We start from the raw sequence: 144179 nt of genomic DNA, 5'->3' as shown, positions 1-144179 counted from the left end.
ATATTCACATCAGTGTGTTTGGTTGCTCAGTCATGTCTGACTCTTTGCGACTCCATGGACTGTCGCCCTCCAGGCTCCTCTGTCCATGGGGTTTCCCAGGCAAGAATACTGGAGTGGGTTGCCATTTCCTCCTCTAGGGGGGTCTTCCCAACCCAGGATCAAACCTACATCTGCAGCTCCTGCAATTGGCATTTGGAATCTTTACCACTGAAATACCAGGGAATCACATTTATATCAGCACCTACTACATATTATATTTTGTTAAATATAAATGTTAGAAAATTATACAGTAAGTTAGATGAGCAGCATATCATTGATTTTTTTTTTAGAATTTGTGCCAAGACCTTCAAGAATACTCACATTTTCAAGTAGAAATGTCTGTATAAGCTCTTGGCTTTTCCCTGAATCACATTAAAGAATCCCATACCATTTTAACATACACAAATTCTCAATTTTCATTGTAGTCTTATTGTTCATTTTGTTAAGCCATAGGATTTTTGTAAACAGAAGAATGGGTGATAAACTACAAAGCCATCTTAAGGACCAAGTGCTAGGCACTGACTGAATTTTGCCTACCTGATTTGTGAATGTGCTTTTCAAATAGTGTGTGTGTGTGTGTGTGTGTGTGTGTGTGTGTGTGTGTGTGTGCACGTGTGCATGCTCAGTCATGTCTGACTCTTTGAGACACCATGGACTGTAGCCTGCCAGGGTCCTCTGTCCATGGAATTTTCCAGGCAAAAATACTGGTGTGGGTTGCCATTATCTACTCCAGGCGATCTTCCTAGCCCAGGGATTGAACCTGCATCTCTTGTACCTCCTGCATTGGCAGGCAGATTCTTTAGCATTGTGCCACCTGGGAAGCCCTGCTTTTCAAATTTTCACCCATTAAAATCATCTGACCATGTCATGGACTGTCATACTGCTCCTCGGTAGTATAGCATCTCACTCTTCAATTCCAACATGCCAAAGACCTTTCAAGGTTTTCATGTGACAGTGTAGCTTAATTCTAAAAAAATTGCTGTGTTGTTTTCATAAAGTTCTGATTTAAAGAACTCAGATTTTAAGTTGCTTCTAGATGGAAATTTGGCAACAGTCTCCTAACTTTAAAAAACTTCATATTATTGAAACTTAGAATTTATCCTCATGGATATGCTCAGTATTTAACTATAAATATGCTTGTGATATTATTGAAATTAATGTAAAACATTGGAAGGAAAAAAAATCTCTAAATGTCTCCCATGGTCAAATAAATCATGCTACATTTGCTCAATGAATAAATGTTTTTTATAAAACTTAAGAGACTGGAAAATTTTCATGAATGATATGGATATCATTGAGTATTGGACTTATTAGAAGTAATTTTTATTACCTCTGTGATTTTCCACAGTCTATAGTAAGCATATGTTACTGTGAAGCTAATAGATATTAACAAAAAATTTAGTTTTCAGAACGTGCAGTCTAGTGGAACAGTATGTATTGTAGAATGTGTCTTTAACATGGCTTATTTCCCTCTGTGTGTATCATGGTATGCTAGTAAATCCTACAGTGATAAAATACAAGTTCCCAGATGCAGTGAGTCAGAACCTCTGGAGTTAGGGTCTGGTCCATGGATTAGTATTAGGCAACCAAGAGAATCAGTTTAGGGAAAGACTTCATGCAAATACAAGCATTCAGCCAATGAAACTAGGATTGCTGTATTGAAGAAAGTCCAATGTGAAGTAAATTACGAGTGATTTGAAAAGGTAGGGTTACTAAGAACTAAGGCCCCACCCTAAGCACAGCTGAGAAACCATCATTTGCACTTTTTCCCTTTCTATGGTTTGTGCCTTCTTCCAGGAAATCCTTCTTGGCTGTTGGGAATCTGTTATCAGTAATGTACAACTAATGTAAATTTAACTCCAGTTATATTACTCCTATCAGGAAGATTTGTATTTTAAGCCTCATCTCTACATGAAAAAAAGAAAACTTTTTCTTCTGAAAGATTTGGGTCTTCAGCAAGCAGATGATGGCTGAGAACGCTGATGAGAAAGGGAAGAAGGTTTTATATTCATTTAAAATCCTATCAGAGAACCATGAACTATTCAACCAATCACTCAGGAAGGTAACTAGTGGACTTCTAGGTTTTCGAGGATTCCAGTTTTAAATTAAACAAGAATTCATTAAATTATGGGCTTCCCTTGTGGCTCAGCTAGTAAAGAATTTGCCTGCATTGTGGGAGACCTGGGTTTGATTCCTGGGTTGGGAAGATCCGCTGGAGAAGGGAAAGGCTACCCACTCCCATTCTGGCCTGGAGAATTCCATGGACTGTATTGTCCATGGAGTCACAAAGAGTCAGACATGACTGAGTGACTTTCACTTTGTTAAATTATGGAATATCCTGGGCATTCGGGATGTTACATATTTGTATACTCAGCTGTTTTGAAGCCCTCCAGAAAGTCTGTGAAGGGTAGAAATGTGTACCTAAGTGGAAACACCAATCAGAACCTTGAACTCTAAATGACCATTTTATGGGAATAACCCCTTAGGGTAGACTTGCTGACCATCCAGAACCTACATTTCAATATGGCCTTGTATAGTCCTCTCATCCTTAAATATGCAGCAATTCTCAGGAAATTTTGTTCTTGGGGAACATTACCAAATAGAAGACAAAACAGATACAATTTAAAGCTTTGCAGGATATCCCTTTTATGACTACTCCCCCCACCTCCCAAATTAAATACCTTCTATTATTTCCTAGCAAAGAAATACTATTTAACAAATATTTGTGTAACACTCACATATGCCATTCCTTGTCCTCAAAAGTTTGTGAATATTAATGTGTTTAATCCACATGATTAAACTCAATGAAACCAAGCCATGCCCGCGGGGCAACCCAAGATGAGTGGGTCATGGTGGAGAGGTCTGACAGAATGTGGTCCACTGGAGAAGGGAAAGGCAAATCACTTCAGTATTCTTGCCTTGAGAACCCCATGAACAGTATAAAAAGGCAAAATGATAGGATACTGAAAGACGAACTCGCCAGGTCAGTAGGTGCCTAATACACTACTGGAGATCAGTGGAGAAATAACTCCAAAAAGAATGAAGGGATGGAGCCAAAGCAAAAATAATACCCAGCTGTGGATGTGACTGGTGATAGAAGGAAGGTCCGATGCTATAAAGAGCAATATTTTAGGAACCTGGAATGTCAGGTCCATGAATCAAGGCAAATTGGAAGTGGTCAAACAGGAGATGGCAAGAGTGAACGTCGACATTCTAGGAATCAGGGAACTAAAATGGACTGGAATGGGTGAATTTAACTCAGATAACCATTTTATATATATATATATATACACATACATATACTGCAGGCAGGAATCCCTCAAAAGAAATGGAGTAGTCATCATAGTCAACAAAATAGTCTGAAATGCAGTACTTGGATGCAATCTCAAAAATGACAGAATGATCTTTGTTCGTCTCCACGGCGAACCATTCAATATCAGAGTTAACCAAGTCTATGCCCAAACCAGTAATGCTGAAGAAGCTGAAGTTGAACGGTTCTATGAAGACCTACAAGACCTTTTAGAACTAACACCCAAAAAAGATGTCCTTTTCATTATAGGGGACTGGAATGCAAAAGTAGGAAGTCAAGAAACATCTGGAGTAACAGGCAAATTTGGCCTTAGAATGCGGAATGAAGCAGGGCAAAGACTAATCGAGTTTTGCCAAGAAAATGCACTGGTCATAGCAAACTCTCTCTTCCAACAACACAAGAGAAGACTACACGTGGACATCACCAGATGGTCAACACCAAAATCAGATTGATTCTAGTCTTTGCAGCCAAAGAGGGAGAAACTCTATACAGTCAACAAAAACAAGACCAGGAGCTGACTGTGGCTCAGATCATGAACACATTATTACCAAATTCAGACTCAAATTGAAGAAAATAGGGAAAATCGCTAGACCATTCAGGTATGACCTAAATCAAATCCCTTATGATTATACAGTGGAAGTCAGAAATAGATTTAAGGGACTAGTTCTGATAGATAGAGTGCCTGATGAAGTATCGACTGAGGTTCATGACATTGTACAGGAGACAGGGATCAAGACCATCCACATGGAAAAGAAATGCAAAAAAGCAAAATGGCTGTCTGGGGAGGCCTAACAAATAGCTGTGAAAAGAAGAGAGGTGAAAAGCAAAGGAGAAAAGGAAAGATATAAGCATCTGAATGCAGAGTTCCAAAGAATAGCAAGAAGAGATAAGAAAGCCTTCCTCAGTGATCAATGCAAAGAAATAGAGGAAAAGAACAGAATGGGAAAGACTAGAGATCTCTTCAAGAAAATTAGAGGTACAAGGGAACATTTCATGCAAAGATGGGCTCGATAAAGGACAGAAATGGTCTGGACCTAACAGAAGCAGAAGATATTAAGAAGAGGTGGCAAGAATACACAGAAGAACTGTACAAAAAAGATCTTCACAACCCAGATAATCACGATGGTGTGATTACTCATCTAGAGCCAGACATCCTGGAATGTGAAGTCAAGTGGGCCTTAGAAAGCATCACTATGAACAAAGCTAGTGGAGGTGATGGAATTCCAGTTGAGCTGTTTAAAATCCTAAAAGATGATGCTATGAAAGTGCTGGACTCAATATGCCAGCAAATTTGGAAAACTCAGCAGTGGCCACAGGACTGGAAAAGGGCAGTTTTCATTCCAATCCCAAACAAAGGCAATGCCAAAGAATGCTCAAACTACTGCACAATTGCACTCATCTCACATGCTAGTAAAGTAATGTTCAAAATTTTCCAAGCCAGGCTTCAGCAATACGTGAACAGTGAACTTCCAGATGTTCAAGCTGGTTTTAGAAAAGGCATTGGAACCAGAGATCAAATTGCCAACATCTGCTGGATCACCAAAAAAGCAAGAGAGTTCCAGAAGAACACCTATTTCTGCTTTATTGACTATGCCAAGCCATTGATTGTGTGGATCACAATCAACTGTGGAAAATTCTGAAAGAGATGGGAATACCAGACCACCTGACCTGCCTCTTGAGAAATCTGTATGCAGGTCAGGAAGCAACAGTTAGAACTGAACATGGAACAACAGACTGGTTCCAAATAGGAAAAGGTGTACGTCAAGGCTGTTTATTGTCACCCTCCTTATTTAACTTATATGCAGAATACATCATGAGAAACGCTGGACTGGAAGAAACACAAGCTGGAATCAAGATTGCCAGGAGAAATATCAATAACCTCAGATATGCAGATGACACCACTCCTATGGCAGAAAGTGAAGAGGAACTAAAAAGCCTCTTGATGAAAGTGAAAGAGGAGAGTGAAAAAGTTGGCTTAAAGCTCAACATTCAGAAAACGAAGATCATGGCATTTGGTCCCATCACTTCATGGGAAATAGATGGGGAAACGGTGGAAACAGTGTCAGACTTTATTTTTTTGGGTTCCAAAATCACTGCAGATGGTGATTGCAGCCATGAAATTAAAAGACGCTTACTCCTTGGAAGAAAAGTTATGACCAACCTAGACAGTATATTCAAAAGCAGAGACATTACTTTGCTGACTAAGGTCCGTCTAGTCAAGGCTATGGTTTTTCCTGTGGTCATGTATGGATGTAAGAGTTGGATTATGAAGAAGGCTGAGTGCCAAAGAATTGATGCTTTTGAACTATGGTGTTGGGCAAGAGTCTTGAGAGTCCCTTGGACTGCAAGGAGATCCAACCAGTCCATTCTGAAGAAGATCAGCTCTGGGATTTCTTTGGAGGGAACAATGCTAAAGCTGAAACTCCAGTACTTTGGCCACCTCATGCAAAGAGTTGACTCATTGGAAAAGACTCTGATGCTGGGAGGGATTGGGGGCAGGAGGAGAAGGGAACGACAGAGGATGAGATGGCTGGATGGCATCACTGACTCGATGGACGTGAGTCTGAGTGAACTCCGGGAGTTGGTGATGGACACGGAGTCCTGGCTTTCTAGGATTCATGGGGTCGCAAAGAGTCAGACACGACTGAACGACTGAACTGAACTGAACTGAACTGAATCTACATGATAATGCTATGAGTTAAGTCTAGTATTATCCTATGAGCATCCGAGGAACAGGTACATTTTTGAAAACCGGTTTTCTAGTAAATAGGGGTGATGGGATTGAATCCATGTAATTTGGTTGCAGAGTCCTGCTTTTAGGAACTATGTTATGTGGCCTCTCACGCTCTTGTATTTTAATTTTTTCAATTAAAAGAGAAGTCAGTGAATCATCAGACTAGAACATACTGTGGTAACTAGAGACCTCAAAAATGTCAGTGGCTTGCGACCTAAAAAATGTATTTTATATTCTTGCTACTAGTACATCTCAGGGTGGTTGCAACTGTACTGTACATTTTCTTCACGTTTGAGCTTAGACTGACAGAGATGCTTCTATCTGGAATACTGCTTGTCATTGTGATTGAGGAAAAAAATGATATAGCAAACCATATATTGGTACTTAAAGTTCTTCAGCGAAATAATTTATGCTATGTTCCCCCACATTTTGTTGGCCAACAAAGTGTCTCCTATTGGCCAAAAAGTCTGCCATTAATAGGACTGGGAAGTAAAATCCTTCCCCAAAGAAGGATATCAGACATTTGTGAGAAATCCATCAGAGTCTTAATTACTTATTGCAGTTTTAATGACATATTGATTATTAATACCACTATCTTCCCTTATTCAACTTTAGGCCCCAAAGCCCTGTTAATCACCACTTCATATTTAGTGTCACATATGGTGTTTGGCCCCGAGGTCAGGGGCGGCAGCTGAGACGAGCAGCCCCACATCCAAGGAGTGGCAGCTGTGCGGGCGCAGGAGGGCCGAGAGGAGCTATTCCACGTTTAAGGTCAGGAGAGGTGACCTTATCCAAGGTAATGAGCAGGAGCTGTGCTTTGCTGGAGCAGCCATGAAGAGATACCCCATGTTCAAGGTAAGAGAAACCCAAATGAGATGGTAAGTATTGCGAGAGGGCATCAGAAGGCAGACACACTGAAACCATAATCACAGAAAACTAGCCAATCTGATCACACGGACCACAGCCTTGTCTAACTCACTGAGACTAAGCCATACCATGTGGGGCCAGCCAAGACGGGCGGGTCATGGTGGAGAGGTCTGACAGAATGTGGTCCACTGGAGAAGGGAATGGCAAACCACTTCAGTATTCCTGCCTTGAGAACCCCATGAACAGTATGAAAAGGCAAAATGATAGGATACTGAAAAAAGAACTCCCAGGTCGGTAGGTGCCCAATATGCTACTGGAGATCAGTGGGGAAATAACTCCAGAAAGAATGAAGGGATGGAGCCAAAGCAAAAACAATACCCAGTTGTGGATGTGACTGGTGATAGAAGCAAGGTCCGATGCTGTAAAGAGCAATATTGCATAGGAACCTGGAATGTCAGGTCCATGAATCAAGGCAAATTGGAAGTGGTCAAACAAGAGAGGGCAAGAGTGAACGTCAACATTCTAGGAATCAGCAAACTAAAATGGATGGGAATGGGTGAATTTAACTCAGATGACCATCATATCTACTACTGCAGGCAGGAATCCCTTAGAAGAATTAGAGTAGCCATCATGGTCAACAAAAGAGTCCGAAATGCAGTACTTGGATGCAATCTCAAAAACGACAGAATGATCTCTGTCCGTTTCCAAGGCAAACCATTCAATATCATGTTAATCCAAGCCTATGTATGCCTCAACCAGCAACACTGAAGAAGCTGAAGTTGAACGGTTCTATGAAGACCAACAAGACCTTTTAGAACTAACACCTGAAAAAGATGTCCTTTTCATTATAGGGGACTGGAATGCAAAAGTAGGAAGTCAAGAAACACCTGGAGTAACGGGCAAATTTGGCCCTGGAATATGGAATGAAGCAGGGCAAAGGCTAATTGAGTTTTGCCAAGAGAACACACTGGTCATAGCAAACACCCTCTTCCAACAATGTAAGAGAAGACTCTACACATGGACATCACCAGATGGTCAACACCAAAATCAGATTGATTCTAGTCTTTGCAGCCAAAGATGGAGAAGCTCTATACAGTTAGCAAAAACAAGACCAGGAGCTGACTGTGGCTCAGATCATGAACTCCTTATTGCCAAATTCAGATGTAAATTGAAGAAAGTAGGGAAAACCACTAGACCATTCAGGTATGATCTAAATCAAATCCCTTATGATTATACAGTGGAAGTGAGAAATAGATTTATGGGACTAGATCTGATAGAATGCCTGATGAATTATGGGCTGAGGTTCATGACATTGTACAAGAGACAGGGATCAAGACCATCTCCATGGAAAAGAAATGCAAAAAAGCAAAATGGCTGTCTGAGGAGGCCTTACAAATAGATGTGAAAAGAAGAGAAGTGAAAAGCAAAGGAGAAAAAGAAAGATATAAGCATTTGAATGCAGAGTTCCAAAGAATAGCAAGGAGAGATAAGAAAGCCTTCCTCAGTGTCAATGCAAAGAAAAGAATGAAAATAGAACACTTTCTAACATCATACACAAAAACAAACTCAAAATGGATTAAAGATCTAAGTGTAAGACCAGAAACTCCTAGAGGAGAACATAGGCAAAACACTCTCTGACATAAATCACAGCAGGATCCTCTATGACCCACCTCCGAGAATACTGGAAAGAAAAACAAAAATAAAGAAATGAGACCTAATTAAAATTAAAACTTCTGCACAACAAAGGAAACTATAAGCAAGGTGAAAAGATAGCCTTCTGAATGGGAGAAAATAATAGCAAATGAAGCAACTGACAAACAGCTAATATAAAAAATATACAAGCAACACCTGCAGCTCAACTCCAGAAAAATAAATGACCCAATCAAAAAATGGGCCAAAGAACTAAATAGACATTTCTTCAAAGAAGACATACAGATGGCTAACAAACACATGAAAAGATGCTCAACATCACTCATTATCAGAGAAATTCAAATCAAAACCACAGTGAGGTACCATTTCACACCAGTCAGAATGGCTGTGATCCAAAAGTCTCAAAGCAATAAATGCTGGAGAGGGTGTGGAGAAAAGGGAACCCTCTTACGCTGTTGGTGGGAATGCAAACTAGTACAGCCACTGTGGAGAACAGTTTGGAGATTCCTTAAAAAACTGGAAATAGAACTGCCATATGACCCAGCAATCCCACTGCTGGGCATACACACCGAGGAAACCAGAATTGAAAGAGCCACATGTACCCCAATGTTCATCGCAGCACTGTTTATAATAGCCAGGACATAGAAGCAACCTAGATGTCCATCAGCAGATGAATGGATAAGAAACCCATGGTACATTTACACAATGGAGTATTACTCAGCCATTAAAAAGAATACATTTGAATCAGTTCTAATGAGGTGGATGAAACTGGAGCCGATTATATAGAGTGAAGTAAGCCAGAAAGAAAAACACCAATACAGTATACTAACACATATATATGGAATTTAGAAAGATGGTAACGATAACCCTGTATGCGAGACAGCAACAGAGACACAGATGTATAGAACAGTTTTGGACTCTGTGGGAGAGGGAGAAGGTGGGATGATTTGGGAAAATGGCATTGAAACATGTATAATATCATATAAGAAACTAATCGCCAGTCCAGGTTTAAGGCATGATTCAGGATGCTTGGGGCTGGTGCACTGGGATGACCCAGAGGAATGGTATGGGAAGGGAGGAGGGAGGGGGGTTCAGGATGGGGAACACGTGTATACCTGTGGCGGATTCATGTTGCTGTATGGCAAAACCAAAACAATATTGTAAAGTAATTAGCCTCCAATTAAAATAAATAAATTTAAATAAAAAAAAAAAGAAATAGAGGAAAACATACGAATGGGAAAGACTAGAGATCTCTTCAAGAAAATTAGAGATACCAAGGGGAACATTTCATGCTAAGATGGGCTCGATAGAGGACAGAAAGTGTATGGACCTAACAGAAGCAGAAGATATTAAGAAGAGGTGGCAAGAATACACAGAAGAACTGTACACAAAAGATCTTCATGACCCAGATAATCACAATGGTGTGATCACTCACCTAGAGCCAGACATCCTGGAATGTGAAGTCAAGTGGGACTCAGAAAGCATCACTATGAACGAAGCTAGTGGAGGTGATGGGATTCCAGTAGAGCTATTTCAAATCCTGAAAGATGATGCTGTGAAAGCGCTGCACTCAATATGCCAGCCAATTTGGAAAATTTAACCATGGCCACAGGATTGGAAAATGTCAGTTTCCATTTCAATCCCAAAGAAAGACAATGCCAAAGAATGCTCAAATTATTGCACAATTGCACCCATCTCACACGCTGGTAAAGTAATGCTTAAAATTCTCCAAGCCAGGCTTCAGCAATTCATGAACCATGAACTTCCAGATGTTCAAGATGGTTTTAAAAAAGGCAGAGGAACCAGAGATCAAATTGCCAGCGTCTGCTGGATCATGGAAAAAGCAAGAGAGTTCCAGAAAAACATCTATTTCTGCTTTATTGACTATGCCAAAGCCTTTGACTGTGTGAATCACAATAAACTGTGGAAAATTCTGAAAGAGATGGGAATACCAGACCACCTAACCTGCCTCTTGAGAAATCTGTATGCAGGTCAGGAAGCAACAGTTAGACCTGGACATGGAACAACAGACTGGTTCCAAACAAGAAAAGGAGTACATCAAGGCTGTATACTGTCACCCTGCTTATTTAACTTATATGCAGAGTACATCATGAGAAATGCTGGGCTGGATGAAGCACAAGCTGGAATCAAGATTGCTGGGAGAAATATCAGTCACCTCAGATATGCATATGACAGCACCCTTATGGCAGAAAGTGAAGAAAAACTAAAGAGCCTCTTGATGAAAGAGGAGAGTGAAAAAGTTGGCCTAAAGCTCAACATTCAGAAAATGAAGATCATGGCATCTGGTGCCATCACTTCATGGGAAATAGATGGGGAAACGGTGGAAACAGTGTCAGACTTTATTTTTTTGGGCTCCAAAATCACTGCAGATGGTGATTGCAGCCATGAAATTAAAAGATGCTTACTCCTTGGAAGGAAAGTCATGACCAATCTAGATAGCATATTCAAAAGCAGAGACATTACTTTGCCAACAAAGGTCTGTCTAGTCAAGGCTATGGTTTTTCGAGTGGTCATGTATGGATATGAGAGTTGAACTATGAAGAAAGCTGAGCACCAAAAAATGGATGCTTTTGAACTGTGGTGTTAGAGAAGACTCTTGAGAGTCCCTTGGACTGCAAGGAGATCCAACCAGTCCTTCCTAAAGGAGACCAGTCTTGGGTGTTCATTGGAAGGATTGATGCTGAGGCTGAAACTCCAGTACTTTGGCCACCTCATGCAAAGAGTTGACTCATTGGAAAAGAATCTGATGCTGGGAGGGATTGGGGGCAGGAGAAGGGGACAACAGAGGATGAGATGGCTGGCTGGCATTACCGACTCGATGCACCTGAGTTTGGGTGAACTCTGGGATTTGGTGATGGACAGGGAGGCCTGGCCTACTGTGATTCATCGGGTTGCAAACAGTCAGAGAGGACTGAGTGACTGAACTGAACTGAACTGATGGTGTTTGGCACATGGTAGGGCCACCATACCTATGTTGAATGGAGGAATTGATAGACAATTGTTGGGTTGATAAAAGTACAAACTATTATTAGACAAACTGTGGACTCCAGTGTTAATTCTGCCATTAAATCACTGTGGAATCTTGTGGAATTGGGCAGATGAGCCTTAATAATCCTCAGTTTCTTATTTTTAAAATAGGGAAAATAATAGTGCTTACCTCATAGGGCCATTCCCCTATTCAGATAATATTTGCCACCAGTGAATAAGATAACTATTACTGTTTACTACATGCTATCTAATCTAACACTGCAACAAATAACAAATATAAGATGTACCATTAGTTTGCAGACTAGAAACAAAGAAGAGAATTGCCACTTAAAGAATTATATAATATCTTAAAGGTAAACTCAATTTCTGAGATGTTTAAAAATAAAAAGATGTGCATTCTTATAATTAATAAGATTTAAGATCCCCCGGAGAAGGAAATGACAACCCACTCCAGTATTCTTGCCTGGAGAATCCCAAGGACAGAGGAGCCTGGCAGGTTACAGTCTATGGGGTCACAAAGAGTCAGACTAAGTGACTAACACACACACACACATATTAGACATTAAGAAGCATTTTTGTTTTAATGAAGTTGGTGATTTATGAATGGCCAGATTATATTATTTTTTTATTTCCTCTGATTTCTTCAGTGATCCATTGCTTAGTAACATTCTGTTTAGCCTCTATGTGTTTGTGTCTTCTTACAATATCTTTTCCCAGTAATTGATTTCCAGTCTCATAGCATTGTGGTAGGAAAAGATGCTTGATATAATTTCAATTTCCTCAAATTTAGTGAGGCTTGATTTGCTACCCAAGATGTGATCTATTCTGGAGAATGTTCCATGTGCACTTGAGAAGAAAGTGTATTCTGCTGCGTTTGGATGGAATGTCTGTAAGTGGAGTGGTAAAGTCCCCCACTGTTATTGTGTTACTGCTAATTTCCCCTTTTATGGCTGTTAGCATTTGCCTTATATATGGAGGTGCTAATATGTGGGTGCATGTGCATATATATTGTCAATTGTTGCATCTGTGTCTCTGATGGATCCATTGATCACTATGTAGTATCCTTCCTTGTCCCTTATAACAGTATTTAAAGTCTATTTTTTAATGATATGAATATTGCTACTCTAGCTTTCTTTTGATTTTCTTTGCAATGACTAGCTCTTTCTATCCCCTCACTTTCAATCTGTGTGTGTCCCTAGATCTGAAGTGTGTCACTTGTAGACAGCGTATATGTGGGTCTTGTTTTTGTGTCCATTCAGCCATTCTGCTGTCTTTTGGTTGAAGCATTTAATCTATTTACATTTAAGGTAATTATCAACATATATGTTCTATTGACGTTTTCATAACTGTTTTGGGTTTGTTTTTGTAGGTCTTTTTTCTTACGTTTCTCTTATACTTTTTTCCTATCTCTGTAGTCAGACACCACAAGTTTCTTATGCAGTAACCATGTCCCCACCCTTTCTGGAGAAATCTTGACTATGTTTTGGTGTTTACACCATAACCAGGGAAAGAGATAAACTCTACTTTCCAGCTTCAAAGAATAGATCATAAATTTAATTCAATCAAGGCCTGATAGAGTGCCGGATGAACTAAGGAACGAGGTTCATGACATTGTATAGGAGACAGGGATCAAGACCATCCCCATGGAAAAGAAATGAAAAAAAGCAAAATGGCTGTCTGGGGAGGCCTTACAAATAGCTGTGAAAAGAACAGAAGTGAAAAGCAAAGGAGAAAAGGAAAGATATAAGCACCTGAATGCAAAGTTCCAAAGAATAGCAAGATAAGATAAGAAAGCCTTCTTCAGCGATCAATGCAAAGAAATAGAGGAAAAGAACAGAATGGGAAAGACTAGAGATCTCTTCAAGAAAATTAGAGGTACAAGGGAACATTTCATGCAAAGATGGGCTCGATAAAGGACAGAAATGGTCTGGACCTAACAGAAGCAGAAGATATTAAGAAGAGGTGGCAGGAATACACAGAACTGTACAAAAAAGATCTTCATGACCCAGATAATCACGATGGTGTGATTACTCATCTAGAGCCAGACATCCTGGAATGTGAAGTCAAGTGGGCCTTAGAAAGCATCACTATGAACAAAGCTAGTGGAGTTGATGGCATTGATGGCATTCCAGTTGAGCTATTTCAAATCCTGAAAGATGATGCTGTGAAAGTGCTGCACCCAATACGCCAGCAAATTTGGAAAACTCAGCAGTGGCCAGAGGACTGGAAAAGGGCAGTTTTCATTCCAATCCCAAACAAAGGCAATGCCAAAGAATGCTCAAACTACCACACAATTGCACTCATCTCACATGCTAGTAAAGTAATGTTCAAAATTCTCCAAGCCAGGCTTCAGCAATACATGAACCGTGAACTTCCAGATGTTCAAGCTGGTTTTAGAAAAGGCAGAGGAACCAGAGATCAAATTGCCAACATCCGCTGGATCATGGAAAAAGCAAGAGAGTTCCAGAAGAACATCTATTTCTGCTTTATTGACTATGTCAAAGCCTTTGACTATGTGGATCACAATAAGCTGTGGAAAATTCTGAAAGAGATGGGACTACCAGACCACCTGACCTGCCTCTTGAGAAATCTGTATGCAGGTCAGGAAGCAGCCATTAGAACTGGACATGGAACAACAGACTGGTTCCAAATAGGAAAAGGAGTACGTCAAGGCTGTGTATTGTCACCTTGCTTATTTAACTTCTATGCAGAGTACATCAAGAGAAACGCTGGACTGGAAGAAACACAAGCTGGAATCAAGATTGCTGGGAGAAATATCAATAACCTCAGATGTGCAGATGACACCACCCTTATGGCAGAAAATGAAGAGGAGCTAAAAAGCCTCTGGATGAAAGTGAAAGAGGAGAGTGAAAATGTTGGCTTAAAGCTCAACATTCAGAAAACAAAGATCATGGCATCTGGTCCCATCACTTCATGGGAAATAGTTGGGGAAACAGTGGAAACAGTGTCAGACTTTATTTTTTTGGGCTTCAAAATCACTGCAGATGGTGACTGCAGCCATGAAGTGAAAAGATGCTTACTCCTTGGAAGAAAAGTTATGACCAACCTAGATAGCATATTCAAAAGCAGAGACATTACTTTGCCGACTAAGGTCTGTCTAGTCAAGGCTATGGTTTTTCCTGTGGTCATGTATGGATGTGAGAGTTGGACTGTGAAGAAGGCTGAGCACTGAAGAATTGATGCTTTTGAACTGTAGTGTTGGAGAAGACTCTTGAGAGTCCCTTGGACTGCAAGGAGATCCAACCAGTCCATTCTGAAGGAGATCAGCTCTGGGATTTCTTTGGAAGGGATAATGCTAAAGCTGAAACTCCAGTACTTTGGTCACCTCATGGGAAGAGTTGACTCATTGGAAAAGACTTTGATGCTGGGAGGGGTTGGGGGCAGCGGAAGAAGGGGATGAGAGAGGATGAGATGACTGGATGGCATCATGGACTCGATGGACGCGAGTCTGAGTGAACTCCAGGGGTTGGTGATGAACAGGGAGGCCTGGCGTGCTGTGATTCATGGGGTCGCAAAGAGTCGGAGACGACTGAGCAAATGAACTGAACTGAACTGAACTGAACTGAACAGTGATTGTTTTTAAGTGTTTCTTGACCTAATTCTAACAAATTGGATTTGACGAAAGTCTTTCACTACCTTCTGGGAAAGTTTTTCTTCTTAAGGAAGAAAGACCTTCATATGAAGAAATAGCTCTCTTATTTGCTGGTGGAGATATGTGCACTTGTGGTACCTAGAACCATTGCAGTTGTATTGAAACAAACTAGAGAGAAACATTGAAAAATATAAGTGAAAGCCTCCAACTCAGAAAATAAGGACTAGTCATTTGTTCCAAAAAGTAGCTGTATAAAATGTGACCTGTAATTGTGAGGCTGGTTTTCATTTGGGAGAAACCAGTATAAACCTTTGCATTTATTCTCACACTTTTTTTCTTTTTCTCTTCCTTTTCAGTTCATTATATATGTGTGTGTATGCATATATATGTATATATATTGTATATATACATATATACATATAAAGGATCTGGCTATATGGAGAATTTTTAGAGTATCTACTGAAATAGATGCTTGAGTTCCTTTAACCCATACCTAGGAAATTTGAACAGCATTGGTAAATCTTGGTGTGGATATTAAAATTTTGCAGGTTTAAAGGTTTAGTCTTGCTAAGAAAATCAGTCCTGAATATTCATTGGAAGGACTGATGCTGAAGCTGAAACTCCAATACTTTGGCCACTTGATGTGAAGAACTCACTCATTTGAAAAGACCCTAATGCTGGGAAAGATTGAAGGCAGGAGGAGAAGGGGATGACAGAGGATGAAATGGTTGGATGGCATCACTGACTCAATGGACATGAGTTTGAGTAAACTCTGGTAGTTGGTGATGGACAGGGAGGCCTGGTGTGCTGCAGTCCATGGGGTTGCAAAGAGTTGGACACAATTGACTGACTGAACTGAATTGAACTGGTTATTTGGGGAAATTCTTGGTTAGGACAAATGAAAATGAAAGCACCTGTAACAAAAATAATTTTATAGTACAGCAATTAGAAAAACAATGGCTAAATTTTTTGGGGCCCTTACTATGTGCCAGCTACTTGACAAAGCTTGTTTTTCCTAAATTTTTAAAATTAAATATTTTATTTTGAATAAGTTTCAAACCTACAGAAAAGTTGCAAAAGCAAACAAAGAACTCTCACATATCCTTTGTTCAGAGACCTCTTTCAAATTTCACCAATTATCCCACTAATATCTGAGCAAAGAATTCAATCCAGGAATTATGCTTTGTACCCATTAGTCTTGTCACTCCAGTTTCTTTCAAATGGAACAGTTCCCCAATCTTTTCTTCACTTTCATGATCTTGAAATTCTTAAAGAATTATGGACTCTTCCTTTTGTAGAAGACCCTTTAAGTTAAGGTTAGTAACTAACTTTTGTATATTCTTTTGAGTGGTAATGATTTTTACTAGTGCTATTAACTTTGATCATTTGATTAAAGTGATGTCTGCCAAATTTTTCTCCACTGTAAAATCAATTTTCTCCCTTTGCAATTAAAATTTTGTAGGAGGATATTTAGAGACCATATAAAAATCCCATTCCTTGGATCTGCAAACAGCTTCTGGTATTGAACAAAATGTATATTCCTACTAATGATAAAGGTTGGTGAAATGATCATACTAAATATGAATAATGACTTAATTTGAATATAAACTAAAAGGCTTACCTTTGAATCAGGTGCAATCCTTATGTGAGCTGTCACAAGGATGTCTTAAGCAGGAATGTTTAGTTCTTTTTGAAGTAAATTTGTGATAGTTGAAAAAAAATCCAGTTCCTTAAATCATATTTTATCATAACATCATTAATATTTCTTTTCTGAATTGTTATACTGATGGTTGCTAAATGGTGGTTTTCTATTCTTATCATTTCTTCTATATTTATTAGTTGGCTTTCTATAGGGAGGACCTTTCTCACTAATTTATTTATTTCCCTGGGAACCCATGAGTTTCTATTTTATTGAATCCTTATAATTTACTGTTCAAACTGTTCATGGGGTTCTCAAGGCAAGAATAATGAAGTGATTTGCCATAATCATTTACTACTATTATGATTTATTTTGATGATCAAAGATTATCCTAGATTTGACTAGTTTACCTCTTTTAAGGTAGCTTCTCTTATTATTTTGACAAGTCCTTATTATTCTTTAAGTATTTCCTATCTGGTATGATGAAATTCTATGCTCGTTCTGTTCATTTCCTAAATCAGACCTAGAATCAGTCATTTCAGTAAGGTGCCCTGGTTCCTTTTAATGCAAAATATTCTTTGGAAACATTAGCAAGGTCTTAACATGAGGCATGCTCATTGCTATTGTAATATTTCTTTTCCCAACTCTTCATGGGAGATAGAAAATACATGCATGTACACACACACACACACACACACCACAGACTTAGTCCTAACAAAATACCAGAGAGCAGTGGCTTATAAACCATAAAAATTTACTTCTCACAGTTCTGGAGGCTTCAAATCTGAGTTTAGGGTGCCAACATGGTTAGGTGAGAGCCATTTCCCAGGTCCCAGACTTCTCATTGTATCCTCACATGGTAAAAAGGTAAGAGAGCTCTGGGGGGTGCGGGGTTGTTTTATAAGGGCATTAATGCCATTCATGAGGGCTCCACTCTCATGATCTAAGCACCTCCCAAAGGCCACACCTCCTAGAATCATCACTTTGTGAGTTAGGTTTAAACATATGAATTTAGGTCAAACATTCAGACCATAGGCCATATAGACCATAGACAATGCATATATATATATATATGCTGCTAAGTCGCTTCAGTCGTGTCCTACTCTGTGCAACCCCATAGACGGCAGCCCACCAGGCTCCCCCGTCCCTGGGATTCTCCAGGCAAGAACACTGGAGTGGGTTGCCGTTTCCTTCTCCAGTGCATGAAAGTGAAAGTGAAGTCACTCAGTCGTGTCTGACTCTTAGCGACCTCATGGACTGCAGCCTACCAGGTCCTCTGTCCATGGGATTTTCCAGGCAAGAGTACTGGAGTGGGTTGCCATTGCCTTCTCTCTCTATATGTGTATATATATATATATAATCTATAAAATAATGAGTTTCTGTTGATACCTCAACTCTAGTCCAACATCACAGGGTCCATCTAGCTTTCCCCTCCACGTTTGTATCTTGCTTCTTTGACAGTGAAGAATCTGGCTCTCATTACCTCAAGTGCCTAAGTGTAGTCAATTTCATGATACCACGTGGCTGCCACTGTCTTTTTACACTGGCTCCAACTGTCACTGAGGCCTGACAAGTCTGGACTATCTGCTTTTTTAATGACTTTGATAAAGGAAAGAAGAAAGGCAATAAAAGTATGATGCTTTTGAATTGGAAGAATCAATATCATCAAAATCACTATACTATCCTAGGCAACCTACAGATTCAATGCAATCCCTATTAAATTATCAATGGCTTTTTTCATGAAACTAGAAGAAAACATTTTAGAATTTGTATGGAACACAAAAGACACTGAATAATCAAAGAAAAAATAAGAAAAAAAGAAGCTGGAGGAATCAGGCTTCCTGATTTCAGACTATATTACATAGCTACAGAAATCAAAATAGTACAATACTGGTACAAAAACAGAAACATAGATCAATGAAACAGGATGGAAAACTCAGAAATACACCTACATACCTATGATCAGTTAATCTCACTACTGCAGGTATATCCAGAGAAACCATACTTCAAGATACATGTACCCCAGAGCTCACTGAAGCATTATTTACACTAGCAAAGGCATAACAGCAACCGAAATGTCTATTGACAGAAGAATGGGTAAATAAAATGTTGTACATATGGAATATTACTCAGCTACAAAAAGAATGCATAATGCCATTTGGAGCAGCTGAATGGACTTAAAGATTATCATACTAAATAAAGTAAGCCAGACAGAAAAAGGTAAATACTAATATTATATGATATCACTTATATTTGGAATCTAAAAAAATGGTACAAGATGAACTTATTTATCCAACAGAAACGGACACACAGACTTCAAAAACAGACTTATGATTATTAAAGGGGAAAGGTGGGGAGGGATAAATTAGGAGTTTGTTTTTAATATATACACATTACTATATAAAGTAGATAATCAACAAGGACCTACTATATAGCACAGGGAACTCTATTCAATATTCTGTAAAACTTTATGTGGAAATGAATCTGAAAAAGAATGGATACATACATGTATATAACTCAATCACTTTGCTGTGCACCTGAAACTAACACATTGTAAATCAACTATTCTCCAAAGTAAAATAAAATATTTTTTAAAAGCAAAAAAAAAAAAGAAAAGAAAAGAAAGAAATCAAGAGAAGGGAAAGTAAGAAAGGGAAGAAGAGAAAACATTACATATATTAATACATTTAAATCTTATTATAATCTTATGAGAAAAGTATGATTATTATCTCCATGTCACAGAGGCTAAGGACTTGCTCAAGGTCATACAGTTAGTAACTAAAGAAGCTGAAATTAATTGCAGGGAGGTTACGTCTGGCCTGCAGACTCAAACATGAGAGTCTGTAGACTTTTATCTGCCTTCCCTTGCTATTATCTACATCCTGCATTTAATACATTTCTTCCTTCATTACTCTTTGTGCCTACCCTGGTTGAAATTGCTTAGCACCTAATACAAGAAGAGTTTGCTCTAAGTGCTAGAACTAATGTAAGCAGGGAGTTGCATTATCACAGCAACATGTGGTGTTATAATTACATCAGAATGCAGCTCAGTCACTGGCGCATCGTACGCGCCACAGTGTCGCCATATTTGCAGATGTTCAGTCTTACTTTTATTAAGCATGACAATGCCCAGCAGGATCCATTTTGTCTGATTATCCTCAAATGGAGAAGAATATTAAAAGGCAAGATAATTAAAAATATATGCCCAAACAAAGGATGTGTCTACAATTCCTTTTCTAGTGCTTTGAAATAGTTCAAATTTCTCAGCTGGCTCTCGTGCACACAGCACTGAAAGGATGTCTTAAATTTAGACATATGTCTTCATTCTGTTTAATGTGCCAGAACAAAAACATAGCTTGAGACCACCATGAATTGATGTCTGAGTGCTGGAATGCTAGAGAACACTCGTATTTCCATGGGGCTAAATGTCATCATAGAGCTTGCGATGGCACTTTCCCCTGTGAGAACATAGCCTTCTATTTTTGAGATTTTCCTTTTCCAATTCTGTGTCCTTATTCCTCCTTGAGTCCACTTAATGGTTTTCTTTTATTTGATGCAGCTTCAGAGAATTCAAATTATACTTCCATTAACAGATGCTTTTATTGAGAGAATGGAAAAAAAAGATCTCATCACTTCCATACAAGGCAGTAGGCCTAACACATTATTTTAAAAGATGAAAAATGTTAGGTAAATTTATTAGGTTATTTCCAGGTTTTAATGTATTTTAAAAACCTTTAAGAAAAAGAATCCCATAGATTTATATCAGATAGGTAAGAAACTTCTAACTTATGGCATGCCAAACAATGCTAGGGGTTAGGGTTTTGATGAAAATAGTGTGGCAGTGAGAATGTTGGAAAGGAAATTCCACCCTTCATTCTTACAACGTGAGGTTGTACCAATAATCTAGTCCCTGAATGCTGGGCGGTGAAATTTTCAAAACTTAGGACAGTTTCTTTTGGAGGTAGAGTCAAACTGAAATGTCTTCAGAGGAGCAAAAACCTGAAATTATATGATATGAGTACCTGTTGAGGTAATTAAGTGAATGTACCTACTCTGAAATAGAAAAAAAAATGGGGCTGATATTTATCTTAACATATTTGAAAGAATATCTTGTAAACAAAAGATTAAATTTTGGCCTGACCCAAGCATGTAGAACTTAAACCTACAAATAGAATTCATGGAGATGTAAACTTGATTTCGTGTAAGGAAGGGCTTTCACTTTCACTTTTCTGCATCACTAGGACATTTAAGAAGATATTACCACATATCAGCGACATCACAGAGCAGTGCTTCCATAATGTAATATGCATACATGTACATCACCTGAGGTCTTGTTAAAATGCAGATACTGATTCTGTGGCTCTGAGCTGGGGCCTGGATTCTGCTCCTAGGTGAAGCACATGCTGTTGGATCACAGACCACTCTCTGAAGAGCAGCAAAGTCTTAGAGAAATGAAGAGAATGAAAAGTTGATTCCCAAGATGTCAGGGACGTAAAGGTTTAGCATATCATTATGAAATGGTAATATGCATTTGACTTGATAGGAATAGGAGGGAAATTAAAAGAAAATGAAGTGAGAAATCATCTTACTGCTATAGCTGAGGGTTCCAGTGAAAAACTTGGCAGCAACAAAAGGAGATGTTCCTAGGATCAAAACAGTCTCAAAGCAAGGGGAGAACCATCCCAAAGAGGGAAATATTTGGTGAGAGCAAGGGAAACTGACAGCAGTGGGAGCCACACACAACTTTAAAAAAAAAACAACAAAACTTTCAGCTAAGTCCATGAGCTCACTAATTGGCCATAAAGGCAGCTGAGATGGTTAGTTGAGCAAATGCTAAAATAAGGGAGTGAATTTCATCAGTGGGATTTTCCAGACAGCCTTCTGTCCTTAAGTGAGAATGAATGGCGATATTATAAACTTCTGAAAATACCAGCACAAAGCAGCAAAAATCCTGATCTCAGATAGACTCTCATCATCATTGCTGCTTGGTGGTATTCAATGATGGTCCAAGAGGAAAAAGTAGCCAAGACTCTATACGCATTTACCCATCTAGAAACCAAAAGCAACTTTCTCAAAATGTCATTCTACTCTTGAAAGGGAATCTTTTCTTTTCCCTTGTAGCAGTGTTATAGAAATGAGAAACTTTAGGAACACATATGATTTTGATTAGCTGAAGAATCTTCTGTAGCTCTTAATTGTCAAGTCTATTGAAAGTCCAATTTGACCATTTAGATGTGGTCATAACAGGTTCTTTCCACACACTAATGCTCTTTCCAGAACTCAGCTTTCATCCAAATTTGGGATTCCTATATTCATGTATATGTTCTGTATTTATTATTTCAATTTCTCATTTCAATCTGGGCTCCCACAAAAATGTGTGCTTACTTTAAAATGATGACTGAGTAACTCATTACATTAGGGGTTTTCACAGATCCATGGTGTCTCATTGAGGTTGAACTTGGCTCTCTGATATATCAAAATTGGAGCTTCAATCCCTTGGCATTAACAGAAACCTCTTACTTTCTTTTAAGGTGGCATTCAAATTTAAATGTTCAAATCAAAAATCAAGCTTTTTTTTTTTTTAAATTAGAAGAAAGTGATAATAAAATGTAAAGAAAAATTGTGTAGCTTCCTTAAGCAGATGTCTCTGCAGAGACGAAACATACTGGTATATTTAGTGCAATTCTCTTGATACTAAAGTCCATAGCAATATTGGTTGTTTGACTTCTTTGATTTAAAACAGTTAAATCATTTGATTTAACTGTTTTAAATCATTACAGAGATGTCAACTAATACTGGATATTATCTCAAAATTATATTCAGGTATGTATACTGTATTAAATTTGGAGAGACTTCAAAAATAGTAAAGATGAGTAATGCTGAAAAATAAGCCTGGTAATAAAGAAAGAATTGGGGAAGAAACATCTTGTAGAAAAACAAAGAATGAGAATAAAGTATTTTCAATATTATTATACATTTATTTTAAAATATTTGGTATGGGGAGGGAGGAGGGAGGGGGGGTTCAGGATGGGGAACATGTATATACCTGTGGCGGATTCACGTTGACGTATGGCAAAACCAATACAATATTGTAAAGTAATTAGCCTCCAATTAAAATAAATAAATTTATATTTACAAAAATAAAAAAATACAAAAATAAAATATTTGAAAGATCATGAAAAACATAGAAAATTCACTTATAAGCTATATGAATCAAGGAAGTTTTTAAACAAGGATTCTGTGTGTGTGTGTGTAATGGTGTGAAAGCACAAAAGAACATAAGTTGACTATTCAGCAAGGGTGATTCAGATTATTTACAACAACAACAAAAAACCTCTTATGAATGTTTTTTGTTGTTTTCCTTTGATTTTTGACACTGAGGCTCAAATTTATGAAATTATTTTTAAAGAAGATATGTACAATGAGCCTTACCAACCTGAAAATTATAGAAAGACAAAATATTAATAATTATTAGTAATCTTGTCTTACTTCAGTTGCCAATATATCTGTAGAAAGACCATGTGCTTGGATTCTTTTTGAATCTTGCTATTGCAATGAGGGTTGATAAGCTTACAGTTTTTTTTTTGGGGGGGAGTGAGATACAAATATTCCTTGACTTTTGTAGTTCTAGTAAAGTTTTAGGGGAGTTTATAGAAGTTTTCCCTTTGAATGTTTTGCGACTGTTTTCACTATAACATGTGAAATATAAATATAACAGTAGTCTGGCCCTCAGCAAATCCTTCTTACACCAAATAAAGAGGACAGGAATGTGTTAATAATTAGACTGGGAAATATGTGCATTTTCTAGAAAGCTCTGTTTTAAAAATACTCACTTTCAAATGTTTTCCTTTATACCTAAGTTCAAAAGAAGTGATGTGTAGTCCTTAAAATGCTTAACTCATTGTCCTGAAAGACTAATTTTGTGAATGATACAAATTACTTTTAATTCCAGAATATATATCAATGTTAGACATTTTTATCAGCTAGAGCATAGCTTTAATGTTAGAGGGTTGACACAGATCCACACAGTAAACCTAAGCCTGTGTTTGGGTATTGTTTCAATGTATGATAAAATAAGCTAGTTACTTCTGTTTGACGTTATTTTAGAGTCAATAAGAAGAAATAAAAATACAAAATGCTAGGCGGCACAGAGAAATCTGGGCTAATTATAGTGATCTGAGGGTTAAACATGTGTGCTTTTGTTTAAGATGAAATGTGTACATAGATCATCATATACAATAACTTTCTCAGACTTTTGAAAAAACATGAGTCTGGGTTAGAGCATTATAACAAATATGAAGGATCAAGACAGACTGACATATCCTGGAGCTTCAGGGGTCTTGTAATGTAATCAGGGAAGCAGGACAGCCAGAGAAAACATAATTAACAGAATCAACTAGCAGATACAGAGTGATAGAATGGAGGAGATATAATTACTATGTTCTAAGAACTTACTATTAATATTTTAGAGTACTATGTCATATTTTAAGAGGACAGTGACCAGGAGGAGTAGGTTTTTGAGGTGGAAGGAAGATATTGAAATTTTGAGAAGAAACTAATTCTACTCAACTTAGATTAAGAAAAAAAAAATAGGGCCTCTGAATGATTAAAGTAAATATATGTAGGATGTCTTCCCACCAGGGCCTCATTATCTGGAATATTACTATATCCAGTTTTTTCCTGAAGGGGTAGTCAGAGTCCAGTGGGTATGTTTCTGTCATGTGACCCTCACTCTCTCAACCACAGCTGATTGAATAAAGGGTCAGTGGTTTCAAATTCCTCAGGTTAGGAATAAAATATGGGCCCCAGTTCTAACTAATTTCCAGTTGTTAGGAGCAAATTTGCTCTTATTTTCTCTTGAATCATCTTCATTGAGAAGCATACCTAGGAACTGGTATGCCTTGGATAAGCCCTATGCCCCATATAGCTGTTTTTACTTTAGTATTTCCTAACTTCTTTCTATTGTTATTGGGTTGACCAAAAAGTTCTTTCCAGTTTTTCTGTAAGATGTTATAGAAAAAAGCCAAACAAACTTTTTGGTCAACGATTAGAATAGGAATTCTGCTTGCTTCCATTTTTAAGGGTTTATTTTAAGTCTTTTAAGTGACTTGCTTTTGAACTTCGAAGACCATCAGAAAAAAACCTGGAAGGCTTGTTGAAACACTGGTTTCGGGTTCCACCTTTACAGTTTCTGATTCAGTGGGTCTGGGGTAGTGCTCAACATTTGCAGTTCCCAGTTGAGACTGATGCTCTTGATTCAGTGAACTACACTTTCAAGACCACTGTAAATTATATAGGGTATCTTTTATAAATTCTCACAGTAATCCTGTGAGATAGTAATAATTATTTCCTCCATTTTACAGCTGCAGAAACAGATGCTCAAATGTTAAAAGAAATTTGCTTCAAAATACACAGGTTAGAGGGAGTAAGCTATAGTCACTTCCCAAGTAATCTGATTCCAGAAACAATGTTCTAACATAACATGGAGCCTGCCATGTAGCTTTGCTTATGCCTCAAGCACCTTTTAGAAATGAGGCACTGTATTGCATCTGCTGGAAGGTGACACCCTTGCATATTGCCTTGTTCTTGCTAAGCTTTCTTTTCAGTTCATATATCTTCATACTTAAATGCTGTTACCTAAGCTATTTTAAATTATGCTACAATCCTGAAACACCACCTGCTTAGGACTGACAAGCAATTGTGACTCTTTGTCACCACCTGGTGGCAGAAAGTATTATAGAGCAGAAACTGCATAGCGGTGAGTGCTGTCACTCAGTGGTATCCAACTCTTTGCCACCCCATGGATTGCAGCCGGCTAGGCTCCTCTGTCCATTGGATTTCCCTGGCAAGGATACTGGCGTGGGTTGCCATTTCCTCCTCCAGAGGATATTCCCCACCCAGGGATCGAACTCACGTCTGCTGTGGCTCCTGCATTGGCAGGCAGATTCTTTACCCCTGAGCCACCTGGGAAGCCCCAGAGTCTACACAAAACATAGTAATAGGAAGAGACAATTTTGAGTCTCAAAAACGCGACGAAGTAGCAGCGTTGGTCATAGAACTGACAGCTGTTTACTTTATGTTCTCTGGCTGAGGTTAACAAAGATCCACAAGCCAGAGCCAGTGTCGATCAATCCCTTTTCTGGTCTTGTCCGAGACTAATTTTTATTTTACTTTCAAAAGTAAAGCTGTCAACTAAGTAAAATAGGAAGTAATCTTTTTTGTCTATTGTACTTTTTTTTTTTTTAAATATGAAAGCTTGTTGAGGTTTGGCTAAATTTAGTTGACAATGATCTGGAGGTATTCAGACTGGGTAAGAGTAATTGTCATTTTCAGTTATTAAAAAGTGAGCATGATAACCATATGATAAAACATGTATTAACTACAATTCTTCAAAATTACCTGTTTCCAATTATCACTTACCTGTTACCAGTTACCAGTTCAAACTCTAATTGTTGCTTCATAATTATATACCAGGGGAGACAGTTCTGGAATGCTTATATACTCAATTCATCAACTGTGTGACTTTAATTAAATAATTTAAACTTTCTGAATCTCAGTTTCTCTGAATAGAAAACAGGGAGAATATTTATATAAATTACATAGCCTAATGCCTAGCTTGTGATAAATGGTAAATGAATTAATTAAATGATGGAAGCTGCCCATATTTGAAATGTGAATTGAGCAAGTAACATGATCTGCTAAGCAATTTATATTTTGCTTAGATTTATTATATGTTCACTACTTAAGACACAGACTTTGAAGCCAGACTAATATATCAAATCCTGGCTACCGTGCTAATTAAGCCTTGTGATCTCAAGCTTAAGCTCTCTAACCTCAGTTATTTTTTTCCATCTGTAAAATGGGGATGCTAATTATAACTACCTCATCACATAACTGTAAAATGTGCTTTTGTATGTCAAATTACTTAGAATAGATATGAACACATGGAATATTTTCAATAAATGTTTGTTGTAGTTGCTTTTGCTATTGTTTTTCGCATTATTTACCAAGTAATGCATTAGGTTGCAAGATACTAACACTGTCCAAAATTATTAAAAAGCTTAGTAAACAGTAAAAAGGGAACATGCTGAAAATATTAAATTGTACTTAAATGTACTAAAAAAGGTAAGCAAACATCTCAACTGCATGCCTGTATAACTTCAGTTTTATGAGATAGTTTAGGCAGTCTTTCATTAATTTCCTGCCCCTTACTTTTAGATAGAAAATGTGAAACTTAAATTGGAATGAGTTTTGGAGTCTGTATCTGCTACCTTTTCTCTCTCTGTTCCTGTTGCTCCCCTGTCTCACATTACCTGCTGTTAGCATAGTGGAGGGAGGATAAGCCTGACAGCATTTTGGAGGAAATAGAGGGACATTTAAACCACCAGAAACCCATAATTGTGCCTCAGTCGTCTCTTCTCCTCCAGGCTGATGTTTAATCTACAGTAGTGAATAATTTAGGGAACCATGTAGTACTCAATTCCCAGGTGGCACCACTGGCAAAGAGTCTGCCTGCCAATGCAGGAAACAAGAGACGCGGGGTTCGGTTCCTGGGTTGAGACAATCCCCTGGAGAAGGGAATGGGAACCCGCTCCAGTATTCTTGCCTGGAGAATTCCATGAGCAGAGGAGCCTGGCGAGCTGCAGGCCATGGGGTTGCAAAGAGTCGGACACAACTGAGCACACACAGATGCATTCCTTTAATCTAATATTTAAATTATATTAAGGCCAACCCATATTGTTGATGTTTGTTGTTGATATACTCAAGACACATTTATTTGCCTAATAGGATCCATTTAAAATACATGACCTTTAAATTTGTGTATTTGCCTAATTAAAGTAAAACATGCATATAATTGTCTGTCTACAGATTTCAGTTTAAAAATCTGGACATAGTGAATAAAGGCAAGAATTTCATGTAAGCCTGTCAGTACAACATTTTGTAATAGCCTTCACATGTTCCAAAATATAGGAAAACCATAATCAAAGAACCAGTAATTGAAAAGGAAATGCTCTTATTTAATGTTTACCTTTGATCAAAATATCTCTCAAAGTTTCCAGAACCAACTCATTCTTTCTACTGAGAATTTTTATGAATCATCCCAGCAGTTTGGCAAGTTCAGGACTTTGAGGAATCAGTTACCATTCCAGCATGTTCATTCTTATTAACTCTTCTTGGTCTAAGATAATAATTGCTATTCCTTTCTTCTCTTGTGCAGTTGAAGGAAAGAAGTATATAGCTATTCACGAATAAAGAAAATAACCTTTTCTTTTCTTACCTTGGGAAGAAAGAAATGTGAAAAACCATGCAGTCCCATCATAAGCTAAAACCTCTAAGTGATACTTTTACACAACTGAACAATGTAAAGGAAGTGAATTGAAATTCAGGATTACATTCCAATGGTAATAAATACTATATTTTCAAAGTGCCTTCCCACTTATGTGGTTTAATTTTTATAAACATATGTTAGCAAAGAGATGTTTCAACCCAAACTCTTTATTTTTTTCCCTACAAAGTATTCAAAGAACAATGTGGCAGTTATACTTGCACTGTAAGAAATGTAATATAAAGAATGCATTAGTTAAACATTTATTGTTAAAGAGTTAAAGATACTCTAAAGTTTATGGTTATTATGTTGAACAAATGTCCCTTGAAAATGACCCTGGGCTAAGTTGATTACCTCTAATCACTTGATTAATTTTGATATTTTATTTTATCAGATATTATGCTTCTTATTTCATTGTGATGACTAGATGTTCAGAGATAAATATAATGTTCACAGTAGTTAGGTTAGCTTAGATAATTGCTTTTGGGTTATTTAAGAACACTCTACATTTCTATTTATTTTTAACAGTCTTAGTCTATGTCTTACAAAAATGTTTCTAATTCTTTCCAAAAGCAAAGCATTATAATAAAATAGGAGAATTAATTCTTAGAATGATCAAAGTCGGGCTATCTATAACATCAAAAACATCTTGGAAAGGTTTATGTGGTGTAGGCTGACAAATACAATAACTTCTTGCCAAGGGACTGAATTGTATTTTTAAAAAATGTGATTTCAACCATTTTTCCTATTCCAACCAGAAACATAAATAAATTTATGGCCAATCAAAAGAGCTGAAACAAATATTGAATCTCAATTTTTATTTTTGCATTGGTCTCAAGACTGACTTGTATGTAACATGAGACCTTAATTATCTGCTCATTGAAATGAGTCACATGTAAGGAGCATATGAATCAATTTTTTTATGAAGAAATACGCTAAAAAAACTGAATAAAATTTTTCACACATTCAACAGAATCTCACCCTTCTTGACTCTTCTGCATTAAATTCAAAATGCAGAAAATAGATATTCATTATTCTAGAAGTGTTTGAATACATCTACCCTAGTTATTCTGAATTTTATATTCATAGTTTTTAGAGATGGAAAATATATACTTCAGCAATATTCTTGTCCGTCAGGTGCTTAGAAGAATGAGATGATTTTCCTATAGTCCTTCAAGTTCATGAATGAAACACTCTTGAGGCTTGGAATTTGAATGCCTTGTACAGGGCCTAGTTAAGAATGTGGGCTCCAGAACAAATTACGTAGTGGTCTTTAGCTTCAGTTTTCTCATCTGAAAATGGAAACATTATATCTGCATGAAAGTGAAAGTCACTCAGTCATGTCTAACTCTTTGTGACCCTATGGTTCCTCTGTCTTTGGAATTCTCCAGGCCAGAATACTGGAGTGGGTAGCAATTCCCTTCTTCAGGGGATATTCCCAACCCAGGGATTGAGCTCAGGTCTCCTGCATTGCAGGTAGTTTCATTACCATCTGGGCCACCAGGAAAGCCCAAGAATACTGGAGTGGGTAGCCTATTCCATCTCCAGGGAGTCTTTCTGTCCCAGGAATCCAACCAGGATCTCCTGCATTTCAGACAAATTCCTTTCCAGCTGAGTAATAGATCAATAAGGAGAATACATGGAAAGTACTTCACATAAGTGGTATATTATTTTTGTTTAGTCACTAAGTCGTGTCTAATTCTTTTGTGACCCTACAGACTGTTGTCCAACAGGCTCCTCTGTCCATGGGATTTTCCACACAAGAATACTGCAGTGGGTAGCTATTTCCTTCTCTAGGAGATCTTCCGAACCCAGGGACTGAACCCCACGTCTCCTGCATTGGCAGGCAGATTCTTTTCCACTGAGTCACCTGGGAAGCCCTAAGTGGCATGTGGTAAACACTAAATACTTTTCTGATAATTTAAAAAAATATGTTTTTAATACCTTGTCCTAATGGCAGAAGTTTAGAGGGCTGTTCACTCTCTTTATTCATAAATGTTTAATTCCCTTGGATGTAGACTCCCTGTACAAATCAGTAATTTGATATCTTGAAGGCAATGGAATAAGTGCTTCTATATAATTTATGAATTATTTGAAGAATAAAGAAAGATGAAATACCTTCAATACACTCTCATGATTTCCTAGGTACACACAATATGGACAAACCAAAATAAGGACAAAATCTGCCCAAATATTTTAACATCAAAATTATGTATTCTGGATATTGTTTTACCTGGCAGGTGTAAGGTTGCTTGGTCCTAGTTTCTATAACTGTAAAACAATTAGACCAAGATTCCTTTCAAACTAAGACCTTCTTTTTCAGATGGTTGTATGAAAATAATTTCTTCTAGGAATCTAGTCTCATATCATCATTTCAGTTCAGTTCATTTCAGTCGCTCAGTCGTGTCCGACTCTTTGCGACCCCATGAATAGCAGCACGCCAGGCCTCCCTGTCCATCACCATCTCCCGGAGTTCATTCAGACTCACGTCCATTGAGTCAGTGATGCCATCCAGCCATCTCATCCTCGGTCGTCCCCTTCTCCTCCTGCCCCCAATCCCTCCCAGCATCAGAGTCTTTTCCAGTGAGTCAACTCTTCGCGTGAGGTGGCCAAAGTACTGGAGTTTCAGCTTCAGCATTATCCCTTCCAAAGAAATCCCAGGGTTGATCTCCTTCAGAATGGACTGGTTGGATCTCCTTGCAGTCCAAGGGACCCTCAAGAGTCTTCTCCAACACCACAGTTCAAAAGCATCAATTCTTCAGTGCTCAGCCTTCTTCATAGTCCAACTCTCACATCCATACATGACCACAGGAAAAACCATAGCCTTGACGAGACGGACCTTAGTCGGCAAAGTAATGTCTCTGCTTTTAAATATACTATCTAGGTTGATCATAACTTTTCTTCCAAGGAGTAAATGTCTTTTAATTTCATGGCTGCAGTCACCATCTGCAGTGATTTTGGAGCCCCCCAAAATAAAGTCTGACACTGTTTCTACTGTTTCCCCATCTATTTCCCATGAAGTGATGGGACCAGATGCCATGATCTTCGTTTTCTGAATGTTGAGCTTTAAGCCAACTTTTTCGCTCTCCTCTTTCACTTTCATCAAGAGGCTTTTTAGCTCCTCTTCACCTTCTGCCATAAGGGTGGTGTCATCTGCATATCTGAGGTTATTGATATTTCTTCTGGCAATCTTGATTCCAGCTTGTGTTTCTTCCAGTCCAGTGTTTCTCATGATGTACTCTGCATAGAAGTTAAATAAGCACGGTGACAATATACAGCCTTGACGTACTCCTTTTCCTATTTGGAACCAGTCTGTTGTTCCATGTCCAGTTCTAACTACTGCTTCCTGACCTGCATACAGATTTCTCAAGAGGCAGATTAGGTGGTCTGGTATTCCCATCTCTTTCAGAATTTTCCACAGTTTCTTGTGATCCACACAGTCAAAGGCTTTGGCATAGTCAATAAAACAGTAATGATATGTTTTAGAACTCAACAGAAAATTGGGACAGATTTTCCAAGTCATTCAGCTGTGGTAGAACTTGAACCTTGGCCATAATTTAGGGGTAAAAGAGCTTTCTCAGTATATAAAATGTATCTGTGGACTCACGGGAGCTGGGAGCAGCTGTAGTAATCAGAATTCTTACTATTATCTGACTACTAGTGTGACAGAGACCTCCCTTTGGCTAGTAATTTTCCTTTCTTCCTATCTCCATTTTCTGTCACTCCCTTACTCAGCCAGCCTCCATCCTATAATTGTAGACAGAGAGTCCACACTTTCAGGGCCCTAGTTCTTTCTATGCTATAATTACATATAAGATATTTATAGTAAATAATTTTTTTTGAGGACATATTATATCAGAGGCACATTCTGCTAACTCTATTGCGTACATTAGAGTGCAACTTCATGTTTTATGAGTTAGGTGATTATGTGCCAACAAGCAGTGCTCTTTATGCTATTCATCTCTAGTGTCTCAGTATCGTTAATGATTGTGCCCCGTTTTATTCCCCAAAGTGACCCATTAAAGGCAACAAGTCATATAGTCATGATATCTGTGTATGAAGTGAGTTTCCTAGGGCTGTTGTAACAAATTACACAAACTTGGTGACTTAAAAGAGCAGAAAGTCATTCTCCCACAGTTCTGGAAGCCAGAAGTCTGAAATCAAGAAGTCAGCAGGGTTATATTCTCTCCGAAGACTTTGAGGATGAATCCTCTCTTGCTTTTTCCAGCTTCCAGTGGTGCCTGACATTCTTGATTTATGATATCATATTCCCCTCAGTCTTCGGGCTTCCCAAGTGCTGCTAGGTGGTTAAGAAACCACTTACCAGTGCAGGAGAACATAAGAGAAGGGGGTTCAATCCCTGGGTTCCCATGGCAACCCACTCCAGTGTTCTTGCCTGGAGAATCCCATGGACAGGGGAGCCTGGCGGGATACAGTAGATAGGGTCACAAAGAGTCAGACACGACTTAAGTGACTTAGCAGCCATGCACACATGCCCTCAGTCTTTACTTCCATCTTCACATGGCCTTCCTCTCTGTGTCTTTGTATCTTTTTTCTGTCTGTTATAAAAAGACTTACTGACCTTAAGACCTACCCTAAACCAAAATAATCTTATTTCAAGACCATTACCTAAATTACACTGCAAAGACCCTTATTCCAAGTTAGGTCACATTCTGAGGTTTCGGGTAGACATATCTTTTGAGGACTATAAGTCGACCCCAAATTTATATGTGTGTGTGTTATAAAATTAGCAAGTAAAGGAAAATCGTGTCTTGTTAAAATCGCCTATGAAAAATCCCCCATATAAGTACAGCATACACAATATTGAATATACCATCTCTATATGGTAATTTTTATTCACATCAAAGTTTGAAACTTGGCAAACTAAAAGCAAAAATATAAGAAAAGTCCATATTCAATTATAAGGAAATTTAAATATTTTGTTATATTTTTAAGGCGATGACCAATTTCCAGGTCTTAAAGGGGGAAGCATGGAGAATTAAGGAAAAATATTGTCTCCAGGGTGTACTTCATTCTGTTATATTAAGCCTGCTCAAGCTTAGTAGACATTAATAAGTTCAATTTGCAAGAATTAAGTGAAATAGTTAATTCTTTCTTAGTTGTATCCCATTTAATCCTTATTTCCAATTCATAAGCTCTCCTTACATCACAAAAAATACGTTTTTGGCTCACATGTGTTAACTTTCCAGGCTAAGTTCACAACTAGACAATTGTATAACTAATATTCTAGTCCTGATAGTAAAACAGATTCTTTGAAATATTATGTGTTTGATAGGAATAAATTACTATAGAATAATTATAATAGATGTAATAATTCTATATAGCAGGTATAATGTAATATAAATAACATATATAACATATATGACAGGGTTTAATAGTATATACTAATTAAATAACACTTTTGATAACACATTCGATAACAAATGCAATAACTTTTAAATTAGTATTTTTAAAAAGTAATTTGCACTCATAGCTTTAAAAAATAAAAATGGTAATAAAAATATAAAGATTGTTTTTATTATTCTTGTAGGTTTCCCAGTTTGTCTAGAGAAATTGCTATGATTCTAAGGCGTCTTTTCTATGCATTAATGAGAATTTTCTATGCATATGTAAGCAATACATGTAATAATATAAAACACTCAGAATCCTTTTAATTTTATGCAAATGAGATCAAACTAGGCACAATGTTCTATAATCATTTTTCACTTAATAGGAAAAAAATACTGTCATATAGATCTTTTTTATTCTTTGTGACTGCTGCCTCCCATGTATGGGTTTTTAAAAATAATTTATTGGATAGTTTTATAAATAATGCTCCAATATGCTTCAATAATGGCATTGAAACATGTATACTATCATGTAAGAATCGAATTGCCAGTCTATGTTCGATACAGGATACAGGACGCTTGGGGCTGGTGCACAGGGATGATCCAGAGAGATGATATGGGGTGGGAGGTGGGAGGGGGGGTCAGGATTGGGAACTCATGTACACCCGTGGCTGAGTATTGTCAATGTATGGCAAAACCAATACAGTACTGTAAAGCAAAATAAAGTAAAAATAAAAATTAAAAAAAATATTTTTCAGACTTAAAAAATAACATTTTATTCTTTATAAAAATATCCTCTGTAATATTTGTAAGTTGAAGCATTTGAGAAAGCTGACAAAACTAAACTTACTTGTATTAAAATTCTGACTCAAAAAAAATAAATAATGCTCCAAACAATATAACATGTATTTTTGAAAATATGTGTGTTATAGTTTCAGGGTTAATTGCTATAAATAGAAATCTTTTGTCAAAAGGCCTGCACATTTTGAATATTGGAAGATACTGTTAAGTAAAGGATATGATACATTTTTAAACAGAAAATATATTGTTGAACATTATAATTGTTATAAATTCATCCTTACATTGAACCAAAATCAGTCTTACTGTAAATTTCAACTATTGGTCCTGCTATGCTGTTTGGAAGAATAAAAAATAAGTAGTTTCACTCATCACTGTAACATACATTTGAACGTTTTTTAAAAGCCCCACGTGAATATTTTCATCTGCCTGTAAAACATTCTGTTATTGCAGCTATTTATGTTTGCTATAATTTCCAGAACTTTTACCTTCTTTTTTATAATCCTTTGATTAAATTTAGTTTATCAATATCTGTTTTTATGTGTAATGCCAAGTACAGTCTTATGGTAAACAAACAAATTCCCCTTAGGATTGACGTGGTCTAACGGACAGCCTCCTATATCCGCACCTCATGTATCAGTGTGTAACAACACACTGTTTCATTTGTTGAATTTACTTGCTGAATTGAAATGTATTGAAGCTACATTCCATCATGGCCTAGACATATATTTGCCCTACTTAGTATGAGATAAAGCACATATTATTTTAGACAGAAATTTTTAATGAGTATATACGACATTGGTAACATTTTTTTCTGAAAGCACGATAAACCATTTGTTTAGCAGCTGGTTCTAGTACTTTTGTGGGGATTAACATTGTTCATACTTCTCCATAGTTTCTGTTTCTTATCTGTTCTTTGTTTAGAAGATTATAAATCATTCCTCCAGTTTTCTCCACTATTTCTCAAAGATTTCTCCAAGATTGCTAAGTTTTGCTCTAAGATCATATCAAGCAAATCTTCTCAGTACCCTGAGATAAATTAATTTGGATCTTGATCCTAAATATTTTGGATAAGCACCCTCTTACTTTCTTCTAACTTGGCTTCAAATATTTTTGAATGATGTGTTTTAAACCCTGTAGGATTTGAGTATCCTTCTCTCAAGGAGTCAAAAAAGCTTTTTTCTTCTTTTTCTTTTTGGTGTATGAATATACACCATCTTCTGGAGAGGTGTTCATTTCTAGTTATGTTTTATCAGAATCTTTAGAATTCTATCTTCATAAAATCTAGCAATTCATAGATTTCATGGTGTTGTTTTCATCAAAAATATTGTGCATTCTTTATATGAAGCATCAGAATAAAATATCTGTAATAAATTCCTGCTTCTGATTATTCAAGTAGGTCCATAGGACATTATGGTCTGCACAGTGTCAGAATTGTAAGATGGTTCAAGATTTGCTACCCATTTAATCTGTAATTCTCTGGGGGAAAGAATACTAAAAACTATAGAATATAGTGAAAAAACTATAGAATATATTTTCTATATACTAGAAAATATGGGTATTTAAAAATAGGGTTTAATTTTCTCATGTCCCAGGATAGTACAATTATGGTAGTCCAAGGACTATTCCTTTATTTTTATTCCTTTGATTGTAAATAACTAGTACTCCTAGAAATAGAAAAGGAGTCAATGATTTAAGAAGATATGATGACAGAACTAAAACCACATGTAACTTAGAGCCAAGGGTATGTTATAGGTATGGGGGGACTTTTTCCATCTTGTGTATAAGCCTGTAAATCCCTTGGCAGAACTTCAGACTTTACCACCAAAGTCTTGTAACTGCAGAGAAGAGTGAAAATAGCCAGGTTCTGGGGTATCTTAAAGGGTTGCCTAGATCTAGCCCATCGTAAGTGTTAAACTGTGATATATAGAGTTTTTATCTTGAGAAGTAATTCAGTTTTGCTTCATATGTTATATTAAAGGTATTTATGCTGTTTTAATACAAAGAAAATCTAAGCATTGAGTATCCCTTTAAAAACTCTTGGTAAAACTCACAGTCCAGGAAGATGTCCCATTAAAAAAAAAACAAACAGATTTATTGATGTATGCTGCTGCTGCTGCTAAGTGACTTCAGTCGTGTCCAACTCTGTGTGACCCCATAGACGGCGGCCCACCAGGCTCCCCCGTCCCTGGGATTCTCCAGGCAAGAACACTGGAGTGGGTTGCCATTTCCTTCTCCAATGCAAGAAAGTGAAAAGTGAAAGTGAAGTCGCTCAGTCGTGTCCGACCCTCAGCGACCCCACGGACTGTAGCCTTCCAGGCTCCTCTGTCCAGGGGATTTTCCAGGCAAGAGTACTGGAGTGGGGTGCCATTGCCTTCTCCGTTATTGATGTATAGTGGACAAATAATTAACTGCACATATTGCAAGTGTACAATTTAATAAGTTATGACATATACACACATGCACACACACACACACACACATATATGTGTGTGTATTAGTGAAACCATCACCACAATCAAGATAATGAACATATCCATCACTCAAAACCTCCCTGTGCCACTTTGTAATCCTTCCTTCTCCCTGTCTCTGACATCTCCCCGTGAGTAACCTCTGATACACTGTCACTATAGATTTGTTAGTATTTCTAGTATTATTTTATATAAGCAGATTCAAACAATATTTTCTCCTTTCCTCCATATTTTACTCTATACAATAGATTTGAGATCCATTCATATTATAGCATGTATAATTTGTTCTTTTTTATTGTTAAGTATTATTCCATTTTATGGATATACCATACAAGGAAATGATAAATATTCTAATGATAGACATTTGAGTTGTAGTTTGGGGATGTTACAAATAAGTGACCACTCATGTGCAAATCTTTGTATGAGCATATGTTCTGTATTTACACTATGGTTTTGTAGCAACTGAGTACACATACCCTTGATAAGAGCATGGCCTTAATACACTCCCAAGAGTATACTTCCTGGAGTATAAGCCTTGCACATGGCTTATGGTCAGTCAATGTTTTTTAGAGTGAAAAATAAATAAATGAAGACTTTGTAAAATAAAAAACAGAAATGCTATTATGTAATAAAAAAGATCTTCAGCTGAGTCAGGAAATTTCAATACCTATCCCACCATGAAGCATTATGGCTATTGCGACTCCACAGACTATAGCCTGCCAGGCTCCTTTGTCTGTGGAATTCTCTAGTCAAGAATACTGAAGTGGGTTGTCATTTCCTTCTCCAGGGGATCTTCCTGACCCAGGGATCAAACCTAGGTCTCCTGCATTGCAGGCAGATTCTTTACTGTCTGAGTCATCATAATGAAGCATTATACAAGTATTTAATCTCTTACATTGTAACTCTTTTACCTGTAAAAAAGAGATAATGTAGGTATATGTTTCTTTTGCCACAATACTGGAGTCTCAAATCTCTAAAAACCAAGAAATTTTTTACGATAATTTGGTGGTGAAATGTAACCAACCAGACCTGTATTAGTTTATTGGGAAAATCAGGCATAAACCAATGAGAAGCTATTTTTAGCTATATTTATCTCATTTACTGTATTTTGATATATTGCTGAAAAAATATGAATGAATTTGATTATATGTTACTGCTCCAGATACCACTGATATATTACCTAATGTACACTTTACACATTGTATTATCCTGCTAAAAATCCCAATATTTTACTTTTGAAACATATCTGACACCTTAGTAGGGATTGTGAGCTCTTTATTTACCTATATTAGAATTAGATATGGTTATAGATAGAAAAAAGACACACACAAATGGCTGAAATAAGAGATTTATTTCTCTCTCATACAAAAGCCCAGAGATAAGCAGCTTTGAGTTTTAAAATAGCTACATATTGGAGGCCAAGTCTCCTTCTGTCTCCTGATTCTGTTGCATAATGTTTAGTCCTAAGGTCACAGGTAATACAGCTGCTTGAATACCAGCATTTCTTTTGCTTCTCAGCTAGCAAGAAGGAGGAAGAGAAGAGTGATTTAGATCATGGTTGGATCATAGCTCTTAAGGACACTTCCCAGAAATTGTACACACTACATCAGTCAGGCATTAGTGACATGGAGTTATCTAGCTCAAGAGAATGAAGAAAGTGTGATTTTTTTTAAGAGTATAAGTCCAACTGAAAATGGAAGGTCCTATTACTAAAAAAGAAGGAAATAGAAATTTAAAAAAAAATGTAGTTTTGCCCCACTGCCCTCATATTTTATTAGATACTTGTGGTAATAAAGAGAAATAATAGATATAGAAATAACTTGAGTTAAAAGCTTCACATTAACTATAGGTTTATAACAAGGAGGATCTTAAATAAGGTATTTTTTAAACAAATATTCTCACAGGGTTTTAAGGTATCATTTTATTGTTTCTAAGTATCACTGGGATTTTATTGTAAATGATGAGCAAAGGCTAATTTCTAATATTACTCAGATTTTCCTACTTGTTTTTTTAGTAATGGCAACCCACTCCAGTACTCTTGCCTGGAAAATCCCATGCATGGAGGAGCCTGGTAGGCTGCAGTCCATGGGGTCGCTAAGAGTTGGACACAACTGAGCGACTTCACTTTCACCTTTCACTTTCATGCACTGGAGAAGGAAATGGCAACCCACTCCAGTGTTCTTGCCTGGAGAATCCCAGGGATGGGGGAGTCTGGTGGGCTGCCATCTCTGGGGTTGTACAGAGTCAGACACAACTGAAGTGACTTAGCAGCAGCAGGAAATCCAGTGTCTTTTTAAAGACACTTGAATACTTGGCTTGTTTCCAGGAAGCCATAATACAAAGCTGAAACAGCTTTAGCTTCAAACATGGCTTTGTTCACTTTCTAGCCACCCCCTCCCCAACTAGTGTGTGTGTGCACGTGTGCACACAGACACAGACACACACATGAACACACACATTTCTGAATCTTTTCTTAGAACTGTGAACTTGGTAACAACTCTGTGGCTAGTAATTCTTATTCTCACTTACTTGTGCAAGTGCTAAAATAATTTTCTAAATATCTTTTCTATTTCTGCAGGATGACTCTTTAATACTTGCTATCATAACTTAAAACAATAAAAGCCACAAGGCAATCTAACCAAGAGAAGAATAAAAGCAGAATAATTAAATTCAGTTTCATTTAGGTATTAGAGGATGTACATTTCTATAGGTTGAATATAATTGTGATAAACAGGTAAACAGTCTTGGCACAATTTATTGATACATCCTCTCCATGCAGTAGATGACTGGAATATTGCATCTTTGCCTATAACTGGTTGTTCAGTCACTCAGTTGTATCTGACTCTTTGTGACCTCATGGACTACAGCCCCCCAGATTCTTCTGTCCATGGAATTTCCCAGGTGAGAATTCTGGGGTGGATTGCCTTTTTGTCTTCCAGGGGATCTTCCCAACCCAGGGATCGAACCCAGCTCTCCTGCGTTGTATTGTTTACCACTGAGCCCTCAGGGAAACCCTTTGTAACTGGTTCAGTTCAGTTCAGTTCAGTTCAGTGCCTCAGTTGTGTCCGACTCTGTGCGACCCCATGAATCACAGCACGCCAGGCCTCCCTGTCCATCACCAACCCCCGGAGTTCACTCAAATTCACTTCCATCAAGTCAGTGATGCCATCCAGCCATCTCATCCTCTGTCATCCCCTTCTCCTGTCCCCAATTCCTCCCAGCATCAGAGTCTTTTCCAATGAGTCAACACTTCGCATGAGGTGGCCAAAGTATTGGAGTTTCAGCTTTAGCATCATTCCCTCCAATGAACACCCAGGACTGATCTCCTTTAGAATGGACTGGTTGGACCTCCTTGCAATCCAAGGGACTCTCAAGCGTCTTTTCCACGTAACTGGCTAAATGAGTTCAATTTAGGCAGCAAAGATTAAGATACCTAACCTTCCTGGGTTCAACTACATTTTTCACCTCTATCATGCTTTCAATAAAGATAATATCATATTTTACTCCTCCTTGATTCTTGTACCAGTTTACAAACTAGCTTAGAATCAGAGAAGAAAATGGGATGACGCAGGCCCCCAAAACCCAGCAATACAACATGGACAATTATCTGATAAATGGAGGATGGTTGGTTGAGTGAATAAATGAGCAAGGGGGCTTTCCAGTGATAAAGAGGCCCTAGATGTTCAGTGAGTGATCTTTATATTCCAAAGTAATGTTTGAGCTGTGTATAAGACAAATAAGGGCATTTATGTTCTACTGAGCAGAGAGTCAGAATTTGACTTCAAGTAAATAAGGAGGGATTGAATCCAATGTGCTGGTGAGGCTTTTTTAGGAGAGGGTGGACTGATGGCTGTTACCTAAGGAGAAGCTCTCTAATTCAACCAAAAGAAGGATTCCTGGGATATCTATATCCTGGGGTATCTACGTCTGGTGGCTTCCCACATGATGTAGTGGTGAAGAATCTGCCTGCCAATGAGAAGATGCAAGAGACGTGGTTTCAGTCCCTTGGTTGGGGCTATCCCTTGGAGTACAGAGTGGCAACCCACTCCAGTATTCTTGCCTGGAAAATTCCATGGACAGAGGAGCCTGGCCGGCTTCAGTCCATGGGGTTGCAAAGAGTCGGACATGACTGGGCGTGCAGACTACACCTCTAGCCTAGTCTAGTCTAGTGAGCCTAGTCAGGTCTCAGTCACACTTACCAGTCTTCTAGTCGGTCAGTCAGTCAGTTCAGTCACTCAGTCATGTTGGACTCTTTGAATCTCGTTTGATAATAATTCTGGTAAATGTTTATTTTGGTTTGAAAAATTAGGAGATAAATACAAGCTGGGGCTGATTTCATACAATAAACCTGTTAGCAGAGTCTAAACTAGTATAGATTTTGGACTGGTAGTTAGGAAGTGTAATTGGCCAAGGGATTTTGTCCAAAGGCTATCAATAAGAGTGTGTCCCTGTTCTCAGCACAGCTGACCGTCTTTGGGTCCCTCACTCTTTTCTACTTACTGTTCTATCACTCAGGATAAAATGATCATTTTCCTATAGGATTTAGGGAATTCAGTCTTGATGGCTCCACAACGTCCGCACAGATGCTCTAGTTAAAACAGAAGAAGGCCTCTGGGTTGATGCCTTATTTTATTCTATGCATTATTAGTTTCCATCCAATGAAAGGGAAATATGACATTTGATTTTTTCCCTTAGGTTTTCACCATGAACAGACACATTCAGAACTTTTACCAAGGGCAGTCCTTGAGAATATTGTGCTACAGCTGGTTTTTATTCTTGCTCCTAGGTGGCCTTGCTGAAATAGTTTTTCTCTTTAAATGCATCAATATTTGGTTGGAAAGTGTAAGTAAATTGAGGGCCTTCTTGTTTGCATGAATAAATTTGTAGTAACTTAAAAGTGTTAGAAATTTTACAACTCCATTAGACCAAAGAAAGAAAATAGGCTCAGTGTATTTTAGAATTGAATTTTTGTACTTTTAGAGACTTTGGAGGTAATCTAAATGAAATGTCTTAAAAACAAGGAAGCCAAGGGGCAGAGACGTTAAAGCAATATTCCTAACATTACACAGCCATCAAGTGTCAGAAGTAAGATTAGAACCCATGTTTCCCAGAGTCCAGTCCAAGACACCTTTTTTATTTTTATTTTTTTACGCCATGTTGTCATTTTCTTAAAAATAATGTTATTATGATTGTTTCCTGGAAGTTAACTGACTGAGGCAAATAAGGAAGCCTCCTATGGTAAATGTTGACTAGCACTGTGCTACTGGAGGTAAAGGGATGCATTTCAGATCGTAACTCTTTGTGGAGGTCAGCAAGTTTCCTTTCTCCCTCTATCTCTGCCTTTCTCTCTCTCTTTTATTATGAATACTCCTCCTATTTAGTAGCTCTTAGCTTCTCCACTGAGGTCTCCTTTTCTCCACAAAAGAGATGGTTATAAAGATGTTAGTAAAAAATGAAGCTCCTCAGATTTGCTGAATGTTTGTGAATCTTACTTTTATCAGCAACAACAACAATAAAGTTTGTCTTGCAGGAGAGTCTGAAGGGCCTACCTCATCTTTTCTGATCTTAAAGCTGATAGCAGCTCAAGTAGATTGTGGAAACCTGTGTCGTTTCTTCCAAAGATAATAAGGAACAGACCCTCTGAGTGTCTGTTGAAAAGAGGAGAAAAGCTGCTGTCTGCCTTTGTATTCCCCAGAGGGCGAGAGCTATTGTGAGGAAGCAGACAGGCCCGGTGCTGCAGCCTGGCTCACAATGGCACTTGCTAGTGACGAGAGACATAACACTGGGGCTGTGGCTCCTGCATGGCTGCAGCTATTGATACAAGTTGTGTAGACATGTAGTTGTTACGACTTCAATCGAAATGCTGCATTCCAAGTGGTAATCAGTACCATACAAGCATTTCCAGCGTGCACTCCTCACCCTAATTAAGCAAAATTTAAAAGTGATGGAAGTCCACGTTTGAAAGCAAGTTGTTGTCCCTTCTATGGATTAAATTATTTTTTTATAAAGATTACTTTAACACTCGAATAAAGACAAATAGAAAGAAAAGCAACATTTACTTTATTACCGAAGGAAGCCAAAAATTTTAAATTGAATGGGACTGTCTTTCATGTCTTTAGAGGATGTATCATACATATGCAGTGTTTTGCGATCCAGCATGTTTAAATTTTGTGTGCGATGTGTGCACTTGTGCATGTGCAAAGCAGTAACCTAGAGAAATTAAGAGTTTTAAAATGAAAGAGGGACTTTAATAGACCCTAATCCAACCATTCCATTTTACAGTTATAGAAGTTGAAATGTATGGAAGATTAAAGATTTGTCTTTTAGCAGAAAAATAAGAACACAAATCCAAATTCTGCTGAGTTTTCATTTTGCTCTGTTGGCCAAGATTTTTACCAGAAATTATCAGCCTCATTCACTGAATCCCTTGTTTAGTGGAAAACTCTGAAATTTATACCCATTATAACTCTGTTTGTACAGGCAACCCAAAGTGAGCAATTTATACCATATTCTGGTTAATTTAGTCATTTTTATTTCTTATATGAAGAAGAATTTTAAAAGTTGCTTATATCAAACAACAAGACAATCTGTGTTTTTGACTAGATAAAATTTTTTTAGATAATTTGTTATCTCTCTACTGGTATGAACATATTTAATAGATGGTATTGTTTTCCATTAGAAGAAAGTTTTTACATAAAGTTTCTAGCAAATTCTACTAGCAAATTCCTATCACCAGAAAAGAATTAAAAGCAAACTGGAGAAGGAGAACATAAAGAAGGAATCTTGCCCAGTGCTAATATAAGAATGCAGGGTCACACTTACCCTGTAAAAAAGAGGGTTTTGGAAAAGGGAGAGACTTCATATCAGTTTCTAAGTGTGTTTGAAAGTTTATTATATAGGTGACAATGACTGAAAAGAGGAAATAGACTGAAATCATCAATTCTCAAACCTTAACATGATAATTGAACAAGAGAAATTTGAAATGTGTCTTCTTTATGCAAAAAAGTCCAACTCCAGCCCTAACATGAGCAAACCACCTTCTGTCTCCTCCATTTCTAGGGCACTCTATTTTTATTCATTTAATTTATCTCCTTCTTGATTAGAAGTGCTCTTAGCTATAGCAGCTAGTGTTGTTATCCAATTTAAGTATGTCCTGCCTACCTACCTATTTAGTTACAATCATTTAGTTACCATTTTGGACAGTGACAAAGTGATAGAACAAAGAGTTTTCTGAACAATTCCAAGAGAAATTTGAAATGCGTCTTTTCTTTATGCAAAATAGTCCAACTCCAGCCTTAACATGAGCAAACCATCTTCTGTCTCCGTATCTGTCTGCTCATAAGCATTTGAGTTCTGCTGGAGAAAGTCACAGAAGTAGAGATGAGTTCCACCACGAATTCATGGTCACCAACTTCAGAGACCTTCCCTGTCACCCTTCTATTCTACTATACAGTTCTCACACACTTGCCAATGACAATGCAGAAATTCTCTCATTCTTTCTAGCTTCCTCTTTTTCTTCCACATCAATATAAACCCCAACCTTACCTTATGAGAAAATAGAAGCTGTGAATTGGAAAGCATAGAAATATTCCTAGATCTGCCCCTATATGTCAGTGACTCAAATTTATGTCTCTTGCTTTCTCAGAGCTCCAGACATATAAGACAAGCTTATTTTGAATGCCTCAAAGCACCTCAAATAAACATGTCTAAACTCAAATCCATGACTCTAAGACTTCCTTAATCCTGTTTTTCATCTAATTATTATCGATCTTCCCCAAGTCAGAATCCTAAAGGTATCCATTATACCTTCCTCTTCCTAACCCCCAACATAGTATCACTATGTCTTATTATTTGGCCTCTTAAATATTTCTAGAGTCCATCCACTTTGCTCCATTTCCACCACCATTCTGATCAAGGTATCATTTCTCACCTGAAACTTTACAATAGTCTCCTAAATTGATTATTGATATCTCTTCTTTTCTCCCTCCAATCTGTTCTCACTCAGCAGCAAGAATGTTCCTTTGAAAGGAAAAGCTGATCATATCACCTTCTCACTGAAAGCCATCAATTGCTTCTATTGTACTTAAGAGTAAAACTAGACTCTCTACTTGGCTTGCAAGGCTGTCTACTTCTCAGCATTTGCTCATTCCGTTTTCCTCTTGTTCTTTCTCTTCCAGCTGTACTGCCTCTTTCTGTCCCTTATAAACTCTTACTTCTACTTGTAATTGGGCCTTTCCCTGTGCTATTTTAATCAGTGGAATTCCTTCTACAGGCTAGTATTTTAAAAAATATTTTTCAGGTTATAGGTGACAAATACTTTTTCAAAACTGAATCTTAGATAAAGCCCAAGATATTCCCCAGGTTAAAGTAGAATTGTTGGAGAAAGAGTCTCCAGGTCTTTGAAGGGCCCTGATATACAATAAGTGCTCTAAGCATCTGTCTAGTCAAAGCTATGGTTTTTCCAGGAGTCAAGTATGGATGTGAGAGTTGGACTGTAAGGAAAGCTGTGTGCCAAAGAATTGATGCTTTTGAACTGTGGTGTTGGAGATGACTGTTGAGAATGCCTTGGGCTACAAGAAGATCAAACCAGTCAATCCTAAATGAAATCAGTCTTGGAAGGACCGATGCTGAAGCTGAAACTCCAATACTTTGACCACCTGATGCAAAGAACTGACTCCTGGAAAAGACCTTGATGCTGGGAAAGATTGAATACAGATGACAAGGATGAGAAATGGATGACAGAGGATGAGATAGTTGGATGGCATCACCACGTCAATGGACATGAGTTTGAGCAAGCTCTGAGAGTTAGTGATGGTCAGGGAAGCCTGGCGTGCTGCAGTCTATGGGGTTGCAAAAAGTTGGACACGACTGAGTAACTGAACTGAAGCATTTCTTTTCTTTAGATCTATATGACCTATGTCATATATATACATATATGTATATATATGGTAATTAGGTGAATGAATTATGTGATAGGGAAGGGTTAGTAAGGGGCTTCCCAGGTGGCACTAGTGGCAAAGAACCCAATCTGCCAGTGCAGGAGACATGAGAGAGAGAGGTTCAACCTCTGGGTCAGGAAGATCCCTGGAGAAGGGCATGGCAACCCACTCCAGAATTCTTGTCTAGAGAATCCCATGGACAGAGGATCCTGGTGGGCTACAGTCCGTGGGGTCCAAATGAGTTGGACATGACTGAAGCGACTTAGCACAGACCAGCAAGGATTAGTAAACATGTGAGGTTAACCAGGAAATAGGAAGCCTTGAACTATAATTTCTAGCTGAATTTTCAGTACTCTGGTTTTGGGGCTAGGGAACAGAATGTACCAGGCATTCTTCCTCATTCTTCTAAATCCTAGTTACAATTTTGTAGAGTTAAACATATATACAAAGTAATCATTAAGCAACTTAGTATATGTGCAGCATTCGTAGTGGAAGTACCAGATACTATAGGAGTTTGGATGAGAGGGATCATAGCTGCCCGCCAAAGATTTAGTGAAAGCAGTGGAACTGAGTTTAATGTTGAAGATTTTCCATGATTTTAAAAAATATATAACTTTTTCCTGTCACAGAAGCAATATAAACTCTGGAAAATGACAAGAAAAAATAAACACATGTGTAATTATACTAGATAAAAGTCACCAAAGTTTACATTTGTGTGTTTCTTTGCCAAAAGTAGTAACAGAGAACATTTTATTAATTTTAAGCATAATATGAGATAGTTTCCATTTCAGTAGATATTCTTCTATAACACGCTCTTTATGGCTACACATGTACTTAAAGAATGAACTACAATTTATTTAAATAATTATATAATGATGGGCACCGTTCCGCCATTAGAGACATTACTGTGGTGAGACGGTTGAAAATTTACGGGGGCTTGACAGGGGATGAAGGCAGGTATATTCAAAATACTTAGATAGACATGAGCTGAACTATGAAAATTAGATTACTCTATTTTGGGAGACTTGGCAAAGATAAAGGACAGAGAAAAAGCTTAACAAACCTTTCTCTGTTTTGATTAAATATAGGGTGGATACTTTCTGCTAACAGAGGCCTAAAGTTAAAGAAGGCAGTCCAGGAATATAGTAATTAAGAATATTATTAGCTATAGATTCAGGCTCTGTGGTTCCTAATTCTGCCACTATCTGTTGATCCAGGGCAAGTGATTGCGTTTGTCAGAGCCTCATTCCTCAGATAGAAAATGAGGATATTTATATTTGGTTAATAAGCTTACTCCTTGGAAGGAAAGTTATGACCAGCTTAGATAGCATATTAAAAAGCAGAGACATTACTTTGCAAACAAAGATCTGTCTAGTCAAGGCTATGGTTTTTCCAGTGGTCATGTATGGATGTGAGAGTTGGACTGTGAAGAAAGCTGAGCACCAAAGAATTGATGCTTTTGAACTGTCGTGTTGGAGAAGACTCTTGAGAGTCCCTTGGACTGCAAGGAGATACAACCAGTCCATTCTAAAGATCAGTCCTGGGTGTTCTTTGGAAGGATTGATGCTAAAGCTGAAACTCCAGTACTTTGGCCACCTCATGTGAAGTGTTGACTCACTGGAAAAGACCCTGATGCTGGGAGGGATTGGGGGCAGGAAGAGAAGGGGATGACAGAGGATGAGATGGCTGGATGGTGTTACCAACTCGATGGACATGAGTTTGAGTAAACTCTGGGGGTTGGTGATGGATAGGGAGGCCTGGAGTGCTGCGATTCATGGGGTCACACAGAGTTGGACACGACTGAACAACTGAACTGAACTGAGCTGAAGGATCAATAGATGATGTTTCTGAAGTGCCTGGCATGATGCTTATAACACAGTCAATGTGTATCACGTGTTATCTATTGTTATTTTGAGGCCCTTCAAAAAATATAAAACAAAAATTTTGGAACACAAATACTAACACGGTAATAAAGATGGGTCTATATCAAGTGCTAAAAAGAAAGAATATAGTTTTGTATGTATAATTGATTTTTTTCCCCATTAGCAATGGTTCATTTTCTTCAAAGTCTGTTAAAGCCATTTCTGCTCTGATGCTTACCTGCACACTCAGAGTCTACAAATTTTTAGGCAGTGCCTATCTCACCCTCCATAAGCATTTAATGAAAATGAAAAATACATAGCATTTTTAAGAAATCTCCAAACTCTTCTCTATAGTGGCTGTACCAATTTACATTCCCACCAACAGTGCAAGAGCTTCCCTTTCCTCTACATTGTCTCCAGCATGTGTTGTTTGTAGATTTCTCTTAATGATTGCCATTCTGACTAGTGTGAGGTAATACCATGTATATTACCATATATGCATGGTACACATGGTATGGTATAATTACCATAAAACAAATAGCCAGTGGGAATTTTCTGTATGATGCAAGGAACCCAACCTGGTGCTCTGCGTGACAACTTAGAGGGGTGATGTGGGGTGGGAGGTGGGAGAGAAGTTCAAGAGGGAGGGGTTATATATGTATACCTATGCTGATTCATGTTGATGTGTGATAGAAACCAACACAGCTTTGTAAAGCAACTATCCTCCAATTAAACACACACACACATACACACACACACAGCATTGGCTAGCCATTCTCTTTCGTTAAAGTGATTTGGTCAAATGACAAGGCTCTTAAAAAAAATTATCCATGTATTTCATTTAGTTCTTTTTCCTAATGAGAAAAATACTTTCTGAATATGTGTCATATATGTGCATATATATATGGAGATATATTAATAATTGTCTTATAACATTACATTAATTTTAGGCATACAACATAATGATTTGACATAATTTTATGTTGCAAAATAATTACCACATTAAATTTAGTTAACATCCATCACCATGCATAATTACAAATTATTTTCTTTTGATGAGAAATTTTAAGATCTACTCTTTTAACAACTTTCAAATATATAATAAAGTACTTACCTCTAGTTGCCATGTTGTATATTACATCCCCAGAATTTACTTACCTTATAACTAGGAGTTTGTACCTTTTTTACTAAAAAGTACAAAATACTATGCTCTTGATCAGAAATCTACATCTAGACAAGATCAGGCACATTCAGGGTGGAATGGCTATAGATTGAAATCTACCTTTAGAAATGTTAGGTAGTTAGAACAGGGAAAAGGAGTCCAGAATGGTGGTGGCTGAAAGATAAGGAAGAGAAAAGTCCACAAAAATAGAACAAAGGAAGGTCGGAGGACCGAGGACCAGAGGGAGGACCTCAAGTAGAACAAACAGCACTCCTAGCTGGCCCAATTTACATAGGGCAGGCCCGGGGCGGTGGGGGAGGGGGGACGTGTAAAAAAAGGAGCCAAAGGGCTCTCTCTCTCTCTCCCCCCTGCCTGCTGGGGTGATCTTATCTTATCTGGACTTTAATAAAAATGCACATTTACTTTTCTAGGGTTAGCACCATAAACAATAAATCTCTATAAAGAGCAAAAAAAGAAGGCTCTAAGTCCTTACATGTTAAAAGCACAGTGAATATAAGAAAGCAACACACACACACAAACACACACACACACACACACACACACACACACACATGCACATGACTAACTGTTGCATGAGGAATCAGTATGAGAACTTTATGAGTTCAGAGGAGACCCAAGCAATGAGTCATGGTATGTATCAGAATAGTCCTACTTTATGTTTGAAGAATATGAATGTATGTTGAAGGAAGATCAAATGGGAAGGCAGAACTCCTGTGTCAACTTGGTCTACCATCATGACAGAAAGCCTTAGATGCTGGTTTTTATTGCAGATATTCTCTGTGTTATTATTACTAGACTTGTTTCATATCTAAAGCTGCAAAGTTGTCTTTTCAGTTAGGATTATTTAGATTGTGTATCACACACACGCATATGAACACCTACACACCCCAAACCAAAATGCCTTAGTCAAAAAGAATATATTAACTCATATAACAAGAAAAAGAAGAAAGGGAGACTGTAAGCTCAGCTCAATTGAAACTTGAAGGATATACCAAAATTCAGATTTTCTTTTTCAAAGGTCTGCCTGCTTCTGAGTATTGATTTTTTGCCAACAGACAGTTTTGCATGTGGTAGCAAGATGGTGAAATTAGCCTTAGCCTACATAATACAGTGATAAAATTCTAATCGCTTTAAGTAAGACCATGTTTCATTGGTCTTACTGGGTCATGTGTTCATCACTTGGGTAACCATTATGATCTAGGTGAAAGTAATCACAACAAAAACAGAGAAAAATCAATGAAACCATAAACTGATTCTTCAAAAAGATTATTAACATTATAACATCATTCTTTTGATGAAATGGACTTCAGAGATGACAATACTTTACAAATTATTACAATACTCTCAAATTATTGGTGCCATAAGTTGTAACGTTAAGCAACGTTCTCCCCTCTATTTGCAGGGCAATTTGTGTCTGGTTTATTAGATCACTTAACAAATCTGCAATATGTATGTCTTCCCTTTCTCCTTTCATGGGTTATCTTCTCATAAATAAGTATTTCTTGAAAGGAAATTTGTTTCATTTTCTCTAACATCTGCCCTTGTCATTTACTTTTATAAAGAAGCCTTATCACTGAGCTGATATTCTTCATCAGACTGCTTGCAAATATGTTGGGTTTATAGGTTGATAGATTTGTAGGAAGAAAGGCTGCCACATGGCATATCATTGATTGTGTAATATCATTGTTCTAAAGTTTTTAAAGATTTATTCTCTAAAACTTATAACAGAAAATGTATATGAGCTAAATTTTTCTTCTGTCTCTGACTGCTACCATCTTGCTTAACTCATCACTCTTCCTTTTCTCCCATGTTCTCCCATCTTTTCCAACAGCTGCCAACAGCCCCTGCAAGGTTTCTTATTGTTTTCTCTTATAAAGCAAGCTTAACTATTTTTAGTTCATATGGCTACTGTATTAAGCCATCTATACCATGCTGCTGCTAAGTCGTGTCAGTCCTGTCTGACTCTGTGCGACCCCATAGACGGCAGCCCACCAGGCTCCCCCGTCCCATCTATACCATGGGGAGGCTTAAATATATGCTACTAATTAACCATATAAATGCTATCCAAAAAAAGAAAAGATTCTTTCCTTTAAAGGGGTTATGTGTTTCTCTTTATACAACTGGCTCAAATTTTGCCTCATTTCAAGAACAATGTACCCCATTTTCTACCTTTTCATCGTTATTAACTGAATGCTATTACTAATATACTATATGCTTGATTATACTATGATATTGGTGCTATTATCACCATAATACTGATGAGAAATACAAGTCCTTCAAAAAAAATTCTATAAAATTTAAACAAATTTTCTAAGATCATGTTAATTAGGGGCAATGCTTTGGCATTGTAGAATCTGTTTTATTGATCACTGATTTCTAGGTCCTACCATGATACTACAGATTAGAGGAAAGCAAATTATATTTTGTTTATTAATATAGTGCTATTGTCTTACAAGTTTCAGGACATAGTAGCTGTTCTGTAAATATGTGTTGTTCGGTTATGAAAAGCTCCTAGCATTATAAACATATTTGTGGTTGATTGCAAACAATGATAAGAATGAAGAAATAATTTTACGAATCAGTGAGACAGTATGTTTTAGCCAGATGATCAGAAGTTAAACACATGTTACACAGACATAGAAATCTATTTATAGTTTCTTATTTTCCAAGTAATTTTACAGACAAAGTACTTTGGGAAGAGAACATTCAAATTGAAATGGTCCACTTAGTTTTAGCTTACATTAGGGAAAATTAATTAGATGAAACCAACAATTGGCTGTTTTTATTGAGTAATTAAAACAATTTTTTTAAGTTTGAAAAAATAAAGAGCTTCTAATTAAAAGTGTTAAAAAAAAATCCTAAGCTCAGCTCCTGTAATAGTTGGGTGTGTTTTCTACACTTTTTATTACATGGAAAGCCGCAACAGAATCTCCTTAAAACAAGGTGTCTCTGACCAAGGTTCTAACCACCCTTCTACTGTCCACAGTGTCTTGTTTCATTCTTTTGAAAACCTCAGACATAGTTTTCTAGGAAGAAAATCATTATTTCTAGGAAGAAAATCATTATTAAATCATCATTATTTCTAGGAAGGAAATCATTATTGAGACTGTCTAGGAAGAACGTCTCAAACTCTATACTAAAAATTGATAAAACATGTACCCATAAAGCAAATATAGTTTTCCATGGAGGATGCTTTAAAAGTCATTATTACTTTTGATGAAAAATTTGAGAGATTTTCATAATTGTTTTTGTTTATCCTTCTCATGTTTTTGTTCTTAGTGCATAATTTTTATTCATAATTACTGAGCACTGTATGTATTTATTCATTTATTTGATCAGTGTTTATTGAACAACTTCTGTGTTTGACATTGACTATGGTAAATGTTGGAAATGTAGCATTGAAAGTTCCTTCTTATGGAATCTCATATTTGATAGGATGAAGCAGATAATACTAGAAGGGATATATATATATATATAAAGTTTGAAAAAATTTTTTAAGTTTGAAAAAATAAAGAGCTTCTAATAAAAGTGTTTAAAGAGCCAAGAAGAAAAGAGAGTTTTGAAATGCAGATTCATTGCCCACTTTAGATACAACGGCCAAAAATTTCTCTCTCAAATGTGGAAAGTTGACATCTGAAATATGAGAAGGATCCAGTTTTACAAAGAACCAGGAGAACGTATCAGAAGGAACAGCAAATATAAAGGCCTTGAGTTGGGAATGACCTTGGTATGTTGGAGAAATGAACACGACCCAGGCATGGTTAAGGAGAAAATGTCTGAGTTCAAGTTGAAGAGGAGCTAGAAAATGCAGGATATGCTAGGCCGTGGTAAATTGTTTTGAATTATTGTAGGAGTTTTGTTAAGCCATGGGAGCGGGGAGGTTAGTAAAGGCGTGACATTACACACTATATATTCTTCAAAAAGAAAAATGAAAAACATCAGTCTAGCACTGGACATTTAGATTGTTTCTTTGTCCTGGCTATTGTAATTGTGAGGCAATGAGCATCAGGGTACACTTGTCTTTTTGAATTATGGTTTTCTCAGGGTGGATGAGGGGTTGGGAGGGAGGTACAAGAAGGGAGGGGATTATGAATGCATATGGCTGATTCACTTCACTGTACAGCAGGAAATAATACAATGTTGTAAAGCAATTATGAAGGAAAAAGTGAAAGTCACTCAATCGTGTCCAACTCTTTGCAATGCCATGGACTGTAGCCCACCAGGCTCCTCTGTCCATGTAATTCTGCAGGCCAGAATACCGGAGCGGGTAGCTGATACATTCTCCAGGGGATCTTCCTAATTAAATTAAAAAAAATCAATTTTGTAGCAATATGGAGAGTCGATCATTTTGTCGCGGTGGGGCGAGGATGGTGATTAGGAGAGCAGTTAGCCATGTGATTGTTCAGGCCACTACTGATGATGGTATTGACTAATGTGGAAGCAGGGCTTTGGAGAAAAGCAATGGATTCAAGGAATTTTTTTCTAAGACTGACAGTGTTTGCTAATGGATTAAATATGGTAGTGAGAAATAGAGCTGGAAATGGCTGAAGGATTTGGATATGGGCAATAGGAACAACAGACTGGTTCCAAATAGGAAAAGGAGTACGTCAAGGCTGTATATTGTCACCCTGCTTATTTAACTTCTATGCAGAGTACATCAGGAGAAATGCGGGCTGGAGGAAGCACAAGCTGGAATCAAGATTGCTGGGAGAAATATCAATAACCTCAGATATGCAGATGACACCACCCTTATGGCAGAAAGTGAAGAGGAACTAAAAAGACTCTTGACGAAAGTGAAAGAGAAGAGTGAAGAAGTTGGCTTAAAGCTCAACATTCAGAAAACGAAGATCATGGCATCTGGTCCCATCACTTCATGGGAAATAGTTGGGGAAACAGTGGAAACAGTGTCAGACTTTATTTTGGGGGGCTCCAAAATCACTGTGGATGGTGACTGCAACCATGAAATTAAAAGATGCTTACTCCTTCGAAGAAAAGTTACGACCAACCTAGATAGCATATTCAAAAGCAGAGACATTACTTTGCCGACTAAGGTCCGTCTAGTCAAGACTACGGTTTTCCCAGTAGTCATGTATGGATGTGAGAGTTGGACTGTGAAGAAGGCTGAGCACAGAAGAATTGATGCTTTTGAACTGTAGTGTTGGAGAAGACTCTTGAGAATCCCTTGGACTGCAAAAAGATCCAACCAATCCATTCTCAAGGAGATCAACCCTGGGATTTCTTTGGAAGGAATGATGCTAAAGCTGAAATTCCATTACTTTGGCCACCTGATGTGAAGAGTTGACTCATTGGAAAAGACTCTGATGCTGAGAGAGATTGGGGGCAGGAGGAGAAGGGGACGACAGAGAATGAGATGGCTGGATGGCATCACTGACTCGATGGACATGAGTCTGAGTGAACTCCGGGAGTTGGTGATGGACACGGAGGCCTGGCATGATGCTATTCATGGGGTCTCAAAGAGTCGGACCCAACTGAGCGACTGAACTGAACTGAACTGAATAGGGTAGATGACAGTTACTTACATGGGAGAGGGCTAGGGGAGAAGCCAAATGTTTTTAGGTGTTTGAGGAACCCCTACAGTTTTGCTTTTCACAAAGGACAAGGCAAGAGGTTTTGGTTTTTGCTCTATTCTGTTTCTAAAAAGCTCTTTGATCTTGGCCTGACAAAATTTATTTGACTCTTGGTGCTCCTATTTGTAAATTATAATGTGCTGCCAGAGTGCTTATTTTATAAAGCATAATATAATAATTCCACAATAATTCAGGACTTGATAGACCTGAGTTTGGGTAAACTCCAGGAGTTGGTGATGGACAGGGAGGCCTGGTGTGCTGCAATTTATGAGGTCACAGAGTTGGACACAACTGAGCAACTGAACTGAACTGAACTGAGATGAGTGCAATTGTGTGGTAGTTTGAGCATTCTTTGGCATTGTCTTCCTTTGGGATTAGAATGAAAACTGACCTTTTCCAGTCCTGTGGCCACTGCTGAGTCTGCCAAATCTGCTAACATATTGAGTGCAGCACTTTCACAGCATCATCTTTTAGGATTTGAAATAGTTCAACGGGAATTCTGTCACCTCCACTAGCTTTGTTCATAGTGATGCTTTCTAAGGCCCACTTGATTTCCAGGATGTATGGTTTTAGGTGAGTGTGTGTGATCACACCATCATGATTATCTGGGTCACGAAGATCTCTTTTTGCCTCGTTCTTCTCTGTATTCTTGCCACCTCTTCTTAATATCTTCTGCTTCTGTTAGGTCCATACCATTTCTGTCCTTTATTGAGCCCATCTTTGCATGAAATGTTCCTTTATCTCTAATTTTCTTGAAAAGATCTCTGGTCTTTCCCTTTCCATTGTTTTCCTCTATTTCTTTGCACTGATCACTGAGCAAGGCTTTCTTATCTCTCCTTGCTATTTGGAACTTTGCATTCAGATGGGTATATCTTTCCTTTTCTCCTTTGCTTTTCACTTCTCTTCTTTTCACAGCTATTTGTAAGGCCTCTTCAGACAGCTATTTTGCTTTTTTGCATTTCTTTTTCTTGGGGTTGGTCTTGTTTCCTGTCTCCTGTGCAATGTCATGAACCTCTGTCCATAGTTCATCAGGCACTCTATCAGATCTAGTCCCTTAAATCGATTTCTCACTTCCACTGTATAGTCATAAGGGATTTCTATGTTTTTCCTATCTCAGTATTTGTCAACCAGCTTTACATTTGTCTGTGTGGTTATTTTATTAACTCTGTTTCCTCCACAAGGACAAGAGCTGTGCACATTGGCAGTGCCTGACAGTTGATAATGTTATTGAATAATGTTTTGTTGAATGCAATAATGAGGGGTCAGAACCCATAATGGCTGGCTAATGTTCTTCCAAGCACTGAAAATTCCAGTTCTAAGCAATAAAATTATTTTTAAAATGCATGTGATTTTTGTCAATATGTCATTTTTCATACTTGATTCCTGTGACCTAGAATATTCCCTGCTTGTAAAAGTTTTTTCTAGTCTCGAGTTCAAGTCTCATCTCTTTAAAGAAAACATCTCTATAGTTAAGATGTTTGAGATCATGGTGTACATACTGCTATGTTTAAAATGGATAACCAACAAGATCCTACAGTATAGCATAGGAAACTCTGTTCAATTTTATGTGGCAGCCGGGATGGGAGAGAAGTATGGGGGAGAATGGATACAATAATAAAATAAAAAGTTAAAAAAAGAAGTGATTTCCACCACGCACAGTTCTTATTACCTTTTTTAGAGATTCTGAAGTATATATTGTTATCGGTTGAATTATGTCCCCTTCCATCCTCCACGAGCTTCCCAGATGTTGCTAGTGGTAAAGGACCTGCCTGCCAATGCAGGATAAATAAGAGATGTAGGTTCAATCCCTGGGTCGGGAAGATCCCCTGGAGAAGGACATGGCAACCCACTCCACTGTTCTTACCTGGAGAATCCAATGGACAGAGGAGACTGGCAGGCTACAGCCTACTGGGGTGCAAACAGTTGGACACTAAGTTGAAATGACTTAGCAAGCATGCAGCCCCCACAACAACCTTATTGCTGAAGTACTAACCACTAGTGCCAATGATCATGACCTTATTTGGAAATAAGTTCTTACAGATTTAAACAAGTTAAGATGAGATTATTAGGTTGGATCTCATGCACTATGACTAGTGTCTTTGTATGATGAGAGAAAATTTGAACACATGTGAAGACGGAGGGAAGAGATTGAACTGACAGAGTCACTCCAAGGAATGCCCAGGCTGCTTCAACAGAAGCAAGAAGCACAGCTTCTACCTCAGAACTCTTAGATGGAACCAACCTTGCCGATTTCTTGATTTTGGACGTCTAGCCTCCAGAACTGTGAGACCATGACTTTGTGTCATTTTAAGCTAGTTTGCGGTGCTTTGCTGTGAAAGCCGGGAAACTAATACAATCACCCTGCAACTGCCTTTGTTTTCTACTTGTGCATCCTTTTCTCTATATACAAAGTCTCCATGCGTTCGATGTCTGTCTTATGCGGTGTAGATACTGGTGCAATCTTGGCATAAGTGACTGCTTTACATTTAATGCTGAGTATAGTGAATGAGATTTCCATTTCCCCAAGGCTAAAAAAAATATCCACTTTGATAACTCCCTTTCTTCCAGCCTACTAAGATGTGATTTATTTATTTTAATAAAATAATTGAACTTTTACTTTGGAGTCCACTTTGGATTTGAGGTATTTAAAGAAAAATTTATGAAATGACCTAGAAAGTTAGCGAAACAATACCTTTACTCTCCTAAGACATTTAAAGAGGTCTTATTTTAATACAATAAAAATGGGCTCAATTTGTGTAATTGATAATGACACTTGAAATCTGTTCAATTTTAGGTCTTGGGTTCCAAAATTACCTCTTAAATATGTTTTTTGGAAGGGAAATGAATACCTTGTATTCTTTCCTGATTTTCTTTTTTTGGTTCTTTTATAAAATATAAAAAATACTAAGACAAAAGACAATGTCATATCTAAAATTAATCCTTGTTAATATTTTGATATATTTTCTTGGTTTCTTTAAAGAAGTAAAAATCATTCATATAATGTCCATTTTGTCCCTCACCCTGAAGGCTAACAAAGTATTTTTAAATGTATATATACATAAATGCATCATATTGGAATGCAAATCTGCAACGCCCTTTTTTCTAAAAATCATATTTTTGAGGCCTAATCATTTTAAGATATAGAAATCTAGTTTGTTTCTAAACAGTAGCATTACTTCCTACGTTCCTCTTATATTGTTTCCCTATTGATGATATTTCCAATATTTCTCTATTAAAAAGCGATCTTGCAATAAATGCTTTCCCTATGTTACACATTGAGAAACAGAAATCCTAGTCCATAGAAAAAATACATTTTCAACCATACTAGATTCTGAAAAATTGTCCTTCATGTTGTTTTATTAACATCAATTCCACCAGCATAAACCATTTTTACATATCCGCCTGTAAACATTAATCTGGTGTACTCTAATTGTATCTAGTCTTGCTAGTATATGACGTGGCATCTCAGTGTGTTTGTATGTGTGTGTATGCGTGTGTGTGTAAGTGCATTTTTTAGCACTTTTGGGGATTTATCAATTTGGGGGATTGATATTTTGTAGGCTGTATATTTTTAAAATATGGCCTCCTGATCAATCACTTATCTTTTAAGTTTAAATATTTTAAAATTTTAAATTAAACAGATACAAATTTATGTAATTTTTCTTAATAGTTTGTGATTCTGTATTCATTTCGCTTCAGAAATTCTTATCTGAAGTCCACACAGTTATTTTCTGCATTTTTTCCTAACTTCCTATAGTTGCAGTCTTTTCATTAAAGAAACAGTTGGCTCACATATGATTGTTTTTTTCCTTATTAAGTCTTAGTCCATTTTTCTGCTTCTTCTAAAAATTGCATCTATATCCTAAATCTTACAAAGACACCTAGATTGTTTCTGTCAAAAATGGATAAATGTGTTTTATTTTGTTGCTTGAAAACAGTAGGAGAAATTCCTTAACAATGCACCAAGTTCACATTTTTTCCTAGTACATTTTGTAATTTCTCCAAAAAACCTAAGCCATGTGATATTTTGCCTTTTATTTTATTGTTTTAGAATTTCACAATGCCGGAAACACTGAATGACTCACCTGCTTCGCCCTGTGCTCTGCTATACCCTCGGCTGACGAGTAGCACACCACCACCTCTTCATAGATCCGAACACTGCTTCTACCCTGAAGCCAGAAAACCTTCCTTGGTTATCTACTTGAATCTTCCTGGACTCAGGTTATGGAGTGGAGCCATGTTTCAGCATGTCCCAAACTGAGAGCTAGGTTGTTTCAGGATCATTAGGAAGTGAAAGACTTTAGACGCCAGCCATCTATTGTGATGAGGGAACCCACACGTTGCAGGGATCACACATTTCCCTTGGCTGATCTTACATTTTGATGCACTAAAGCAATTCATATTCATGCAATAATTCTTCCTTCTGTTCAATATTCTGTATCTCCCTCTCTTTTGAATATGGGGCTTGCTAGGTAGCGCTAATGGTAAAGTGTGTTAGTTGCTCAGTTGTGTCTGACTCTTTGTGACCTCATGGACTATAGCCTGACAGCTCCTCTGTCCATAGGATTTCCCAGGCAAGAATACTGGACTGGCTTGCCAGAAGCCACCTGCCAATGCAGGAGACACAAGAGACATGGGTTCAATCCACTATAGTCCGTGGCATCGCAAAGATTCAGACATGACTGAGCAACTGAGTACACGTTTTGAATATGGCTTTTTTTCTCTTCAAAGACATTTAAAATACTTTTATAGTGGTATAAATATGAGTCCTTAGCCCTAAATACATGAATAATTAATTTTCTATATCACCCTAATTTTTATATCAAGACTTCATTCTGCAGGAGTAGTAAAGGGGTTTTCCAAGGGCTTGTGTAGTACTGAGATATTGCAGCATATCTGGCCCTTGAGTCATCTTTTGAAGCAAGAATCCTCAGAGACCTACCTTTTCCTATTTAGTCCTTAGTCATTCAGGAATTAAGATTCCTTTTGAGTCCACCCATGTTCCTGTCCTCAAGTTTCCTTCTAGTCTGCTGGCCTCTCTCTTCTACATCAGAGTCAGACTTCGGGCATGAACATCATCCTGTAGCTTTTATTCTATGATGTGGCAATGGAAACTCCCAGTGTCTGTCCGGGGCTCTGTCTGGATCCATTATACAGATTTTCTTTACTATCCCTCATGGTTTCCTGACTTCCCCAACCCCACTCTGAGCATCCTGTTTCGACATCTGGGCACTGGGCCCCTTTCTCAAACACTGTAATTACTCTTTTTAAAGTTCTTTACCATCTCTCTACCCAGTGGATTATTTTTCTAGTCCAAGTGGAAGTGGGACATCCCTTTTTATTTTTCTTTTCCTGTATATTTTATTCTAAATCCTTAAAATTTCTCCAAAGGACTTTAAGCTTTTGGAGTACAAAAGGCAGAGTCTGACAGGCTCCGTCTGCTTTATGTCCTGTGACATTTAGTTCAAATGATGAATGCAGAGTGGAGAATTAGCCTTCATATAGCAACAGATTGAGGAAAAATGCTTGGAAAAATTTTTCAAAAGGAAAATATAGGTTAACTTCTTTAAAATATGTTCCTGCCATTGTTGTTATTTAATTGCCAAGTCATGTCTGAATCTTCTGTGACCCCGTGGACTGTAGCTCACAGGCTCCTCTGTCCGTGGGATTTCCCAGGGAAGAATACTGGAGTGGGCTGCCATTTCCTTCACCAGGGATTCTTGCCCTGCTTACACTTATTATTTTAGTCTTATTAGCTTTGATTTCTGTATTTTAAAATTACTATTATTTTTTGATTGCCACTCATGAATCAATTTAGTAGGGCTCGTACTGAAAGTTCTATTTTTTTCAACCATTCTAAGCTCTACTGTCTGCCAGACATATACCTATTAAAATATGTATTTATTAATGCTCATGGCCCATGGTTGGCTTTGAGCTTTTCTAATCACACTGTCCTTCCTGTCTTAGCTTTCTTTTACATCAGACTTTAAAAGATGTCTTCATTTCCTACCGTCAATCATTGGTTGAGCCTTGATTTGTTAAAACCTCTGTCTAAAGCATTATGTTAGTGAAATGATTAGACTTCAGGTCCATGTCTCTTATCATTAACTAGAGTTTCTGCATCTGATCCCTATAGCGATTCAAGTGGAGAATTGATTTCCATGAGCTGTTGTGGAGAAGGAGGTCATTATGACAAAAGATTCCTGCCTAATTTATATACTGAGGCTTGCTCACTAATTCTGGCGTCAGAGACCCAACCAGTTACCAATTAATTTCTATCAGTGCAGTGTGAGATGATAAATTTTAATCAGAGCTTTTCGGTCTCTATTAGTCTAGTTTTCTTTTTATAATGGATTTCTCTCATTCATGCTTTCCCTAGTCTGCATTTTTATGGCTGTGATGTGCTTTGATTTACTTCATTCAAAGTACGATGCTCTGGCTTCAATTACTCTATTTAACTTTAAATAGACATTACTACAAGTCTTTCTTATACAAAAGAGCATCTGGTGTCAATAAATTGCAGCAGGAGGTGCCATGTGGGAAAGAACCCAAGAACTAAACACATCTCTGGGCACATCCATCAGGACGTGAGCATACATGTCGTGGCGTTGTGCCACTTATCTTCTTAAATGCTATCAGAGTGGAGCTAGCTCTAGGGGTTGAAGCCAGCATGACATTTTGATTTTCATTGTAGCAATGCTTGACTCACTGATCTAAGGCTCCAGACACTAAACATTCTGTTCAGTTGATAACATCTTTGAGGATGACTTCTGCTAAACAAGAAAGAAACAGAGAGCAAGGGGATACTTTTTTCTATGTCTTGTACAGAGTGTTTAATGAAGAATGTTGTAAAGAAGTCAGAATAAAGAACACTATTTCTCACGTTCCCTCCCTACCAAACACACCAGAACAAAAAGTACTGGGGTTTCCACAGGGAAATACACTAACTCTCTGTTATTTTTGAGGTTGATCCCAACTACAATTTTTAATAATTACCTAAGACTACCAAATTCAAATAATAGATATACAATAATTGAAGAGAAACCTTTGCCTGTTTTTAAGGTTTGAAAATAAAGTCCCTTTAATTGCTAAAATAAGAATAATGAAAAAATAATTTACCCAAGATGTTATTTACATTTAAATTTTATTTTGTATACAAGAGCTTTGTTCATAATCAGAGTTATGCACTGATAATTTGAGTCTTGTAGAAAATAGTGTCCTTAATAATAGGCTTTATTTAAATGATCTTTAAGTGAAATTATTTATGGATAATATATTGGGAAGCATGTGTCTGTTTGTCACAGCGTATTTTGAAGCTCAGATTCTCAAGCATGAGAACAAAGAACCCAACTTGACCTTGCTCTTTTTGTTTCCACTGCTTATTTCTGCTCAGCTTCATAGCTTTTTTCCCGTGCCGGAGCAGAAGTTGACCGGCAGCCAGAGATATCACATCTTCCTAGTTTAATGAACTCTGTAGAAAGAGAGAGTTGCTCTTTCCCAAAGTTCATGTGTTAATCTTGCAAAAGGATCCTAATTAGCCCAGTTTTGTGATGTGCTCATCTCTGGACCCATCACAGCTGCCAAGAAAAGAGAACATGATGAGCCAAGAACTGAATCTACAGTGGAAGAGAGCAGGTTCTGTTCCCAGAGGGAAGGGGATGAGAAAGCTTACTGGGTGAAAAACAATTAAAAAAAAAAAAAAAAAACTAAACCAAATAAACAATATTACCAGTATCCATGATTCTTAGCCAACCAACTCTGGATAAGGATTTAGAGAATGAGAAAGGCATGCATTTCAGACTGGTGACACTTTGTTTTACCTACTCAGACATGAAATGTTCTCATAAGACAGTCTGTCTTGTTCTGCCACAAGGCGGGAAGAACCAGACATGTCTTCAGCATTTCGGAAGAATGCAGTAGCAGTGAGAAAGAATGTTTCCTTGGATGCAAATTTCAGAAAAGCGTTAGACCAGGTTAGCACTTCTCCAAATGTGTCCTCATAGGATGGTGAAATATGGCATTAAGCGAGTAAAAAAAAACAAAGGAGAAGATTAGGTTACACAAAGTGAGAAAGCTTTTTTTATTGGAGATTTTCATTAAACTTCTAATATAGCAAAATACGTCTGAGAATTTCAGAGGACGATATGGCATGCATGATTTCCAAAACATATTTAATGAGAGAATGCTTTTTATTTTCATTCACTAAGAAGTTGAAATATTAGGTGATTTTTTAAATACCTTGCTTATTCTGATAGTCTCCCAATTTTATGATTTTAAGAGAGCAATATAAAGTTGAGATTCCAATCTTGGAGCTTATGTTTTTTTTTTTCTTTTATTAACAGTTTTTTTTTTTTAAATTGGAGGATAATTGCTTTATAATGTTGTGTTGCTTTCTGCCATACAACAAAGTAAATGAGCCATAAGTATGCATATGTCCTCTCTCTCTTGAACCCACCTCCTACCCCATCCCACACCTCTAGGTTGTCACAGAACACTGGGTTGAGCTCCCTGTGTTATGTATTACCTCCCTATTAGCTGTCTGTTTTACATATGGTTCAAGAAGATACAACGAGTCCATCCTAAAGTAGATCAGTCCTGGGTGTTCATTGGAAGGACTGATGTAGATGCTGAAACTCCAATAGTTTGGCCACCTCATGCGAAGAGTTGACTCATTGGAAAAGACTCTGATGCCGGGAGGGATTGGGGGCTGGAGGAGAAGGGGATGAAAGAGGATGAGATGGCTGGATGGCATCACCGACTTAATGGACATGGGTTTGGGTAGACTCTGGGAGTTGGTGATGTACAGGGAGGCCTGGCTTGCTGCGATTCATGGGGTCGCAAAGAGGTGGACACGACTGAGCGACTGAACTGAACTGAACTGAATGTTTATGTTAATATTTAGGTGCTATGCTATCAATTTGTCCCACCCTCTCCTTCCCCCACTGTGTCCACAAGTTAGGTCCCATTTGTTTATTTTTGTTCTTCTGCTCTGCAAATAGGATTATCAGTACCATTTTTCTAGATTCCATATTTAGCAGTTATATAGGATATTTGTTTCTTCTCTTTATTTTTTTAATATAAATTTATTTTAATTGGAGGCTAATTACTTTACAATATTGTATTGGTTTTGCCATACATTGACATGAATCTGCCACGGGTGTACATGTGTTCCTCATCCTGAACCCCCTTCCCACCTCCCTTCCCATCCCCTTCCTCTGAGTCATCCCAGTGCACCAGCCCCAAGCATCCTGTATCATGCCTCGAACCTGGACTGGTGATTCATTTCACATATGATAATATACATGTTTCAATATCATTCTCCCAAATCATGCCACCCTTGCCCTCACCCACACAGTCCAAAAGACGGTTCTATATATCTGTTTCTCTTGCTGTCTCTCACACATGGTTATTGTCACCATCTTTCTAAATTCCATATATATGTGTTGCTGCTGCTGCTGCTAAGTCACTTCAGTCGTATCTGACTCTGTACGACCCCATAGATGGCAGCCCACCAGGCTCCCCCGTCCCTGGGATTCTCCAGGCAAGAACACAGGAGTGGGTTGCTGTTTCCTTTTCCAATGCATGAAAGTGAAAAGTGAAAGTGAATTTGCTCAGTCGTGTCTGACTCCTAGCGACCCCATGGACTGCAGCCACCGGGCTCCTCGGTCCATGGGATTTTCCAGGCAAGAGTACTAGAGTGGGGTGCCATTTGTGTTTTTCTTTCTGGCTTACTTCACTCTGTATAATAGGCTCCAGTTTCATCTACCTCATTAGAACTGATTCAAATGTATTCTTTTTAATGGCTGAGTAATACTCCATTGTGTATATGTACCACAGCTTTCTTATTCATTCATCTGCTGATGGACATCAAGGTTGCTTCCATGTCCTGGCTATTATAAACAGTGCTGCAATGAACATAGGGGTACATGTGTCTCCTTCAATTCTGGTTTCCTCAGTGTGTATGCCCAGCAGTGGGATTGCTTGGTCATAAGGCAGTTCTATTTCCAGTTTTTTAAGGAATCTCCACACTGTTCTCCATAGTGGCTCTACTAGTTTGCATTCCCACCAACGGTGTAAGAGGGTTCCCTTTTCTCCACACCCTCTTCAGCATTTATTGCTTGTAGACTTTTGGATCATAGCCATTCTGACTGGCATGAAATGGTACCTCATTGTGGTTTTGATTTGAATTTCTCTGATAATGAGTGATGTTGAGCATCGTTTTTTGTTTGTTAGCCATCTGTATGTCTTCTTTGGAGAAATGTCTGTTTAGTTCTTTGGCCTATTTTTTGTTTGGGTCATTTACTTTTCTGGAATTGAGCTGCAGAAGGTGCTTATATATTTTTGAGATTAAATCTTTGTCAGTTGCTTCATTTCCTATTATTTTCTCCCATTCTGAAGACTGCCTTTTCACTTTGCTTATAGTTTCCTTTGTTGTGCAGAAGCTTTTAATTTTAATTAGGTCCCATTTGTTTATTTTTGTTTTTGTTTCCAATATTCTGGAAGGTGGGTCATAGAGGATCCTGCTGTGATTTATGTCGGAGAGTGTTTTGCCTGTGTTTTCCTCTAGGAGTTTTATAGTTTCTGGCCTTACACTTAGATCTTTAACCCATATTGAGTTTATTTTTGTGTTTGGTGTTAGAAAGTGTTCTAGTTTCATTCTTTTACACGTGGTTGTCCAGTTTTCCCAGCACCACTTGTTAAAGGGATTGTCTTTTCTCCATTGTATATTCTTGCCTCCTTTGTTGAAGATAAGGTGTCCATAGGTGCGTGGGTTTATCTCTGGGCTTTCTATTTTGTTCCATTGATCTATATTTCTGTCTTTGTGCAAGTACCATACTGTCTTGATGACTGTAGCTTTGTAGTAGAACCTGAAATCAGGCAGGTTGATTCCTCCAGTTCCATTCTTCTTTCTCAAGATTGCTTGGGCTATTCGAGGTTTTTTGTATTTCCATACAAATTGTGAAATTGTTTGTTCTAGCTCTGTGAAAAATACTGTTGCTAGCTTGATAGGGATTGCATTGCATCTACAGATTGCTTTGGGTAGTATACTCATTTTCACTATATTGATTCTTGTGACCCATGAACACAGTATATTTCTCAATCTATTAGTGTACTCTTTGATTTCTTTCACCAGTGTTTTATAGTTTTCTCTATATAGGTCTTCTGTTTCTTTAGGTAGATATATTCCTAAGTATTTTATTCTTTTTGTTGCAATAGTGAATGGAATTGTTTCCTTAATTTCACTTTCTATTTTCTCATTATTAGTTTATAGGAATGCAAAGGATTTCTGTGTGTTGATTTTATATCCTGCAAATTTACTGCATTCATTGATTAGCTCTAGCAATTTTCTGGTAGAGTCTTTAGGGTTTTCTATGTAGAAGATCATGGCATCTGCAAACAGTGAGAGTTTTACTTCTTCTTTTCCAATTTGGATTCCTTTTATTTATTTTTCTTCTCTGATTGCTGTGGCTAAAACTTCCAAACCTATGTTGAATAGTAGTAGTGAGAGTGGGCGCCCTTGTCTTCTTCCTGACTTTAGGGGAAATGCTTTCAATTTTTCACCATTGAGGGTAATGTTTGCTCTGGGTTTGTCATATATAGCTTTTATTATGTTGAGGTATGTTCCTTCTATTTCTGCTTTCTGGAGGGTTTTTATCATAAATGGATGTTGAATTTTGTCAAAGGCTTTCTCTGCATCTATTGAGATAATCATATGGTTTTTATTTTTCAATTTGTTAATGTGGTGTATTACATTGATTGATTTGCAGATATTGAAGAATACTAGCATCCCTGGGATAAAGCCCACTTGGTCATGATGCATGATCTTTTTAATGTGTTGTTGAATTCTGTTTGTTAGAATTTTGTTAAGGATTTTTGCCTTTATGTTCATCAGTGATATTGGCCTGTAGTTTTCTTTTCTTGTGGCATCTTTGTCAGGTTTTGGTATTAGGGTGATGGTGGCCTCATAGAATGAGTTTGGAAGTTTACCTTTCTCTGCAATTTTCTGGAAGAGTTTGAGAAGGATAGGTGTTAACTCTTCTCTAAATTTTTGATAGAATTCAGCTGGGAAGCGGTCTGGTCCTGGGCTTTTGTTTGCTGGAAGATTTCTGATTACAGTTTCAATTTCTGTGCTTATCATGGGTCTGTTAAGATTTTCTATTTCGTCCTGGTTCAGTTTTGGAAAGTTGTACTTTTCTAGGAATTTGTCCATTTCTTCCAAGTTGTCCATTTTATTGGCATATAGTTGCTGATAGTAGTTTCTTATGATCCTTTGTATTTCTGTGTTGTCTGTTGTGATCTCTCCATTTTCATTTCTAATTTTGTTGATTTGATTTTTCTCCCTTTGTTTCTTGATGAGTCTGGCTAATGGCTTGTCAATTTTATTTATCTTCTAAAAGAACCAGCATCTGGCTTTCTTGGTTTTTGGTATGGCCTCTTTTGTTTCTTTTGCATTTATTTCTGCCCTAACTTTAAAGATTTCTTTCCTTCTAATAACCCTGGGGTTCTTCATTTCTTCCTTTTCTAGTTGCTTTAGGTGTAGGGTTAGGTTATTTATTTGACTTTTTTCTTGTTTCTTGAGGTATGCCTGTAGTGCTATGAACCCTCTCATTAACACTGCGTTTACAGTGTCCCACAGGTTTTGAGTAGTTGTCTTTTATTTTCATTCATTTCTATGCATATTTTGATTTCTTCTGTGATTTGTTGATTATTTAGCAGCATGATGTTAAGCCTCCATATGTTGGAATTTTTGAGTCTTTCTCCTGTAATTGAGATAGGATCTTACAGCACTGTGGTCAGAAAAGATGCTTGGAATGATTTCAATTTTTTTGAATTTACCAAGGCTAGATTTACGGCCCAGGATGTGATCTATCCTGGAGAAGGTTCGTGTGCACTTGAGAAAAAGGTGAAATTCATTGTTTTAGGATGAAATGTCCTATAGATATCAATTAGGTCTAACTGGTCTATTGTTAGGTAAAATGATAGGATACTGAAAGAGGAACTCCCCAGGTCAGTAGGTGCCCAATATACTACTGGAGATCAGTGGAGAAATAACTCCAAAAAGAATGAAGGGATGGAGCCAAAGCAAAAACAATACCCAGTTGTGGATGTGACTGGTGATAGAAGCAAGGTCTGATGCTGTAAAGAGCAATATTGCATAGGAACCTGGAATCTTAGGTCCATGAATCAAGGCAAATTGGAAGTGGTTAAACAGGAGATGGCAAGAGTGAGTGTTGACATTCAAGGTATCAGTGAACTAAAATTGACTGGAATGGGTGAAATTAACTCAGATGACCATTATATCTACTATTGTGGGCAGGAATCCCTTAGAAGAAATGGAGTAGCCATCATAGTCAACAGAAGAGTCTGAAACGCTGTACTTGGATGCAATCTCAAAAACGACAGAATGATCTCTGTTCGTTTCCAAGGGAAACCATTCAATATCATGGTAATCCAAGCCTATGCCCCAACCAGCAATGCTGAAGAAGCTGAAGTTGAACGGTTCTATGAAGACCTACAAGACCTTTTAGAACAAACACCCAAAAAAGATGTCCTTTTCATTATGGGGGACTGGAGTGCAAAAGTAGGAAGTCAAGAAACACCTGGAGTAACAGGCAAATTTGGCCTTGAAATGCGGAATGAAGCAGGGCAAAGGCTAATAGAGTTTTGCCAAGAGAATGCCCTGGTCAAAGCAAACACCATCTTCCAACAACACAAGAGAAGACTCTACACATGGACATCACCAGAGGGTCAACACCAAAATCAGACTGATTCTATTCTTTGCAGCCAAAGATGGAGAAGCTCTATACAGTTAGCAAAAACAAGAGCAGAAGCTGACTGTGGCTCAGATCATGAACTCCTTATTGCCAAATTAGACTTAAATTGAAGAAAATGGGGAAAACCACGAGATCATTCAGGTATGACCTAAATCAAATCCCTTATGATTATACAGTGGAAGTCAGAAATAGATTTAAGGAACTAGATCTGATAGACAGAGTGTCTGATTAACTATGGATGGAGGTTCGTGATATCGTACAGGAGACAGGGATCAAGACCATTCCCATGGAAAAGAAATGCAAAAAAGCAAAATGGCTGTCTGGAGAGGCCTTACAAATAGCTGTGAAAAGAAGAGACGTAAAAAGCAAAGAAGAAAAGGAAAGATTTAAGCATCTGAATGCAGAGTTCCAAAGAAAAGCAAGGAGAGATAAGAAAGCCTTCCTCAGTGATCAATGCAAAGAAATAGAGGAAAACAACAGAATAGGAAAGACTAGAGATCTCTTCAAGAAAATTAGAACCACCAGCGGAACATTTCATGCAAAGATGGGCTCGATAAAGGACAGAAATGGAATGGACCTAACAGAAGCAAAAGATATTAAGAAGAGGCAAGAATACACAGAAGAACTGTACAAAAGTATCCTTATGACCCAGAATATCACGATGGTGTGATCGCTCATCTAGAGCCAGACATCCTGGAATGTGAAGTCATGTGGGCCTTAGAAAGCATCTTTATGAACAAAGCTAGTGGAGGTGATGGCATTCCAGTTGAGCTATTTCAAATCCTGAAGGATGATGCTGTGAGAGTGCTGCATTCAATATGCTAGCAAATTTGGAAAACTCAGCAGTGGCCATAGGACTGGAAAAGGTCAATTTTCATTCCAGACACAAAGAAAGGCAATGCCAAAGGATATTCAAACTATTGCACAATTGCACTCATCTCACACACTAGTAAAGTAATGCTCAAAATTCTCCAAGCCAGGCTTTAGCAGTACGTGAACAGTGAACTTCTAAATGTTCAAACTGGTTTTAGAAAAGGCAGAGGAACAAGAGAACAAATTGCCAACATTCAAGGGATCATTGAAAAAGCAAGAGAGTTCCAGAAAATCATCTATTTCTGCTTTGCTGACTATGGCAAAGCCTTTGACTGTGTGGATCAAAATAAACTGTGGAAAATTCTGAAAGAGATGGGAATATCAGATTACCTGATCTGCCTCTTGAGAAACCTATATGCAGATCAGGAAGCAACAGTTAGAACTGGACATGGAACAACAGACTGGTTCCAAATAGGAAAAGGAGTACGTCCAGACTGTATAGTGTCTCCCTGCTTATTTAACTTATATGCAGAGAACATCATGAGAAAGGCTGGGCTGGAAGAAATACAAGCTGGAATCAAGATTGCTGGGAGAAATATCAATAACTTCAGATAAGCAGATGACACCACCCTTATGGTAGAAAGTGAAGAGGAACTAAAAAGCCTCTTGATGAAAGTGAAAGAGGAGAGTGAAAAAGTTGGCTTAAAGCTCAACATTCAGAAAACAAAGATCATGGCATCTGGTCCCATCACTTCATGGGAAATAGTGAAAACAGTGTCAGACTTTTTTTGGGGGGGCTCAAAATCACTGTAGATGGTGATTGCAGCCATGAAATTAAAAGACACTTACTCCTTGCAAGGAAAGTTATAACCAACCTATATAGCATATTCAAGAGCAGAGACATTACTTTGCCAACAAAGGTCTGTCTAGTCAAGGCTATGGGTTTTCCAGCAGCAATGTATGGATGTGAGAGTTGGACTGTGAAGAGAGCTGAGCAATGAAGATTTGATGCTTTTGAACTGTGGTGATGGAGGAGACTGTTGAGAGTCCCTTGGACTGCAAGAAGATCCTGCCAGTCCATTCTAAAACAGATCAGTCCTGGGTGTTCATTGGAAGGACTGATGCTAAAGCTGAAACTCCAGTACTTTGGCCACCGCATTTGAAAAGTTGACTCATTGGAAAAGACTCTGATACTGGGAGGGATTGGGGGCAGGAGGAAAAGGGGACGACAGTGGATTAGATGGCTGTATGGCATCACCGACTTGATGGACGTGAGTTTGAGTGAACTCCGGGAGTTGGTGATGGACAGGGAGGCCTGGCATGCTGCTGTTCATGGTGTCACAAATAGTCGAACACGACTGAGAGAGTGAACCGAATTGAACTTGTCTATTGTATCATCTAAAGTTTGTTTTTCCTTGTTAATTTTTGTTTAGTTGATCTATCCATAGGTGTGAGTGGGGTATTGAAGTCTCCCACTATTATTGTTACTGTTAATTTCCCCTTTCATACTTATTAGCATTTGTCTTACATATTGCAGTGCTCCTATGCTGGGTGCATATATATTTATAATTGTTATATCTTCTTGGATTGATCCTTTGATCCTTATGTAGTGTTCTTCTTTGTGTCTCTTCACAGCCTTTGTTTTAAAGTCTATTTTGTCTCAGTATTGCTACTCCTGTTTTCTTTTGGTGTCTGTTTGCATGGAATATCTTTTTCCAGCCCTTCATTTTCAGTCTGTATGTGTCCCTTGTTTTGAGGTGGGTCTCTTGTAATTAACATATATAGGGGTCTTGTTTTGATATCCATTCAGCCAGTCTTTGTCTTTTGGTTGGGGCATTCAACCCACTTACATTTAAGGTAGTTATAGATAAGCATGATCCCGTTGCCATTTACTTTATTGCTTTGGGTTTGAGTTTATACACCCTTTCTGTGTTTCCTGTCTAGATAAGATCCTTTAGTATTTTTTGGAGAGCTGGATTTGTAGTGCTGAATTCTCTCAGCTTTTGCTTGTCTGTAAAGCTTTTGATTTCTCCTTATACAAAGAAGAGAAGAGGGAGGAAGGAGACAGAGGTGGCCAGAAGGATAAATGGGGGAATCAAAAGGAGAGAGAGAAATTCAGCCAGTAATCAGTTCTCTAAGAGTTCTCCACAGTCCCAAACACACAAAGAGATTCACAGAGTTGGGTAGAGAAGAGAAGAGGGAGGGAGGAGATAGAGGTGACCTGGTGGAGAAAAGAGCCCAAATGGGAAGAGAGCAGTCAAGCCAGTAATCTTCCTCCCAAGTAAAACTGGATACTGAAGACTGTGTTCTTAAAGGTCCAAAATTGACAACAAATACTAAAAAGCAAAGATTAAAAATCTAGAGTAGAGGTTAGATTCTCAAAAATACAATATTAAAGAAAAAAACAAAGTCACCAAAATTATAAAGTATATATATATATGAAATTTGCTTTTAAAAATAGGTGTTTTTTTGCAAAGTAATAGTAGGTTATAAAAATGAAAATTAAAGAAGTAATAGAGGACTTAAAATAATTTTTTTAATTTAAAAAATAATAGTAATAATGTATCTAGGACTTTATCTGGTGTTGTTGTGGGCAGTTGTGGGCAGTTCATTTTTGGATAGTTCTTTGATTTGGCTTATATTTCTCAAGATCTATAGGCAAGAAGAGGTGGCAAGAACACACGGAAGAACTGTACAAAAAAGATCTTCATGACCCAGATAATCATGATGATGTGATCATTAATCTAGAGCCAGACATCTTGGAATGTGAAGTCAAGTGGGCCATAGAAAGCATCACTACGAACAAAGCTAGTGGAGGTGATGGAATTCCAGTTGAGCTGTTTCAAATCCTGAAAGATGATGCTGTGAAAGTGCTGCACTCAATACGCCAGCACATTTGGAAAACTCAGCAGTGGCCACAGGACTGGAAAAGGGCAGTTTTCATTCCAATCCCAAAGAAAGGCAATGCCAAAGAATGCTCAAACTACTGCAAAATTGCACTCATCTCACATGCTAGTAAAGTAATGCTCAAAATTTTCCAAGCCAGACTTCAGCAATACGTGAACTGTGAACTCCCTGATGTTCAAGTTGGTTATAGAAAAGGCAGAGGAACCAGAGATCAAATTGTCAACATCTGCTGGATCATGGAAAAAGCAAGAGAGTTCCAGAAAAGCATCTATTTCTAATTTATTGACTATGCCAAAGCCTTTGACTGTGTGGATCACAATAAACTGTGGAAAATTCTGAAAGAGATGGGAATACCAGACCACCTGACCTGCCTCTTGAGAAATCTGTATGCAGGTCAGGAAGCAGCAGTTAGAACTGGACATGGAACAACAGACTGGTTCCAAATAGGAAAAGGAGAACGTCAAGGCTGTATATAGTCACTGTGCTTATTTAACTTCTATGCAGAGTACATCATGAGAAACGCTGGGCTGGAAGAAGCACAAGCTGGAATCAAGATCGCTGGGACAAATATCAATAACTTCAGACATGCAGATGACACCACCCTTATGGCAGAAAGTGAAGAGGAGCTAAAAAGCCTCTTGATGAAAGTGAAAGAGGAGAGCGAAAAAGTTGACTTAAAGCTCAACATTCAGAAAACTAAGATCATGGCATCTAGTCCCATCACCTCATGGGAAATAGATGGGGAAACAGTAGAAACAGTGTCAGACTTTATTTTTGGGGGTTCCAAAATCACTGTGGATGGTGACTGCAGCCATGAAATTAAAAGACACTTACTCATTGGAAGGAAAGTTATGACCAACCTAGATAGCATATTCAAAAGCAGAGATGTTACTTTGCCAACAAAGGTCCATCTAGTCAAGGCTCTGGTTTTTCCAGTGGTCATGTATGGATGTGAGAATTGGACTGTGAAGAAAGCTGAGCACTGAATAATTGATGCTTTTGAACTGTGGTGTTGGAGAAAACTCTTGAGAGTCCCTTGGACTACAAGGAGATTCAACCAGTCCATCCTGAAGGACATCAGTGTTGGGTGTTCATTGGAAGGACTGATGCTAAAGCTGAAACGCCAGTACTTTGGCCACCTCATGAGAAGAACTGACTCATTGGAAAAGACTCTGATGCTGGGAGGGACTGGGAACAGAAGGAGACGGGGGCGACAGAGGATGAGGTGGCTGGATGGCATCACTGACTCGATGGACATGAGTCTGAGTGAACTCCGGGAGATGGTGATGGACAGGGAGGCCTGACATGCTGCGATTCATGGGGTGGCAAAGAGTCGGACACGATTGAGCGACTGAACTGCACTGAATCGAACTGAAGTGAATATTCCATTGTATATACGCGCCACATGTTCTTTATCCATGCATCTGTGGATGAACATCTAGGTGGCTTCCATGTCCTGGTTGTTCTAAACAGTGCTGCAGTGAACACTGGGACTGTTGATATGTACATGTCAGTCATCGTTTTCTCAGAGTATATGTCCAGTAGTGGGATCGCTAGGTCATGTGGTAGCTTTATCCTAGTTTTCTAAGAAATCTCCACACTGTTCTCCCTAGTGACTGTACCAGTTTGCATTCCCACCATCAGTTCAAGAGGGTTCAATTTTCTCCACATCCTCTTCAGCATTTATTGTTTTTAGATTTTTTTGTAGATAGCCATTCTGACAGATGATATCTCATTGTAGTTTTGATTTATATTTCTATAATAAGGAGCAATGTTGCATATTTTTTTCACGTGTTTATTCGTCATCTATATGTCTTCTTTGAAGAAATGTCTGTTTAAGTCTTCTGCCCATTTTTTATTGGGTTGTTTGCTTTTTTGATATTGAACTGCTTATATATTATATAACAAGCTGCTCATATATTTTAGAGATTAATCCTTTGTCAATGGCTTCATTTGCAATTGTTTTCCCCCATTGTAAGTGTTGTTTTTCATCTTGTTTATAGTTTCCTTTGCTCTGCAAAAACTTTTAAGTTTAATTTGGGCCCATTTGTTTATTTTTTATTTTTATTTCCATTACTCTAGGAGGTGGGTCAAAGAGGATCTTGTTGCTATTTATGTCAAAGAGTGTTCTGCCTGTTTTCCTCTAAGAGTTTGTATAATTTCTGGCCTTGTATTTAGGTCTTTAATCCATTTTGAGTTTATTTTTGTGTATGGTGTTAGGTAGTGTTCTAGTTTCATTCTTTTGCATGTAGTTGTCCAGTTTTCCTGGCACCACTTACTGAAGAGAAGGTCTTTTCTTCATTGTATATTCTTGCCTCTTTTGTCAAAGATAAGGTGCCTATAGGTGCATAGGTTTATCTCTGGACTTTCTATCTATATTTCATTGATATATGTTTCCATTTTGGGGTCAGTATTGTACTGTTTTGATTACTGTAGCTTTGTATTATACCTTGAAGTCAGAAAGGTTGATTCCTCCAGTTCCATTTTTCTTTCTCAAGATTGCTTTGGCTATTGGGGGTCTTTTGTGTTTCCCTACACATTGTGACATTTTTTGTTCTAGTTCTGTGAAACTTGCCATTGGTACTTTGACAGGGATTGCTTTGAATCTCTAGATTGTTTTTGGTATATAGTCATTTTGAAAATATTGATTCTTTGAATCCAAGAACATGGCATATCTCTCCTTCTTTTTGTGTTGTCTTTGGTTTCTTTCATCAGTGTCTTATAGTTTTCTGCATATAGATCTTTAGTCTCCTTTAGTAGGTTTTCCCCTAGATATTTTATTCTTTTTGTTTTAATAGTGAATGTTATTGTTTCCTTACTTTCTCTTTCTTATTTTTGGCTGTTATTGTATAGCAAAGCAAGGGATTTCTGTGTATTAATTTTGTATCGCACAACTTTACTAAATTCATTGATTAGCTCTAGAAGTTTTCTGATGATATCTTTAGGGTTTTCTATGTGTAGGATCATGTCATTTGCAAACAGTAAGAATTTTACTTCTTTTATATCTGGATTCATTTTATTTCTTTTTCTTCTCTGATTGCCATGGCTAGGACTTTCAAAACTAGGTTGAATGATAGTGGTGAGAGTGGTCACCCTTGTCTTGTCCCCGATCTTAACAGAAATGCTTTTTCACCATTGTGAATAATGTTTGCTGTCAGTTTGTCATATATGCCAGGGCTTATGTTAATACACTGGATAGCTATGGGGTCATAAAGCTCAGTCACAAGCTTAAAAATCTTTCTGTCCCCTGTTCTTGTCTTTCTATTTTTCGATCACCACCAGATCCTGGTGGTGGAAGGGCACTGGAATCAGTGTTACCTCAATGTGAGATACCCGCTCTAATGAAATACAAAGAAAACCATGCCAAGAAAAGCATTGTGGCATTGGCTACATAAGAAATCTTCACTTAATAAGTGTTTAAATTTCAGGGTTTAAAATACAATCCATAGAAAGTTTTCAGGAGCAGATTCTTGAGTTATCTATACATTATTATTTTGTATTTATTTATGTATTTATTTATGTATTTATTTGTTTGGTTGCATCGTCTTAATAGTGGCACACTGGCTTCTCTCTAGTTGGGCTTAGTTGCCCTGCAGCATATGGAATCTTAGTTCTCCAATCAAGGATTGAATGCAAGTTCCCTGCATTAGAAGGCAGATTCTCAACCACTGGATCACTGGGGAAGACACTGTACTATGTATAATTTGACATGGAAGCTGAAGGACAAGGGTAGAGACATCTAGCTCCACCACCCTATGCATTTTATGAATCTGAATCAAGTCTACTTCATGCCAGAACTTCTTGAATCTTCTACATCAATTCAAAATTTTTGGTACACATAGCTAAAACCTGTAGGTTGAAGGAAAGAATGCTCAAAACAGGTAAAAGTTTATCTTTCTATATCAGTTTCTCTGTGCAGAAATCAGTCATCTGACTATCTCTGGCTAATGAATAAACCTTATTTTAAATCATAAAAGAACACCCAGGCAGAGGATTTTTGTTAGCCATTTTCAATCTTTTTTGTTTTACCTAGTTCCATGGTTTTAAAAGTCATTATGTTTGTGACATTTTGCTTGTCTCTCATTTATTTTACTTTCTCCTTTTTCCATAGAACAAGGTTAATTTGTGAAATGGGAGAATTTGACAGAAAGCATTTTTGATGTGGAAGGTTAAGGGAGTATAACACACTCTCCCTTCAAAAACTTTGTCAAATGCAGTGGATTCTTTATTTAATAGCCTAGGAAAGGCACAGACAGTCCCTGTCTCCACAGGCAGATGCATAAACACATTAACTTTTATCTATTCAGGGAAAACAGTTGCATTAGTTTTTGTAGAATGAATATGCTTTTAGTTTGGATTGTTTCAACCACACTGAAGTGCCACTGTAGTGAATAGATGCCACTAAATGCTGGCCAATTTCTGAAATCACTAATACGTTTTCAGGAATTGATGCATACTTTTACATTTACTGCTTATGCTTTGAAAGCTCATGTTTGGACAGTATGGTTAATTTAGCAGTTGGATCTCCTTTAAATGAAAAGAGTCTATGACTTATGGAGATTTAGAATCAAACTCCTTTTTAAGTATTTATGTATTTATCTGACTATGCTGGATCTTAGTTGTGTCGTGCAGGATCTTTGATCTTTGTTGGGGCATGTGTGATCTTTAGTTGAGCATGTGAACTTTCAGTTGTGGCATGAGGGACTAAGTTCTTTGACCAAAGATTGAACCTGCAGAGTCTTAGCTACTGAACCACCAGGGAAGTCCATAGACTCAAACACTTGTTACCAATCTGTCTCTTTTTGAGCTAATTACTGCACCTTCCTGAATCTCAGGCCCATCATTTGAAAACTGAGGTGATAACAATAGCACTTGTTTCTCCCATTCACAAAGGTGTGATGATCAAATGAGAGAATGTCTGTGGCAGTTTGTATATTTTGAAATCTGTCACAAAATTTTATGTTAGGAACTAAGGCTGCAGTGATGGAAGAGAGACCCTTTGACTATGTGGACTTTGCAGATAAGCAATTGCCCATATATGAATATAAATGAAGAGGGAATATATAACTATCAGCTTCCCTGGTGTTTCAGCGATAAAGAATCCGCCTTCAACACAGGAGCCACAGGAGACATAAGTTCAATCCCTGGGTCAGGAAGATCCCCTGGAGGAGAGTATGGGAACCCACTCCAGAATTCTAGCCATGGAGAATCCCATGGCTAGAGGAGCCTGGTGGACTACAGTTCATAAGGTCGCAGAGAGTCAGACATGACTGAAGTAACAGCACACACACACACACATAACAACTACAGTGTTATATAGATAAATGCAAGAAGGCTATCTAATACAGTCTTAGAGGAGTGGAATAGACTTTTGGGAGGTGGTGACAACTGTATGCATTGAAAGATAACTAGGTAAAATGAAGAGGGAGCATTTTTTCAGATGCAGAATTTGCAAAGTTCAGAATTGGAGGGAGAACATACCTGCTGAATAAAAATGAGCTCAATTTGTTTGGAGCATTAAGTTTGCAGGATTGGGCCAGAGAATGGCAAGATATGGAGTAACCGAGGCAAATGGAGGACAGATGATTTTAAACCATGTGCGGAAGTTTGGACTTTAATCTGTCAGCAATGGAGAGTGCAAATAAAAATTATCTTTAAAGTTTTAGAAAAAGAGATAAGCCATTTTATGAATGTTGGTTGTTACTGGATTTTTTAAATTATTTTATCAATAATATTCAAACAGTAACTCTAATTTGTCAACATTTAAGGTAACATAGTGAGACAGTGTGTCTTAAGAATGCTGCTTAACTATTTATATAGCATCTGCCCCTTTAGATGGGTCTGTTTTTTGTTACTTTAGTTTTGAACATACATTTCGAAAAGACTTAACCTGCCACTAAAGAAACTTGGAAGAATAGTGGCAAAGCACAAAATCATTTGAAAATACAGAAGAAATACAGGCATTTCTAAAATTTTAGCTGAATTTTGATGATTCCTTCAGCATTTCCCATTAAAGGTTAATTTTGTTGGCATTGGTGAGCTTGTAAAGCAACATAATTTGTATGAGTTGCAAACCAATCAATGCTCTATCAAAAAATAGAAATCATTTTCCAGGAAATGATCTGTCCAACAGATGATTCTTAAACTTCACAACTTAACTGAAAGAGCTGTGATTAGAACTGAATCCTTTACCATGTTTTCATTTTATTGTGTGTCCTTAGCCAGTATGAACTTATGACATTCTCTTGAGGAACTTGCCTGTCTTGCTCCTTTAATCCTCATTATTTGGTGATGATGTTAGATTAAAGGAGCTGTCCCTATTAACTTGAGGAAAGGGGCAGTTTCTGTTATCATAGCTATTTGGACACATATGGAAACACTTCTCCAGCAGATTGTTCAATTGCTCCCTCTTCCTTGCCTTTGCAGTAATCAGCTGTGTAAGTTACATTCCAGTCATGGTATAGTGATAGAAAGATATGGCTAGAGCATGATTTTATAAGCACCTCTTCATTAAGATCTTCTTTTAAGATAGAGATATTAATTTACCAATAATTCATGTTCCCTATTAGCTTTAGAGCTTCCCAGGTGGTGCTAGTGGTAAATAACCCGCTTGCCAATGCAGGAAATGTAAGAGATGAGGGTTTGATCACTGGGTTGGGAAGATCCCCTAGAGAAGGAAATGGCAACCCACTCCAGTATTCTTGCCTGGAGAATCCAATGGAGAGAGGATCCTGGTAGGCTACAGTCCACAGGGTCGCAAAGAGTCAGACACGACTGAGTGCCTCCACTTTCACTTTAGAAACTCATGGTGAGTTGAATTATTAGCTTTCTAAATGTGTTAATTATTTATTAAAACTTTTGTGAGAAGGAAAGTAAATCGAGAATGCTATTGAACGCTAAGGTAAACAAATATGAAATTGTCTCTTCAAAAACCAAGTTTACTCTAAAGATGCAAATTTGCTCATTGTGATAGTTTGGCAAAGGCTGCAGAGTGAGGTGTTTAAGAGCCTAGTTCTGGAATCAAGAATCCTGACTTCAAATCTTGGTTTTGTCACTCATTAGAACTGACAAATTCTTAAGACTGAATTTCCTCTGCTACAAGATAGCAGTAATAAAATAACTAATTTTATAAGGTTTATAATTAAAATTAACCTATATAAAGTACTTAGCACAATTCCAGGCAGAGTGATGGTATTTTATCCTATCCTCTACCAACTTTAAGATTTCTCACAAGCCATATCCCATACCTAGAACGTTCTTTTTTCTGCTCTGTTTAGCAACCACTCCTGAATTCAAAAGAATCTTATAGAAAAATTTAACAGAACTATTAGAAATTAAGTGGTTCCTCTATTGTTTATAGAAAGTATACATCTGTGTCCATGTAATCCTAAGGGTGTTTGAGGTTAATTATAAGATTACTGCTGTGGACTGAATGTTTTTGTCTCCCCCAAATTCCTATGTTAAATCACTTATCCCCAGCATGATGATATTTGGAGGTGAATGCTTTAGAAACTAATTTAGATGAGGTCATAAAGATGGACCACCATTGTAGGATTAGCATCCTTGTAAAAGGAGGAAGGAATATGAGATCTCTCTTTCTCTCTTTCTGCATGTACACACCAAGAAAAAGCAATCTGAGGACTTAACAAGGAAGAGGACCCTCACTAAGAACCCAACTGTACTGACAGCTGGAACTCAGGCTTCTAGCTTTCAGAGAAATGCATGCTTGTTGTTTAATTACCCAAACTATGGAAATTTGTCCTAGCAGCCCAAACTGACTAAGATAGTAATTCAGTGGTATTGTGAGAGATTTTGTTGGTAGGACAATATTTTGACAGTTGTGGCAATGGTAGAAATTGATAGGGCTCTAGATCCCCTAGTTAAAGACATTTAAATTCCTAGACAGGTATTCAAGGCTTAAGACTCAGGCCAAGTGTGCTTCAAATTTTGATTGCCAGGGTGTTTACACTAAAGATTTTTTTTTTTGGTATCAATTTGACATGAAAGTAGTGGATAATGTGTTTGTGGCCATGGGAAAAAGTAGTGATTTATAAAGCTTCAGAAACAAACAGAGCCTAGAAAACCAATGAAAGTTGCCTTTTGCTCAAATAATATTAAAATGTTCGATCTTTCAGAATGGAAACTGACTGATAATACAGCCAAATTTCACTAGTTAATTACTACTTAATGATGCATGAAATTAAAAGACAGTTACTCCTTGGAAGGAAAGTTATGACCAACCTAGATAGCATGTTCAAAAGCAGAGATATTACTTTGTCAACAAAGGTCCGTTTAGTCAAGGCTATGGTTTTTCCAGTAGTCATGTATGGATGTGAGGGTTGGACTGTGAAGAAAGCTGAGTGCTGAAGAATTGATGCTTTTGAACTATGGTATTGGAGAAGACTCTTGAGAGTCCCTTGGACTTCAAGGAGATCCAGCCAGTCCATTCTAAAGGAGATCAGTCCTGGGTGTTCTTTGGAAGGACTGATGCTAAACTTGAAACTCCAGTACTTTGGCCACCTCATGCAAAGAGTTGACTCATTGGAAAAGACTCTGATGCTGGGAGGGATTGGGGGCAGGAGGGGAAGGGGACAACAGAGGATGAGATGGCTGGATTGCATAACCAACTCGATGGACATGAGTTTGGGTGAACTCCAGGAAATGGTGATGGACAGGGAGGCCTGGCGTGCTGCAGTTCACGGGGTCGCAAAGAGTCAGACATGACTGAGTGACTGAACTGAACTGAACTGAACTGTATGATGCATGCTGTCAATTAACAACACTTGTATTAAATACGAGAAAGAGTGTGATTGGTAAAAAAGAACATGAGTCCCAAGGGCCCACTTAGCCTTTGTACGTATGTAATGGGTCATAGATGCACTATACCACCTTCCTGATTCTGTTAGTTCACCTGCTGAGTGAAGGGCTTGGGGCCTCAGACTCTTTCCTGTCCCAATGTTTTGTAATTTTCCTTTGTCACTTGTTTTCCTTCTATTGTCTGCTTTTCAGATGCTTGAAGTAAAAGAATATTCCATGTGTTCTGTGGCCTGAATGGCTTGACCCAGTGCAGCCTTTGGGTATCTGGATCAAATTTGCAGTTAATAATGTTCAGTTTCCCCTTCCCTCAGCCTTCTTCATTTCCTACCTCTTTCCATGATTTTTCAGTCTGTCCTAGTTTTATGAGATTAAAAAAATGCACTGTGGAAGATTTGGAGGAAATGATGAAGTCCTTGGTTGCTGGGTAACTGGTCTTTAACTGTGATTCAGTGTTTAATAAGATTGTTTTATCTGGTTCCAGGGTATTCCCAGAATTTCACTGTTGCTGATTTTGTGTTCCTTTGGTGGGAAAAAAAAAAAAAAAAAACCAGTAAACTTAGAAGATTTTTTTTTTTCATAATATTCCCCAAATTTATACTTTGTCAAAGGATATTTCAGCATGATCAGGGCCTGTCCTTTGTTCTATTTATAGAAAGGGATTTTCTTAAGAAGAATTTCAAATAATACACATCAGTTCTCTCAGAGCAGTTCCAAAAACCAAATGTGAATAATAACATACTCTATAGTCTATTTAAGTAGGTTTCAAAGATCAGAAACAAACCTTCTAATATAGCTCCTCCATTGTTGAATTCTTTATTAATAATTTATTTCTGAAGTGGCTACAATTTATTGTTGAATAGTATTTTCAAGAGGGATCATGAGTGTTACATTTCTTGAGTTCTTTGAGGCTTAAAAATACCTGCCTGTTGGTCTTACAATAAATGGCACCAAGGCTGGATGCAGTCCTTGGGTCACAATTTCCTTACCTTGGAAATTCTATGGCAATTGCTCAATTTTCTTTTCTGCTTAAATTTGCGTTGGAGAAGGCTAAAGCCAGACTAAATTTTTCCATCTGGTAGTAAAATACCTTTTGCTGCCTAGATGAGTAAAAAAATTGTCTGTAGGCTTAGATTAAATAACCAGAAAATGTCTTTATATTAATTGATATGTATAAAATATTGTGGTATATATAACTAAAGATTCAGCATTTATCTATTTTAGGGAAAATCTCCTAAATTATTTCAATGAATACTTTTCTGTTATGTCTGTTGAGTTTTCTATATTTCAGTGGTTCTAATTATCTCTGCTCTCCTGCTTACACAAAAATATGACTGTCCTGCTTCTAACAAGGCTGAGTGCAAGCCCCAAACACTGAAATTAAACTTGCTCCTTATACTTTCTGTCCTCTGATAGGAAGATCAGTCCACTCCCTCAGGTATCCTCAACTTTGTTATAAGGATCAGAGGACACTAATCTCCCATCATCCTTATCTTCCAATTTTCATAACATTGAACCTTCCAGGACATTTATCTTTGAGTATGGCATCGCGAGAATGCATAGACTACCAGATCATCCTGTGTGTATCTCATTTTGATTCTTGTAAGGATCTACATAAACCCATCTTTGCCCCATATTTCATTTATTTACACTTCCATTGTACTTTTCTCAAATTCATAGTCCATCATTGCAGAATCTCTTCAGTTCTCAGACTCTTCACTGAACAGTTGCTTAATGCTGTCACATAGACCTACCTTTCACTTGCTGATCCTCCTTCCTCTGCAGCTTTTTCAAGTAGTGGTCACTGGGTTTTTCGTTTCGGTTTGTTTTTTTTTGCTCATGACTTGCAAACTACAAATTTGCTTAAGCTAAGCTAAGCTAAGCTAAGCCGCTTCAGTCGTGTCTGACTCTGTGCAACCCCACAGACGGCAGCCCATCAGGCTCCCCGGTCCCTGGGATTCTCCAGGCAAGAACACTGGAGTGGGTTGCCATTTCCTTCTCCAATGCATGAAAGTGGAAAGTGAAAATTGAAAGTGAAGTTGCTCAGTCGTGTCCGACTCTTAGTGACCCCATGGACTGCAGCCTACCAGGCTCCTCCGCCCATGGGATTTTCCAGGCAAGAGTACTGGAGTGGGGTGCCATTGCCTTCTCCCCACATTTGCTTACATTTACGTAGGTTACTCTTTGGGGATATGTGCTACGAGTGGATCCAATGCAATTTCTAACTCACTGAGTTTGGAACTCTCTCCTAGCTGGGCACAAGCAGACACCTTGAACATTTTATATTTTTGTTGTTACTTAGCTGGCTCACATTTTCTGTTTATGGGTTTATGTGTTTTACAACTTCTGGGCTAGTATCAGGCATTGTGAACATTCTGAAATTAAAGCCCTAATGTGTGACTTTGTATGCAAATGGATGGGAAATCCCATGCCTAACTGGTAACTTGTGTGCGTGCTAAGTTGCTTCAGTTGTGTCCTACTCTTTGTGACCCTATGGACTGTAGCCCACCAGGCTCCGCTGTCCACTGTAACTGCTGCTGCTGCTGCTGCTGCTGCTGCTAAGTCGCTTCAGTCATGTCCGACTCTGTGCAACCCCATAAAGGGCAGCCCACCAGGCTCCCCCGTCCCTGGGATTCTCCAGGCAAGAACACTGGAGTGGGTTGCCATTTCCCTCTCCAATGTATGAAAGTGAAAAGTGAAAGAGTCGCTCAGTCGTGCCCGACTCTTCACAACCCCATGGACTGCAGCCTACCAAGCTCCTCTGTCCATGGGGTTTTCCAGGCAAGAGTACTGGAGTCAGGTGCCACCGCCTTCTCTGGTCCACTGTAACTAGGAAAACACAAATCAAAAGAAAGAGGGATTGTGTCATATGCATCACTTAGGAAAACATTACTCCCGCTGGTAATGACAAGTGTTGAAGAAAAGGAAGAGAAGAGGAAACTTATACAAAACTACGGGGAATGCAAATTGGTACATTTACTTTGGGGAACAATTTGAAAATGATTGGGCCACAAAGAAGGGTGAGCACTGAAGAACTGATGCTTTCAAATTGTGGTGCTGGAGAAGATTCTTGAGAGTCCCTTGGACAGCAAGGAGATAAATCCTGTCAATCCTAAAGGAAATCAACCCTGAATATTCACTGGAAGGACTGAGGCTGAAGCTGAAGCTCCAGTACTTTGGCCACCTGATGCAAAGAGCTGACTCGGTGGAAAAGACCCTGTTTATGGGAAATATTGAGGGCAGGGGGAGAAGTGGGCAACAGAGGATGAGATTGTTGGATGGTATCACTGATTCAATGGACATAAATTTGAGCAAACTCTGGGAGATAATAAAGGACAAGGAAGCCTGGTGTGCTGCAGTCCATGGATGGGGTGGCAAAGAGTTGGACACGACTTAGTGACTGAACAAAACAATGACAACAAAATAAAATTTAAGATAGGCATACTCTCTGAGCCATAAATTATTCTTCTCAAGGTCTCCCCGGGAGAAATTTGTTCTCATGGAAGCATATGCAAAGATAATAATTGTAGGACTGTTTGTTCATGGCAAAGAAAAAAAAAAAGACTAATTGTCACTCAGTAGGGAACTAAATTAATCATGATTTTTCATATAGTGAAACAGTGCAGAGGAGTCTGGTAGGCTGTGGACCATGGGGAAGCAAAAGAGTTAGCGATTAAACCACCATGGAAATGGAAACCTACTCCAGTGTTCTTGCCTGGAGAATCCCAGGGACAGGGGAGCCTGGTGGGCTGCCATTTATGGGGTCGTGCAGAGTCGGATGCAACTGAAGTGACTTAGCAGCAGCAGCAGGAGCAAACCACCACCATGTTCATCAGTGAAAATGAATAAACTTGATTTACAAGCATAAATGTGGGAGATCTTCAGAAATATAAGACTAGTAAAAATACAAGTTGTAGAAAGAGTAGCAGAGTATGACAAGATTCATGCAAATATTAATATAATAATAGTGTATATTGTTAATGAATATATTTATGTAGTAAATGTATAAAGCCATACAGGAAAATATCATACACCTTCCTTTGAGGAGAAGGAAGAAGAAAGGTTCTGGTTAAGGCTTTAGCTATTTATGTATCATCTTCTTGATTTAACTTTTTTTTCTTTTAGAAAGATAAGGTCTAAAGCAAATATGACAGAATTTTAAAATCTGTTTTAGTGCTGAGTACACAAGATAAAATGATTATTTTCTGACTTTGTAAGAATGTTGCATAACATAAAATTTTTAAAATGAAAGGAGACTAAGAAAAAAATTTAACTTCAGATGCTGCAATATTTTGGAAATAAAATGAGGGAAAATTTGTAAGGACAAATGATTATTTTAAAAATAAAGTAATTAACCTCCAATTAAAATAAATACATTTATGTTAAAAAATGACTGGGAAAAACATTAGTTTAGTAATAACTTTCAAAAGGTAGCATCATGAAATTGTTGAGTGAGAAGTAAAGTAGCCAGGGGCTCTTTGGAAACTTGGAAGAAGTTAAATTTAGATAGCATGACATAAAGCATTAGATAGACAAGAAAAGATATTTGACAATAAAATATTAAATATTCACCAATATGTGCATGTGTGCTCGGCCACTCACGTTACTCATGTCTGACTCTTTGCAACCCTATGGGCTGTAGCCTGTCAGGTTCCTCTGTCCATGGGATTCCCCAGTAAGAATACTGGAATGGATTGCCATTTCCTCTTTCGGGAGATCTTCTAGACCCAGGGATTGGACTTGTGTCTCCTGCATTGGCAGGTGGAATCTTTACCACCGAGCCACCTGAAAAGCCCTATTCACCAATAAAACATTAAATAAAAAAGAGCGTAGACAAATATCTAGGTTAAATAAAATGAGCACTGTGATTTCTGGAAACTGATGTGAAATGGGAATTTTTATGCCTTGGACAACCATGTCCCCAAGTTGAAGATTTTTCCTATTTGTATTTTGGTCACTTTAAGTGAAAAAAACTTTACAATTAAATTAATAAAAATGGTTCTTTATGAAATAATGCCATTTGCAGCAACATGGATGGAGCTAGAGATTCTCATACGAAGTGAAGTGAGTCAGAAACAGAAAGACAAAAACCATATCACATCACTTACATCTAAAACGTGGCACAAATGAACCTATCTACAAAGCAGAAACAGACTCACAGAGAACAAACGTGATTGCAAAGGGGGAGAGGGGAGGCAGGACTGGGAGCTGGGATTAGCAGATGTAAACTTGTACAGGATGAATAAGCAACAAGGTCCTACTGCATAACACGGGGAATTATATTCGATACCCTATGATAAACTATAATAGAAAACACTATTTTAAAAAGAATGTCTATATGTGCATAACTTTCAGTTATACAGTAGACTGGCACAACATTGTAAATCAACTATATGTCAATTTAAAATTTTTGATAAATAAAATGCAAAAAGAGGAGTGGACAAATATCTAGATTAAATAAAATGAGCTGATTAAGCATTTTGAAATGTATTTTGGAAGCATTCCATATATAAGAATGTGAGTTATTTTTGAGAATTACCTAACATTGCTGATATATAGATGTGTGTGTAAGCAGATTTAGTAACTGATTGCTGACAGCACTTTTAAACAACATTTAGCTTCCATTTCTTATATTAAGTATGGCATCAAAAATATTTATCTAATCATGTGCAAATGTATTAAATTATTAATTGAAAAGCCACTTCCTCTTTAGCTTGAAGAAAAGGACTAAATTAGTATCATGTGTGAAAGATGGTGAGCACACTACTGCTAAACTCAATTCTCATTTCTTAGGAACATTAAAAATCCTTTGAGTATTTAAAAAATTATATAAATCTAAAATAAATGTGTTTTGTGAAACAATAGCTACATTATATTTATATAATTACAATTACAGAATAATTTTAGGAGTACTATAAAGAAGAGTGACTTGAAAGGCAGATTTATTATTTAGTAGTCAACAACTTTGAACTGTGGTGTTGGAGAAGACTCTTGAGAGTCCCTTGGACTGCAAGGAGATCCAACTACTCCATTCTAAAGGAGATCAGTCCTGGGTGTTCTTTGGAAGGAATGATGCTAAAGCTGAAACTCCAATACTTTGGCCACCTCATGTGAAGAGTTGACTCATTGGAAAAGACTCTGATGATGGGAAGGATTGAGGGCAGGAGGAGAAGGGGACGACAGAGGGTGAGATGGCTGGATGGCATCACTGACTTGATGGACGTGAGTCTGAGTGAACTGTGGGAGTTGGTGATGGACAGGGAGGCCTGGCGTGCTGCGATTCATGGGGTTGCAAAGAGTCGGACATGACTGAGCAACTGAACTGAACTGAACTGAGCCAACAATAATCAGAAATAAATATTAAAATACCTTCATTTCCAGTTATACACATGTGACCTACATTTATGACTATATGAGGTATAGATGAGAGCTTTGACACTGCTATTTTTGTCTATACAGGACATGTGAGAATGTTGGGGCCACTTAGTGCAGTTAGGATACCTGTAATTGCCACTGCAACCATAGAATTAGGCACTGCACTATAATCAGTTCCCAGGAAGCAGAAACTTTGAGGGAAAGTTAAGCTTTGCATTGCACAGTGCTTAAATGCATGCCATAACAACTGCCCTGTAAAATGTCATGATCCTATTTATTCAAATTAATTCCAATGAAATAATTTTTTTTCAACAGATAGTTTAAGTAATAAAATTATACTTTTGATGGATCATAAGACACTTTAATAAAATTACTCCAGTAATGATAATACTTGCTCTCTTGCTGGAGAGATTCTTCATGATTTTCTTTGAAACTAGTATTTAGTTCCCAATTGTAACCTCTCTTATTTTTCCACTCTCAGTCCATTCTTACTTGCCTTTCACTTCCCGACTTCAGTGTCTACCATTTCAGTCTACTGGGAATATATTCTACTCAGGACTTGCAAAGCATTGATGAGCATAGAATTACCAGGGTTTCATTAGGGATGCAGATTCCAGAGTACAATCCTAAAGATTCTGATTTGAAATATGCTTTAGTAGAGGATTTTCCACAAACCACATGTAGACTCCTTTTTATTCTTTTGCTACCATATAAATTCCAGCATTGGTAATTTCTCTGATCTGCCTTCTCTTCTCCCTGAACTGAACCCTGCTACAAAAGATTAAGACTTTACTGAATGATTCCACCACAAATGTGTCATTAAGCGTATGTGTCTTACAGTCAGACAGATGAAGGTTGATCCTATTACATGCTAGCTAGCATTGGACAAATTCTCAAACCACTTTCCATTGTAATTTCTTTATCTGGTAAATAGAGACTCATTTATCATTCATTCATTTATCCATCCATTGATTTAACTTATTGATTTATATTTATTCATGTTTATACTTTAATATTTGTTAAGTAAATACTGTTCAAAGTATTGAAGATAGAATAATGACAAAGATCTAAAGATACCTGCCCCATGGACCTTATAATTTCTTCCAGTATTAGTATTTAATCCATATGGGTATAGAAAGGATTAAACAAAAGCATAGTAATAGCTAACACAATTACTGGATTTTAAGTGCCAGGCAAGGTTTTAAGCACTCTATCTATATCTAATTTATTTTTTATAACAATAGTAAGAGGTAGGTACTATTATTATTTTCATTTTATATATGCTGGAATTGAACTGCAGAAACGTTAAGCATTTTCCTCTAGGTCACTCAGTAAGTGGTAATGCTGGGATTTCCAACCAGGTGGCCTAGGTGTAGAATGCATGCTCTTCAGTTCAGTTCAGTTCAGGTCACTCAGTCATGTCAGACTCTTTGTGACCCCATGGACTGCAGCATGCCAGGCCTACCTGTCCATCACCAACTCCCAGAGTTTACTCAAATTCATGTCCATTGAGTTGGTGATGCCATCCAACCATCTCATCCTCTGTCATCCCCTTCTCCTCCTGCCCCCAATCCCTCCCAGCATCAGAGTCTTTTCCAATGAGTCAGCTCTTTGCATCAGTTGGCCAAAGTATTGGAGGTTCAGCTTCAACATCAGTCATTCTAATGAACACCCAGGACTGATTTCCCTCAGGATGGACTGGTTGGACCTCCTTGCAGTCCAAGGGACTCTCAAGAGTCTTCTCCAACACCACAGTTCAAAAGTACCAATTCTTCGGTGCTCAGCTTTCTTTGTAGTCCAACTCTCACATCCATACATGACTAGTGGAAACACCATAGCCTTGACTAGATGGACCTTTGTTGACAAAGTAATGTCTCTGCTTTTTAATATGCTGTCTAGGTTGGTCATAACTTTCCTTCCAAGGTGCATGCTCTTAACTGCTAGTATAATACTTTCTCTCTAAAAGGCAAATAATTACTGAAATCATAATGTATCTATCAGAAGTAATTTCTGAGGATGTAAAGAAGAAATACAGAATGTCTCCAAGTCAAAGTCTATACCTTAGTCTGACACTAACAATATTTAAAGAAAAAAAAGTCTCAGCAAACAGGAATATTCTCAATGAATATTACAAAAAAAGGACCCTCCTGAGAGAAAAAATCAGCAGAAACTATGCAGCCCTTGAAGAGGGCAAACCTAATGTTAACCACCACCACAACAGTGAGTATAGAATATTTACCACTTGGTCAGTCATTGTGCTAACTACATTGCACAGGTTAACCCAATTCATCTTGACAATAATTTGCAAGGCATATACTATACCTATAGTACAAAGTAGAATCATAGGTCCAAGGTTTTACAAGCAGAAAACACCTCTAACCAGATGATTAGACCCCAGAACACACTCTCTTCATGACCACTAAGCACCATTTTTTTTTTTAACCAGTTGACACGTTCAATGTGCATGATACAAAGCTTATGGTCATTAGACACATGTTTTTCTAAAATATCGAGTAAGATAAAACATACATCAAGACTATATGGTAAAATGTTAATTAAAATATGCTTTCTCAGAGAGGTCTCCACTGGTCACATCAATTAAATAAATTCCTCTAATAATGTTATTTCTTAGAATTCTATTTTTTATGGTTATTACTTGAATGTTTATTTCCAGTTCTAGGCTCTAAAACCCTTGGGGTTGATAATGTTCTTCCTTTATTTTTCAGTGCATGCCCCGTGCTTGGTTTATGACATGTGGAAGTTCAGGGAAGGAATGAGTGCTCTGCCTCTCTGTTCATTATGTACATTCTTAGTCATTTGTTCGGTTCATTAGGTGTTCTGATGCAGATAAAAATGCAGACACAAGCTTATGGGCACTGGAAAAATTTTTATCATGAATAAAGTAGTGCGAGGAAAAGATATACTAAAAATGAGAATATCTAGATTGCTGGTAATGTTTCTCACTTTGCTAATTCATTTTTTTTCATTTACATAACAATATTATTTGTTTGTTAAGTTTGGTACATCCCTAAGAGGTTAGGCAAATAACTAACTAAAATTAAGGAAAAGACCCATCACTCTATGCAGTCACTAACTTGATACCGTTCTTTGTACATGTCCTAAGCAACCAGCCAGAAACTCTGTAATTGGAAACCCAATAGACAGACTAAACATGAATTTGGGGCAGCATCAAAGCAGATGCAGTAAACATAATTTCTTTTGAAATAACTCAATATTTTAAAATAAGGAACCAAAGTGTGCATCATGGGAAATACCAAAACTTTGTTGAACTTCAATACAAATAATTTATTTTCAATATTATTTTGATTTATACATAGAAGTCAGATACCACAATCAACTCAGTATTTGATGTTCCTAAAATTATCACTCCAGCCCTGAGCTCAGAATAAGCACAACTGTTATCTTCTTAAACCACGTGGCAACCCTTGCCTTCTTCCACATTGCTGATATTGTGTGTGCTTGTGTGCATGCTAAATCACTTCAGTCATGTCCAACTCTTTGTGACCCTATGGACTATAGCCTGCCAAGCTCCTCTGTGTGAATTCTTCATGCAAGAATACTGGAGTGGGTTGCCATGCCCTCCTCCACGGGATCTCCTGACCCAGGGATGGAATTTGTGTCACCTGTGGCTTCTGCATTGTAGCCACCCATAGGTGGCTTCTTTACCTATGACCAATGAGGGAAGCCCCAGAAATTGTGCTATTTATTTAAATTTTTTGCATTTTTTTCTCAAGAAAGAAACACCCTAGTTCTTTGACGAGGTGAACCTTTTCCTTTCGGATTGATCTCAGTACTCACAGTAGCAATTGTTCTCTTGACTTCTTGAAACTCCATCTTCATTAGCTGTATTCTAAACACAGATTCTCTCAATTCTGCTTTCTCTTCAAAGCTGCTATTCTTATTTACAAACTTCCTAAGGGGCTATTTGTGTTTAGTGCCTCCTCAGTCCCCATAGTGGTTATGCCTTTGCTGCCAGGCTTTTTACCAGTCCGGCATTCCTCTGTGTTTTGTATGAGCTTAGCCTGGCCTAAAACACCTACTTTATGTGTATTTTTCTCTTCTATTAATTCAGTAATCATCTTACTCATCTTTACAGTGCTTGTAAGAGCAACTAACATTACTTACACATATAGTTGTTGTTGTTCAGCTGTTGAGTTGTGTTCAACTTTCTGTGACCCTGTGGACTGCAGCACACCAGGCTTCCGTGTCCTTCGCTATATCCCAGAGTTTGCTCAAACTCATGTCCATTGAGTCAGTGATGCCATCCAACCATCTCATCCTCAGTTGTCCCCTTCTCCTCTTGCCCTCAATCTTTCCAGCATCAGGGGCTTTGCCAATGAGTTGGCTCTTTGCATCAGGTGGCCAAAGTATTAGAGCTTCAGCTTCAGCATTAGTTCTTCCAATGAATATTCAGGATTGATTTCCTTTAGGATTGACAGGTTTTATCTCCTTGCTGTCCATGGGACTCTGATGACTCTTAAGTCTTCTCCAGCACCACAGTTTGAAAGCATCAATTCTTCAGCCCTCAGCATTCTTTATGGTCCAACTCACATCCATAAACGACTATTGGAAAAGCCATAGCTTTGCCTAATGGATCTTTGTTGGCAGACTTATGTTTTTGCTTTTTATTATCCTGTCTAGGTTTGTCATAGCTTTCCTATCCAAAGAGCAAGTGTCTTGTAATTTCATGGCTTCAGTCATTATCTTTGGAGCCCAAGAAAATAAAAACTGCCACTGCTTCCACTTTTCCCCCATATATTTACTATGAAGTGATGGGATATCGTATTTGATATTAGTAATTTTTTGTTGTTTGCCACTTTATTTTTTTAATTGAAGGATAATTGCTTTACACAATTTTGTTATTTTCTTTCAAACAAGAATATTTGTGTCCTTTCTTCTTTGATCTTTTCAAAGAACTAGCTTTTGGCTTCATTGATTTTTCTCTAATGATATTCTATTTCCAGTTTCATTGACCCCTGCTCTAACTATTTCTTATGCTTACTTTGGATTTAATTTACTCATCTTTTTCTGGTTTCCTAAGGTGAAGGCTTAGATCACTGATGTTTTTCTCATTTTCTATTATATGCAAGCAGTGCTATAAATTTCCCTCTAAGTACTGGTTTCATTGCACCCCACAAATTTTGATCAGTTGTGTTTTCATTTGCATCTAGTTCAAAATTTTTAAATTTCTCTTGAGATTTTTTTTCCCCATGATTCATGTGTTATTTAATATTTTGAAAACTTCCAGTTATCTTTCTGCTATTGATTTCTAGTTCAATTTCTTTTGGGGCTGAGAGCAGACATTGTACAATATCTATTATTTTAAATTCATTATGATTTGTTTTATGGTCTAAAATGTAGTCTATCTTGGTTGGCTTTAATTTTATTAATTTTTATGTTAAACCTTTGTCCAAAGAACTCACAAAATTTCTTGCTGCAATCACTGGCGTGCTGGAACTGGCTCATATTGCAATAGTGGATTGCTAAATTTTACATAATTTTAAAAGCTAGTTTTTAAATGAGCCATTATTAAAAATAAAATTATATAAATTTGGGACGTCCCTGGTGGCTCAATGGTAAAGAACCTGCTTGCCAAAGCAGGAGACACAGGTTCGATCCCTGATCTGAGAAGATCCAACATTCCACAGAGTAGCTAAACCCCTGTGCCACAGCTACTGAGCCTGTGCTCTGGAGCCTGAAAGCAGCAACTACCGAGCCCGCATGCTGCGACTACCGAGCCCGCTGCGACTACCAAGCCCGCATGCTGCGACTACCGAGCCCGCATACTGCAACTACCAAGCCCGCATACTGCAGCTACCGAGCCTGCATGCCCTAGAGCCTGTGCTCTGCAATGAGAAGCCATGGCAATGAGAAGCCTGCACAGAGCAATTAAAGAGTTGATCCTTCTCACCACAACAGAGAAAAGTTCATGCAGCAATGAAGACCTAGCACAGCCAAAAATAAATGCATAAAAATTTTTTAAGTTCATTTTTAAAAAAATATAGAAATTTATAATCAACTATTTTTAGTAATAATTGTTACATTAAAAACAAAGCTAATAAATACCCCAAACTCAGCACTTTTTAATTTTTTTACACATTATGCTATTATCTATGCTCTTTAGGTTGTTTATTGTATCTACATACTGGCAATACTATATGATTGTAAACTACTGAGCAACATTTTATAACTGTGTTCAATGATATTACATTATTAGTTTAAAATGAGCCATAGTAAGAATATTTATATCACAAAAATAAGCAGTGCTACCAACACTGGCTTCAATTAATTTCTTTAGAGTCTCTAGATTTGAGAAAGTGATGGAGAAAATATTGCAGATTAAACTCAAAAGGGTGTCAGTTGTGCAGCTATTCCATTGTGAGGCACAAAAATTAAGGAAATGATCTTCTAGTATTTTAAAACTAGAATTATCATGTCGCTCATATCATGATGAAGGGTTGAAGTTCTGACATTAGTCTTCATTGTTTTACTTTTATCTTAATGGGTAAAGAAAAGAAAAATATCAATCTGCATCCATATCTGGACCAGACACATTCATCAATTGTAATCAACATGTTGCTTGGTAAGGCTACAAAAGTGAAAGTGAAAGTGAAATCGCTCAGTCCAGCCTACCAGGCTCCTCCCTCCATGGGATTCTCCAGGCAAGAGTACTGGAGTGGGTTGCCATTTCCTTCTCCAGGGGATCTTTCCAACCCAGGGATCGAACTCGGGTCTCCTGAATTCCAGGCAGACGCTTTAACCTCTGAGCCACCAGGGAAGCCAACATTTAGAAAAATCAACAGAAGTATTTACAGTCTTTACATCAGCAAAGTCATTATGAAGTGATTACCAGTACACCACTGATTACAACTGTTTACTGTGCTTTTTACTTGATTCATTAAAGGCTTAGTTAGAAAAATAAGAAATTTTCAGCAATGTTTGAGATGTCAAGTCAGCATAAGAAAGCAAGCATACAAGCTCAGAAGGCACTGGGTCATTTTCTTGTGAAAGATTCAACTATTCTGTTCTCTTCCTGGTAAAGCTTCAATTATTCTCTTTGACTTATTGCACAAAATCAATCTTTCTATTGAGTAGCTGAAAGAAATTGCTTTTAGTGGTAAATGCTAGGATAGCAATAGCTAAATATTTTATGAAGAATCTTTTTATTCTTAGAAATTGATAATGTAAGTAATTTTCAAATAGGACAGATTCCCCAAAATACAAATGTTTTTATTCTACTTTGTTTCTTGTTTCCTCATGTTTTTATACCACCTATTTCCTCCAGGGTATTTCTGCCCCCTGCAGGAAATGAGTAGATGATGATAGCTTCCTACTATAAATTCAAGTTATTAAAATACTGTAAAAAACACTTTAAAAAACACATATTATTAGTGCCATTGGGTCAGTGTGCTTCTCATAAAACAGTACTGTGTTTGTTATCATAAATGTTAACATTTATCTCATCCCTCATGATATATTGCTTCTCCTCTTAGGTTTATTAAGCTTGGACTTTTTTATGTCAGCAAACTACTAGAGTTCTCTGCACATGTTAGTGATTAAATATACTACAAAAGAATGCAATTCTTTGTTACCTTTTCCCATTTCCAAACATCTTTATTTTGTAGAGAAAGATTTGAGTAATTTATTAAATAAGTGTCCTGTATCTATATCGTTGTAGAAAATTGTAGTGTATTTCCAAAACACTTTTAACCCTCCATTCTTTCATTTTGAACCCATAGAGCAATGTTTATCTGTCAATTTTGTTTAAAATGCATGACAGTCCTTATAAAATATGGGAGAATGGATTTCACATTGGTACCTGGACCTGCTCTAACAGGATACTTAAAGAGGATTTCGTAGGACTAGGTATACAGTTCTTTCAGGCAGCCATTGATCTCTGCTCTTTCTACTCATAGCAGAAATGGAAAACAGCTGCTCACCAGCTTCCCTGCGCTGCTTACTGGTTTGACAGAGCAGAACCTCAGACACCATTTGTTGTTTTTCATGGTAGAGGCAAGGTGATTAAAACAAGATAAACATGCCAGAAGAAGAAAGAGGGAAAATACCTCAGAATAATTTGGGTGTGAAAAAAAAAATCCCCTTTGAACTTTCTAAAGAAAGACTCAGGGGACTATGTATAATGGGGATAAGTGTATGTGGTTAATATGAAGAAGAAGTTCATGTTTCAGGGGAGGAAATATAAGAATACATGTCTCTGAGGAGTTATAAAAGAATATGTAGAATTTTATCTTTATGCAGAATTATCACAAGTCATTTTTCACATTCATTGTGCTTCAAAGAATTTTGTTTTGTTTGTTGTGTCTTAGCTAGTATGCTTTTTAAATTTCTTAGCTAACTTATGCTCATTTAAAAATTCACTTTCTCTTGCTACTGGTTTTCCTTCTAAAATTTAAAGATATTATCCTTTACCCAAAATGAATAATCACAAGCCTATTTAATATTAGATATCTCAAGAATCTTCTTAAAAATGAGCTTTAATTTTAGGTTTAAAGAATGGTCAAAGATAATGCAGTGTTCCTCTATACTCCTAACCCAGTTTTGACAGTGTTAATGTCTTATGTTAACATGGTACATTGGTCAAACTAAGACATTGACATTGATATTTTATTACTAACTAAATTTCAGAAATTATTTAGATTCCATCAGTTTTCCCACTCTTATCCTCTTCTGTTCCAGGATCTCGTGGAGCCTACTATACTGCATTTAGTTATCTCCTCACTCTCTTCTGGTCTGTGGCAGTTTCTTGGTCTTTTCTTAGTTTTTATGACCTTGATGGTCTTGAAGAATAATTAGGAAGCTGGTAGAATGTCTGTTATTCTGGGTTTATCTGATGCTTTTTCATGACTAGGCTGCATTTACAGATTTTGCAGAAGTATATCCCAGGTGACATGCCCCTCTCATCATATCATATTGGGAGTAAAAGATATCCACAAGATATCACTGGGGATGTTAACTATCACTTGATTAAGCTAGTATTTGCTACTATTTCCCCCCCTTTCCATGCTCTAACATTTGGAAACAAGTTATTAAGTTTATCCTCAAGGAGAGTGGAATAGGATTAATCTCTGCCTCTTGGAGGGCTCAGGAGTCTTTCAAACATTGTACTATGGCTTTTTATTGCGGCTTCCCTGATGGCTCAGTGGGTAAAGAATCTGCCTGCAAGAGGCACAGGAGACATCAGTTCAATCCCTAGATCAGGAAGATCCCCTGAAGTAGGAAATGGCAACACACTCCAGTATTCTTGCCTGGAAAATTCTATGGGCAGAGAAGCCTGGTGGGCTCCTGAGCCTGGGGTTGCAAAAGTCAGACACAACTGAATGACTAAGCACATACTTTTATTGGTCAGGCATCAATAAAGTAGACATTAAGCAATTTAATTAACAGATTAAGCAGTTTAGTTAATTCTATGTCTGTTCATCTATTCATTTTCAAGTATTTCAAAAGTATAAAGATATACATCAACTTTCGTAAAATCATTAAAATGAAAATTTCCATTGTTCAGTCACTAAGTCGTGTCTGATATTTTGCGACCTCATAACTGCAGCACACCGGGCTTCCCTGTCCTTCGCTATCTCCAGGAGTTTTCTCGAACTCATGCCCACTGATTCAGTGATGCCATCCAACCAACCATTTCATCCTGTGTTGTCTCCTCTTCCTGTCCTCAATCTTTCCCAGCATCAGGGCCTTTCCTATGAGTCAGCTGTTTGCATCACGTGGCCAAAGGAGTGGATCTTCAACTTCATCATCAGTCCTTTCAAAGAATATTCAGGGCTGATTTCCTTTAGGGTTGACTGGTTTGATCTCCTTGCTGTTCAAGGGACTCTCAAGAGTCTTCTCTAGCACCACAGTTTCAAAGCATCAGTTCTTTGGCACTCAGCCTTCTTTATGGTCCAACTCTACATCTGTAGGTGACTACTGGAAAAAACATAGCTTTGACTATACAGACATTTGTCAGCAAAGTGATGTCCCTGCTTTTTAACACACTGTCTAGGTTTGTCATAGCTTTTCTTCCAAGGAGCAAGTGTCTTTAAATTTCATGACCACAGTCACCATTTGCAGTGATTTTGCAGCCCAAGAAAATAAAGTCTGTCACATTTCTAACACAGTTTAAATCAGTTCCCTGGTGGAATGGTGAAGGATTACAGGGCATACTCACATGGTAAGCCCATGTTATAGTCTAAAGAAATAAGTCATGTATCAAATGGTGAAAACTGAAAGGAACGTTCTCAGCTATTCATATTTCCCCACATTGTTCCATCCAGATTTTAGGTTGAGATATAACCAGTTAGGTGTAAAGGCCTACATAAATTTTCACACAAGCTAATTCCAATTTGCAATGCAAAAAGTCTCCTAAGACAGTAAATGTACCTTCACATTCTAGTGTCATTAAACATTTGTGGCCTTAAATTTGTCTCTGCCAAATTGTTTAAATACAAAAAAAAAATTTTTTTTAAGTCATTTTGATTTTTCTTTGTTCTTTTTTTTTTTTTCCAGAAGCATGGGTGATCCAAAATAATTCTTTAAGATAGTAGTCATAGATTCAGTTTTTCTGCTAACCAGTAAGCCTGTGTCTCTAGCACTGTGCCAAATGTTTGGGAATTTTTTCCACCTTGAGGAGCCTTCAGATATTTTCCTTTTGCTCCTTCTAAATAATTGTTATGAGCTGGTAAACATCTTGACAAACCAAATATAACTAATCCATCAGATGCCCCCTTTTCCTTGTCCTGTTATATAGTTAGACAAATTTTGTGACTCTTTCTAGGATCACATGATAAAGGCTTTTGAATTAGCCTCATTCTTAACTTTATTTAATGTTTTGAATGTACCAATACTTCTTTTTCTTATTTCTTACCTACTTATAATTTATATCAATTTGAAGTATTTTATATATCTTAGAAGTCACTTTAAATCCTTTTGGGAGTAAGATAAAACAAAAATATAGAAATAAAATGTTGGGGTATACTCAGGAGAAGTCTAGGTATTTATAAGGAGCTTGCAGTGTACTTAGAGAACTATTTATCTGTAACCCAACATGCTTAGGCACATCAGCTTATGGTTCCTTGGCCCCTTTTTACTGAATGCCGATAGGATCAGAGAGCAGAGGATAATTGGCAACTTGGACCAGAAGTACCAAACTGTGAAATTTGTTTCATGAATATCGTTCATATGATCCTCCCTTTTAAGTCCATTAGAGCTGCAAATAAGGAAAATGTAAATCTAAAAGGCTTTGTGATTGAGGGGGGATCCTTAGTGTAATCTGACATCGCTTGGTTATAGTGACCACTTTATGCTGCTCCCCACTCTGGAATAATGGCGGGTTATTGCCATAGGGCCATGGCAAGTTTCATTCTCTTGAACTGTCTAGTTTTGTCACTTTCCCCTGCTAATAGTCACTTATTGAGTCAGAGAAGTTGCAGACACTGCTTCCTCATATGTCTCTAGGGATACAGTTTTCTGAGCTACAAATCTACCAAGGGCATGAGAAAGAGAAGAAACCAAAAAAAAAAAAAAGAAAGAAAGAAAGAAAGAAAGAAATCATCTCTGCTAATTCAATTGTGGGTTTCCTTGGATCAAAGACCAACTACTATAGCATACCAGTTCAAGACTTTACTCATGGGATGCTGGAGGCCCACTCATGATTTATATTAAGCCCTAAATGGTACACATGTGGTCTCTATGGAAGTATATTTAAAAGATTCTTTTTTATCACTAGCAAACTGAAGAATAACATAAAGGAGGTCTCATTCTGGTGATGCTGTTTAAGTACTAGAGGCTTGTAGTACTTATTATTGAGGATAATAAGTAGACAAAAGAAGAAAGGTTCATATATTAAGCTTTAAATAAGATCGAATCTCAAAGGAACAAATAAAAATCTCTAGCACATGAAATCATCCCATTTGAACATATAACCAAATAGTTAAAATGTTGGAGAGTTTGGTTCTCAGGATCTTGAAACAAAAGGAGAAAACTCTTAAAAAAAAAAAAAAAAAAGCACTGTCAGGCATGGGGATCAGGTTTGTTTTGTTTTGTTTTAATCCTTATTTTCAACCTCTGGCTTAGAGAAAACTTTTTTTTTTTTAAAGGAAAACTAAGTGAAAAATATTTAATGAGCAACATTTTCTCAATTCTGCTGTTGAGTAATTACTACAAATTTTAGTATATAAACATACATGTCCAAGAAATGGAATTTTCTGTATTTCGTTATAACTTTATTTCCATCTCAAGCCTATGTTCCATTAGTGACAGAAGCACGATTACTGTTCAAAATAATCTCACTATAATAAGAATTTCCTCAGTCAGGTGGGGAATTCATTTTCTTCCTCCCTCTCCTTCTAGCTGTTTCTCTTATGTTTGGCTTTCAAATCTTTATTAGTTTTTCTCTTCTGGTAAGAAAAGAGAAAGAAAGGTGAAAAATTATATCAGCTAAGTTTTCTCTTTCTTAGCGACTGGTGTACTTTGGATGAGAATACATGTAAATCAGATGATATTCTGTAATTTTCTAACATTTTCCATTTGAGTAATTTTATTGGACTGGCCAAAATGTTTGTTTGGGTTTTTTCTGTAGCATCTTATGGAAAACCTGAATGCATCTTTAGGCCAACTCAATATGTGTATTTCTCTGCAAAGTTTGTCAAAATCTTTTACATAGAATGGAAGAGTTTCTGAAGTTAAATATGTAGCTTTTGCCTTTTGAAATTTGTTTAAAAAAGTATTATCTTTGTAAACAGTATTGAAAAATAATTCTTAAGTTCCCAATCAGCCAAAAAGGTAGATAGCAGATAAGTGACTTTAAATAGAAGGCTCAGAACTCTAGATTCATATTTTTTTGACTTTCTAGAATCATCTTATTCTGAAAACTGTCACTTCACATATTCACATGTGTTACTCTTTTCCAGTAGTTGGTAGCTGACCAAATCTGAGACAACTCCAATCTTCTCCACAGTGACAACTCATTGGATCAGGAATAAGCAGATTATTCAAGTTGAATTTGTTAATTTCTCTGGGAATTTGGAATCAGGACTAAGCTTACAGGTGTCTGAGAGGACTGTATAAATTTAGATTAATAGTATTTTTGCTCTACTGTACAGACTGAGGTGAGAGAAAATATTGCTTAGCATTAAACAAATAAAACAGAACGATCAGAAACAGAAAACAAATGTCTTAATAGAACTTGAGTTCTTGATTTCAGTTGTTACCAAGACTCAGTTAAACGTGCATTTCATGATCATGAGAAATACTAATACTATCCTTTCTACTTTTGGCTTAGGTTTATGTTACTTGCAACCAAACAAACACTAACCAATAGTCCCTAGTGTCTTTTATGCCAGGCTAATTCAGATAGACTCTATTACTATACTTCGTAGAGAGCAAATGACTTCATATTTCTCACTAGCCTTAAGTCATTTCTCTTCCATGTGGTTTCATTTAAGAATTGAGGCACAAGAAGCAAACCATGTGTTTGTAACTTCAAAACACCAAATGGAAAATTAATTCTAGAAAACTTTCTAATAATCAGAGAGATATTAAAAATGATATAAGCTCATATTCAGGGCATTTAATTTTGGTGTGACCAATAAATAGTCTAAAACATAATGAGAATTTTTGTTGGTTTACCTGTGAAAAGTCTGCTGATGGTTGAAGGAAGAAATGTCTATGCATTTTTCTAGGTTTTCTAGAGTATGTAGTTTAGGCCCCATAAAAGAAGAAGGCAAGTCATTGTCTACAGGTTATCAAAAAAGAAGAAGAAGAAGAAAGGAAAACCATGAAGCTGTATAAACAGTTAGATGACATAAAGTAATTGAATGGTTCAGTTCAGTTCAGTAGCTCAGTCATGTCTGACTCTTTGCAATCCCATGAGTTGCAGCACGCCAGGCCTCCCTGTCCCAACCAGAGTTCACTCTGGTTCATGTCCATCGAGTCCGTGATGCCATCCAGCCATCTCATCCTCTGTCGTTCCCTTTCCCTCCTGCCCCCAATCCCTCCCAGCATCAGAGTCTTTTCCAATGAGTCAACTCTTCACATCAGGTGGCCAAAGTACTGGAGTTTCAGCTTTAGCATCATTCCTTCCAAAGAAATCCCAGGGCTGATCTCCTTCAGAATGGACTGGCTGGATCTCCTTGCAGTCCAAGGGACTCTCAAGAGTCTTCTCCAACACCACAGTTCAAACACATCAATTCTTCGGCGCTCAGCTTTCTTCACAGTCCAACTCTCACATCCATACATGACCACAGGAAGAACCATAGCCTTGACTAGACGGACCTTAGCCGGCAAAGTAATGTCTCTGCTTTTGAATATGCATCTAGGTTGGTCATAACTTTTCTTCCAAGGAGGAAGCGTCTTTTAATTTCATGGCTGCAGTCACCATCTGCAGTGATTTTGGAGCCCAAAAATTGAACTTTGTTGCATGACTTGAGTTAATTACTTAATCTCTCAGTGCTCAAGTTTCCTGTCTAAAAGATAAGAGTAAGAGCTCCTGTATCATAGGAGGATCATGAGTTATAAATGAGTTAATACATGTAAGTCATTTAGAGTAGTGCCTTATACTTCATATAAACAGAGTAAGCTATCATTTTCTCAGATAGAAATTCTAGAAAATGTAGGATTCATAGAGTTTTGATTATCTGCAACTGAAGCACTGGCCCTTAAACAAGTCTTTCACAGTATTCCATTTATGCCTGTTTCTCTCAAGTTATTAAAAACAAAAATAAAATTTAAAATGAAAGAAAAAAAAGAGGTATTCTCTATGAAATTTTTAGGAAGAGAGGGAGCTGTCACAAAGTCTAATGTTGACAGAGTGCTCATATTTCAGCATATTTATAAATCTTCCCAGTGTAGCAGACATATTATTTTTTTCCTATCCTCTTCCTTTTTCTTCCTTTTGGTAATAGAACCTCCATTTCATGTGAAAAACATACACATGATTCGATTGGGAGTGAAACTGAACCCCTTGTCCCAAGCTAATGGTAGGCAGGTGACCAAGATAGCTAATCAGAATGCTTAATCCAGAGCTTTAGGGAAGGCACTAAAGCTTCTTTGTGCTAGTGAGCCAACATATGATTGCTAACCTTTATCCAGCTACATGAAGAGAGCTATTGGACAGAGAGGACTTATTTCCTAATGGAATTCGATGAGACCTTGGATCCCAGACAAGTTTGAGGAAATATATCCCTGGATTTTAGGGACAGGGCCTCAAAGTCTGTTGAATATTTTTTCTCTTATGCTATTTTGACAATGGTTTTTCCATTAGCTCTAACTAAAAGTGTTCCAGTGATTGCATCTAACCATATCTGCTTTAACTTTTAGATGCTAAAGGAGAATGAAAATGGGGTTCACTTGATTCACTTTACCCCAGTAGAACAAAACTAAGAGACATTTAAATATGCATATTTATTTATTTTTAAGGAATATATCCATTTGCTGCAAATCAGTTCAGTTCAGTTCAATCTCTCAGTCGTGTCCAACCCCTGGTGACTCTATGGACTGCAGCATGCCAGGCCTCCCTGTCCATCACCAACTCCCAGGGTTTACTCAGACTCATGTCCATTGAGTCGGTGATGCCATCCAACCATCTCATCCTGTCATCCCCTTCTCCCGCCTTCAATCTTTCCCAGCATCAGGTCTTTTCAAATGAGTCAGTTCTTCGCATCAGGTGGCCAAAGTATTGGAGTTTCAATTTTGGCATCAGTCCTTGCAGTGAATATTCATGACTGATTTCCTTTAGGATGGACTGGTTGGATCTCTTTGCAGTCCAAGGGACTCTCAAGAGTTCTCCAACACCACAGTTCAAAAGCATCAGTTCTTCAGCACTCAGCTTTCGTAGTCTAAATCTCACATCCATACATGACTACTGGAAAAACCATAGTTTTGACTAGATGGATTTTGTTGGCAAAGTTATGTCTCTGCTTTTTAATATGTTGTCTAGGTTGATAATGAAGGCTTTTCTTCTAAGGAGTAAGTGTCTTTTAATTTCAAGGCTGCAGTCACCATCTGCAGTGATTTTAGAGCCCCCAAAATAAAGTCTGTCACTGTTTTCATTGTTTCCTCATCTATTTGCCATGAAGTGATGTGACCGGATGTCATGATCTTCGTTTTCTGAATGTTGAGCTTTAAGCCAACTTTTTCACTGTCCTCTTTCACTTTCATCAAGAGGCTCTTTAGTTCTTCTTCACTTTCTGCCGTAAGGGTGGTGTCATCTGATTCAGTTCAGTTCAATTGCCCAGTCGTGTCCGACTCCTTGCGACCCCATGAATCGCAGCACACCAGGCCTCCCTGTCCATCACCATCTCCCGGAGTTCACTCAGACTCACATCCATCGAGTCCGTGGTGCCATCCAGCCATCTCATCCTCACTCGTCCCCTGCTCCTCCTGCCCCCAATCCTTCCCAGCATCAGAGTCTTTTCCAATGAGTCAACTCTTCACATGAGGTGGCCAAAGCACTGGAGTTTCAGCTTTAGCATCATTCTTTCCAAAGAAATCCCAGGGTTGATCTCCTTCAGAATGGACTGGTTGGATCTCCTTGCAGTCCAAGGGACTCTCAAGAGCCTTCTCCAACACCACAGTACAGAAGCATCAATTCTTCGGTGCTCAGCCTTCTTCACAGTCCAACTTTCATATCCATATATGACCACAGGAAAAATCATAGCCTTGACTAGACGGACCTTAGTCGGCAAAGTAATGTCTCTGCTTTTGAATATACTATCTAGGTTGGTCATTACTTTTCTTCCAAGGAGTAAGCGTCTTTAATTTTATGGCTGCAGTCACCATCTTCAGTGATTTTGGAGCCCCCTCCCTCAAAAAAAAAAAGTCTGACACTGTTTCCACTATTTCCCCATCTATTTCCCATGAAGTGATGGGACGAGATGCCATGATCTTCATTTTCTGAATGTTGAGCTTTAAGCCAACTTTTTCCCTCTCCTCTTTCACTTTCATCAAGAGGTTTTTTAGTTTCTCTTCACTTTCTGCCATAAGGGTGGTGTCATCTGCATATCTGAGGTTATTGATATTTCTCCTGGCAATCTTGATTCCAGCTGTGCTTCTTCCAGCCCAGCGTTTCTCATGATGTTCTCTGCATAGAAGTTCAATAAGTAGGGTGACAATATACAGCCTTGACGTACTCCTTTTCCTATTTGGAACCAGTCTGTTGTTCCATGTCCAGTTCTAACTGTTGCTTCCTGACCTGCATACAGATTTCTCAAGAGGCAGGTCAGGTGGTCTGGTATTCCCATCTTTTTCAGAATTTTCCATAGTTTATTGTGATCCACACAGTCAAAGGCTTTGGCAGTCAATAAAGCAGAAATAGGTGTTTTTCTGGAACTCTCTTGCTTGTTCCATGATCCAGCAGATGTTGGCAATTTGATCTCTGGTTCCTCTGCCTTTTCTAAAACCAACTTGACCATCAGGGAGTTCATGGTTCACGTATTGCTGAAGCCTGGCTTAGAGAATTTTGAGCATTACTTTACTAGCATGTGAGATGAGTGCAATTGTGTGGTAGTTTGAGCATTCTTTGGCATTGCCTTTCTTTGGGATTGGAATGAAAACTGACACTTTTCCAGTCCTGTGGCCACTGCTGAGTTTTCCAAATGTGTTGGCATATTGAGTGCAGCACTTTCACAGCATCATCTTTCAGGATTTGAAACAGCTCAACTGGAATTCCATCACCTCCACTAGCTTTGTTCATAGTGATGCTTTCTAAGGGCCACTTGACTTCACTTTCAAATGTCTGACTCTAGATTAGTGATCACATCTTCATGATTATCTAGGTCGTGAAGATCTTTTTGTACAGTTCTACTGTGTATTCTTTCCACCTCTTCTTCATATCTTCTGCTTCTGTTAGGTCCAGACCATTTCTGTCCTTTATCGAGCCCATCTTTGCATGAAATATTCCCTTGGTATCTCTAATTTCTTGAAGAGATCTCTAGTCTTTCCCATTCTGTTGTTTTCCTCTATTTCTTTGCATTGATCACTGAGGAAGGCTTTCTTATCTCTTCTTGCTATTCTTTGGAACTCTGCATTCAGATGCTTATATCTTTCCTTTTCTCCTTTGCTTTTCACTTCTCTTCTTTTCACAGCTATTTGTAAGGCCTCTTCAGACAGCCATTTTGCTTTTTTGCATTTCTTTTCCATGGGGATGGTCTTGATCCCTTTCTCCTGTACAATGCCACGAACCTCTGTCCATAGTTCATCAGGCACTCTATCTATCAGATCTAGGCCCTTAAATCTATTTCTCACTTCCACTGTATAATCATAAGGCATTTGATTTAGGCCATACCTGAATGGTCTAGCGGTTTTCCCTACTTTCTTCAATTTGAGTCTGAATTTGGTAATAAGGAGTTCATGATCTGAGCTACAGTCAGCTCCTGGTCTTGTTTTTGTTGACTGTATAGAGCTTCTCCATCTTTGGCTGCAAAGAATAGAATCAATCTGATTTCGGTGTTGACCATCTGGTGATGTCCATGTGTAGAGTCTTCTCTTGTGTTGTTGGAAGAGGGTGTTTGCTATGACCAGTGCATTTTCTTGGCAAAACTCTATTAGTCTTTGACCTGATTCATTCCGCATTCCAAGGCCAAATTTGCCTGTTACTCCAGGTGTTTCTTGACTTCCTACGTTTGCATTCCAGTCCCCTATAATGAAAAGGACATCTTTTGGGGGTGTTCTTTCTAAAAGGTCTTGTAGGTCTTCATAAAACCGTTCAACTTCAGTATCTTCACTGTTACTGGTTGGGGCATAGACTTGCATAATTTTGATATTGAATGGTTTGCCTTGGAGAGGAACAGAGATCATTCTGTCGTTTTTGAGATTGCATCCAAGTACTGCATTTCAGACTCTTTTGTTGACCATGATGGCTACTCCATTTCTTCTGAGGTATTCCTGCCCACAGTAGTAGATATAATGGTCATCTGAGTTAAATTCACCCATTCCAGTTCATTTTAGTTCGCTGATTCCTAGAATGTCGATGTTCACCCTTGCCATCTCCTGTTTGGCCACTTCCAATTTACCTTGACTCATGGTAAATTCATGGACCTGACATTCCAGGTTCCTATGCAATATTGCTCTTTATAGCATTGGACCTTGCTTCTATCACCAGTCACATCCACAACTGGGTATTGTTTTTACTTTGGCTCTATCCCTTCATTCTTTCTGGAGTTATTTCTCCACTGATCTCCAGTAGCATATTGGGCACCTACTGACCTGGGGAGTTCCTCTTTTGGTATCCTATCATTTTGCCTTTTCATACTGATCAGGGGGTTCTCAAGGCAAGAATACTGAAGTGGCTTGCCATTCCCTTCTCCAGTGAACCACATTCTGTCAGACCTCTCCACCATGACCTGCCCATCTTGGGTTGCCCCGTGGGCATGGCTTGGTTTCATTGAGTTAGACAAGGCTGTGGTCCTAGTGTGATTAGATTGACTAGTTTTCTGTGAGTATGGTTTCAGTGTGTCTGCCCTCTGATGCCCTCTTGCAACACCTACCATCTTACTTGGGTTTATCTTACCTTGGACGTGCAGCATCTCTTCATGGCTGCTCCAGCAAAGCACAGCCACTGTTCCTTACCTGGACGAGGGGTATCTCCTTACTGCTCCCGTTCCTGACCTTCAACGTGGGATAGCTCCTCTAGGCCCTCCTGCACCTGCGCAGCCACCTCTTCTCGGGTTGCTCCTCCCCGGCTGCCGGCCCTGGCCTCGGACGTGGGTGGCTCCTCCCAGCTGCCGCTCCTGGCCTCGGGCTCGGGGTGGCTCCTCAGGGTCACTGCTCCTGACCTCGGACGCGGGGTGTCTCCACCCGGCCGCTACAGTCGTCTGTGAGCCGGTGCACTAAGTGCAGCCAGGGGGAGCCACCCCACGTCCGAGGTCAGGGGCAGTGGCCTAGAGTGCCAGGCTGTGACGGCGCAGGAACAGCCGAGAGGAGCTGCCCTGCATCTGAGGTCAGGGGCAGCGGCCGCGAGGAGACACCCCTCGTCCGAGGTCAGGGGTGGCGGCTGGGAGGAGCTACCCCGCGTCATCTGCATATCTGAGGTTATTGATATTTCTCCCGGCAATCTTGATTCCAGCTTGTGCTTCCTCCAGCCCAGTGTTTCTCATGATGTACTCTGCATATAAGTTAAGCAAGCAGGGTGACAATATACAGCCTTGATGTACTCCTTTTCCTATTTGGAACAACTGTGTTATTCCATGTCCAGTTCTAACTGTTGCTTCCTGACCAGCATACAGGTTCTCAAGAGGCCGGTCAGATGGTCTGGTATTCCCATCTTTTTCAGAATTTTCCACAGTTTCTTGTGATCCACACAGTCAAAGGCTTTGACATAGTCAATAAAACAGAAATAGATATTTTTCTGGAACTCTTGCTTTTTCCATGATCCATTGGATGTTGGCAATTTGATCTCTGGTTCCTCTGCCTTTTTTAAAACCAGCTTGAACATCTGGAATTTCACAGTTCATGTATGCTGAAGCCTGGCCTGGAGAATTTTGAGCATTACTTTACTAGCATGTAAGATGAGTGCAACTGTGCAGTAGTTTAAGCATTCTTTGGCATTGCCTTTCTTTGGGATTGGAATGAAAACTGACACTTTTCCAGTCCTGTGGCCACTGCTGAGTTTTCCAAATTTGCTGGCACATTGAGTGCAGCACTTTCACAGCATCATCTTTTAGGATTTGAAATAGCTCAACTGGAATTTTATCACCTCCACTAGCTTACTGGAAATAATTGACAATAAATTTAAAAATTCTTGAGTTAGAAGAGTGGATTGCGACAAACAACATGCAACTAGATGAGACTAAATAACAGGACTGAATAATGGTTCAAAAAGTCAACTGTGTATTTTCGTAATGAGAGACCTCTACAGGAACAGTTCTTGTTTTAAACTGCCCATCATAAGATAACAATAAGATGAGGCTGCTAAAAAAGCTTACATTAAAATAAAATGCTTTGTTAAACTTTATTGTATAGACTAAAGAGACCTCTGTGCTATACAGTAGGTTCTATTTAGTTGTATGTTTTACATATAGTAGTGTGTGTATATATATATTTATGTATATATATATATATATATATATATATATATCCCGATATCCCAATTCATTCTACCTCACCCTCCCCCCTCAGTAAGTATGCGTTTACCAAGGCCAGTTATTTATGGATTAATCAGGTTAACAAGAAAAGACTGGAAAAAATAGATCTTGATGACAAAAATCTTTGATAAATTGATTATAGCACATTGATTTAAATATACTATGGTCAAGGATAAAACATCTTAAAAATATATGCTTCAGTTAGTAACTTCAAATTCATGTATCAGGAGATCATATAGACATAAATTTTCTGCCTTCTGCTAATATCATTAAGATTATAATATTTAGTTTTTAGATCAAGTGTTAAAGTGTTTTGAAATTCCATTCAAAAGTGCTTTAAAGTTCAGCTGTAAGCCTAAAACAATTCTTGAGGATAAGATACAAGAATATGCAAATAAAGAACAACTGATCAAAAAAGGACAAGAATTAACAAACAGGGTACTTCTCAACTTTGTACCCAGCCCCATTCCCCTCTGCATTTCTCATTTACAATTGGTAATCCTCATCCCATTGCATGTACTGGGCAAAAAGGGGCAGGAAGGTGGGGCTGATGACTAAAAGCTCCTTAGAACGTCACTTAAGACTTTCTCCTTTGGAATTAGTTTGAGAGTTTCCCAAGGTTTTAATGTTGACTCCTGCACTTTGAAGCATTTTGCTTTCCACCCATCCATCCTCTAAAAGTTACTAGTCTCAACACAGTTTTTATCCTTAAGAAACTGAGGCATAGATGACTTTAAATGCCTTGCTATAAAACTCACAGTGAGATTATGGGAGAGATGAAATTAAGACTCCGTTACAGTACCCCATCATACAATTTCCTGCTGCTGCTAAGTCCTTCAGTCGTGTCTGACTCTGTGCGACCCCATAGCTGGCCTACATGACTATTATCCTTGCTTACCAGGCCTTGTTGTTTCTGTCTTTCCTGTGTGCTCAGATATCCAGAGGATATAGGAAAATATAATTAACTGGGGACACTGAAGTTTGGCTGTAATTATCACTTCTAGGCAATCCACTGTGACAAGAACCTTACATGGTAGGCAGGTATTATTATCCAAAGCGGTATTTTAAACTCATGTTAAGTCCCACTACTTCTGACTTTTTCCAGTTCTCTCAGTTTGGAATAATTTTCTTCATCTCCTTGAACTACTGGAGGGTCTCATTGTAAATAATCTGTTGTGTATGATTTTTTTGTGTATGATGTATTGTGTATGATTTTCCAGCATAAACATAGGGTCCTCACAGGAAAATCTACACGACTAACTTCTGCTTAATCCTTTTTTCCACAACACCTCATATTGTTCTGAGTTAAATATATATGTGTGGGAGGACTTGCCCATAGTCTTGCTATGTGTCAGTTAATGGTGGTTTCTCCATTCAACATTCACAGTTTCTCCTGAGTATTTTTATTAAGCTTTGCATAGCAGTACATACAAATGCACTATTTACTGTTTCAGACCAGATTATATGCTTTTGAGTAGTCACATACCTAATAAAGCTAATTAGTAGCAGAAAGAAACCAGTATTTAACAAAATCACTTTTGTGGCACAATCATTCAATCTGCATGAGTGGTCATTTGCTGAATTACTCAGGGAACAACCTGTTTCTGAGTCTTTTGGAGAGGAAACGGGGTCAGGGGATTGAGATGGAGAAAAGAGGTGTTTATATAGGGATTACTTCAAAAGTAAAAGTGAATTAAATTTGAGAAAAAGAAAAGCAAAATAATAAGATTTAAGGGAAATTACCAAATGTGTGCAAAATACAATTGCATTATTTTCCTGTGTGCCTGTGTACAAACACATGAGAGAAAGGCAAGGGAATCTGTTTCTTTTTATGGTTGACTCTTCTGACTGCAGTGGGATTTTTCTGGCTACATTTGAGCTAAACATTATGGCAAATAGCAGAACACAGTAGTTATTGCACATGACTGTCTGTGAACTGGGTGGGCAGGAATTTTTCATTTCATAAATCATTTCAGCTTGCTGTCCTAAGGACTAAACAAAACTCAAGAAAGAAAAACATGCTATATGTTTTTCTTATTTCACCCTTTCCCAGTTTCGATAGATCTTCGGTGTTAATGATGAGGTTTTTAAGATCTTTCAAAATATATTGCTCTGCTTTTAAAATCAATTATTATGTTTTCCTTTTTATTTTCTTCCTTGCCAGGGAAATTGAGTACCGAAAGCAATGTAGTTTATTTACTTCTTCCTTCATTTCTGCTTATTTATAGCTTAGCCTATATCAATGAAATAATGTTATATTATTTTACTGCTGATTGCTTAATGTTCATAGTTCAAAATTCCAGCCAAGGTCCTGAAGTGGTTTTGCCCTTATTTAAGATTTCCTGCTAAAGACATTCTATTACAGCTTTGCAAATAAGTACCTCCCTGGCCTCAAGTCACTATAAAGGTAATTTAGTAATTTAAATAAACACTCTTGGCCAATCTGTTTCCTCCCTTCAAGGAGACTGGAGAGAAGTTGTTTCCTTAATATTTCAGATTTCTCCCCATTTTCCTTAAATGATCCTTCTGTCTTCAACCAAGATATTAGTTTAGGTAAGTCATCTGTAACATGTATCCAGTGCAAACATGGAATGCATTTGGTGGGACAAAGCAAAATAGGTTAAAAAAATGTGCTTCACAGTTAATCAGTAAAGATTGTTTTGTATTTTGCTTACTGTTGGGGAAAGAAACTTAAATTGGTCCTTGAGACTAAATGGTTATCATAATCAAAGTCCAGAGCAGAGCTATGGTTTCTGTCTAGAGAAAGGACCTCCCCCTCCCTCAACTCTACCTTCTCAGCCTTCCCCTCACAATGGCTAAAAAGACATTTCCCTTCAGGTCTTCCCATTTGCTAATCCTGCCTTCATACCTAGCATTTTCATAAATCCCTCACATTTGTTACTGATCTCATTTTTAGAACTGGCTACCAAAAAGTAATGTTCGAATGTGAAATAGAGAAGATACCCTTTATATTTATTTAAACAAACTTCTAATTTATGGTAGTAATAACTATGACTAACAGAATCACAGCCGAGTTCTGCTAACATGCAAATAACCACTTGTGCCAAGTGAATTTGTTGGTTTCAGTTGATAGGTTTCTGATTGGATGTTCATAAAGAGCTTGAGTATTGTTTGCTCTTAATTCTTCTGAAATCTTGAAAACTCCATTACACAGTTAACAAATTTTGAGAAAATTAAAAAGAATTATATAAAAGCAAATTTATTATTATTATATTGGCTGCATTTAGTGTGGTTCTCCCTATATATAGTGATTTTTTTCAAGTGTGAAAAGTAAAACAATACAAAAGGTAGTTCATAGCCGCAACTAAGATATATAGAAATGTTGATTTAAGTAGAGAGTTAAACTTCTGAAATGCTTTATTTTCCTCAATGTAAATAATCTGTGTAAGCATGAATTAAAATGAAAATCCTTGATATAGTCATTAGAACTCAAGAGAAAAATTATAAGTCAGGTGAATATGTTGTTTAGTTGCTAAGTCATGTCTGACTCTTTGCAACCCCATGTACTATAAACTGCCAGTCCCCTCTGTTCATGAGATTTTCCAGGCAAGAATACTGGAGTGGGTTGCTATTTCCTTCTCCAGGGGATCTTCCTGATCTAGGCATCAAACCTCATCTCCTGCACTGCAAGAGGATTTTTTTACCACTGAGCCACCAGGGAATCCCCCAGGTGAACACTGTGCTGTTCATTTGTACTGCAATTAATTCTAAAAAAATTCACTTGATAAATTATGAAATAGAAGTGAATGGCCCAGCTTAGGTTAGAACCAGTCTGAACTCTTTCTTATGATTTTTGAGCACAAATGATAGAAAGTATCTCTCAGCCTTTCTCTGATGGCAAGACTGTGATTGGGATCTGGTTGTTTACCAAGAGCCCAGAGTCAGAAAAGTCTGGAGACTGTCTGTGGATTGTCTCTTGTGCCAGCTAATTGTCCCCTACATCCACAACTGGTTTTCTTGGGGTTTGGTTATAGGTACCAATATATGGGCTTCCTAGTTAGAGCTAGGGGTAAAGAACCTGTGGCCAACGCAGGAGATATGAGAAGTGGGCTTGATCACTGCTTGGGAAGATTCCCTGGAGAAGAAAGGCATGGCAACCCACTGTAGTAGAGAATCCTGGCAGGCTATAGTCCGTAGGACTGCAAAGAGTTGGACATGACTGAAACGACTTAGCACGCATGTACCTGCATATATACATATATATATATATATATATATATATATATATATGTATATGCTACTTCCTAATCAAGTTTGATTTGTATTTGTCACTTCCAAGAAAAGGGTTCTAATAAAAAAATCATAATGTGTATTTTTGTATACTTTGTAGAAAGAAAAATATACATGTATATACATGTATATCATTATTATTGCTACTCTTATTATATAGTATCGTATTTTCCTATTGAATTAGGTCCTGGAGGCATTCCTGGTATGTGATCACATTAATAACAAATAAAGAAAACTATGATTTTTGAAAGAAACAAAGTTTTTTTTTTCACATGTATTAAAATTTGTGGAGAGCATCTTTTTATATTCATCTTTTCTTTCCTGAGTACTTTTCTTCCCTTCTGTAGTTAAATGTTTCCAACACCCTTCACACCAAGACAATCATAGACACTCTAGTTACTATGGCCTGAAGACAAGTCTTTTAAAAAAGAGCCAAGAAAGGCAGAGTAGACCAAAGCCAAATTGCTTATGTGTGGAATCTAAAAACGGGGTACAAGTAAACTTATATACAAAACAGAAGTCAGCCACGGATGCAGAAGACAAACTTATGGTTACCAGGGCATGGCGGGGGGAGGGCAAGGATAAGTCGGGAGTTTGGAAATGACATAGATACACTACCATATGTAAAATAGATAACTAATAAGAACCTGTTGTATAGCACAGGGAACTCTACTCAATACTCTGTAATGATCTATACAGGAAAAGAATCTAAAAAAGATTAGATTTATGTCTAACTGATTCACTACACTGTATAGCAGAAACGAACATAATAGTGCAAGTCTATGATATGCCTACAAAATTTTCTTAAAAATTTTTCTTAAAAAAGGTAGAACAGAAGTGACGTGAGGAAGCAGGTTGAAGACATGCATCTTGTAAGCAATTTTTTTTTTCTTCTGAGTTGCTGCAAGGTATAATCAGTCATAGGCCACTCATTTTAGGCTTCCTTTGCCTCCTTCTCCAATTTGCCTTCTTCTGGCCAATTTGTGTATGTATCTATTTGAGTAAGCAAATCAAGGCACATCCAGTGAGGTTAGGACAAAGATGAAATAGAATAGGAAATTTTATACCAACAAAGGTCTGTATAGACGAAGCTATGATTTTTCCAGGAGTCATGTATGGATGTGAGAGCTGGATCATAAAGAAGGCTGAGTGCCAAAGAATTGATATTTTCAAACTGTGATGCTGGAGAAGATTCTTGAGAGTCCTTTGGACAGCAAGGAGATCAAACCAGTCAACCCTAGAGGAAATCAACCCTGAATATTCATTGGAAGGACTGATGCTGAAGCTGAAGCTCTAATACTTTGGCCACGTGATACAAAGAGCCGACTCACTGGGAAAGCCCTAATGCTGGGAAAGATTGAGGGCGGGAGGAGAAGGGGGCAACAGAAGATGAGATAGTAGCTGGCATCACCAACTTGTGGACATGAGTTTGTGCAAACTTTGGGAGATAGTGAAGGACAGAGAGGCCTGGTGTGCTGCAGTCCATGGGGTCACAAAGAATTGGACATGACCTAGCAACTCAACAACAACAGAAACAACTGTACCAATTTAAAAGCTAGAGAAAAGGCTCTGTAGTTATTTTGAGTGAACAGTACTCTACAAAGTTTTTCAATGTCTGATGACATTGCATCCTTTCACTGAGGACATTAGAGAAGGGAGGCTGATATTTGTTTTATGTTCTTAGATGATCTTAAGCCCTGTGATTTTGATCTTCTACAGTCTACCTATGCTTAACATAATGATGAAAAACATCTTGAGATATTCTTGCTTTAATGATTTATAACTGGATTGCAAACTCTTTGTGATTAATAGGGATATAATTCCTCCTAGTAAGAGTACTTGTGGTAGTATAGATTGTAATAATGATCATAGTAGCTAACATTTAATGAGTACTTATTTGCCAGGCTCCTCTGTCCATGGGATTTCCCAGGTGAGAATACTAGAGTGGGTTGTCATGCCCTCCTCCAGGGGATCTGCCCAACCCAGAGATCGAACCCAGATATTCCACATTACAGGCAGATTCTTTACCTTCTGAGTCACCAGGGAAGCTCTATTACCAAATGTCATGCAAAGAGGTTTAGATACATTTTTCATTTAAACTGTAAGAGAATTGGGTACTACAGCAGTGGCCATAGAACTGGAAAAGATGTTTTCATTCCAATCCCAAAGAAAGGCAATGCCAAAGAATGCTCAAACTACCACACAATTGCATTCATCTCACATGCTAGTAAATTAATGCTCAAGATTCTTCAGGCCAGGCTTCAGCAATATGTGAACCATGAACTTCCAGATGTTCAAGCTGGTTTTAGAAAAGGCAGAGGAACCAGAGATCAAATTGCCGACATCCAATGGATCATTGAAAAAGCAAGAGAATTCCAGAAAAACATCTATTTCTGCTTTACTGATTATGCCAAAGCCTTTGACTGTGTGGATCACAAGAAACTGTGGAAAATTCTGAAAGAGATGGGAATACCAGACCACCTGACCTGCCTCTTGAGAAATCTGTATGCAGGTCAGGAAGCAACAGTTAGACTGGACATGGAACAACAGGCTGGTTCTAAATAGGAAAACGAGTACATCAAGGCTGTATATTGTCACCCTGCTTGTTTAACTTACATGCAGAATACATCATGAGGAATGCTGGGCTGGAGGAAGCACAAGCTGGAATCAAGATTGCCAGGAGAAATATCAATAACTTCAGATATGCAGATGACACCACCCTTATGGCAGAAAGTGAAGAGGAACTAAAGAGCCTCCTGATTAAAGTGAAAGAGGAGAGTGAAAAAGTTGGCTTAAAGTTCAACATTCAGAAAACGAAGATCATAGCATCCGGTCCCATTATTTACTGCAAATAGATGGGGAGACAGTGGAGACAGTGGCTGACTTTATTTTTCTGGGCTCCAAAATCACTGTGGATGGTGATTGCAACCATGAAATTAAAAGACACTTACTCCTTGGAAGGAAAGTTATGATCAACCTAGACAGCATATTAAAAAGAAGAGACATTACTTTGTCAACAAAGGTCCATCTAGTCAAGGCTATGGTTTTTCTAGTGGTCATGTATGGATGTGAGAGCTGGACTATAAAGAAAGTTGAGCACTGAAGAATTGATGCTTTTGAATTATGGTGTTGAAGAAGACTCTTGAGAGTCCCTTGGACTGCAAGGAGATATATTAGTCCATTCTAAAGGAGATCAGCCCTGGATGTTCATTGGAGGGACTGATGTTGAAGCTGAAACTCCAATACTTTGGCTACCTGGTGCGGAGAGCTGACTCATTTGAAAAGACCCTGATGTTGGGAAAGATTGAGTGCCAGAGGAGAAGGGGACGACAGAGGATGAGATGGTTGGGTGGCATCACCGATACAATGGACATGGTTTTGGGTGGACTCTGGGAGTTGGGGATGGGCAGGGCGGCCTGGCGTGCTGTAGTTGATGGTGTCACAAAGAGTCAGACATGACTGAGTGACTGGACTGAACTGGGCTGATTGCCATTTTGGGTACTATTATTGCCACCTCAGGGAGTTGGCGATGGACAAGGAAGCCTGGTGTGCTGCAGTCCATGGAGTTGCAAAAGTTGGACACGACTACGTGACTGAACTGAACTGATTGCCATTTTACATATAGAGAAAGTGAGGCATAAAGATGATGAAAACATGCCCGAACTCATACATGCTGCACTAGTAGCGAAGCTAGGACACACACCCAGGTTTACTTGATGTAGAATAAGCATCATCTGATTGGTCCTGAGTTATAAGAGAGAATGTCTCATGTTTACATCGGCTGTTTCTAGTGCAAGGCATCAACCAAATATATTTAAGAATAAAGACCAGGGCTCTCACTGTCTCCACAGTCTCATATATCTGTAAACTTGTGAACCAACTGGATGTCCAAAACCAAAATGAACAGTGATGGCAGGCAGCCTCTGTGGCCAATCACTATGGAATCTTTAAACACACATTCTCTCAGCAGCAAGGTTATTGACTGAATTATTGACTTAACTCTCCATTTCCCTTTGCCTTTGAAAGTCAACAATCAACTAGATGTCTTGGCTCTTTGCCTAAATGGACAGTGATAATTCTAACACATGATATCCATATTGCGGCAGTTATTATTTTACAAATATGTAATGTCACAAAGACAGTTTGAGAATTTAAATAAGTGTTTGGTTGTAGCTTTAGTCATGCCTTACCACTTTGTTATATGACCCAATTGCCTGGCTAACATTTTCTCAGGCAGTTATTTCCTGTGCATTTCCTGAGGTTTCCACAACTAGCCTTTTTTTTTTTTCTTTTCTTTTTTTTTTAAGAGAATGGTAGTTAAAATAATAGAGCTTTTAAGGAATCTGAAGTTCAGTGATTAGGATTGTGGCCAATGGGTGTACTTCCTGCTATCTGTGAGAATATAGAAACTAGAATTCCTTCCTAATTATTGCAAAAACAAACATCCTTACCATTTTTTTTTCCTCTAGCAGATTGATAAGAAAAAGGCTCTGCAGAACATAGAGCCCCAGGAACAACTGGATGCCACTATGCTTTAACAGAAACAAAACAGGAAACCAACCAAGGAAACCAATCATAATTTCCCCATATAAACTGCGAGACAGGAGGAACATGTTTAGATAGAAGTGATGCAATCAGAGGTCTACTATATCATAACAAAGAGATCTGCATATGATCAAACTTTCAAACATTCTATTACAGAAGCTATTTGGAACCAGTATTATTTATTTTTCCTGTAGATCTTGAATGGAAAAGCATAGATCTTTAGAAAAGAGCTGGTTAGTAATGAAGAACAGTTTGAGCACACTGAAGATAAAACAGTTCTCCATTTCAAGCTAACAAAGTTTAAATTTGGGGCCTGAAAGGGCAATAGAGATTTTATTGAAGCCAACACAAAAACATTTATAATGTGTTTATGTCTTTTGCAGTGCTTAGACCACAAGGTCTCCTTTCTCAAGGAGCCCCTTTCCTTACCTGTAAAGAAATGCCATCTTTTAAAATGAAAATTATATTCAATTCACTCAAGCTTATTATCATTATGGTGCCCTAATCATTTTCCTGATCCATATCGCCTTTAAAATCTCTTGCTAATTACTTCTGCCTACCTTGTGCCAGGTCCAGGGGACTCTGATGGCCTGAGATAAGCCTTGGATATGCAAGATTTCTAAAGTTTACGTGATATTAAAGACAAATGAGCACAAGAAGTTCAGCAAGGTATTTAGTCTTCTACAATGCGAAAGCTTGCCCTTTAAGTGGAATACTAGAGATAAGAAATCATACTGGTATGTGGAGACCTTGTTTTCCAGCTACATTGTATCTGTGCTTCTCTTCTTTTGGTGATTACTTATTTCGATTATCCTCTAACGAATGATACTTTCTCTTCTCTCAGGACAAGTGGCTTGAGTAAGACTTACACCCGCTGAGGATCTGAGAGTGGAGCACAAGATCCTGGGCTACAACAATCTTTTTTCATTTATTCATATCTTTCTAGTAATTGGCACATATTAGGAATATGATATAATTCTATTGATTTTAGAGAGAGTGGAAGATGCATGTTCTGTTCTAGTGAAATTCTAGTAAAGAAAAAGAAAAAAAATATATATATAAAGAGAAAGCATTTTATAGCTTAAGAATAGGTAAAGGAAGTAGAATCACGGTTCTTTTTATTTATGCCATCATGAATCCTGCTTATCTTACACTGAGGCAGTCAACAACTCGATATCTGTGTCTCTCTTCATGTTAGTGAGTGTAATCTTTTCTCTGCTTACTTTGCTGCCATTAGGTCGCCCCTAGCCCTAAATCATCTCTTAAAAGTGAAAGTGAAAGTTGCTCAGTTGTATCTGAGTCTTTGCAACCCCATGGACTATACAGTCCATGGAATTCTCCAGGCCAGAATACTGGAGTGGGTAGCCTTTCCCTTCTCCATGGGATCTTTCCAACCCAGGGATTGGACCCAAGTCTCTTGAATTGCAGGTGGATTCTTCAACAGCTGAGCCACAAGAGAAGCCCAAATCATCTCTTACTTTTCCTATGTAAGCAGCATTTGTGCCCTTTTTCTATTAGTATCTGGTGTCAGAATGTTTCATATGCCTCTCATAGGTCAAGCGGTGGGACACACATTAGAAAATGTTCTCCAAATTATCAATTAGTGAATGAAAATATGGTCAATCAAAACGTTTCAATGTCATTAGTCTTAAAAAGACAACAATAAATCTTACATTAACTTCTGGATTGTCAGTCCCCTGAATGTGGGGACCCTTTCTTTATACAGTTCAAGCTGAGAAAAATAATACATAGATCAAGTTAATCATTTATCAAGTGTTTTTAGCTGATTTTAGGACTTAAAAATAATGCAGCTACTGTTTTTATCTTAATACTTTAATTCTTCAACACCAGGACAAATGTACCATAAAACAAATCAACAAATAATAAAGTGGTCTTTATTGGCGGTCTTTAATATTTTTTCCTGGGACTGATCACAGGAACTTAAAAACTAATTGGACATAAAAGGAAACATACCCTTCAATTTTTGTTTATCTATTATAAACAACTTTTATCCATTATAAAGAACCTTTTAATCTTTTATCTGTTACTTTATTATTTGAGTTTCCATCTTACTCTGATGAATTGGATTCTGACATTCTATTTGTCATAGAGTAGTGGTTTTAAGCTCTCTTCTATTCTTAAGTTTCCAGTACATCTCTTCTTCATGTCTATTTTATGGTGAATGTTTTTCAGCAATTTCTTATAACAGTAAGTTATTAAAATAGCTCTAGTTTTGATGTTTTTTAGCACAGTTCAGTTCAGTCGCTCAGTTGTGTCCAACTCTGCGGCCCCATGGACTGCAGCACACCAGGCTTCCCTGTCCATCACCAATGCTCAGAGCTTGCTCAAGCTCATGTCCATCGAGTCAGTGATGCCATCCAACCATCTCATCTTCTGTCTTCCCCTTCTCCTCCTGCCTTCATTCTTTCCCAGCATCAGGATCTTTTCCAATGAGTCAGTTCTTTGCATCAGGTGGCCAAAGTATTGGAGTTTCAACTTTAGCATCAGTCCTTCCAATGAATATGTTTCTTCTTCATGTCTATTTTATGGCGAATATTTTTCAGCAATTTCTTATAACAGTAAGTTATGGAAATAACTCTAGTTTGATGTTTTTAGCACAAGGGCTCACCTACTCACAGGAATACTCTTCTTTGCAGGGATATTCTCCCTAGGTACTAGAAAAATCTACCCTGCTCATGAGAGAATATCTTACTCTCTATTCTCACTATGTTTGCTGTTGTTCAGTTGCTAAGTCATGTGAGACTCTTTGTGACCCTGTGAACTGCAGAATGCCAGGCTTCTCTATCCTTCATTATCTCCTGGAGTTGATGCAGGCTCATGTCCATTGATGATGCCATCCAACCATCTCATCCTCTGTCACCCTTCTCTCCTCCTGCCCTCAATCTTTCCCAGGATCAAGGTCTTTTCCAATGAATTGGCACTTTGCATCAGGTGGACAAAATATTAGAGTTTCAGCTTCAGCATCAGTCCTTCTAATGTATATTCAGGGTTTATTTCCTTTAGGATTGACTGGTTTGATCTTCTTGTAGTCCAAGGGATTTGCAAGAATCTTTGTCAACACCACAGTTCAAAAGCATTGATTCTTCAGCACTCAGCCTTCTTTATGGTCCAACTCTAACATCCACACATGACTGCTGCAAAAACCATAGCTTTGGCTAAATGAACCTTTGTCAGCAAAGTGATGTCTCTGCTTTTTAATATTTTGTTTAGGTGTGTCATAGCTTTTCTTCTAAGGAGCAATTGTCTTTTAATTTTGTGGCTGCAGTCACCATTCACAGTGATTTTGGAGCCCAAGAAAAGAAAATCTGTCACTATTTCCACTTTTCCCCCATTTATTTGCCATGAAGTGATGGGATGGGATGCCATGATCTTAGTATTTTGAATGTTGAGTTTTAAGCCAGCTTTGTGTATGACTTCCTAACATACATTAAATTCTCAAAGTATAATTAATATTCAGTTCACTTAAAAGTATATTTTATGAATTAGTGTGCTATTATCTCATGTATTAGTCCTCAGTTTACAGTAATTCTTTAATTTTTTGTTAATTTTTCAGGAAAAGCATATTTATATTTGTCCTGAAGCATATTTTTTTCTAAAATATAGTTAGCCAAACATGTTTGTTAAATTTCAAAATTAACATTTGTTTTCTTTATACGTGTGTGTATGTGTTTTTGATTCCTTATTTTGTATGATGATTTTTTTAGACTCACAAGATACTGAAATAAGAGTTCAAGTGAATTCTATTGGTTCGTAAAATGTTTAGAGATAGCAATGATAACTTGAAAAGATATATCAAGGAAAAGAAAATAAATTATAGTTATTAGAAAAGCAACATAAATAGCATCTCTCAATATGGCTGATATTGAAGCTTTAGAATTTATCCAAACTAACAGCTTACTATACCTGCATATATTAGGGACAAAGAGGAGACATGAGACATGTATATCCCCTTAACTGAACTGACTTTTCGCTGATGGTGGTACAGTGCTGAAGGACATTGTGGTTATGTGTGTTAGTAGAAGGAAGAGGAAAGATAAAGATACATGTTGAATTCTTAATTGCATTTTTTCCATAATACTTACAGAAATTGAGAGTTGTGACATACATATGTTATATACATAACTTATACAGATTTCTAGTTCAATGAATTAGAATGTAAGAAATGATCAACTTGTTGGCAAGTTGATGCCCCAGAAACTTTACCCAAGGTTTTTTCTCCTGTAGCTTCCTAAGGTCACAACGTGGTAATAATGTGTGTCTTTGTTCTGTGCTGAATATCCCTCAGCAGTATCATGGAGGCATTCTATGAATGTAATCATGTTTCAAGCTAACACAGCATACATACACTAGTTTTATGATTTTCCCTTTCTTGTGGTGCTTCAACCTATAACTTGGAGATGTCATAAGTGGGTGATGCATTCTTTACCTTTATAACTTTGTAAGCATTCTCAATAAAAATTATAGAGAGATGGTTTATTAATACTTGTAGATTTTGCTGTCAGCTGTAACCAACTTGCCTGTGACCAACAGAAAAACCCTGTTGAGAGCTAGAAACCGGGATAAAATATTAAAAATAAACTAAACAACAACAACCCAAAAATCCATGAGAGAATACTTACCAAAGCAGTGTGGATTGGAGAGAACAAGGATATAGAAAAAGCAAAACAATAAATTATTTTATTCTTTTCTGGTTTGCAAGCATTAATAATACAAAGTTATAGAAAGAGCTATAATTTAGCACCCAAGTATTAAATGATGAGTGATGGGAATTTGTGGCAACTGTGACTTTCACCTGGATTTTTCATTTTTACTTAGAAAATTGTAATCCTGTAGTTACTTTCATCTGTGACATCTTTTGGTATTTTAGATTTTAGACGCAAGCAGCGATTAGAATTCTTCACAGCAAATCATAGACAGAATATTTTGTCTGATTAAACCTTAAATGGTATATATGTATTTACATGGTATGAATGAGACAGAAACACGCCTTTTAAATTGTGCACTCAGCCACAGCGGAGCTGTCAGCCTGTGCCTTTCAGCTGGCCGACTCCTAGAAGTCTTCACTGTCAGCCCTGTTCCTGGTCATGAATCAAAAGTTAATATTTGGAGTAGCTTTTCAATCTGTCTATTCAAAGATGGTATTAAGACTCATCAGCAATTGATCAAGCATTCTGATATCCTTTAAGCCTTTTTCATGCAGAGAAACTAAATTTAAAATTCTAAAAGCAAAAACAAAACCCCTATTTACAGGGTTAGATTTTCAAACAACAACAGTGGTATTTTTGCTAAATTCTTATTTGTGTATGATAAAAATTATTTTCATATCTACATATTTTCCCTTTGACCTTGAGATTTCATTTCAATAATTACAAAATTATTTTGTAAATAATTTTATGCTTTAAAATAAGCTTAAAGAAAGATGCTCAGTTGATTTAAAAAACATACTTATTTGATTCTTAGTAAAGAAAAACTAAAAGCGGTCCACATAAGTAGTATAGCCTGAGTCTGCCATGAGTGTGTGAAGAGTGATTTACGTCCCCTTTCTCAATGTGAGATAACAGGACGGAAAATGTGAAGGGACTGGCAATATACTGCTCAAGCACACATCGAAGGGGGTCCTAGGCCTTCTAAAGTCTAGGTCAAGCTCCTAAACACGGAAACCACAGAAAGTTAATGATAATTGAGATCATATGTTTCTTATCAAAGCTTCCTCAAGAAAAGCAGCTTAGGGGAAAATTCATAAATATGTGTCTTGACCACAGTCTACCAATCCCCTTCCGCATTGGAGCCTTCATCTAATTTGTTGACTTAATTACCCAAGGCACAGGAAGGTTAAACAGTGATAATCTGATTTTCTCTGATTGCTGATCACTGCAGAAAGTGGCTCATACAATACAAAAATAAACCTAGAACCTTAGGCTATATAAAATGGAGAGGTGAGGCAATTATCCAGATAATTCAGGCAAAGTTTACTGTTTACAGTAATCAAATTATCTGGATAAGTACTCAACTCTGTCTGCCGGAAGAGCAGCTTCACTCACTTCATCTGGTCTGATTAAATGGGTTATTCCTTATATCTAAATTTAGTGTGAAGTATTTATGATTAATAGGCAAATTCACAAGGAAAAACCCATTATAATATCTTATAATAATATCACCCCATATGATAGGGATAACAAATAGCATTTTGCCCAAATAAAAAATGAGTACTTGTCTTTAAATAATTAGAAAACATGAGACCACAGAAAGAAAACAGCATGTGGAAAAAAGCAGATTAACTGTGGTTGCATCTAATATGAGGGCCTATATGAAAAGTGAGGTAAGGAAAGTTGAAGCTCTTATGATAAATGAGAGGTTATCCCACACCGTGTCCATTGGAAACCTATACTCTGGTGCTCTCTGATTGTCAAGAGGGACCAAGGATCTTTAAATAGAAGAGAATCAGTTAACTTCTATTTTTCTGCTTATAAAAGTAACACTTGCTCATTTTAGAAATTTAAGAAAATATAGAAAATTATAAAGAAGGAAACCAAAATCACACTGCGGGGAACACCATTCTTAATGTTATTGTCCATGTTTTCTGTACTCTGTAATAGTATACAGTGCTATTTGAGCCTCTAGATCAAACCAGGCATGACTTTTAATTATGCAGGTCAATAAAATATTGGAACGATACTAAATACACTATTTTGAAGCATGCACTTTTCATAAGATGATATTTTGGGTGTATTCCTATGTCAATAAATATGTATGCACAGCATCATTTTTAATTCTCTTACATGAATATAATATAAATCCAACCTCTATTTTTGGGCACTTAGGTTTCCAATTTTCTTATAAATAACCAGGTATTGGATATCCATCCATCTTATGTTTCCTTGTTTTTTACTCTTAGATTAAATCCCTAGAAATGAAATTGCTGGGTCACAGGAAATGCATATTTTTATGGTCTTTGATACATGTTGGTTAACTGAATATCATATTTGTTTATGACTTATTAATACACAAGCTGAGTAAAAAAGTGCAACCACGAGATAAACTCAAATGAAGTAATTGATGAGGCATGAGAAAGTAAAGTTCATTTGATGCTGATGTTGGGACCAATCTGCTTTAATTTGCTCAACAGTTTTGGCAATGAGCCTGTAAATATGAAAATGTAATTCTAGCACTTTACTTGACCCAATATATATTATTTACATAGTCAAAATAATGTAAACCCTACTATTGACCCATTGATCGCCAACTCTTGGAGCCAACTTATAGAAAAGGTGTGTATCAAAACTATGCATTAATCGTTGTCAGGTGGAATGAAATTGTTCCCAAGTTGATAATATGTACATAAAAATGTAGTTGACAGAAAAACAGGAAATAAACAGAATAAAGGAGAGAAAATGGTGGGGTTGTTAATATGTTCATTTTACAAGGTAGAAATCAAAGGATACTCTGAAAAATTAATGGAATAAGAATCAGTGATGTAAACATATTAAAAATTATAAAGATAGCCAATGAAAGAAATAATAAAATAAATATTAAACACTTGATACGAGTGAGTAGATGGAACAATAGGATAGAGAGAGTGAATAAAATCTTCACCTCCCATACCAGATAATTAGAGTTAATAGATATTGTCTAAATTAGAGGGGTTCCCAGGTAGTGCTAGTGGTAAAGCACCTGACCACCAATGCAGGAGCCGTAAGAGACATGAGGCCAAACCCACGGGCTTGATCTGTGGGTCAAGGAGATCCTCTGGAGGATGGCAAGACATGAGATGGAAACCACGGGTTTGATCCATGGATCGAGGAGATCTTCTGGAGAATGGCATGGCAACCCATTCCAGTATTCTTTCCTGGAGAATCCCCATGGACAAATGAGCCTGGAGGGCTACAGTCCATAGGGTTACAAAGACTCAGACATGACTGAAGTGACTTAGCACTCAGGCACACATCTATGTGTGTGTGCTTCGTTGCTCAGTCATGTCTGACTCTTTGGGACCCCCTAGGCTGTAGTCCACCAGTCTCCTCTATCCATGGGGATTCTCCATCAAGAATACTGGAGTGGGTTGCCAAGTCCTCCTCCAGGGAATCTTCCCAACCCAGGGATTGAACCCAAGTCTCCTGCATTGCAGGTGGATTCTTTATTGACTGAACCACCAGGGAAGCCCCATGCACGTCTAAATTAGATCAAATAGGAAATGGAAGTTCAAATACATATAGCCATAGAAGTAACAACCACAAGAATTAAAAATAGGAGCAGATTGCAGTCTATATACAGAAGGAGTGACTACTGATTTTCATTATAAACTTTTCTGTAGTATTTGATTTGTTATCAAGTACCTGGAGTATTTTGATAAAATTCAGACCTAAAAATAAGGAACAAAATTATTCTTGGAGGCCCTTGGAAATTTGTTTGCACATTTGAGAGGGCTTTTATTATCACAAAAAGTGTATTATTAGAAACATGTAAAATGCTTTCTCATTAAAAGATACACACTGGCCATGCAAATCAAGTAAAGGGTTCCAGGCATTAATCGGTCAGTCATGTCACTCTTTGTGACCCCATGGACTATATATAGCCCCCCCCAGGCTACTCTGTCCATGGAATTCTCTAGGCAAGAATATTGGGATGGGCTGCCATTTTCTTTTCCAGGGGATCTTTCCCACCCAGGGATTGAACCCACGTCTCTTACCTCTCCTGCTCTGGTAGGCAGGTGCCTCTTTACCACTAGAGGCACCTGGGAAGGTATAAACTAGCCGTGCAAATCAAGTAAAGGGTTCAGTTCAGTTCAGGTCAGTCGCTCAGTCGTGTCCGAATCTGTGATTCCATGAATCACAGCATGCCAGGCCTCCCTGTCCATCACCAACTCCTGGAGTTCACCCAACCTCATGTCCATTGAGTCGGTGATGCCATCCAGTCATCTCATCCTCTGTTGTCTGCTTCTCCTCCTGCCCCCAATCCCTCCCAACGTCAGGGTCTTTTCCAATGAGTCAGCTCTTCTCATGAGGCGGCCAAAGTATTGGAGTTTCAGCTTTAGCATCAGTCCTTCTAATGAACACCAGGACTGATCTCGTTTAGGATGGACTGGTTGGACCTCCTTGGAGTCCAAGGGACTCTCAAGAGTCTTCTCCAACAGCACAGTTCAAAAGCATCAATTTTTCGGTGAAGGGTTCAGTTCAGTTCAGTTCAGTCTCTCAGTCGTGTCCAACTCTTTGCGACTCCATGGCGAAGGGTTAGTGGGCTTCAATTATGAAGTCTGATAGAAAAATCACTGTTCTGTCTCATCTCTAGCAGGTGATTTCTCTAAATTTACCTGAGAATATAGTTGCTCTGAATTAAGACTGTTTCCTAGCCTCCCTAACTCAAATAACTAATTTTTAGGCAACCATATGTGAATGTGAATTATGTGTGTGCTATTCAGATTGAGCCTTTAGGAGGAAGGCATATGCTTACCACCTCCCCTTTCCTTTCTTCCAGCTGCCAGGAACAAGGTGTTATAATAAAGCCACATAAAGGAACATTTCCAAGATTGGAAATGTAAAGTGACTTGCTAAAGATCATAATCAATAAACAGAAGAACGGAAAGAAAAATGTAAGTATTCTAGCACAAATTCTCTGTGAAGCATGTGTCTGAATATTGTATTGAATTCTTTACTCCCAGAATAATTTAGCATTCTTTCCTCTTTAAATATTTATTTGTTTATTTATTTATTTTCTGTGTTGGGCCCCCCTGGTGGCTCAGTTAGTAAAGAATCCACCTGCAATGCAGCAGACCTGGGTTTGATCCCTGGGTTGGGACGATCCCCTGGAAGAGGGCATGGCAACCCACTCTGGTGTTCTTACCTGGAGAATCCCCATGGACAGAGGAGCCTGATGGGCTGCAGTCCATAAGGTCACAAAGAGTTGGACACGACTGAGCAACTAAGCACAGCACATTTGTTTGGCCGTGCTGGGTCTTAGTTGCAACACGTGGCATCTTTTAGTTACGACATGCAAAATCTTAGTTTTGACATGTGGGATCTAGTTCCCTGACTAGTGATGGAATCCAAGATCCCTGAATTGGGAGCTCAGAGTCTTAGCTACTGTACCACCAGGATATTTGCTAATTTAGCATTCTAAAACATTCATGAAACAAATGTTAATTGGATTTCAGATACATTAGGCCACTTACTAAAAACAATACTGGAGAACAGTTTATAGACAGACATTTAGGTTATGTGAAACTATTTATTCATGAAAAGAATTTTTGAAAATTCTTTATAAAAGCAAATTATGTCTCCAGGTTTTCTCAGTTCAAACATTTCTGTTGTGATTTTTACTATAATTATGTTAAAACTATCATACTCATTCAAGGAAACCTTGAAAGAACAAATGTGAAAGATTTACACCTCTCAATTTCAGAACTTACTACAACACTATAATATTCAAGACTGTGTAGAACTGGCAAAAGGACAGACAAATAAATCAGTGGAATAGAACTGACAGAAATAAACCCAGGCATGGCCAATTGATTTTCAAGTGTGCCTTGGCCATTCAGAGGGGAAAGAATAGTCTTTTCAACAAAAGATGCTAGAATAACTGGATACCCTCATGCAAAAGAATTAAGCTGGGTTCTTACCTCTCACCATATCCAAAAAATTAACTCAAAATGGAATAAAGACATAAGTGTAAAAACTAAAACTATAAAATTCTTAGAAGAAAACATAGGAATAATCGTTAGAATACAGGATTAGGCAATGATTTCTTAGCTGAGACAGCAAAAACACAAGCACCTAAAGGGAAAAAAAGAACAGGTAAACTGTATAACACTTTCAATAAAGTGAAAAGACAAACCACAAAATGGGAGAAAACATTTGCAAATCATACATTGGATAATGGTTTGTGTCCAGAATATATAAAGAATGTTTACAACTTAACAATAAAAGACAAATAATCCAATTAAAACTGGGCAAAAATTTTCAAATAAACATTTTTTCAAAGAAGATATACAAACGGTCAACTAGCACATAAAAAGTTGCTTAATGTCATTAGCTGTTAAAGAAATGCAGACCAAAACTTTAAGATAACGGTTCACATCCACTAGGGTGACTATAATAAAAATAATGGACAAATAGGCAAAGCTTTGGTAAGGATATGGAAAAACTGGAATCTTCATAGGTTACTGGTTAAAATGCAAAATGATTCAGCCACATTGAAAGACAATCTAGCAGTTCCTCAACAAATAAAACAGAAAGTTACCATATGACCCATCAATTCCACTTTTAGATATATACCTCTGAGAATTGAAAGCATATGCACAAAAATTCATATATGAATGTATATGAAAGCACTGCAAAATAGCTAAAAAGTAGAATCGATCCAAATATCCATCATGAAGTGACTGGATACACACAGTGCAGTCTATGTATACACTGGAATATTATTTAGCCATAAAAATGAGGTATTGACACACACTACAACGTAGATAAGCCTTGAAAACATGCTGAGAGAAGCCAATCCCAAAAGGCCACATATTGTATGATTCCATTTACATGAAATGTCCAGATTAGGTAAATTTACTGAGACAGAAATTACTAAAGAGGTCACCAGAAGCTGGTGGGGAAAGGGATAAATGGGAAGTGATTGCTAATGGGTATGGAGTTTTTTTGTTGGGTGATTAAAATGTTATTGAACTAGATAGTGGTAATAGCTATACAACTTTGAATATATATACTAAAAATCACTGACTTGTACACTTTGAAAAGGTAAATTTTATGGTATGTGTATTATATCTAAAAACACACACTTAATATACACATATTGGGAAAGAATTAGTGTCTTTTACTTTGGTAGTCATTTTATTCTTCTAATCATCTTGAAGAAATAATTGCAGAGGATTCAGATAAATTAACGGAGAAGGCAATGGCACCCCACTCTAGTACTCCTGCCTGGAAAATCCTATGGACGAAGGAGCCTGGTAGGCTGCAGTCCATGGGGTTGCTAGGAGTCAGATACGACTGAGCGCCTTCACTTTCACTTTTCACTTTCATGCATTGGAGGAGGAAATGGCAACCCACTCCAGTGTTCTTGCCTGGAGAATCCCAGGGAGGGGGGAGCCTGGTGGGCTGCCGTCTATGGGGTCGCACAGAGTCGGACACGACTGAAGTGATTTAGCAGCAGCAGCGGCAGATAAAGACTTACACTTTATTCTATTTTTTTAAAGTATACTTTAATTTTATTAGTCTGAAATATCTTGAGAGAATTTATTGTATTTGTGACCCAAGTACATGATTTTTAAACATGAATGGGTTTTAAGCAGAATCATACAATCATTTACTAAAAGTGCTAGCCTTAAGTAAGACTTACACTTAATTACATTTTATCCCTTTCTCTATTTTTCAGTGATTTTTTTTCCTGTTTACCGTGTGTTTTCCCCTTTCTTTCAAAACTGTAGCTTTCTTTTCTTTTTAAACTTGAATGTTATTTGAGAATACAAGGCTCACATTAGCTTTAACTGCCAGTGGTGTAGACCTGCTGGCACCATTAACAAAAAGAGGAGGATTCTAACACTCAGGGAAGATGTTCTTATTTGCCTGGTTCACAAAAAGTCAAGAGCAAGCCCTGTTATGAGAGTTAGTGAGCCCAGATTCACCATGTGATTAATCACTGAAGTAGAGTCAAGAATTCGGCCTGGATTGCACCTAGTGTGTGGGTCAAAGAGCTTTTCCAGAGCTTGTTTAGGGCTTCAGGCTTGTAATTTTCCTTTTCTACAATAAACTTTCTTCCAACATGCAGTAAAAACTGAAGTTTGGGTAATACTTCCTGTTGGAAGCAAGCTGGTTGCCAAATATTATTAAGCCAGAGAAATGGCAAGAGGACTTGGGTTTATTCTTCAAGGACACACATCATTCTTTCAAATATCTCAAAATGAGATAATGAAGGATAACCTGCTCATTATCATTTTGATCTTTGCTCCCTTACAATTCTATCTTCCTCTCTTTTTGGAGGGAGGGAGGGAGGAACAGAGAGTGAGAGAGAGAAAGGGAGAGAGAAGTAAAGTGGTATTGTAAGGTCATGGTTTAAAAATACCTTGCCTTTTCCCAAGGTCTTTAAAAATATCTGCGATCAACTAAGCAACCAATTACTGTACATCCCAAATGCATGTTTTCACAGATATTTTTAGGGGCAAGATTCAGTGACTACACATCCTGTCCACTCAAAACAACAGACAGCATGGAGGGCAGCTAATGAGTAGGTAGCCAAATGACAATGTCTCCTTACTTTGGACTTTGCTTCTAAGGCCCAAGTGGCTGCCTGGCCGTCTCCACTCTGGCGTCAAACAGTCCCCTTGCAGTATGCAGACAATTTAAATTATTACAAGGCAATGTTACAAGTATGAACCCTGGCACAAAATAAAGTAATTACATTCAATTAGCAGTCCGCAAAGTGATGGCCCAATCCTGAGAGCTTCAGATGTTGCCTTTTGTTGACTTACAGAAGCCAGGTAATGAGTGAAACTTCAAAGTGTAAGGGACTAAACTGCTGCTTAATTAGTGGAAACTAGATCAGAAAACATGGCAAAAGAGAAAAAAATATATATATACTCACCATTTTCTTTTGTTGTAGGGATTCAGATAATATGCTCTACTTCCCACATAACAACAATGGGATACCTGAATGCAGAAATGTTCTTCTGAGGGAAAACCCACTGGAATAATGTTGTTAGAGATAGTTTGTTGAGGGGAGAGGGAATTTATTTAACATCATATCTGCACCCTTAGGGGTTTATCTTCTCTTCTTATTAACAACAACAAAGCAACAACTTTTCTTGTTTGAAGTTTAAAAAATAAATTTAAATTGAATTATATTATTTTAGAAAAAATAAAAAACCTCCCTAAATCCCACTGCTTGCTCCTCTGAAGAACAACTTTGAAATCAGAACCAGAGAAATTCTGAAAAATGACAAAATATAGGGGAAACTAGGATAGTTAATTACTAAAACATTATATTCTTATTTTTTAAAATGTATGTATCTTAATGTAATTTATTGGGTAAAATAAATGAAACAAAGTAGCATTGCCTCCTTGTGGAGTAAAGATGGTTAGTCAATAAATAAATTGAGGAAAATATTATGTTCAATAATATTTCACTCATTATTCCAAAATACATTTTAGGTGGATTAGAGATTTAAACAAGAAAAGTAAAACTCATAATTAGAAGAAGAAGATGAGCTTTTAAAAAACATCTAGGAATCAACCATTCTAAGATTGACACCAAATCCAGACCATAGAAGAAAACAGATGAATTTTATTTATTACAGGAGTAAACATGACCTATCTTAAGATGAGAAAGTATGTATAATAAGGATAATAAAAATTTTAAAAGATAAGAAATTTAAATAATCCTATTTACCATACATGTTACATACAGAGGGCTAGTTTCTATAATGCTATAAACAACAAAAACAAATTAATAAAAATAACCAAACCCTAAATAGAACAAAAATGAGCAAAAGATATAAACAGCAGGAAAAAAAAAAGTTCTTCAACATTTAAAATGATTCACACTCATTTATAATCAAACAAACAAAATGAAAATTATATACTGTTTTTTATTCATCAGATCTGCAAATATCAAAAAGTTTAGAACAGTTTGTGGGCGAGAGTAAAGCATTGTAGGTAACTCACACACAATTAGTGGAACTGGTTGGATTGCTGCAGAAGGCCATTTGGCCAAAATATAAAATGCACATATCTTTTGACTTCTAGGAATTTTCCCACATATACATAGGACATGTGCAAAAATATTAATTGCAGTTTTATTTATAACAATGTTAGAAAAGCAATGTAGATGTCTAACAATAGGAGAATGATTAAATAGGCCATATCAGTTCAATTCAGTTCCGTTGCTTAGTCGTGTCTGACTCTTTGTGACCCCATGAATCACAGCACGCCAGGCCTCCCTGTCCATCATCAACTCCTGGAGTTTACTCAGACTCATGTCTATTGAGTTGGTGATGCTGTCCAACCATCTCATCCTCTGTCATCCCCTTCTCCTCCTACCTTCAGTCTTTTCCAACATCCGGGTCTTTTCAAATGAGTCAGTTCTTTGCATCAAATGGCCAAAGTATTGGAGTTTCAGCTTCAGCATCAGTCCTTCCAGTGAATATTCAGGACTGATTTCCTTTAGGATGGACTGGTTGGATCTCCTTGCAGTCCAAGGAGTCAAGAGTCTTCTCCAACACCACAGTTCAAAAGCACCAATTCTTCGGTGCTCAGCTTTCTTTATAGTCCAACTCTCACATCCATACATGACTACTGGAAAAACTATAGCCTTGACTAGATGGACCTTTGTTGGCAAAGTAATGTCTCTGCTTTTTATTATGTTGTCTAGGTCGGTCATAACTTTCCTTCCAAGGAGTAAGAGTCTTTTAATTTCATGGCTGCAGTCACCATCTGCAGTGATTTTGGACCATATACAGCTAGTTAAAAAGTACTACATGCTCTGTATGTACTGAATTGAAGCTACATGGTGTATAGTCACCCCTCCTGTCTACAGAGAATTTGTTTCAGGACCATCCATCCCACAACACCCAGATACCAAAATCTGCAATGCTCAAGTTCCTCATATATAACTGTATATGGGAAACATAAGCATCTGGAAAGCCAACTGCAGAGTGAAGTAAGAAAAAGCATAATGTTTTTTGATAGTATATTTAAAAGGCTACCATTTATGTATGAAGCAGTAATACACACACGTACATATTTTTGTCTGTCTCTGGAAGAATATCTGGTAAACTGATGGTACTGGGAAAGAAGGAAGGGTAGGAGACAATCCTTCCTCTATTAACATTTTTAATATTGTATCAAGCTTATGTATTTCATTTTCACATATACATCAATTGTATGTACATGACAACATTTAATATTTAATATGCACAGATAATCTCATCATAAATTTATGGTTTGTGATTTATATCTTTCCAATGTCTTGAGCCAGTTTTAGCAATTGCACTATGATTTTACACCTCCAAAATCCATAGATATGAAAATCTGAATGAAGTCTAGTCTTTGAAAACTTGAAGCAATGAGTGAATTGCTGATTGGATTAGCCACTTATATCCTTTAATTAGAAGATACTTATTCAAACAAATTAGCAGATTATTTATTATAAGCATAGTCTTTCTTCCAACCTGCCTTTCCAACCTTTTCTCCATATTGGAGGGACAAAAAAGATAGCTAGCAAGAGAATTTAAGCCATTTCTTTCATAAAGTGGACATTGCTATAAAATCCAGAACACAGTACATGTTACATGAATAACAGTTGAAAAACAATCTAAATGTTCAGATCATGACCTCTTTTACTTGTTTAAAGCTGTTATATGTCAACACTAGAACTTCAAGTTTTTAGTTTTCTGCCTTGAAAGAGGCACTGTTAAACCTATCTTATATGCCTCAGGTGTTAGTCACTCAGTTGTGTCTGACTTTGCAACCCCATGGACTCTAGTCTGCCAGTCTCCTCTGTCCATGAAATTCTCCAGGCAAGAATACTGGAGTGGGTAGCCATCCCCTTCTCCAGAGGATCTTCCCAACCCAGGGACAGAACCTGGGTCTCCTGCATTGCAGGTGGACTCTTTACTGAGTCCTATATATGGCTATATATGGCCTATATATATATATGAGTCCTATATATGGTTATATATATATATATGCCTATATATGGCTTATGTTAATATAAATGGTTTTTAATAGTTTAATCTTCTGCATGTTATCTTGATTTGTAAAGTCACTTTTCTAGTTGCTGATAAAAATATCAATTGTCATTTAAACAAATATTATATGTATCTATTTAATTGAGTATTTAATATTTTCTGTCGCTACTTATTTTCTCAACACGCCAGGTGGGAGAAAAAAACATTCCCTAACTGAAAGAGTTATATCCCGTTTTATTCTCCATCCACATTCTCTTTCTGGAAACTTGGGTAAATTGAGCAGTCAGGTGATGACAAAAGATGATGCCAAAAGATGCCAATTAAAGAGCTTCCAAACCTCTCTCCTTCCCCAGCTTGATCATTAGAAGGAAGAACATTGAATTCAGATCATTGCTTCTTCTGGTACGTCTTGAGATCTTTACTTATTCCCTTACTCCTCCATTAAAATATTTTCTATTTACTTTGAAGAATAATGATCCTCACAAACCTTTTGATCAAGAAATCCCAGATTTAGAAATCTACCATATCATAAGCAACAGTGCAAGAAATTAATGTATTATTGGGGGCAGGAGGAGAAGGGGATGACAGAGGATGAGATGGCTGGATGGCATCACTGACTTGATGGACATGAGTCTGAGTGAACTCCGGGAGTTGCTGATGGACAGGGAGGCCTGGCGTGCTGCAATTCATGGGGTCACAAAGAGTTGGACACGACTGAGCGACTGAACTGAACTGAACTGAACAGTTGGCAAAACCTGGAAACAACCTATATGGCCAAAATCGGGGTAGGGGGGAGTGTTGTCATATTTGTATGATGGATCTAGTAAAATGATGTCAGGTTGATTTATATCTACAGACCCAGAATTTCATAATGTGTTGTTATAAAAGGTACATAGTATTGGGTTGGCCAATAAGTTCATTTGGGTTTTTCCATAACATCTTTTGAATGAACTTTTTGACCAACCCAGCAATTTAATTCTTAGAAAAACAAACCTCAACCAAAAGCTAGTCTGTGAAATATGTGTGAGGATACATTTATGTGACCCAGGGAAATGGGAAGAGGCTGCACCAAGCCACTACCAACTGTCACTTGAGGTGGGCGAGCACACAGTTAGTTTACCTTCATCTTCAGGGCCTTGTTGTTGTAGTTGTTGAGTTGCTGAGTCATGTCCAACTGTTTGGAACCCCATGAAGTACAGCGCGCCAGGCTTCCTTGTCTGTTACCCCCTTCTCTTGTCCTCAGTCTTTCCCAGCATTAGGGTCTTTTTCAATCACTTGGCTCCTCGCAGCAGCTGGCCAAAGTATAGGAGCTTCAGCATCAGCATCAGTCCTTCCAATGAATATTCAGGGCCTAGTGATCTAAATTCAAAATGATCTTTAAAGTGAGGAAAGAGATTGGAATAGAAATCCATTCTAGAATCCTAGCCCTTGGGTGATTCAGGGTCAGTGTCTTTCTGGCTCTGGTCTGTGATTTATTTGGCTGCTTCCTATTTGAAGCCTTTGAACACTACCTTTGTTCTCTTTCTGCTTTCTTTACACTGGCAAAAGAGCTATTGCCATTCTTTGTGTCATATTCACCTGCCTGGGGTGACTTCCTGCCTGATTAATCACCTAAACTGGGAAATTTTGGAGAGTGAAAGGAGGTACTATTAATACTCACTCCAGGACAATAGGCATAAGCCAGACTGGTCCCAGACCAGCTGGCATCTATGGCTACACTTCACAAGTTACAACATTCAGAGGAAGAGAGAGATGGCATTTTCTGCTGGCTTTACCATGAAAGGGAATACCATTATTTCTTTTAGAAGCCTTAAATAGAGTTCTCAAGATTTCCTGGCATGAACTGGATACTTTTGCCATCGCTGACCCAAATCCTGTGACTGAGGGGATGCCAAATGCTGATTGTGTTTTTGAACTTCTCAGTCATTGGATGGAGAGATGAATTACCTTAGACCAGTAGTTTTGAAATAACCTTAGGGCCAGTTGTGCAACTAAGTTGTCATTTCCTTCTCCAGGGGATCTTCCCAACCCAAGGATCAATCTCCTATCTCCTTCATTTCTTGCATTGCAGGCAGAGTCTGTTTACTTCTGAGGCACCGTGCTTACACGCTCAGTCACTTAGTTGTGTCCAACTTTTTATGATCCCATGAACTGTAGCCTGTGAGGTTCCTCTGTCCATGGAAATTTCCAGGCAGGAATGCTAGAGTGGTGTTGCTATTTTCTAAACTTGGGGATCTTCCTGAATCAGGGCTCAAACCCACGTCTCTTGTGACTTCTGCATTGCAGGTGAATTCTTTTACTGCTGAGACACTGGGGGAAGCTAATTACTCATATAGTAAATATGAATTCATACAATCCAGATAAACAAACTTTTTAGAATCCTCAGTAATTCTAAGAGTTGTCAAGGGGTTCCTGGGACCCAAAATTCGGAAGCCTTACCTTAGGGTTTATGCAACTGGGCAGTTGAGCTATGTGAAGGAATATTATATAATTAAAATTAATTTTTCATCAGAAAAGCCTTAGAAAAATGGATGTTGGATGAGCAGTCAACATCAATCACTGAAGGAAGAAATGGAAGGTCCAAGTGGTCTAATTTATCAGCATTTCTTTCTTGCTAAATTGTCCCAAAGGGGCATGTGCTATGTTTGTAATTTTAGAAAATTTATTTAATTCAAATAATTGAAATTAGTGTTTACTACTAATGTTTACTAATGTTTTAAATCATCAGAGCAAAATTCATTTAAATGTAGTCTTCAATCAAAAGATTATTTAGTGCCTATTATGTACCAGGTTCTCTGCTAGTTACTTGGAGGCTGTAGTGAACATAAAAAACAAAGCCACTGACCTCACAGAGCTCAAAATCTTTTAGAGAAGGGAATTATTCAGTTGGTGATTACCTAGAGAGTACTGAGTGTTCTACTGGGAGCATTCCAGGGTGCTACATAAACATGTGTTCTCTGCAACTCCAGTGTTTCATACTCATTTTATTGGCCTCATTACATTGAAAAATGAATATTTGTCTATGTACTAGTTTTCCTCCTTGGACTATAAACTCCCTGATTTCCAGCATCTTATTTATTTTTGTGATCCTAGAACCTAACATATTTTAAGTTCATAGTAGGTACCCAATAAATGTTCTCTGAATGGTTGATTTATTATAACTAGTCTCTAATTAGGCAAGTAGTTTTCAAATCCCTCTTCTGTAACTCTCAATGATATATTATTTTCTGGTAAAAATATGAATTCTGTGATTTACTCTAGTCAATATAATTTCTTGGAATTAAAAATAATGCAGTTTCTTCACTCCCTCATTCAACAAATATTTGTTCAATTATGATATATGAAAATATTGCATTTTGGGACTTCCCTGGGAGTCTAGTGGTTAAGACTTCACCTTCCAATGCAAGGAATATGGACTTCAACCCTGGTTGGGGAGCCAATATCCCACATGCCTCAGCCAAAAAATCAAAACATAAAACAGAAGCAATATTGTAACAGATTCAATAAAAACTTTACAAATGGTCCATGTAAAAAAATCTTTAAAAAAATACTGTGTTCTGTATCCTGCAGAAAGGACAGGAAAAAAGTTAGGCATTAAGCTAACATTCAGGATTTTGATTCTAGTGAGAAACAGACAATGTCATAATAAAGTATTGAACATTCCAGAATTCTGTGTGTATGTGTTGATACTGCTGCAAGTTCTGCATTCATCCAATCAAGAAAAAAAATGACTTGATTGGAAGAAATGGGAGAGTGACTCATTCACTAAGTAATGAGGCTACGCCTCCCTTTCAGTCCTTTCTAATGACCATCAGGCTTGGCAGATGAGTCACCAAAATGTGGAAGGAACACTTTGTGTTAGATCTGTCACATAAAGTTTGAAGATTTCCTGTGGGTTGGTGTTTGAGACCACTTGGATCCAAAGGTTCTAATGCAGAAAGACTTCTGACAAGGATGTTGATTTGTGTACCCAAATGGACTAGACATTAGACCCAGGGCTTGGAAATTTGACCAAGGATGAGTCATAACCAAGCTGGTGATAAGAGAATCAAATAACACCCAGAGCCGTCCTCCTTTAAAAGACCAGGCAGGCCTCTGCAGGGACCTGGCCTGAAACAATAGCAATAAGCAGAGGAAAGAAGCCCCCACAAGCTCAGCAGTGGCCTTGTATACCAACAAGTGATGGCAGGACAAACTGAGATGCCAGTGTTCTTCCAGGCAGGACCTTCAGAGGCTCAGAGCTCAGAAAAGTTTAAGAAACTCTCACCCACTTACCCCATAGATACATCATGTATATGTGTGTATTAGTCACTCAGTCATGTCTAAGTCTTTGCGATCCCATGGACTATAGCCTTCCAGGCTCCTCTGTCCATGGACATTTCCAGGCAAGAATGCTGGAGTGGATTAGCCATTCCCTTCTCCAGGGCATCCTCCTGACCCAGGGATCAAACCTGGGTCTCCTGCATGCTGGTGGGTTCTTTACAGCCTGAGCCACCAAGGAAGCCCAAGATACATCATAGTCAGCTTAATATTAACCATAAAATGTAAAACTTCTATGTGTGCCAATATCAAAATATCTTTTAAAAATATTTTCAGGTTAAAAAAAAAAGGTGGTTTTGATGGGTTTATTTTGCTGGTGATCTAAGCCTTTGCTTGCTTACTGTATGTAAAGGGCAAGCACCAGCTCTTACCCTCTTGGAAAGGGGAAACTGGAGACCTATAATCTGGACTCATTTTCATGGATGACACAGGTTAACAAATAACTGTGGCTCAGATCATGAACTCCGTATTGCCAAATTCAGACTTAAATTGAAGAAAGTAGGGAAAACAACCAGACCATTCAGGTATGAACTAAATCAAATCTCTTACAATTATACAATCAGTTCAGTTCAGTCACTGAGTTGTGTCTGACTCTTTGCAACCTCATGAACAGCAGAATATCAGGCCTCCCTGTCCATCACCAACTCCTGGAGTCTACCCAAACTCGTGTAGAATGAGTCGGTGATGCCATTCAATCATCTCATCCTCTGTTGTCTCCTTCTCCTGGCCCCAATCTTTCCAAACATCAGTGTCTTTTTAAATGAGTCAGTTCTTTGGATCAGGTGGCCAAAGTATTGGAGTTTCAGCTTCAACATCAGTCCTTCCAATGAACATCCAGGACAGATCTCCTTTAGGATGGATTTGTTGGATCTCCATGAAGTTCAAGCAACTCTCAAGAGTCTTCTCCAAAACCACAGTTCAAAAGCATCACTTCTTCGGTGCTCAGCTTTGTTTTTGGTCCAACTCTCAACATCCATACATGACTAATGGAAAAACCATAGCCTTGACTAGGCAGACCTTTGTTGACAAAGTAATATCTCTGCTTTTTAATATGCTTTCTAAAGAAAGTGAAGTCGGTCAGTCATGTCTGACTCTTTGCGATCCCGTGGACAGCAGCCTACCAGGCTCCTGCGTCCATTGGATTCTCCAGGCGAGAATACTGGAGTAGGTTGCCATTTCCTTCTCCAGGGGATATTTTGACCCAGGAACTGAACCTGGGTCCCCCACATTGCAGGCAGATGCTTTAACCTTCCTTCCAAGGAGCAAGCACCTTTTATTTCATGGCTACAGTCAGCATTTGCAGTGATTTTGGAGCCCCCCAAAATAAAGTTTACCACTGTTTCCCCATCTATTCACCATGAAGTGATGGTCCTGGATGCCATGAGCTTAGTTTTCTTAGTACAGCCATGAGCTTTACACCAACTTTTTCACTTTCCTCTTTCACTTTCAAGAGGCTCTTTAGTTCTTCACTTTCTGCCATAAGGGTGGTGTTATTTGCATATCTGAGGTTATTGGTATTTCTCCTGGCAATCTTGATTCCAGTTTGTGCTTCAGCCAGCCCAGTGTTTCTCATGATGTACTCTTCATATGAGTTAAATAAACAGGGTGACAATATATAGCCTTGTCATACTCCTTTTCCTATTTGGAACCAGTCTGTTGTTCCATGTCCAGTTTTAACTGTTCTTTCCTGACTTTCATACAGGTTTCTCAAGAGGCAGATCAGGTGGTCTGGTATTGCCATCTCTCTCAGAATTTTTCACAGTTTATTGTGATCCACACAGTCAAAGACTTTGACATTGTCAATAACACAGAAATAAATATTTTACTGGAACTCTCTTGCTTTTTGATGATCCATCGAATGTTGGAAATTTGATCACTGGTTCCTCTGCCTTTTCTAAAACCAGCTTGAACATCCGGAAGTTCATGGTTCATGTATTGCTGAAGCCTGGCTTGGAGAATTTTGAGCATTACTTTACTAGCATGTGAGATGAGTACAATTATGCAGTAGTTTGATCATTCTTTGGCATTGCCTTTCTTTGGGACTGGAATGAAAATTGACCTTTTCCAGTCCTGTGGCCACTGCTGAGTTTTCAAAATTTGCTGGCATGTTGAATGCAGCTCTTTCACAGCATCATCTTTTAGGATTTGAAATAGCTCCACTGGAATGCAATCACCTCCACTAGCTTTGTTTGTAGTGATGCTTCCTAAGGCCCACTTGACTTCACATTCCAGGATGTCTGGCTCTAGGTGAGGGATCACACCATCGTGATTATCTGGGTTGTGAAGATCTTGTTTGTACAGTTCTTCTGTGTATTCTTGCCACCTCTTCTTAATATCTTCTGTTTCTGTTAGGTCCCTGCGATTTCTGTTCTTTATTGAGCCCATCTTTGCATGAAATGTTCCCTTGTTATCTCTAATTTTCTTGAGGAGATCTCTAGTCTTTCCCATTCTATTGTTTTCCTCTATTTCTTTGCATTGATCGCTGAGGAAGGCTTTCTCATCTCTTCTTGCTGTTCTTTGGAACTCTGTATTCAAATGAGTATATCTTTCTTTTTTTTCTTTGCTTTTCACTTCTCTTCTTTTCACAGCTACCTGCCTCCAGAGAAGTCTGTATACAAGTCAAGAAGCAACAGTTAGAACTGGGCATGGGACAAACAAAGGACTGGTTCCAAATTGGAAGAGTAGTATGTCAAGGTTGTGTATTGTCACCCTGCTTATTTAACTTATATGCAGAGTACATCATGAGAAACGCTGGTCTGGAAGAAGCACAAGCTGGAACCAAGATTGCTGGGAGAAATATCAATAATCTCAGATATGCAAATGACACGACCCTTATGGTAAAAAGCAAAGAGGAACTAAAGTGCCTCTTGTTGAAAGTGAAAGAGAAGAGTGAAAAAGTTGGCTTAAAACTCAACATTCAGAAAAGTATGATTATGGCATCTGGTCCCATCTTTCATTCAAATAGATGTGGAAACAATGGAAACAGTGAGATACTTCACTTTTCGGGGCTCCAAAATCACTGCAGATGGTGACTGCATCAATGAAATTAAAAGACACTTCCTCCTTGGAAGAAAAGCTATGACCAACCTAAACAGCATATTAAAAAGCAGAGACACTACTTTGCCAACAAAAGTCCATCTAGTCAATGCTATAGTTTTTCCAGTAGTCATGTATGGATGTGAAAGTTGGACCAAAAAGAAAGCTGAGTGCTGAAGAATGGATGCTTTCGAACTGTGGTGTTGAAGAAAACTCCTGAAAGTCCCTTGGACTGCAAGGAGATCCAACCAGTCCACCTTAAAGCAAATCAGTACTGAATATTCATTGGAAGGACTGATGCTGAAGCTGAAACACCAATACTTTGGCCACCTGATGTGAAGAACTTACTGACTGGAAAAGTTCCTGATGCTGGAAAAAATTGAAGGCAGAAGGTGAAGGGGGCAACAGAGGATGAGATGTTTGGATGGCATCACCAACTTGGTAGACATGAGTTTGAGTACGCTCCAGGAGTTGGTGATGGACAGAGAAGCGTGCTGTGCTGCAGTTCATGGGGTTGCAAAAAGTTGGCCACAACTGAGCGACTGAGCTGAACTGAAGAATATGATTCTAGAAATAAAGCTGTCTTTGCAACCCCACGGACTGCAGCCTGCCATGCTCTTCTGTCCATGGGGATTATCTAAGCAATAGTGGAGTGGTTTGCCCTCCTCTAGGGAATCTTCCCAACCCAGAGATTGAACCCAGGTCTCCCGCACTGCAGGCAGATTGTTTATTGACTGAGTCACGAGGGAAGCCCAGGAATACTGGAGTGGGTTGTTGTCCCTTCTCCAGGGGATCTTCCCTGCCCAGGAATTGGATCAGTGTCTTCTCCACTGCAGGCAGATTCTTCACCAGATGAGCCTGGGCTTCCTTGGTGACTCTGTCGGTAAAACTACCATATGAACCAGCAGTCCCACTACTGGGCATATACCCTGAGAAAGCCACAACTCTAAAAGACACATATATCCCAGTGTTCATTGCAGCACTAATTGCAACAGTCAGGAAATGGAAGAAACCTAGAAGACCACTGACAGATGAATGGATAAAGAAACTGTGGTACATATATACGATGGAATATTACTCAGTCACAGAAAGGAACGAATTCAAACAAATTTGAATCAGTTTTCTTGAGGTGGATGAACGTCGAGCCTGTTTTACAGAGTGAAGTAAGTCAGAAAGAGAAAAACAAATACCGTATATTAACACATATATATGGAATCTAGAGATATAGTACTGATGAACTTATCTGCAGGGAAGCAGTAGAAACGCAGGCATAGAGAACAGACTTATGGACACAACGAGGGAAGAAGAAGGTGGGATGAATTGAGATAGTAGCATGGAAACATACATTAGCATGTATAACATAGGTAAATGGTGGGAATTTGCTATATGATGCAGGAAGCTCAACTCAGTATTCTGTGACAACTTGGAGAGTTAGGAAGGGGTGGCAGATTGAAGGGGGGTTCAAGAGGGAGTGGACATATATATACAATTCATGTTGATGTATAGAAGAAACCAACACAACACTGTAGAGCAATTATCCTCCCATTAAATATAAATAAATTTAAAAACATAAAATATGATTCTGGACTTTGTGCTAACCTAGACTGGCTTTGTATTTCTAGAACATAATTATAATTTAATTTGAGAAATAAACAGTATCATCTTATTCCTTCCCTGAGGGGTGTGAAAGAATTCATATTTATTACAGCTAAAACAAAAGAGGGAAAGTGCCAAGAAGCATATGAAAGGTTTCAGTACATAATTACCAGAAATCAGAAAACAAAGGCAATTTACATGGGGAACCTAAAAGGATTTTTGGAGGAGTTTGCATGTAGGCTCCTAGTGTGATGGAAGGGCAGGGATAACAGATGTAGAGAACAGCTTCTGACTCTAGGGCTGTGAGAGACCCTGAGGGAGGAACTAACCTGGATCATCTGTCCTCCACCCCAAGCTGGGATCCAGGCTTCTCTGCAGAGAATGTGGCTCTGCCCACTGGGCAATGAAGTTTGTGCAGCAGGCAGGGGCTGTGCTGAAGGAAACCACACACGCAGTAGGTACCAGAGAGACTTACAAAGAAGCTGACCACTGGGATACTGCTGAGACTCACTGGGAAGATGCCCATGGCTGTACTGGCAAAATCTTTGGAAGGGTATGTGTCACTGAACCCCTTAATTCAATATCAGAGGAGCCCCCTTCCCACTAGCTGGGATGCTGCCTGCTGACAAGGAAACCTTGGTATCTGAGCCACTGGAGTAAGAGATAAAGCACCAAAGAAAGAAGAGAAACCCCTTTCCTCTTGCAGTATATCCTCCCCCACCTCCACCCCAGCATATTCTACTGACAAAGCATTGTGCTGGTTGTCCAAAGGGAAGCATGTCACAGGGCAAAGAAGGGTGGATTTGGACCTAAAAAGCCAAAATGGCTGGTATAATGGCTATGTATGTATGTATGTGTGTATGTATATATATATATATATATATATATATAACATTAGAGATTCTTCAATTATATATATATAATTGAAGAATCTCTAATGTTCTACCTGTATTCAGGCTTTGAAGTATCAGAATATAAGTTATCTGAGGTGAGCAGAAAAATCTGGTTTTAATTATATCATTAAAGCACTGGCTTTTTATATCACTAGCTCCTTTTGTCTACTCAATAATACAATTTAAGATTTCTCCACAGGGTTTAAATAGTTAAAATATACTGACTTAGGGGAGTGAAGTGAGAAATGGACTTACTTCAGTTCTAATAATTATACACTTTTGGACTAGACTGTGCCTTATAAATTGCACCTACCAAACTGAATCTGCTATCTGCCTTCCCCGAGTTTCTCATAGTATTTGGCTAGGGATAGTCTGGAATATTTTTTATTGAATTGGGTCTAAATAAAGAGTAAGTAATGAAAACTACAGTCTTTGAAGTCAGATAGACTTAAGTTTAGATTCCAGATATTTCACTTAAGTTTTGTGTGACCCTGAGTAAAATATTTAATTTCTCTTGGCACAAATTATAAAACCTATTTAATGGAATTTCTTTGAGGATTGAATGAGACTGTCTATAAAAAGTTTAGCCTAACATATAATAAATTCTCAATAAATGGTAGCTATTATTAATAGAATATATTTCAAGTTTTATTGACTCTTAAAATG

The sequence above is a fragment of the Capricornis sumatraensis genome, chromosome 23 (assembly GCF_032405125.1).
Source record: "Capricornis sumatraensis isolate serow.1 chromosome 23, serow.2, whole genome shotgun sequence".
Lineage (NCBI taxonomy): Eukaryota > Metazoa > Chordata > Mammalia > Artiodactyla > Bovidae > Capricornis > Capricornis sumatraensis.
The sequence above is the reverse complement of the archived record's forward strand: the minus strand, read 5'-3'. Positions refer to the sequence as shown.